This window comes from Dermacentor albipictus, unplaced genomic scaffold (assembly GCF_038994185.2).
Source record: "Dermacentor albipictus isolate Rhodes 1998 colony unplaced genomic scaffold, USDA_Dalb.pri_finalv2 scaffold_27, whole genome shotgun sequence".
NCBI classification, from domain to species: domain Eukaryota; kingdom Metazoa; phylum Arthropoda; class Arachnida; order Ixodida; family Ixodidae; genus Dermacentor; species Dermacentor albipictus.
In genome coordinates this window covers 333,494-444,300 of record NW_027225581.1, presented here as the reverse complement: position 1 = coordinate 444,300, position 110,807 = coordinate 333,494, and the positions used below count along the sequence as shown (strand labels likewise).

At 46.0% G+C, this 110,807-nt stretch overlaps 1 protein-coding gene across 1 annotated transcript; it reads right to left on the bottom strand.

Annotated features, from left to right (window-relative positions):
* Positions 1-4,941: 4,941 nt before the first annotated feature.
* LOC139052604 (glucoside xylosyltransferase 2-like) lies at positions 4,942-88,621 on the bottom strand. Its single transcript, XM_070529680.1, has 7 exons — positions 88,590-88,621; positions 57,508-57,705; positions 53,300-53,447; positions 52,457-52,588; positions 50,367-50,562; positions 26,211-26,524; positions 4,942-5,171 (listed from the first exon to the last, which is right to left on the bottom strand). Exons 2-7 carry the CDS (start codon positions 57,657-57,659, stop codon positions 4,977-4,979), a joined length of 1,137 nt encoding a protein of 378 aa, XP_070385781.1. The 5' UTR covers positions 57,660-57,705; positions 88,590-88,621; the 3' UTR covers positions 4,942-4,976.
* Between the last annotated feature and the right edge of the window lie 22,186 nt (positions 88,622-110,807).

Sequence of the window (110,807 nt, the reverse complement as noted above, 5' to 3'; positions counted from 1 at the left end):
TGGAAAGTAGCGCGGGTATTCAGTTGCGATATCTGTGCACAAAGGCACGCATTTTACAGCCTATGCCACTGCCTCCAAAATTTCCGTGTGCTAGTGGGTCTTCCTCAGACTATCCAAATCGGGCGGAAGAAACGTAATTTCAGATGGAGGAAGGAGACATATGGGGAATAAGCACTGGATCTTGGATGGATGGATGCAAGTTTTGAGCGTCCCCTTTGGAACGGCGCGCTGGGTTGCGCCACCCAGCTCTTGCTACTGTACTGCCTAATGTCCTACCTATGTTAACGAAGAAAAAAAAAAGCAATAAAGAACATGAACATTTACAACAAAAGTTTCTGCCCACCCATTGCGAACTTTGCTTTTGTACGCCTCCGTTTTCCGTCATTTCCCTCCTTTTCTTGCCTCAATCTTCCAATCCCCTCTTACTAAGCTCCATTGCGGGCATGTTTACTTTTCCCCTGCTCTCGCCTAACCAAAGGGGTTCAAGGAGGTCAATGGTGCCTAAATCGACACCTGGGAAATTGTCTTAATATTCTAAAACATGCTCCATCGTTTGCCTAGATTCACCGCAGCGAGCACATGGTTGTTGTTGCTCCTTCTATCTCGCCTTATAGGTGCATGTTCTAAGGCATCCTGATCCCGCTTCGAAAAGCAATTAGCTGCCTTTCGAGTTGTCACAAATTGTTTCTTTCCTGATTTACTTTGTTCCTATTAAATAGTTTCTCATGGCCGGTTTCTTTTCAATTGCTGCCACCCATGAGATTTCTGCCTCTTGCTTTGCGCTTGACGTTTTTGTTGCTGTGTTGCCTACACTACATACCGCCTAATTGCTGGTAAGCGTCCTAGTTCTTTTCCTCCACTGTGAATCAATGTGTTCCTGCACCTCAACGCTCTCAACCTCTACACTCTCCCGGCCCATTTACTTTCTTATGTATTCCTCTATCATTCATCATAATCAATTTTACTGTGAGCGTCCCTCACTTGAAAATTAGCCCAGCCCATATCATCCTGCGCAGCTTCATTTGTAGTCTTCCCGTGAGCGCCAAATGCGAGGCGTTCCATTTACCTTTGGTTCCCATCGAGTCCTGATTGTACCGTTGATTTCAAGCAAGCAACCGCATTTCCAAAAGTAAGTCTTGGAACGTTTACACCTTCCGACATACCCCAGACGACCTCGTACCTATTGTATCCCTATAGCGCTTTGTGCTTAATTACGGCTCCATTTCTCTTCCATTTTACTCTTAGTTTTTTTTCCTGTGTTTCCACATATGTATTGCTTTCGTTAATCCATATACCAAGGTATTTATATTCTCTTACCCGAGGTATTTCCTCGCCCGGTATTGCCATCGTCTGTTCCCTGTTTTCATTGAATACCACAGCCACTGATTTTTGAACACAAAACTCCAAACCTATATTCTTGTCTTCCAGTCCACAGATATTAGCCAGACGCTGCAAATCCCTTTGCTTGTTAGCTAGCAACATAATGTCGTCCACATTAGATAAACCTGGAAGCTGCTGCTGTACTACAGTACCCGCCTGTTTGAGATATTAAACACGATATTACTTCCTTCTAGCGCCCTCTCCATCCTCACTATGTACATCATAAACAGCAGTGGGCATAAAGGGCATCCCTGCCTCAGTCCCTTGTTCATACCAACTCTACTTCTCGCTCTCATCCGTTTTCATTCAACGCAAACTGTATTTTATAGGTTAAATCTCTCTCAAAAGCTGTCGACAATCGTCGCCTAAGTCTTCCCCTTCCAGAATATACCACAACATGTTGTGGTCTGCGTTGTCATACGCTCCTGTAATGTCTCAGACGGCCACATATAACGGGCTACTTTGTACTTTCGAAATTCCAGTACACTGAATAAGAGCAAATAAGCTATTATCCAAACTCCTACCTATTCTGAAGTCATTCTGAAGTTCTCCCAATATGCCTTTATTCTCTGCGCGTGCTTGCAGCTTTAACTTGATTGCCTGCATTGCTAGCCTCTATATTACCGATGTAATTGTCGACGATCTGTTCGAGTGAATTCTATCATATACTCTTAAATAAGCCTACCAAAACCCTTGAAATGATTCCTCTATGGCAAGAGTTAACATTGTCGCAGGGAAAGCCCTAATTGGAGCGGCCACACAATAGTGCATCCACAATTACAGCAGCTAGATAAAAATTGTTTTCTCATGAATAGTTACACTAGTGATTTTTGTGGCCGTACTCTGCGGGGCTAAGCTACCTGCCTGCTATATGTCCGTGGATGGCACAAAGTAGGCGCCACTCTCTCATAAAAATACCGACAAGGCTGAGTGAAAAGGTAGCGAGTTCTCAAGCTTTAAAATCGAATACAATTGGCCAGTGTCCATTTTGCTTCCTGTTGAAATGCAGCGTAACTTCTATGGCGAAGCATTAGGTCGAGTTCCACAGACGTCTCTGTGGGGTGGTTAAGGATAGCGTGCGACAGTAGGGGTGGTATGGATCATTAATCAAAGGTAGCCAGGGTAGTGTGTCTTCTCTGTAAAACGTATTTATCAATGGTTATATCAGTTGTATTGCGTGTACCACAACTGAATTGACAAATTACCCACCCATTTTTTGACCAGTACTCGGTAATTTTTGTTTCTTCAGGATTAACTCACTCCGCGCTGGAAATCGGCTATAAGATTATACAGCTGCGGAAGTGAATGCGTTGCTGCTACGTTCGAGGGGGCTGCAAGCCAGCAAGTAAACCCCTAATACTTCCGAAGGGTGTAAGAACTTTCGTATATAGCCTTTGGTGTCTATGATGTACCAGTGCAAGTTTGACTAACCTATGTGAGGGATAATTGAAGTTATCAGTGGCAAATTAGTTATGTCATGGAGACTGGCACCACATTTGCAATGTGGCAGCTCCATCCTTGTGATATACCGTGTCATATTCTTGCTTATATATAGTCTGTTTCCGATAAAGTTTCACCAATATATGGGGTCTGGGGATCCCGGCTGGCTGATTCACTGGCTAGGAAAGATAGCGTAGCAAGGGGCCCAGGATTAATTCGAACCATCTAGGTTTCTTTAACCTGCAGCTAAATCCAAGTACATGAGCATTTTTGCTTTCCGACCTTATCGGAAGGTAGCTGCGGTGGCTAAGAATCGAATCCTTCACCTTGTGCGCAGCTGCAGAATGCTGTAGTCACTAGAGTAACACTGGAGGGCTTTTCTGCAAAGGGAAAAGTGATACATTGGACGCGTTATGGAACGCTGACTGCCAACTAGCTTGAGATTATGGTTGACTTTAGTGTCCCTTAAGAATGCGCGAAAAAGGCTACGAGTATGCACAGACATTCATTAAAAATGAGATAACGAAACTCTGTGACAACATCACTTGATGACACATGGCACCGCTGTACTGCGCATGTAATTTTGGATGAGGTAAAAATAAAGGCAACTAACTGGACACTCCAAAACAAATGCGTAGAGAGAGGTCACATAATAGGAATCAGCTAAATTATTGCAGTTATACGTGCCATCAATGATAGTACTGCACAAACAATACTTGTGTGCAATTTTTATAGCATGCACGTGACAGGTAATGTTGTAAATTTGAAGAAAATGCACAAACAGGATAAATATGGGCGCACGTTTTATTCTGCAATATAATAAATAAATTGGGAGCCATTGTATGGTAGTGCATTGAAGAGAAGCTTGTGCCATCAAGACTGACAGCTCGAGTTTTTGCTAAGCAACGCCTTTAATGCAAACACAACATATGTAAACACTATGGCAGCACAGAATTACAGGCTTGCAGTGAACATGACTTTAATCACAGCATTAAGATGGATGGAATGCAGATGAGAGAACGCACCACCATTTTTCTCACCAGGGTTGGAAGCACCACACTAACTGTTAAAAGAAAGCCGCAGGCGCTGAGTAATCGCAAGCCGCTCGACTTCAGTTATGTTGCCACGGAGTGAAGGTTATGTACATGCATTGACTGTATATTCGCATCATTGGAGGCAGCACACCAGGTGTCAAAATACGGACTGAGCTGGTTACAGGCAAGCGTATGTGTGCGTGCTTCAATGCGTTGGTATGGCTGGGCCATACTCTTGGACGATTACTTTTGAGGGTACTACAAGTTTCGTAGCACCATATGGGTTTACGGGTGACAGTGATTCTGGCACTATGATAAGACATCGAGATAAGCGCTGTGTCAAGAAAGCGAACGCTTGTAGACACCAATGTGTCTAGCGCTAGTCAAGCGACATTTTGTGAAAGATAAAGCATCCCGGAGAGTGACGATCCTGGAATACGACACAACCAACACAGGTTTTTCGGCCGCTGTTGGATAAGCCACTTATTCTTTAACAAATCCAATATTTAGGGGTTTTAGGAAGTCCCTGCTGAGTCCGTATTAGCAGTGCAGAAGGGTTGAAATCTGGGCCAGTTGGTACATACTTGAACGAAAAAAACAGTCAAAAACACAAAGGACAAGAGAAGAAGTTCACGATACAACGACTGGACTATCAACTGTGGTTCTAATTCTAATAACCAATTCTAATAAACCACAGTTGATAGTCCAGTCGTTGTGTCGTGAACTTCTTCTCTTGTCCTTTGTGTTTTTGACTGGTTTTTTCGTTCACATATTAGCAGTGTTTGACTGCAAATCCTTGGAAGGCTGAGCAATGCATAATGCCATTTCAATCTATAAAACCATGTTTGTGGGATTTTAGCCGCCTGCTTGCGCAATACTTTTCCAGTTTCTCACACTTTCCTTATCTCTCCCGCATCCCGGTGGAAAGCGAAAAATGGGTCTTACTGTACATTATAAGAAGCTTGAATTATAAAGAGGCTGATTTAACGCAAGACTTCATTTCACTGAATACTATTCTTTTCTCATGTCCCACATTCATGCATAACTGTTCTCGGTGACAACATAGGCGTGACAAGTGATGAAAAATGTATTAACAGAATTGGAATTATTACATTATTCTAGTCAAATATTCTTCTTCAGACCCTGTGCTCTACTCTGTATGATCGTTTCGGTAGCACTGTCGATGGCGCGTGCCGTCTTCTCCCAGTGAACCACATGCTTGAGGAACTCGTGCCCGCAGCTAGTATTGTGACTCTTGCTAAGTCGATCCTTGAAAACGTCGATGAAGGTGTCCCCAAGGCTTTCGCCAAGCTGGTACTGAAATAAAGAACAAGTGCAGCGAAGCTTTCCTAAAAGGAAGTGTTATTTGGAGCTACATTTCGTTCGCTACATCATAAAAATACAAAAAGCACCATCTTGCTGTAACGTGCACTGTAACGTGCTGCTGACCGACATCTTGGCGAATACACTCAGGGTAAGTTTGGATACTCTCTTCAATGCAGCTGATTTACCCCATTTCTCACGGCGGCAATAGTATCAAAAGAGGGCAGATTATAGGATGGCTCAACTGTATGCTTAGTTACATAAACCTGGCATCTCTAGTCGATAACACCATCCAACAGATCGAGAGACAAGGCCAGCAAGCAGCACTTATTTGAATAGCCGACACGGGCGGTGACCGCGGTGGAAGAAGGACGGCTCTTACATCCTAATTCCAGTCTTTCAAGCCCGACTCAACACGGACTGTGCTGCGCCGTATCAAGGTTTCGTGCATGCACTGACGTCACGAACTATATTATTCTTGGTTGCTCTGGTCGCGCTCATGGCAGAAGGGTGCCCCCTTACATATTTATTCCATTCTTTGCAGGTTCGTGAACAACTTCGTTTCTGTAATAGTTATCTTGCCCCGTGCTTTTTTCCACCGTCACCTGCGTTGCCATTCTGCGGCTCGGTATGCGATACTTTTGGCGTCACGTGATTTGGCGTTTGGTGCTGTTTTCACGGGGTGTTCATCTAGTGGGGCCATGAAGAGTCAGTGCCCTTCTTGCAAACGACTCCTCCCCCCTGATGGACGATTCATGAAATACTCCGAATGTAAGTACGGCTACAATCTCTGTGATTGTTCGGGCTGCAGTGAAGCATCATGTAAGAGCAAAGGCGAGAGCGGTCTGAAGGCGTGGCGATGTTTGCCATGCCGAGCGCAAAAGTTAACGCACAAGGGGCCAGGCGTTGGATCCCGGCCTCTTGGTCTTTTTCCTAGAAACGACAGTCAAACTCGACATGCTTGTCAGCTGGCCGCAAAAGGTATCATCACAAACTTTCTCTGAGCTAATGTCTTAAAAAAGCGACCAAATAGTGAGTCATCAAGATGCCTAGAAAAAGGAAGCAACCAGCTTCAAGAAAAATGTGTCTTAACTCGAGAGCGATGCAGCCCCAAGTAGTATTCAGCAACTCAGAACCTCAGTGAACCACCACCTTGAATGGCATAACAGTAAGTTGAACGACATTCAGCAACATAGAGCCTCAGTAAGCGACCTTGAATGGCACAGCAGGAAGTTCAATGTTTAAGTGCATGGAATACAGGTAATGAGTAATTGTAACCTCCTAACAAATCTAAACGAAGTATCAAAATTGGTGAGCTTTTCAGAGCTGACCGCGAGCGACGTCGAGGCGGTAAATCGGTGGTCTTCGAGACAAGGCAAAGTTTGCGGACTCATCGTGCATTTTCTGCCGCTGTCACTGCGAGACAGATGGATTGAAAAGCGCCGTTTTCCGAAACATGAGCTCAAATATTTCAATCTGGAAAATCATGACAGCACAGAACCGACAGCTGCTGCGCTGCGGAAGAGAATGGCCGAGCTGAAACCATTATCGCTTCGCATGGCATGCGAACAGGGAAATTCTTGTTCGAAACAACGAGAATGAATCTGTGGTTGTCCTTTCCTGCACAGCTGATCTTGACTAACTGTGCAGCAGCTGAAGTATGTATCTAACCTATCTCTTCGTCTGTTTTCTTTTTCATGGACCAAGTAAATTTAGCTGACCTAGACACAATAATCCGAAGGCATGGTCTCAATTGCTGTAGTTGTATACATTTCACCTTATATCTCGCAGAAACGAGCGAGACAATCTTGGTTGTTCTTTTTTGGTGGAATAGAATGCCAATGTAGTGCTGTCATGTTTTCGGAAACATGGCTTGCTTCGGAAGATGTGTATAATTTCCCTGGCTAGAAATAATATTACATGAACCGCCGTTTAAACGTGCCGGAGGTGTCTCAACGCTTGTTTACAATTTATTTAATTCTGAGCTTCCCTCTGAATCCTGCGGCAGAATCAACACTACGCAACTGTCCTTATTAAGTGCAACAATATGTTTCTCTATGTTTCCTGCCAGCAGCAATTAGGAAAACCTTTGCTGCTTTTATCGTATTTGGATGCGCTGTTAAAATTCGTTAGTATGAACTATTGTCAAATATTTCTTGGAGGCGGAAAATACAAAGATTTTCACGTGGTAGTGACGTTGAAGAAAGACGCAAAACTGAATGGCGAAACTAGCGTTTTATTTGGTGCACCTGTGCCCTCAAAAACAGGCAAAACCCAACGCTCAACGACAGTGGCGAGCACTGCCAGCGATCTTCAAAAATCTGACCTATCAATCAAGCGCGTCGGCTTTTCTACATCACCAGCCCATTTTATGTCCATGCAGGACGAAGGCCTCTCTATGCCATCTCCAAATACCCCTGTGCTGCTCCAGCCGATTCTGACTAGCGCCTGCGAATAACTCACTTTTATCACGCTACTTAGTTTTCTGCCGTCCTCGACTGCGCTTCCTTTCTCCTGGCACCCATTCTGTAGCCCTAATGGTCCACTGGTTATCTAACCTACGAGCAAGATGACCTGCCCAGCTCCATATTTTTCTCTTAACCTCAATTACAATACAGGCCATCCTCGTACGCTGTCCCATCCACACTGCTTTCTTCCTGCACCTTAACGTTACGCCTTACATTTTTCGTTCCATCGCTCTTTAGGTGTTCGTTAACTTGTTTTCTGGCTTCCTTGTAAGCCTCAGAGTTTCTGTCCCATAAGTTAGCACCGGTAAAATGCATTGATTGTACAGCTTTCTTTTCAATGATAATAGTAAGCTTCCAGTTAGGATTTGAGAATGTGTTCCGAATGCGCCCCTACCCATTTTTATTATTCTGTACATTTTCTTCTCATGATCAAGCTCCCCTGTGAGTAATTGACGGAGGTAAATGTACTCGTTCACAGACTGTACAGGCTCACTGACGATGCTGAACTATTGTTCCCTTTCTTGGCTATTGATCATTGTCTTTGTCTTCGGCATATTAATCTTAAGCACCACTCTTATACTGCTTGTAAAGGTCCTCAATCATTTTTTGTAACATGTCCTCAGCGTTCCTGAACAGTGTATTGTCATCTGCAAATTGAAGGTTGCTGAGATATTCGCCGTTGATCCTCACTCCTAAGCATTTTCAGTTTAATAGCTTGAACATTTATTTTAAGCACGCAGCGAATAGCGTTAGAAACATTGTGTCTCCACGTCTAAGCCCTTTTTATAGGTGTCTTCCTACTTGTGGAGAATGAAGTTAGCTGTGGAATCTTTGTAGATATTTTTCAAGATATTTACGTATCTATCCTGTACTCCTTGATTTCGTAATGCGTCTAGGACTGCTGGTATCTCTGCTGAATCAAACGCCTTTTCGTAATTTATGAAGGGTCTATAGAGAGGCTGATTGTACTCTGCGAATTTGTCGATTACCTCACTGATGACATGGGTTTGATCCATTGTAGAGTATCCCTTCCTGAAACCAGCCAGTTGACTTTGTTAACTGAAGTCCAGTGGTGCCCATTATTTGTTTATTTATTTATTTATTTATTTATTTATTTATTTATTTATTTAAGTACCCTGAGAGTAAGTATACATTATATAGTGGAGAGGCAACATAAAGGAGGTAAAAACGATCTACAGAAGAGCACAGTATAAGTAACAATGATACATTATGCTCGCTCACTGATTTACACATCATGGACAAAAAAATATAATAGTGGCATTTCACCATAGAAATCTCTTGATACACTTTTCAAGAAAACAAATTGGGAATGATAGCTCAGTACATACATAGTTAGGTTGCAAATATAGTATTTATACAATGAAAAGACACATGATATAGTCAACGCAAGCTTCATTATTTAAATGTAGGTAACTAAAGCGTTTCTAAATTGAACAGGATTGTTTATACTAACAATGGATGCTAGCAGACCCTTCCATTCGTTGCATGTTTTGGGTAAAAATGATTGCGAATGTGTTAGTCTCTTAGACCGAGGCACATGTATACCTTATGCGTATGATCTCTACGTGAGGAAATGAATGGTGCTCTTATTCTATTGGAGATTACCTTTCTGAATATTTCATTTAATACTAGACGTATGCTGTTTGGCCTATAATTTTTCAAGTCTTTAACGTCTGCCGTTATGTGGAAACGTATAATGCTGGCATTCTTCCAGTTCTCTGGGACTCTTGAAGTAGATAGAAAGTTCGTATAAAGGGCCGCCAGTTTTTCTACCATTAAGCATCATCCATCTGTGATTACATCGACTGATATTCTATCTTCTCCTGCCAATTTTCCCCGCTTTATGTCATGCAAGGCCCTCCTAACTTCATCAATAGCTACAGAAGGAGTCTCTGGGACCCGTTCATTATCATTTCGAATGGAGGAATTGTGGCTGCTCTGAGTCTCATAAAGGTCAGTATATAATTTTTCTGCAGCTTTTACTATCTCTTCGAGATTGTTGCTCATATTACTCTGCTTATCCTTCAGTGCATACACGTTGGTTTGTCTTACGCCAAGTTTCCTTCACGCTGATTTCAAGCTGTGTCCATTTTTTACCGTTTCCTTTGTCTTTGTCACGTTACAATTTCTAATAACCCGTGTTTTCTTTTTGTTGATCAGTTTTTACAGCTTCGCGAAAACTATCCAATCTCTTGAGTTGGGCCTTTTCGTTATTTGTCTTTTCTTTATTATGTCATCTGATACTTGGGAGAGCTCACTTAATAGTTGTCTTGGCCCCTTACATCATCGTCTTCATGATCATCATCATCAGCCTGCTTTGTGTCCACTGCAGGACGACGGCCTCTCCCTGCAATCTCCGATTACCCTTGTCCTGCGCCAATCGATTCCAACTAGCACCCAATTTCCTAATTTCGTCGCACCATCTAGATTTCGCCCGTCCTATACCGCTCTTCTCTTCTATTGGCACCCATTCTGTCACCCTAATGGTCCAACGGTTATCTAATCTGCGCATTACATCACCTGCCCAGCGCCATTTTTTTCACTTACTTTCTATTAAATATCGTCTATACCCGTTGCTCTCTGGTATAAACCGCTCTCTTTCTGTCTATTAAAGTTATGCGTAGCATTCTTCGTTCCATCGCTGTTTGCGCTGTCCTGAACTTGTTCTCAAGCTTCTTTGGCAGCCGCCAAGTCTCGGTGCCGTATATCTGCACCGCTAAAATGCCCTAATTATGCACATTCCTTTTAAATGATGACGGCAAGCTCCCATTCAGGAGCTCACGATGTCTTGTGTATGCCAATCCAACCCATTTTTATTCTTCTGTGAATTTCCTTTCCATGGTCAGGTTTCCCTCTGATTAGTTGATCTAGATCAACGTACTCCTTTATAGACTCTAGAGGCTGACTTGCGATCTTGTACTCATGTTCCCTTGTCCGGTAATTCATCATTATCTTTGTCTTCTGCATATTAATCTTCAGCCCCACTCTTACATTCTCCATGTTAAGGTCCGCAATCCTTTGTTGTAACTCGTCCGCCATGTTGCTAAATAGAGCAATGTCATCGGCAAACCGAAGGCGGCTGAGATATTCGCCGCCAATCTTTACTCCTTAACCCTCCCGTATTAATAGCTTGAATACTTCTTCCAAGCATGCAATGAATAGCATAGGAGAGATTGTGTCTGTTGTCTGACCCCTTTTTTCATAGGTATCTTTCTAATTGGGTAGAATTAAGGTGGCTGTGGAATCTCTTTATTCTCCAGGGTATTTACGTAAGTTTTCGGTATTCCTTGATTACGCAGTGCTTCTATGATTGCTGGTATCTGTTCTGAATCAAATGCTTTGTCGTAATATATGAAAGCCCTATAGAGAGGTTCACTGTACTATGGGGATTTCCCGATAGCCTAAATAATGACATGGATGTGATCCATTGTAGAGTATTCTTTCCTGAAGCCAGCCTCTTCCCTTGATTGACTACTCTCCAGTGTTTCCCTTATTCTATTATATGTTATTTGGTAAATATGTTAGACATTTCTGGGAGTAAGCTAATGGGCGTAGAAATTTTCAGTTATTTAACGTTGCTCTTTTGTGGATTAGTATAATGTTTGCATTCTTCCAGTTTTCTGGGACCCTTCTACTCTATAGACACTTCCCATAGAGAGCCGCCAGTTTTCCTAGCATTAGGTTTCCGCCATCTTTGCTTGAATCGACTGTTATTCCATCCTCTCCAGCTTTTTTCCACCGTTTCGTGCCTTCCAAGGCCCTTCTGACTTCATCTCTAGGTATAGGAGTTTCTGTATGCTATTCATTATTGTTTCGAATAGAGTTCTCCTGAGTCCTCTGGGTAGGGTAAATGTCAGTATGGAATTCTTCCACTGCTTTTAATAAATCTTCGAGATTGCTGATAATATTACCCTGATTATATTTCAGTGCACACATCTTGGCTTGTCCTACGCAAGTTTCTTTCTCACGGATTTCAGGCTGAGTCCATTTTTTATAATAATTCAGTCTTTCTCACGTTATAATTTCTAATATCACCTGTTGTCGCTTTGTTGATCAGTTTTGACCATTCTGCGAATTCTATCTTATCTCTTGAGTTGGATACTTTCATTCTTTGTCATTTTTTATCAAGTCCTTTGTTACTAGGGAGAGCTTGCCCACGGGTTGCCTTGGTGCCTTGCTTCCCACTTCAATTGCTGCCTCTGAAGCCAGCCTCGTTACGGTTTCAGTCATTACCCCTATGTCATCATCATGATCTCTGTTCTAAGGTTGCATATTTGTTTGCAAGTACAAGCCTAAATTTGTCTGCTTTTACCTTTCCTGTGTCTAATTTGACCTATTTTTTCTTGACCAATTTTACTCTTTCCCTCTTCAAGTTGAGGTGTATCCTAGCCCTCAGTAACCTATGAGTGCTGCACTTTGCCATACCTAGCACTTCTACATCATTCACTATGCTGGGATCGGCAGAAACTATGAAATTAGTTTTATTTCCTGTTTCACCATTAGGGCCTTTCCAGGTCCACTTTTTTCGCTTCATTCCCTGAAAAAGGTATTCATTATTCTTTGCCTACTTCTTTCTGCAAATTCTTCTAGCAACTCTCGTACAGCGTTTCGAGACTCGACTGCGTAGTTGCATATTGCCTGTTCACGCACCTGCCTTTATCCCACTTTTGCATTGAAGTCAGCCATTACTACTGTATACCGAGTTTGCACTTTTCTCATCGCTAATTCAACATCTTCATAAAAGTGATCTACTTTCTTATCGTCGTAAATAGATGTTGGACCGTAGGCTTGTACTACGTTTAATCTACTGCTCCCTTTAAACTACTGCTCCCTTCTCGTTTACGCTGCAAAATTCGTTAATGTTGCCCGCTATGTCATTATGGATTGGAAATCATACCCTGTATTGCTTCTTATCACGGAGACCTCTATAGCAGAGGACATGGCCGTTATTTAGCAATGTGTTAGCCTCACCAGTTCTTCTACTCTCACTAAGGCTGATAATATCTCCAAAAATGCCTGATAGTTCCGCAAAGAGTCCTGCTAAGCTAGCCTCACTCGAGAGGGTTCGGGGTATTCCGTTGCAGTCATTGACTTTGGGACCCTCGTCTGCATACTATTTGCTATTTGCTCAATGTTTCTTGAATGAATAATAAACTGAAACTGACACTAAACTGAACTGAAACATTGTAAGGGTCAGTTTCCATCGGCGGCCTGTCCGGACCCAGAGATTCTTAGCACCCTCTGCTGCATTACAGATCTGACCGCCGCCTTGGTCAGGCACTCCGCAGCTGCTGGCGACTGAGGGCCATTGGTTAATTGCAGATATCATCAGTGAGATTGTGGCCGAATACTGCACCAGGAAGGCCAATTCCTATTCTGGTGAGGGAATGTCTTTGTTTAAGCTTAGTGGCCCTTAATAATTTGGTTGTACCTGTATTAGTATAATCACACTCGCTCTTGGCATCTTTCACCGATGTCAGGCGTCACTCAAAGCCTGCAGATGTGGTGCACTGGAGCACCATCCCTCTTCAATTGCTGCTTCTGAAGCAGGAGTAGTTACGGTTTCATTCATTACTTATATCTGATCTTCCTCTCTCTGTTCTAAGGCTGCATACTTGTTTGCGAGTGGCAGCCTGAATTTGTGTACTTTTACCCTTACTGCCTTTAGTGTGACCTTTTTCTCGCTGATGAAATTTTCTCTCTTCAAATTACGGTGAACCCTAGCCCTCACAATCGTAGATTACTGCACTTTCTCCTACCTTACACTTCTACATATTGTGCTATACTGGGATGGGTAGAGATTATGAAATCACTGTTGATTCTTGTTCAGCTTTATGGCTTTTCCAGGAGCAGTTTTGTTCCTACGCTTCCCGAGGAAGGTGGCCATTACTGACAGCCTATTGCTTTCCGCGAATTCTGCCAACGTCTCTCCTCGAGGGTTCCTACAATGGATGTCGTAGTTCCCAACTGTTTGTTCAACAGCCTGCTTTTTGCCCACTTTTCCATTGAAATGGTCCATTAGTACAGTATACTGTGTTTGTATCTTTCTAAACGCTAATTAAATATCTTCGTAAAACTGATCTATTTCATCATCATGATGACTAGAGTTTGGAACGTAGGCTTGTACTACTTTTAATATATACTTCATATTAAGTTTTATTCCGACTACTGCTATTCTGTCATTAAGCATTATTGCTGTAGGATTCATCAATGTTGCCCGCTATGTCGTTACGGATTAGGAAACCTACTCCGTACTGCCTCTTATCTGGAAGTCCTCCATAGCAGAGGACGTGGCCATTTGTCAGCACTAGATAAGCATTACCAGTTCTTCTAACGCCAATAAGGGCAATGATATCCCAAACAACGCTTGATAGTTCTTCAGGGAGTGCAGTTGTTGAACGATCCCAGGGTCAGTGTCCATTGGCGGCCTGTCCGGGTCTAGAGATTTTTAGCACCCTCTGCTGTGTTACAGGTCTGACCGCCAGTTTGGTCAGGAGCTCCACACCTGCTGAGTACTGAGGCCATTTCTTGATCGAATGAGTCATTTGGGAGGAAGTGGCTGAGTACCATACCAGGGAAGCTTAGTGGGTCGCTCTAATTTGGTTTTACATGGATTAGTACAGCCCAACTGGATCTCCGCATCTTTGCCGGTGTCAAGCGCCACTCCAAGCCCCGAGATATAGTGTACTGGACCAGGTGTACTCGAGCTGCCGACCTTCCGATGAAAAAAAAGTGCGAGGCTTTGCCCTTCTGACTATGGCAACCGAGCATCCAAGCTAGCTGTGGCAGAAAACCTTGCAGGTTGTGAGGCCACCTTATATCGGCGAATTCCAGCCCAGAGGATTCTACAGGCCTGTAATATCAGTAGTTCCAATGTGAGCCCCACTTCGTAAATCTCAAATGCCTGAAGACACGCTTGAATCATCCGGAATAGACAGGTTTTGTTGATCGCGGTAGGTAGCCCAACATAGTATTTCTCAGCGGTTCAAACCCCGTTGTTTCGGAATCTCCCGTGCACAAGCGGCCATGACCGCGGCTAAGTACACGATATATTTTCGCCGAAGTTGAACAGGACTTGAAACGTGCGGGAAAAGGATTTGCGCGCTTACCGGGAACCCACGAGCTGCGCATAAGCGAAGATATATCCGTCTTTTTCCTGTCGCGTCTGCCTGCCTCTGGCATCGGAGAAGTCCTTTCAGAACCAGTCGGAATTGCTAAGCCCTCGTCTTTCGCCCCCCCCCCCCCGAAGCCGAGTCACCGGGTGTGAGATGCGTGCGTGCATTCGAAGATATATATACCGAAAAATATACTGCAGCTTTCGCTCACGCGTGGTTCAGAACAATATAATTCTGAAGCGCGAGTAAAGCGTGCACCTTGGAAGTGACCTTTCTATATGCTCGGACAACTCTTATACGATGCGTCCTTCAACCTACAGCAAACGCGTCTGCGATCAGTGTGACATAGTTTGTACACTGCGCGTAGGAAGACGTCCCCCTTGCCGTCGCAATACTTCTAATAAAACAGTTGCAAATACACGCTCTGGAGCTAGGGAGCACAAACGTAATTAAGTAGAACTTGTTGCTGGGCGTGTTGGTTGGGATCTAAAGAATACATTGTTGCGCCAAAAAAGGAAAATAGAGACTTGGGAAGAGTACGAAACGACTCCGAAGTCTTTATTTTACTTTTTTGGCGTAACAATGTATTCTTTAGATCACAAACGTAATCACGCGAAAATGAATATAAGTGCAAATTTCGAAGAAAGAAATGCGCGTAAACTACGCCCATTTTTGACCTGATGACAATCGTTTCTGAACATTACAACTGCCGTCGTTACGTTATTTTTCCTTATTCTTTGCGTGGTAATGGAAATCTTGTTAACACTTTTCTCTTTCCCTATAACATGGCAATTTTTGTATCACCTAAGCAAGCACGTTTTGGCAGCGTGCTTCGAAATTGACTGCGGATGAATTCTTCTACCTTTATTATGTCATAAAGTGAGCAGTGGTAACCCCTCTTCATGAATTCAGTTCACCGAATACGCTTGCGAGATAGATACAAGCAAACTCGTTGTATACATGAGCTATGCATGAGTCATCGAAGGTACTCGAATAATCGGTGATGCCCGCGTGTCTTGCAGAAATTTCTAGGCAAGTCTCATCACGCATGCAATCAGATTACATAAGCTTGGGTCACAATACAACCATCGATAACGTTCGAGAAATATCCGTTACACGCAGGCGCGTCTACGCTCTGCGATAACATTGTTAGACGGTGAAATGTGCTCGCCCGAAAAATATAAACAAGTAAATGTTCCTATGTCCCTGTCCATGTCCCCCTCTCAAAAAGCATTGTCCCGATACTACAAACATAACAGGAGAGCGAAAAATATAATTACACGTATTAAGCAAACGTAAAAAAAACAGCAAGAAACTAATTTCAAAGTAAGCAAGTGAAAGAAAGAAGCGAGAAGTTCAGCTATGCAAAACCTGAGAGGTAGTTAGCTCTTGCTAAACGGCTTAATTCGCACAGCATGAACTGTTTCAGGTCGTGAGTGGCGCTGCTGTGAAAGCGAAATACCGTCGGCACGACCTCACAGTCGAGTGCGTCAACGCGTCGGACAATTTCGTAGGGTCCGAAATAGCGGCGTAAAAGCTTCTCACTAAGTTCCTCTTGGCGTATCGGGGTCCAACCTGAAACGTCATCGCCGGGCTTATATTCCACGTAGCGTCGTCGAAGACTGTCATTCCGGCTGTTGGTTTTCTCATGTTTCTTGATGCGCAGTCGGGCGAGCTGCCCGGCTTCTTCGGTGCGCTGGAAATAGGCAGCGACGTCTACATTTCCCGTGTCAGTGATGTGCGGCAGCATGCCGTCGATAGTCGTCGTCGGGCTCCTTCCGTAAACGAATTTGAACGGCGTAATCTGTGTTGCTTCTTTCACTGCCGTGTTGTAAGCAAATGAGAAAAAGGGGAGCACGGCCTCCCACGTCTTGTATTCGACGTGGGCGTACATCGCTAACATGTCGGTGAGAGCCTTGTTGAGTAGTTCCGTTAGGCCATTCACTTGCGGGTTACAGGCAGCTGTACTCCGGTGTCTTGTGGGGCTATACTGCAGGATCACTTGAGTAAGCTCAGCGGTAAAAGGCGCTCCTCAGTCCATAATGAGCACTTATGTAACACCACGCCGCAGCAGGTTGTTCTCCACGAAAATTTGGCTACTTCCGCTGCACTGCTTTTGACAGGACTTTTGATTCGGTGTAGCGAGTAAGGTATTGGGTGGCCATGACGATCCACTAGTCTCCAGATGTTGAAATCCATCCATCCTGATCTGTTGAAACTGTCGGCGAAAAAGCTCGATCGACCGCAGTAATCCAGCCGGGCTTGTCGGTGGTGTCTTTCGTCGCTAGCAGTATCGACATGACTTCACGTAACGGGCGACGTCGACGGTCAGCTGCGGCAAATAGTACTTCTGGTCTATTCTTGTGAGTGTAAGGGGAAACCCGAGGTGCCCGGATGTCTTACTACCATGCAGGGTATGCACTATTTCGGACTGGAGTGCTGCAGGCACAAATCAGAAGGTCGTTTGCGCGAGCTGGCTAAATGTTCTTCATCGGAACGTCGTAAGAGTAAGGAAGGTGATCCGGGCCTAAATACCATCGGGACAAACTCGGTCTTGCCTTGCAAGTACTCAGCAAGGCTTCTGAGCTCCAGGTAAACTCGCTGCGGCTCGGCAAAGTCATCCGCGCATAGTGTACCTATAATGGCGTCTTCGTCTTGGTCACTTTGGGGTGGCAGGTGGCAAGACAGGTAGTTCGCATAAGAGTGTTTTCGTGAACATTTATAAGTTACATTGATATCATATTCGTGGAGTATTAGGCTCCATCACGCCAGGCGTCCTGAAGGGTCCTTCAAGCTCGCTAGCCAACACAACCCGTGATAGTCGCTGACTTTGAACGGCCTGCATGATGATAAGGATGGAATTTTGCTGTAGGCCAAATGATGGTGAGGCATTCCTTTTCAGTCGTAGATTAATAAATAGTCTTCCGGTTATTTATTACCATTCTGGACTGGCTAGCGTAAACTATAATCCATTCAAGAACATTTTTCTTCTGCAATAAGACGGCACCGAGGCCTAGGATACTAGCGTCAGTGTGAATTTCTGCATCTGTGTGCTCGTTAAAGTGCGCAAGTACCGGTGTCGGCTGCACGTGAGGTTTGAGTTCTTGAAATGCGTCGGCCTGCGGCGTTTCCCACTTGAATTCAGAATCACCTTTAGTGAGCTGTGTCAGCAGCTCGGCGATGCGTCAAAAGTCATTGACGAAACGCCTGTAGCAGGCACACATGCCAAGGAATCTACGCAATTCCTTCCTGTCAGTGGGCTACTGCAACTTTGCGATGGCAGGATGCTTCTGCGCGTCAGGGCGGACTCAGGATTTGCTGATTATGATACCCAAGAACAGAAGCTCGTCGTAAGCGAAGCAGCACTTTTCCCGCTTCAGAGTGAGCCCTCATAACATGATGGGCTCTAGTACTCTCGCAAGCGAGCTCAGGTGGTGGTCGAAATCACCAGCGAGGACGACGAGGTTATCCAAGTAAACAAGACACTACTGCTACTTGAATCCTGCTAATGCCGTGTCCATCACATCCTGGATTATTGCAGGCGCCGAGCGCAGTCCAAAAGGCATGACCTTGAACTTGTAGAGGCTGTCTGGCGTGATAAATGCGATCTTTTCACGGTCTCTCTTGGTGGCGTTTATTTGTGAGTAGCCAGTCTTGAGAACCATCATCGAGAAGTGTTTAGTGTTGCAGAGCTGATGCAATATGTCATCTATACGTGTTAGGGAGTATACGTCCTTCTTCGTGATATTGTTCAGTCGACGATAATCGACGCAGAAAGGTATGGTGCCGTCCATTTCCTTCACCAAGACGTCAGGAGATACCCACGAGCTTTTGGACAAATGGATGGTGTCGTGGCGCAGCATATCGTCGACTTATCACCTTATAGCTTCGTGTTCTCGTGTCTACACTTGGTTAGGACTATTGCAGAATGGGCGAGCACACTGTTCGGTTATGATGCGATGCTTTGTAAGTGGTGTTCACTGAACCTTCGAAGACGTTGAAAAGCTGAATTTGTATCGTCGGAGAAGACATTTGAGCTGTTCTTGCTTATTCATGAGGAGGCTTGGGTTTATTTTGAAGACTGGCTCAGGAAATAAGGCATTCGGGGTAGATGCGGCAGAATCTCAGAGGACAAACGCTTTGCAGTATTCTCAAATTTTCTCGGTATGTGTTATCGTCATGTCCTTGTTGATGTGCTTGAATTCCTGGCTTTGTGAGGATGACTTGAGATTTCCCTCCATGAGGTCGAGCAATACCTCTTGCGACGCAAATTTCACGGTCAAGCCGGAGGCTTTGGTCGCCATCCATGACGCCTTCTACGTCTGCGGGCGTTTCGATGTCGACGGAAATGACAACAGCGGAGCGAGGCGGTATGACGACTTGGTTCTCAAGTACACATAAGGTATGGCGATAGCGAGCGCTCTCCGGTGGTGTCGCTTCATCTTCCGATAGCGTTATTTACTTTGACTTCAGGTTGATGGTTGCACGGTGTTGATTCAAGAAGTGCATGCCGAGAATGACATCTGGTCAACACTGTTGGAGGATAACGAAGGTGGCAGGGCAGATCTGGTCACGAATGGTAATTCTCGCCAAGCAGATTCCAGTTGGCGTTGTTAGGCGTCATCCGGCGGTCCGGATTTGGGACCCTTGCTACAAAGACTCAACTTTCTTCAACTTGGTGCGACGGGTCCACTCATGACGGAGCAGTCGGCTCGTGTGTCTACTAACGCGGTGAATGCGAGTCCGTCCAGGAATACCTCGAGATCGGTGGCGCTTTGTTTTGCAATGCAGTTAGGACTTGTCATCGGATCACGATTGCGCCACGTTGACGTGTGGCTTGTATGTCGCGTCATCAGGTTCATGGTCGTTTCATTGTTTGTATCCGGGCTTCGGCGGGATGTCGGTGCATCGTTGTTCTGTCGTCGAGATAGTATCTGCGTGGTCTTCGTCGGCGGCGGAGGATCTTTGTCTTTTCGACGAACATCGGTTGCCGCTTTTAGTTTTCCAGATATGAACTGAGGGACCGGCTGAAGGCTGGGCCAGTGTTTGGTCGAATAAGAAAAGATAAATTGCGAAAGACCAGGACTAAAGAAGGACACAAACGACAGGACCAGCGGAGCAGTGTATGGTCGCCGCTGCAGCGACAGGTAGCAGCGCGGTGATGGCGAGCGGGACGGTCATCGAGGGCTCCACTGGGTGGCGGCGGGGTAGTCGGCGATATTGAAAAGGCTTGTTGTGAGCGCGCAGCATTTACGGCGAACCCTGATAATTCCATTTTGAGTTATGGGCATCGGTGGTGGGCATGCCCCGCTTCCCCGCAGTGATAGCAGTGCGGGTGGTGTTCAGGGGCGCGCCTAACGTCCGTCTTCCGTGGGTAAATGTGGTGGGTGACGGGCGAGCTTCCTCGCATCGGTGGCGGTGGACGACGGAATTGCAACGTTAGCCTGCAGCGGTCGAGGAAGGGGACCTTAATGGCGGGCGGCTTAGGCCATGGCTTCCGGCTAGGGTTGAGGTGATGCCGGAATAACTGATACTTCTAGTGACAGGTGAAGCTCTTCTTTAAATATGTGAGCGATCGAAGCAACCTGGGTCTACGAACTAGGGCACAGCTGCAGCTCTTCCCGTACAACCGCTATGATCATCTCGTGCAAGTCATCAGCGCCTGGGAATTCAGATTCGGCGCAGTTTGTTGTTGGCGCACGGTGGTTCTATTGTTTGGTGCCCATTTCAAGCGGCTGCTCGATCGTTGTGGCCTCCGAAACAAATTCAGTGACAGTGTTGGGCGAGTTGTGTATCAATCCAGCGAATAGTTGTTCTTTCACACCCCGCATCAAGAAACGAACTTTCTTCGGAGATGTCTGGGTCGGCGTGGCGAATGAGGCGAGTCATTTGCTCCGCAAAGATTGCGATGTTCTCGTTCGGTAGCTGTATGCGAGTTTCCAGTAGAACTTGGGATTGCTTTTGCGCAAGTCCCTCGTGGAGGTCTGCTGGAAGCCATTGCGGAACAGCTCCTATGTAGACAGAGTCGATTCCCGGTACTCAAACCCCGTCCTGGCGGCGTCTTCTGAGCCAGAGCACGCATGCCGCAGGTTGTCATCACAGTTTCTATTGAAAGCAGCAACCCTGCTTCTGCGGAAGGATCGTGGCTCCTCTTACTGTTGCAGAACAATGGGGGACGCTGCGGCTGCTATTAGGGTTCTTTTAGTCATGATACTCTCAGTCGTCTCAGGTAGAAGTCCATGCTCCGGGAGCAGCTGTTGTAGCCGGCGGTTTGCTCGATGGTCCGGGACGACGTTGGTGTTCTCTTTGCGGTCCAAACTTGGATCATGGCTTGTCCCGGGCGTCGGTTACGTGAACGAAAAGTACCTCCACCAGATGTCACTTGGGAGTGTGGGTGAAGAAAGCATCAAAACTGTGAATGTCGAAACTAGCGTTTCATTGGGCGAACATGTGCCCTGAAAAACAGGCTACACTCAAAGCACAACGATAGTGGCGAACACACTCAGCGATCGTTGAAAGCATGATTTGGCGGTAAAGCGCGTCGTCTTCTATACAAGAGTCATGGAAGGTTCCAGAGTAATTGGTGGTGCCAGCGTGTCGTCCAGAAAGTTCCACACAATTCGCATTGCACTTGCATTCAGATTACATAAGATTCGGTGAAAACAGAACCATCTATAACATCACAGAAATTTGCGATACATGCGTGTGCTTGCCCAGATGAGCGATAATATTTGTTCTACTCCGCTGCATACACAGTAGTCAATGGTGTACAAGCTACGAAAAATGTTCGGAGAAGAAAAGTTATCACTTCCCTCGTTCCGCGTATGCTCTCGGTGGACGTGCCACCCCGGTTTTGCTGTGCGCCAACAGCGTTCGCTCGCGCGAGCATGCGTGTGAGGCTGCTAGCGGTGGGTTGCAATAAAGAACGCAAAAAGAAGACTACAAATAATTAACTATTCATCATCATCAGCATCATAATTTATTATTCCCTTAAGACCGCATTTGGGGTATAATATAAGGGGGGGGGCAAAACAATAATACAAACATCGAAGGAATGGTCATATACAAAGCAACAAGAAGCAACACCTGAAAAGACACTAATAGCAGGTTTTTGCATAATTAGTTGCCAATATGGGTGGTTAGGAACTCTCCAAATTTAGAAGGGTTTCGCTCTATGCAACAACGGATTCCGGGAGTGAGTTTCATTGTTCTATTGCAACAGGCAGGAAGGATTTGTTGAAAGCGTTTGTAGAACCATGAAGGCGTTGGATACTTCAAGAATTGAATAGACAAAATGATGAGCGCACGGGTGGAAATAAAAGCGAGGAACGAAGGTCAGGAAAGTTATAGTACAATTTATAGAATAGGCAGAGTTGCGAAATTATATGTCCTAATGCTAAAAGGGGTAGACAGATAGATAACTTCAAGTTAGTGACGCTGATAGTGTTGTCTTAATTCTATAAGAGAAAACGGGAGGCTTGATTTTGAGTAGCTTCTAAAGTGTAAATCAAGTACTTTTGATGCAGCTTCCAAATTGTAGACGCATATTCTAATTTTGTATTTCTAATGCAACGCTAAGCAACTGTCTAGAACAATGTGTTTGTTTCAAAGAATAAAAACTTTTTTCATTCTCTACTGACTTTATATAAATAACAGTTGCACACAATTGTTGTCCAAACGTATCGAACTATTTCCAAGTGCGAACACTGTCGCTGCAAGAAGTCTCTCTAGCCTCCATCGAGTTCACTGCTATGTATCGAACGAAGTATAGACGGTGAAAAGCGCTCACCTGAAAAAGTTAAACACGTACACGTGTCAATATGATGGTTGAAAATAACATGAATCTAGAATTAAAACCTCTCCTAAATATACAACTGTAAAAACGTTATTAGGCTGCCTAAGCGAGTTGCGGCAAAATTATGCCTCTAAAACATTACGCAACATATTTTTCTATTGACATGTGCTTCCGTGATAAGTTAATATTCTTTTTCGTGGTTTCATCACTATATATTTCCTTATGTGGCTGTTCTCTTTCTTAGTATGAATTTATGCATAATGTATAATGTCTAATTTCGTTTAACCGCTACGAAGCGGTTAAAGCGGTGAAGTGGCCAGATTCCTGTCAAGCTGGAGTGTTTTGCCTAGTCATCCTGTTGACAATCTAGTTGTTGCAAAATAAAATCAACGTCGAAGTGAACTATTTTTTATATGTTAATGACAGTAGAAAAACAGCTCAAGTTCATGAGTTTTATGTCGTGGCAGGCAAGTCTATTACAGCAACGTTACGCTTGGCCACTGCCTATGTGCGGATAAAGCAATGTCTTTATTGCAGTTGTGCAATTCTTCATGCTATCTATCGGCAGTGACTCCGGAATGCATCAATGTTGCTTGCTTAGCCTAATTGCATGTTTCGTAGTAGAGTGCCGACAATTAAAATTTTTGGCTGTTTCCTTCGCAATCGAAGATCTCGGCTGGCACCCATTTCTCCTATGGTTTTTCATTATTTTCATTCGGAAATTAGCACTTGTTTGCCGGGTAATTTGAATTTGAGCGATCAGCCAGCACTTGTCTGACCGCAAATGGCCGCAACCGGATGACCCTTATGGTAATCACACCTGTCTTGGTGAGCGATAAAATTTGATCAATTGCTTTGGTCCCAGCAACATCAACAGAAGTGAACTGTACCATGTGGCAGTTTCAGTCACTGCAGCAGTCTTTATGGCACGAGTTAAAACACGATAAACGTACTAAAAGTGTATAACAGCTGTGTCCTACCAGTGGTCACCTAGGTGGCAGAAACCTCGCGGCTTACGAAAAGCCAAAAGAGTACGCATTTGGGCTGGTTGGTTCATGATTACGAGCAATAAAGCAGCGCTAAACGACGGGACGAGTGAAAGGACACAGACAACTGCGCTGACTAACAACCAAAGTGTGTTTATTCCGTCAGTCAGCATATATATGCTCCACCGCTATCTGACCCACAGAATCTACAGAATAGGGCATGCGCAGGGGGAATTGCAATTAATGTGATCAGAAGGCAATCTCCTTCGGAAGGAGAGAAATGGACGGAAGGCTTACACATGCTTCGCCACTAACGTGAATGTGGAAGGCTTCGGATATAAGGCGTGCGCGGTCATCACGATATTTTGACAGATAGGTTACACCTTCGAAAAATGGCTTGCAGCAGCATTCATTGCAATGTAGTGACAACTGACTATCTTTTGCCCGTTTTTGAAATTTGTTGAAGTGCTCGCGCATGCGGTCGTTGATGCAACGCCCCGTTTGGCCGATATAAAAACGCTTGCATGAAAGGGGGATCTTGTACACCACACAGTCACAACAGTCACCAACAAACCTCTGTCTGTGCTGTTTTTTACAACTTTTTTTGTTGTTATTGCTTACCCTATTGACTTGGTGGCACAGGCTACCTAACTTATTTTTGGCAGTAAACAGCAACCTGACGCCTGCCCTACTGACAACCTTTTTGAGATTGTGCTCAACCTGGTGAACATATGGTATAACTGCAACCATTTGCCGTGAGCGATTCTCGGACATAGCAGCTGCCGACTGCTTTCCTTTAAGGTTCGCTGCGAGGCTTTCAGCGATGCTGGTCAAAAGTGGTACCGAGAAACCTGCGAGCTTCAGTCTGGCTACTTGCTTTTCGAAGCATACATCCACTTGGTGGTCACATGACCGGATGAGGGCCGCCTTCATGCAGGATCTTGCTATACCGCGCTTGACAATCTTTGAGTGCGCGGACGAAAATGGAAGAAGGTTCTTATGAGACCGAGGAGCGTAACCCCAACATACATGATTGCTTAAGAACGTTAGCTCCAAGTCTAGGAAACGAAGTTTGTTGTCTGACGGATGCTCCGTGGTCAATTCGAAAGAATCTAGAACTGTGCGGAACAAGTAAAATATTATAGCAGCAGCAGGCTGCGCGTCAGTGGCGTTAGTATTGTAAAAAATTAGAAAGTCATCGACGTATCGCATCACTTTTACAGTGCTTGTCTGGCTGAACTTAGTTCCAAGATTGCGGTCATAGCTGGATAATAATATGTCACTAAGAACAGGGGCTATACATGAACCGATGCACACACCTTTCTTCTGTATAAAAAGCTTATCCTCCATTGAAACGAAAGTGGAAAACATATAAAATCTTAAAAGCTATAAAAAGTTGTCGACGTTGATACCACATGCATTCTGAAACCTAAGAACACCATATTTGTCAATGCAATGGCCGACTTCAATGCATACATGTTCTTGAGGCAAGGAGTAATACAAGTCCTTGATGTCCATGGAAAAGGCTCGGACAGCCTTTGGACATTCCTCACGGAGGAAGGTGGAGACAGTACCTGGCGTCTTTATGAGGAAGGGGTCATCAATGTCGAGGAGGCACAAAAACCTTTGCAGGAACACTCCCAATTGTCGTTGCCAGGTTCCACGCTTAGAAACAATGGCCCGAAACGGGCACAGTTCTTTGTGCGTCTTGGCACTGAAAAACACAGAAAGTCTGGTTTCCTTGCAGGCCTTTATGGAGGAGGCCAGCTTGGAGAGCACGGCTTTTTCGCAGAGCTGAACAGCCTTTGTTTTGACCTTCGCAGGAGCCACTCCATGCACTTCCTTGAAGTTGCCTAGACTGGCCGAATCTGCTTTGCTCTTGTACAAGCCACCAGGGATCACGACAAAACCGCCTTCTTTGTCGGATAGGAGCAGCTTGAGCCCCGCATTTCGAAGGACGGTCACTGCTGTGCTGTACAATGGTTCAGATAGCGGTGGAGCATATATATGCTGACTGACGGAATAAACACACTTTGGTTGTTAGTCAGCGCAGTTGTCTGTGTCTTTCACTCGTCCCGTCATTTAGCGCTGTTTTTATTGCTCGTAATTACGAAAAGGGTTCTACTTAAATTGAGGACAACGCAACGAGCTAAGCAAAGAAGAATGATGGATGTAACGTTAAGAGGATAAGAAGAGAGAAGATTGGGTGAGAAAACAAACGCGAGTTAATAACATCTTAGGTAAAATCAAAAAAAGAAATGGACACGGGCTGGGCATATAATAAGGAGGGAAGATAACCGGTGGTCATTAAGGGTTACGGACTGGATTCCAAGAAATTGGAAGCGCCGCAGTGGGCGGCAGAAGGTTAGGTGGACATAGGAGATTATGAAAGTTGCAGGGACAACATGGCCACAATTAGAATATTATCGGAGTATTTGGCGAAGTAGGGGAGAGGCCATGGCCCTGCAGTGGGCGTAGCCATGATGATGATGATGATGAAACGAACTGACACTGTGATTGAGCACAGTGTGACCAGTTGCCCCCACCATGTTGCTGTTTTTACCTAATTCCTAGCATTACGTTGAAATAGTAATGCTACGAAGCCTAGATACCCTCTAAATTTTCCCAAGTATTCCTGCCAATCTCACCTCTGCCATGGCCTGGTGAAGTTCCCAGAAAGCCGGTTGCGAGTACACAGTGAAGACGTTGCGTGACCCGTGGACAAGAGCCGGTGGTCGCTCAGTGCAGTGTGTCCCGAACATGCAATGGTCGGTCCGGTAGTTCCACCGGCACGAAAACAGCAACAGGCGCTGACGGTGCATGCTGAAGAAGATGTTCAGTACGTCCTGGTCGCCCCATCTCGTGTTCCGTCTATACATCTGCTCCAGTATCCTCATGTGCTCCTCCCAGCCAAACTTTCGCATACGGGTAAGATTCATGAGCATTACGCCCGAGTTGACACCTGTGCTTGGCACGGACGGGAAAGTTGGCAAAAGAAATCGTGAAAGAGGCGATCACAAGTTAGTGCGAATGGAGGGTCACTCTATCAGATTGGACTGATCCTTCCAACTGATCAAGAGTACTACAAACACTCATCTGGTGAGACAAAAAATTAAATTATTGGGTTTTACGTAAAAAAAAAACACCTTCTGGTTATGAGGCACGTCATAGTGGAGGACTCCAGAAATTTTGAGCACCTGGGGTTCTTTAACGTGCACCTAAATCGATGCACACGGGTGTTTTTGCCTCCATCGAAATGCGGCCGCCGCTGCCGGGATTCGATCCCGCGCCCTCGTGCTAAGCAGCCCAACAGCATAACCACTGAGAAACTACGGCGGGTCTGGTAAGACGGCGTGTACGAAGGAAGGATGGTGGTCACAAGCTAAGTAAAAGGTTATTGTACTTCACGTTTTTTTAATCTGCACGTTTCATTTGTTGACAGTGGGTCAAATATTTCTTTACATATAAATTAACTTTTTGATTCGCCAGTGACGAAAACCACCTTACTTGTCTTTGCACTTGTTTGCAGTTCAAAGATAGACTACAAGCCGTGCAAACTAACGTACAAACTCCCTTCTGGGGCCGTATTCTGTAGCGGTTCCTTTGGGAACCGGTTCCTTTTGGCTGTTGCCATTGGTCGGCGCTTCGATGTCGTCATCCCTGGTGGGCGGGACGACAAATTTTCATGACGTCACGCAGGTTGCCAATCATCTGGAAAGGAACCGGTTCCCTGCTAGGAGCGGAACCGCGGAGAAGTGGTTCGTTTGAGAGTCGCGCGCGGGGGCGAGCATGATGTCGAGGGTTGCTAGGGCAACCGTGGCAGCCGGCTAATCTCGCGCCAGCTGACGAGCCGGCACCTAAACGAGACGAACGAGCCGGCACCTAGACGAGACGAGACAGAGACGGCAATGGCGGCTCCTTTGGTTATGCTGCTGGCGAGTGCCGAAACACAACGACGCGACGAGAGGCAACGACGCGACGCGTTCGGCATGGCCGAAGAAGAGTTTCGAAGGCATTTTCGGCTCTCCAAAGACATAGTGCGACGTCTTTGCGATGAGCTGGAAGGACATCTCGGACCTCAAAGATTGCGTGGTGTCGACATTACGATGAAAGTGCTGTGCGCGCTGCGGTTTTTTGCCACCGGGAGCTTTCAACATTGCGTCGGGAATGAAGAAGCGATTGCTCTGTCGTAGCCTTCGGTCAGCCGGATCATTACAGCCGTCGCCAAGGCCATTACGGTTGTGGGCAAGGAAAAAGGATGGGTTAGATTCCCATGCACGGCGCAACAGAAAGCCGCCGTCAAGGAAGGCTTTCTTAGCCGTGGAAAAATTCCAGGAGTTCTAGGATGTGTGGACGGGAGTCTGATAGCCATCGTTCGCCCTAAGAAGCTCGGCCCCGGCGAAACGGAATCGTACTGGAGCCGTAAAGGGTATTACGCCCTCAACTGCATGGTCGTGAGTATTGTTCATTGACAAATATTTTCGATATGTGTTTGCGCGAGTGCACGTTGTAAAAAACTTCGTTTCGTTATTTTTTATCAATTGCCGGTAATACTTGCGTTCCTATTAGAGAAAGTAGCGTTTGTGTTGTATGTGTAATGACGACTTTGATCTTTGCATAGAACACGGCCGCACTTTTTCAGTGCTCTCCAATCACAGTTGAATAGCCTTTTAGATGCTACAATGTAAACACATTACGCGCGACTTAAACCGGAATAGACGCCGTAGCAGTGAAGGGAGTCTTCGTCTGCGAGCGATCCTAACAGAAGACGAGCCCTTGTGATTCTTATTCGACGTAAAACTAAAGCATTGTGGCCAACAGACTGTAAACGCGAAAAGGAGCATCCCATCAATGAAAATGGTGTGAGGGAGAATGAGAATGTGTGGACACCCATTTGCTCTAGCTGTCAATACGGCACATGCTGTTTCCGCGTTCATTCGCTTGTAATAGGCACTTTGTCTGAAAAAACAAAAACAAAAACACAGGTGGCACTGTTTAGCAGAATCTTATACAATATGGACGGAAGAAACCAAAGGAATTATTTTGCACATTGTGTTGTTACCGTATGCCATACATGAGCATGTGAACACATGCCAACATTGCATATGTAGGTTAAGATGACATTGTTATCATGCTGATCATTAGTTCAACTGCCTACTGCGTATGTTGATATCTCCTTTTCTGTAATTGTGTTCACTGACTGAACAGTAACTGATTGGCAAGTAGTGTTGTAAGCAAAAGGTTGTGCCAGATATTTGTTGCAGTGGCACTGACACCTTCTCTTTGCTTTCCCTTATGAGGTGTGCGAAGCGAAGCTGAATATCCTGGAAATTGACCCACGCTTTCCGGGATCGTGCCACGATTCTTTCGTCTGGAGGCATTCTGTATTTCGCCGCCGCCTCACTCGTGGCCTGTTACTTCATGGAGAAGTCTTGCTTGGTAAGTGCACCTAAAGTAGCAGTGCTTCTTCCACATGTAAAACATACACAGTCAAATAGTTTTGCATCCTACCAAGCTTTAAGAAAGCGTGATTTGCTAGAAATGTGTTGTGAATGCAGCAGTACCTAATGAACCTGCAGCGACTATCGAGAGAAACAAGCCTCTCTTAAAAGGCAAATATTTATACCAGCATGTATATAACAGCTGACATGTTATGCTGTTTATTTATTAATTTCAATACACTGAATGCCATGTGGAGCGCTACAGGCAGGGGTGGAATTCTACAGAACACGTCGAAATGGTAGTTTTCAAGTATAGTGAAAAAGGGTTGGTGACAATGAACTCGGGGACCTGGTCCCTGTCCTTGGAACAAAGGAGTAAGCGTGTGCGTGAAACTTTCGGCATCGACGTTAGTGATCGGTGTAGTATGTATTGTAGAATGGTGCAAGTTGCGCTATTTTGCTTTGCGTTGCAATGTGTGCGATTTTTTTTTGTTACAGCGACAGGTGGTGCTGGAGTGATTAGAAAGGATCAAACGGGTAGCTCGATTTTGGGTACCTTTATGAGAAGAGGTACGAAAGGTAGAGCAAGGATCCCAGATACTGGCAGCATATTCGAGAGTAGACCTTAGAAGTGTTTTATAAAATAACATTTCTGAAGAGAGAAGAGCTAATAAGTTTTAGTGGAAGATGTACATTTAGGGAGGAGCAAATGGGATGAACGGAGCACAAAACCACGAGTATGAAATAAATATTACATGTCCAACTTAACCTGAGAATGAGATTTGCAGCCAAGACAACAGGTGAAATTGGGCTTTTCTTTAAAATGAGTTGAACTTTCTTTACAACTTTCCGGGAAGGTCAATGTTCGATAGATATTACAACAATAAATCCAAGACCCGCTCCCGGTGTAAAAGGGCCCTGGCGTAGACTGTGTTCTTGCATTGTGCCTTAATGTATGCATTTCGTTCACTGACATGCAACACTTTACAGGGGACTCTGGGTACCCGCTAGAGCCATGGATCATGACTCCTGTGCCTGGTCACCCAAATTGCCTCACGGCAGAGGGGCGCTATAATGAGGCACACGCATCAATGCGAAATGCCGTTGAGTGGTGCATAGGAGTCGTCAAGAGCCGCTTCCGATGCCTGCAGAGGTATCGGGTGCTCCACTACGCGCCTCGGAACGCAGCCACTCTTGTTGCAGCTTGTGCAGCGCTGCATAACCTCTGCCTTGCAGCAGGCGTGCCTCTGCCAGATGACCCAGATGACGACGGTGCACATGACGACAGCGCACAGGGTCCAGCCCAGGCACAAGTGCCACTTCAAGTACAGGTGTCGCCGCAGGCGCACCCTGTACAGCCTTCTCGAGCTTTGTTTCAAAGAGGCCGTGCGGTGCGCGAATCCATAGTTGGTGTGTTTCGGCTGCCCAGAAATTTGCGCATTGCCTACCTGCAAAGTGTGCGCCGGCGCATCCGCTGGCAAATGAGGCGGAGACATGTGCTGGTGTAACATGTTTTATTTTTCTTTTCATGAAGTAAATAGGCCGTGCACTTCAACATAACACATTGCGTGTGCTCACATGTGGCTAATCGTAGTATGCTGCATACTGCGGTAGTGAAAAGCACATGATTTGTCTATGTTGAGCATGACGGATACACATGCAGTGACAAATAACCATGTGCCATTATGTTACTCCTTTGCTTTGTTCACTGTGCTTTTGAATATTGTCTCGCCAGGGAATTTTCTTTAAATAAAGGTTATTTCCAAGGTGAATGGCAACCAATCTTGCATTGTTGAATATTGCTTTGCGATGCCTATTTTACTGTGCAGTATGCATTGTTCCAAAGCTGAAGGTGTCTCTTCATGTGTGACACACAAGCACAGCACAAGTTACACAGCAACTGAAATGTTGTTCAGAGCAATCTGTATAGCACATATTGAAACGTATAGCAACAAGCGAGACATGCCAAGCACTTTTTGGAGCAGCATTTCTTTAAATAGCAGACACTCATGCTTCCTACTGCTTTGTTTAAACTCAAGAGTTGCTTCAACATTGCATTTCTCGCACGCATGATTTCACATAATGCTCGTAATTGCTGCTTAACAAGGTGCAAATACGCTATAACACAATATAAACAAAATCATGACAATGAAACATTTCTTTATTTTATTCATTGGGTACCTGCTTCGCCATTCAGGCATTACAACAGGGAGGGTACAACTCATATAAATGGACACTCAAAATTACATTTATAAAGCATGGAAGAAATCATCATTTGAACAAATACAGACAGTGTCAGGTGGTAGAGTATTTCAATCCCTTATAGTACGAACATAGAAAGAGTAGCGGAAAGAGTCGCTTTTAACCCTCTATTGCATGGCGTCCCATATTTGGCACATACCAGTTACCATTCTTTTTCGCGTGTGTGAGATTCCCAGTTGAGAATGTGATACCATCAGAGTAAATCTCATAGTTATGTGCACTTATTATGGGCAAATGCTGCCATCTCTTGAGCGATACGCAAAGCAGAGGTGAAGTAGATTTTGGGATGCGACGTGAAACTCTGAGGGGGCAAACACGAGCAATTGTTTTTTTTTTCTCTGAAAATTTCGACCGCGGAAACAGGAAAATTATTTTCGCATATTTTTTGGTCTCGTCAATTCAAGGCAGTTACTAGTTTTGTCAATTGTGCCTGCAACTACAGCAGAGAAACCGAAATCGGTGTGTGCCATATTTGGCACAGTATGAACTTGAAATACAAAATATGGTAACGTGCTGCCATCTGTTCAATAGCCCGAAGTTGCAGGTCACTCTATCACAAGATGGAATTTTGACGATCGGTACGGTAAGGGCGAATTGTCTACCAAACAGCCGCCTGAAAAGCGAAAAGGAACTGAAGTGTAAAGGACGTGGTGCTTCAGAGGCACTCACAAGCGCGATAGATGACGTGGAGTTATCGTGTGTGCATTGATGCGATAACCGCGCCGTGACATTTCTGTCGAGCTTTGTTGGGAGAGATCCAGTCCAAAAGACTAAGCACTGGTTTACCTCCGCCAAGGTGTTTCGCGAAATTGATTGCCCCAGCGTAGTAAAGGTCCATAACAGGCACATGGGTGGTGTTGACCTCCTGCACTCACTGTTTGGACTTTACTGCATACATATCAGAGGTCGAAGAAATGGCACTTTCGAATTTTTACGCCTATGCTAGACTTATCGGTAGTAACAGCATGGGTATTGTACAGGAGGGTGCAGGAGCAGCTTAGGAGGAGACAAGTACTACCGCTGGCTCATTTAAAAGCAGAAATTTCAGAATGCCTTACCTCGCATAACAAGTGCCTACCCAACGACCAGGAAGGACTTCTAGTCAGCACATCGAATTCCAGGTTCAAGTAAAAAAAGCACAGGGACCAGCGGCCGCAATGCCACCCAAAGACTACCGATCTGACCAAGTCGGCCACTGGCCAGAATTTGACGAGAAGAAACAAAGATGTAAGCAGCCACCTTGTACAAAGAAGTCGTTGGTAAGATAGAGGAATTGCAACATTCATCTGTGCCTGAACGCAGCAAACAACTGTTTCATTTCATTCCCCACATCGCACTAAAAAGACCACGGTCCGTGAAGCTTTGTTTTCCGCCCATGGCAGCAAGAGCGCTCAGCCATCTTCATGGTGTGCCATATTTGTCAGAAAGCTTTATCTTTATTATTACAGTCGTGTTTGTTCATTCAATCAATAATGAAAGCTGAAAAAATGACTTTTCATAATTCATGCAATAGAGGGTCAAAAGGAATCTCACATATTTTTAATTTGTGATCTCGCCTTTTAGAAACGTGGGCGGCTGAAAATACAATTACCTGGCTATCCCCGTATTAGAGTGGTATATGTTATGAAGAAATTTTAATCTGAGGTTTCGGCGACAATGTTCAAGAAGATGCCAATTTAATGCTTTTTTGCTTTCTGTCATGCTAAGCATCCTGTTATAATTGCCAAGGACAAACCGAACTGCCCTGTTCTGCACTTTTTCTCGTTTATCTACAAGCTCTGTAGTATATGGATCCCAGCAAACACACGCATACTCTAGTGTACTGCGCACATGTGTGAAATACAGTTGCTCCCCAAGTTTCTGTGGCAAGCTACTAAAGTTACGCTTCAAGAAACCTAATGCTCCGACAGCCTTGTTCCTAATATGAGTAACGTGTCTGTTCCACCTTAGATCAGCAGAAAAAAATATACCTGAATATTTATATTCTGACACTTGTTCAAGAGTAGCATTATTTATAGTGCTACGTTTGCTATCATATGAGTGCTTCCCGGTGAGGGTGACGTGGACACTCTTTTGCTCATTCAGTGACATTTTCCATTTTTCACACCATGTGGCAATCAAATCCAAATCATGTTGTAGTGCTTGTTGGTCAGATTCGCTGTTGATGACCTTATATACTATACAGTCATCTGCAAACATTCTAAATATTTATTTATTTGTTTATTTACGTGTACCTTACATGCCTTCGAGAAGGCATAGTGTAAGGGGGATACACGGTAACATATTAGTATGGAATCGGGAAAGAAATAAACATCAGCATAATAACAGGAGTGCACACAGAACATGGAAAATTAATACATTAGCAAATACAATATGTAGAGCAATAACAATAAATGGTAAACAACAACATAATAGCATAATAACATTGTAAACGTTTTTACATGGTATACAGTAGTAAGTATTGTAAAAAAATTGGGAGCGCTGAAATTACAAAAGACATGACGTGTTTAGACGGTTGAAACGGCATATTGATTGCTTAGCAGATTGCGAAATGCAGTGTGTTTAGATTGGCATGCAATGGTATCTGGTAGTGCGTTCCATAAACGGACCGCACGGGGCAAAGTTGAAAAATTAAAAGCGTGTGTGTTGCCATAAATTCGGGTGTAGCTGAACTGATTGTTCAGTCGTTGTGGCGTCGAGGATGCTTCTTTCAGGTTTGATAAGGTTAGGCCAACTGTGTGAACAAATCTGTGAAATAATAATCGTATAGAAGATGATATATTGTTCGGCAAGTCATTAATGTAAATTAAAAAGAGAAGAGGCCCAAGTACACTGCATTGAGGTACACCAGAGGTGACGTCAGAGAAGAAAGAGGAAAAGTTAGCAACAACAGTGAACTGTTCGCGATTAGTAAGAAATTTACGAATCCATGATAGGGTTAGTGAGTTGAGTTTAATTGCTGAGAGCTTTGATATCAGGTGACTATGGGCTACACGATCGAATGCTTTCGAGAAATCCAAAAAGATGCAGTCAATTTGTTTATTGCTGTTCATATGAAAGTGTAAGTCTGACGTGAATTCTAGTAGTTAGGTTTCGCAAGAAAATCCTTTTTGGAAACCATGGTGTAAATGATGATGTAATGCCCGAAGTGGTGCCATGAATGTGACTTCTGGGGTACCCGAGAAGTCACAGGTACGTATTCAGAGGAACATCCGTTGAGAGCCACAGACATCTGTCTTGAGCGAAGATACTCGGCAATCCATGCGATAACCTTCTCAACCAATTTGTAAAGTCAAAGTTTAGCGATCAGTAGACTATGCGTAACGACGTCAAAAGCTTTTTTGAAATACCGAAATATACAATCAACAATTTGTTTCTTGTCGACTGCTGAGACTAGCTCATGAGTGAATGCAAGCAATTGTGCCGTACACGAAAAACCCTGCCGACACCCATGCTGACTAGTGTGAAGAAGGTTATTGTTATCAAGATGAGACATGATGCAGGTATACACATGTGCCATAACCTTACATACATAAAATGCTAGTTAAGGATACTGGTCCGTAATTCTCAACTCTGTTCCTCTGTCCACTCTTATGAATTGGCACCACTCGCGCTAGTTTCCAATCACCAGGAACAACGCTGTTATTTAAGAAATTTTGAAATAAGCGACAGAAGTACAAATATGCTCGAGCAATTTATAAGGAATGATGTAGGGATATCATCCGGACCACACACTTTTGTTCGTTTCAAACTCTGTAATAATCGCTCGATGCTCGTCACACTAAATACAACCTCAGACATTTCGCCGGCTCCGACCGGAAAATCAACTCTATTAACCGCACTAATGTTTGAATTAGTAGACTGAAATACTGTTGAAAGGTATTTAACAAAATTGTCGACCTTACTTGACGCAAGCGATAGTAAATAGCTTGACGATTTCCGCTCAAGCTCGGGCTATCTTCTGAGCGGCAACACTATTCGCGACCACACATCAGCCATAACGGCGGTGACTGAGCGAATCGCGACAGCACGTCGACTTGGCGTTGACCTACTGAAACCCATGCGCCTGATGTTCACCTCTTCGTCGGGCTCAACGAACGGCGGGCAGACTCCGATGGCACTCGCCCGCCCTCGCGGTCCGAGCAGGCTGCCTCCTCCGGTTCCTCTGTGATTAACACGTTTGTTAGAATATGGTGCGCAAAAGCTCCGTCAGCGAGTGAGCTTACCAGGCTGCATCACGGCGGGCGTTATACACGTCTTTCTTCCACACGCCGCGTCATTGGGCTGCAGTTTTCACTGCCGGGCCCTCAGCGTTCAGCAAGGCAGTCACTTGCTGCCAGAGCTCCTCCTTGCGCGCCGCCGTCAGCTGTTGACCCAGCACACACGACGCCTTGGCGAGGTAGGAGTGCTCTTCAACAAATGACACGGGTATATCGCGTTGCCTCGCTGAAACATGAGGACCCATCCGCCTAACCTTCTGCGAGGACATCGTTTTGGATCCACGGCACGCAAACTGGCAAGTCCAAAACGTAAACAAAGCGAGGCAACTTGTTTGCATAACGTATGGCACACCACCTAGCGACTAAATAAGAAAACAACACAAATAAACTTACAACTCCCAGTAGCGGTCTGCGCCGCAAGCTCACATTTATGACTGAAAATATATTTGCAAGTGTTTTATACAAACCAATGTTTTTTTTTATCCAACCGGCAACATCCTTCAATTGCTATATCGTCCCCCAAGTACAAACAAAAATGATGACGTGATCGTCCGGCAGACCGCCGCTCGTTGATTGGTTCCCCTCACGCCGCCCCGTTCCACTCTTTCTCCGAGTTACGTAATCTAGGCGTAACAGCCAAAAGGAACCGGTTCCCAAAGGAACCGCTACAGAATACGGCCCCTGAATATGACAATGCTATGCATCGCAAAAGTTGCTGACATGACGTCGTTGGATTCACAAAACAATTCATGCGTTTTTCTAACACTCCTGTGCTTGAAAAAGCTTTTCGAAGTCAACAGGCTAAGTTGCTGCATATTTTCAGTTTCCACGAGGTCATTTGTTTACTGTTAAATTGGTAGGTGCTTAAGCGTACTCTTCCCGATCTGCACTTTGTCATGTTTAAGCTGTGCCTACACAACGATGACTGACCTCGCACAAGACATCCCAGTGTTTCACAATTTATCTCGGTCATCTAAGAGTATTTTACCTTCACTTGCATCTTAAAGAGACCGTTTTTGCATTGTGCTTAGGCTAAAATGTTCTGAATCGCACCCGCAAGCTCATAATTCGCAAAAAAAGAGCATAGTCGCTGAGCGAGCCACTGCAGCAAGTACATAGAAGGAGAGATTGGACGCTTACATAAAATTAGAGTGTTTTCTCTAATTTGAAAAAAAAAAAGCTGAAATCAACAATACGCACTTCTTTATTTACACAAAAAAAGAAAGAATTGGACACAAAATGTGACAGGTAATTCATACAGCGTGAACAAGGCTATAAGTCAACTGTACTGTACAAGTGGAAGAGCTTTCACACATGCGTTCTCTCATGTATTCCTCCTTCACACCATTAGACAAGTTGTATTACATATCGTGTGGGTGTGCCCACGAATAAGTGTTTTTTGAAATGGAAGCATGGCGCCTCCTTTCGAAGAAATATTTGCAGTTCAAGGTGATACTAAGGAAATAGTACGGTCTATAACAATGGACGATGAAGCAAGCAGGCTTCATGAACGAGGGGAGTAATTTCTTACGAGTTATGAAAAGCTTTCAGAAAAATGAAGCGCCAAACGTAAGGGCACACTAAGAAAGAACAAAAGACAGGACAAGGCGGACAAGGACTGTTTTAAGATGAAAAGCTGCCGGAGCAGTTGCTGAATGGCAGGCGCAAGAGACTTCTGCATCAACTGACGGCGCAAGTGAGTGACTATAAGCGAGTCTGATCACATCGAGCAGCTTTTCTTGTCCCCTGCCGTTATACACATATGTAATAACTACCGTGCTTTTATTAATTTTGAGCTTACTGATAAATATATTTGCTGCTTTAGTCTGATATCTCAATTTGCTTCATATCTAGGCATGCTAGGCAACGAACAATGTGAGATTTGATTGAATTTAGCGAAATCATTATTTATACAACCAAAAGCTCAGGCTAACCTACTGTATAGATATTAGCTTTTATTCGACAAGTCATTTTAAGGCCCCGATTCAGTTAACACACCAAACAGAATGCAACTATTGGCTGAAAGAAATGCATTGCCATGTGTCAGTGCGATTTGTTTTTGCATTCCACATGGGTTGAGTCACAAGTTGCCCATGGTCGTTGGGTCAACTCAAGTTTATTGCAACAGTCATGTTGGGGTTACATGGTAATGGTATTACAGCAGGAGGCCCCAGAGTTTTGAAACAACTGCCAGGGGAACGTCCTATGGTTATATAAATTGGGTTATTGCACAAAAAAATAAAGCATGGTCATGTGAAGAATAAGAATAATAATTAGGCAAGTTGATTATATATAACAGGAAACTGGTTACATAAGTTATTGGTAATGCTAATTATAAGGAAACATCAAAAATAATCGAAAACGTGTGAAGAAGCACAATCACAACGATAATTAACAAGAATAATCAACCGGACATGAGAGACCAAAGACGTTTTATTATCACTAATAGGTATTACGTATACAAAAACAAATGTAAGCAGCAAAATAACATAAATATTGATAGTTAAGTAGGAAACTTAAATAGGTCGGGTAATTGAAGAAAAATTATTCTTGGTGCGATAAAATGTATGAAAGTAATGGTTTCATTTCAAAAGGTAATGAATTCCATATTGCTATGGCAGAGAAAAGGGCTGTGAACTTGCCGTAGTTCGTCCTTACGGCAGGTAAAATAGGATTATTGCGCAGGCAAAACTGGGTGCTATTGTTAGTATGTGTTCGGGATTCAACGAAGATGTCGTGTATGATGAGCGTCTACAATTACGAATATTTTCTGACGAAATAATTGTCGTAACGGCAGAGTGTTAAGTTTAGAAAACTGTTGCCGGTAGGACGAATCAAATGGGCAGAAAGTCATTATTCGCACAGCTTGGTTCTGAAGTCGCTCTAGACGTTCGATTTGCGTAGAATAGGCCCATGACGTATAGGCCCATGACAATACACAATAAGAAAGGTGGCTATGAATATAAGGAAATAAAGGTAGATTGTTCGATGTAAGGTGGAAAACAAGTTTTTGTCTTAGCGATAATGTGGATGCCAAATTTGATCTTCTTCACAAGTGATCGGGCATGTCGATTAAATTTAGTTCACTATCTCAGATGACACCGAAGAACTGCACTTCGTTCGATGCCTGTGTGCCATAATCACCAATATGAACAGAAGGTGGGACGTCGATTGAATTTCACTTGGAATGGAAAACCATACATGTGGTTCTATTAGGATTAATGTGCAGATAACTACTATGGCACGATAAACTAATATTGCATAAGTCGGGGTTAAGGTTCACTGCAGTGTGGAAATTGATTTACTGGATGTAAAAATGGTCCTGTCATCAGCGTATGGTTTTCACTTGGCTTTAGCAAGTAGAGTGAGTAGGTCATTAATAAACATCAAAAATAAAAACAGGCCTAAAATTGATCCTTTTGGGACTCCTACGTTAATTATCTTGGATGATAAAAGACGGCCGTTAACCTGCACCATTTGAGACCGCTTAATGAAGTAGCCTCCAATAATGTTGAGAGGCGGATCAGATGTAACAAATAAATCGAGTTTAACAAGTAGTATGCATTAGTTTATCGTGTCGAATGCCTTTGTCAGATTGATCAATACAGAACCGAAAATTAGACCTCTGTCAATAGCTTGCTTAATTTCCTCAGTTAAAGGAATAAGTGCCAATTCGGTTGAATATTCTTGGCGAAATCTAAATTGCTGAGGAGACAGATGATTATAATGTTTAAGTATGGCATTATTTGAGTGTGAAAAAGCTACTTAATCATTTTATCAAATAAAGGAAGCATACCAAATGGACTGTAATTCCCCAGTGAAGTCTGGTAACCTTTATTGAAACAGTAACCATTCAACCCGCTTTAAGACAGCTCAGAAACACGCCTGCAGAGAAAAGTTTATTAATGATTGGTGCCAAAACAGACAATATTTCATGCGAAATTAGTTTTATTTTACGAGGAACAATGCGGCCTAAGACAGCGCTTGTAGTCTTCGATGATTGTGAACTTCACGGTGAACCTGCTGAACTTCATCTGTACTCGTAAAAGGAATGACTGCACCGAGGTACATCATGTAAAGGACACGCCAGCTGCGCCTTCCCGTAGATGCGCAAAAATGCTCACTGAATCCATTAGCGATATTAAGAGGGTCAGTGTACATTTCTTCTCCTTGCCTTAATTTTTTGCGCTCTATGAGCAATCATTTTTGTTCAGAAGCACTTTAATAATTTTTCAGCCATGTGTCAAGCTGCTAGTGTTTTTTACAATAGGGTCCTGGTAATATTTCAGCTTAGCGAACCCTAATAAAGAAGGCATTGTTGCAGAATATTTCTAAGAGCGGGATTATTTTTAATGTAAGGTTAGAAGGCTGTGCCTTTAACTTTTTACGAAGGTTATTCTTTCTATTATTGGAATTTCACAGTGAGTTAGTATTCTCTGGATTTCTGGGAGAGCGAAACCACTTCTTCACAGTAGCAGAAGTGGTGCGGTTTTCTATGCACGTAGCTATGGTTTCTGAGAATTACACAACAGCTTTTTCTGCGTAATCTTCCTTGATCACGAATGTCTAGTCTACTGCGCGAAATAACTGCACAAATTAGCCGCATTCAACTCGCCGCTTTATTCATGCTTTATTACTATGTACATTTTTAAAGCCTTAGGCGAAAAACAATAAGATTATGGTTCGTGATGCAATGGTGTGCCACTCTTGCAATGTGACCAGATGAAACGTTGGAGATAATATTGATCTATTACTGTATTAGAGCCCAGTAAATAATTCATAATTAGAGCTGATATATGCGAAGGAAAGCCAAAGGTGTAAGAGAGGGGCGCCATAACGTAAAACTGTTCCAAACTTTTCTATTCCAATTCTGCAATCAGCCCTCCGCGATTGGTCAAAAACATTTTGTACCACCCCACTTCACCAGTCTGTCACACGCCGTCACGAAAACTGCGAAAGCTCCCCATCTGATATGACGTGTATACACTGATTATGCACGACTTGACCGAACAAAAAAAATAGTTAGTTCTGATTCGACGCCTTTTCGCATTCCATAAAGCAAATAACCCAAGTGCGGAACAATGGGAGGGTCTGCTCGCCAGCAGCGAGCTCGCAGCCCAAAGGGCAATTGTGCAGCACGCCTCAGCGGTGCCCTGGAATAGGGCCGCCGGCCTTGTGAAGCGGCCAGGACTCCGCACATGAAGACACCGGCCCAGCGGGAATCTCTCTGAGATATAGAGAAATAAAGTTTCTCCATTCCATTCCACTCGCCATTAGCTCTCGGCTATTGGTCAAAAGTTTTCGGGCTGCAACCGCTTCACCTGCGTCTCACGCGACGTCACAAAACCGCAAAAACTCACAACGTCAAAGAGATGTGTACTCGTTACAAATGCAATATTATGCCGAACAAAACTGAAATTTCCTCTGAATAGCCACAGGCTGCACCGTTCTCAATGGAATAAAATATGGCTGCCGCCTATCGCCCAGGCACTGGGTATGCGCACCCCCGGAGAGCATGGGTTTATTTGCGTGTAATAACACTTTCTGCGCATCCGTGTAACGCTTTCGAGCACTTTCGGCATGTTTACCACCTCGTTTTCCCAACTCATCTTTGCTGAGGATCCGTTTCAGCGTCTTTCTTAAGCTTCCGTTGCATGCCGCCGAGATTATCGACGAGCCACAGCAGGATAAGTAAGGGAAAGCGGGTCAATCGCAGTCGCCGGCACCACCTTCTTCATCCGGTTATCGAGTTTCAGTGCATTGGCTCGGCCCCATCGAATCGCTCTCCACTTGAGCGTGCTCCTCGCCTCTTGTGAGCCAATTACATAACACAAGTCGCTGAGTGTAGGCAATGTTATTCGTTTTTCAAGCAAACAAAAGTGACCTCGTATGAACGAGCAGAGCGCTTGATTCGTCCGTTCGGACAACCCTGCGCGTGACCGCCCGATGCTTTCGATGGCGGTTACGCAAATTTGACGTCAGCAGGTTGGAATAAAAATATATTGGAATAGTTTTACGTTATAGGGCCCCAGTGCACGTGCTACAAACGTGATGGATGGACGATGTTAATGTTAATATCACGAGATACAACAATTCTCTTATGTTCTATGATGGACTTATTAGGAAAGTTGCTTAATTGACTGCAAAATTCTAGATACGATGAAAGTGACCAATAAATTGACGCTACAATGGTGTTGCGACTATTAATTGGTATAAGATTATGGTTAAATTCAAGCCAAACAGTATTACAGGGAATAATTTTGAGTCTCATATCAAGACAACGAGTGCGTGTTAAGGACGAGTTTACAAGTACATCTTCAGCCAGCACAACACAATTCGCGATTACAATATTCCGCATGATGACCTGGTAATCCATACAAGCTGCCTTTATTCACAGACAACTGCGTTTCAGATGAACACTTGTTACGGTGAAGGAAAGGAAGAAGTTGAATTGGACTAGAGAAAGACGAAGCCTGGCAGTTGCCTGAACCCCATATCCATCATTTGTAAATATACGTTATTTTACACTAGTGGGCCTGCTTTCTTCCCGCAACATTTTGGTGGAAGGTGCGGGGTACAACCACGGAACTTCGCAGCGGACGTCATCTACCTGCTGCACAATCGACACAAGTGACAACGCCTCGGCAGCCCGTGCCAACGGTCATCCTCACTCACCCGCGGGACTCGGGAACATTTTGTGGCACAGACAACGCCGACGTCGAGGACTGGCTTACGATGTACGAGCGAGTGTGCGACAACAACAGGTGGGATCCTACAATGATGCTAGCAAACGTAATATTTTATCTGAGGGGAACTGCGAAGCGATGGTATGACACACATGAAGCTGACCTGACGAGCTGGGATGTCTGCAAAGAAAAAATGCTAGACCTGTTTGGCAGACCTGTCGGTCGTCAGCTGGCAGCAAAAAAAGAACTTGCGTGCCGCGCTCAGACGTCCACAGAATCCTATGTCGCGTACATACAGGATGTACTGGCCCTCTGTCGCAAGGCTGATGACAACATGACCGAGGCAGACTAGATTGGCCATATATTGAAAGGCATTGCAGACGATGCCTTAAATCTCTTGATGTGTAACGATTGTGCCACTGTGGATGCAATTATTAAGGAGTGCCGGCGATTCGAACAAGCGAAGGGCCACCGCTTCACTCAAACTTTCGGCCGGTTGCCCAATACCGCCGCGACATCTTCTTGCGAAGACCCGCCGCGGTTCGTTCAGCCCACAGGACCGGAAGAAATAACGCGCATCGTTCGCCGTGAGCTTGAGGCCATGGCCCCGGCTCCAGTTCGTTCAGACTGTCGGGATAGCGTACCCGCTATCTCCCGTATACAAGCGATCGTTCGGGAGCAAATAGCAAGTTTGGGCATTCCATCTCTCTGCTCGGTCCGCCATACAAACACGTACCAAATTTCTGCGACCACTCGCTCCCAGACGCAAAGCGTTCCACCACTCCGTCGCAACCCAGCTGAATGGCGCACAGCGGATGATAGCGGTGAAGTGAAGGAAGAAGTTGAATTGGACTAGAGAAAGAAGAAGCCTGGCAGTTGCCTGAACGCCATATCCATCATTTGTAAATATACGTTATTTTACACTCCTGGGCCCGCTTTCTTCCCGCAACAATATTGTTACAAGGGTGAGTTTTTTTTTATGATTAGGACATATGCCGCCAGCAGTAGTGGGACACGGGGCAAGAGAGGGAGGAAGACGTTCACCATGCGATAACGGAACTTTCATAGTTTTAGAAAGAGAAGCTATAAGATCACGCCTTAGGCTGCGTAGAGTTGTTGCCAACAGTTTTACATCAGGAAGCTCATATACTCACCCTAGATTGCAGATTACGCATTCTTACAGTTCAGACATATTTTAAAACATGTATGACTTTGTAAAGAGACGTACGCAATATGCATTTATCACTTAACCGTCTGAGTTTTTTCAAGTATCGTGGTCGAGATCCCACATTCCTAAGATAATATTTGTGCAAGCACAGTTACAAAAATTTCATCTCTCCAGACGTTAAGCTTGCCATTCAAATGATGCCTCAACATACCTCAAAACTGAGTTTGACGACATATTTCCAAATCTTGCAAAACTATTACCAAGGCGCGATTTCATTAATATCTTACACGGCCACCTATACCAACTAGCCACTAACAATGTAATAGCTACTCACGTTTCTGTATTCAGTGAGAAGGCAGGTGTGGGGATGTTCTCTGAATACCTTCAATGGTCTTACTCCCTTCGCCTTCCCGACTTCACGCCCATATTTCAGGCAGAATTATTAGCGATTATATTAGCATCACGAAAACTCCCCCAAAATGACCCATTAGCCGTTATTGCGACCGACTCGCTATCTGTATGCAGTATCAGCGTCGAATCAAACGTGAACAGTGGAGCGCGTGGCCCAGGCATAAGTGCACGCCGTCCAGCCTTCACCATTTAGAGGCGGGCACATTCGCTTTGGCCGCACCGCGCGATCCCTCTATGGGGAGATATTTCCGCTTCCGTTCTGGTTGCATTTGAGAGGGAGAAAATAAAAATGAAAGAGAACTTTACCTAAAATATTTAGCAGCATGCCTTGTCAGGCAAGTTGGTTCATCCTATTTCAAAAGATTGGATACGCTTTGTAGACGATCACAAGGAAGAAGACGGGACAGGCGCAAACTAACAACTGCGCTTCATTCGTGCACGGCAACTTCTAAAGGCATATTGTATAAAGAAGAAGGGATAAGCATGTATCAGTGACACATCGATTATACTTTGCAATAGGGAGGCAAGTTTCCTAAAAAAATATGATTAGCTGAGCCGCGCCATAGGGTTTTTTCTGATTTTGAGATTTTTTCTCCTCTTTTCTGGTGCTGATACCCTTATATGCCTGCGCTGGCATGAACTGATGTTCATGTGTTTCCCACGAATAAACCTCAGTGGATAGCTTGCGTCTGTGCCGTCCTCTTCCTTGTGATCGTCTACAAAGCACATCCAATCTTTCCAAATACCAAAAATACTGCTTTTCGCGTCGTGTATTGTCGCAGAGTTCGCCGAAACCATAAGTGCTATTGGCGCGAACAGCGGTGCGCGTTGTGCAGTTTGCACCGTCATCATTCGCTCATGTGGTTAGACGCTTGTGCACCACACATTCATTCTTCCAATCATTCCACTTGCGCAGCACAGCAACGCTGGCAGCCGCGACGGCGGCCGGTGTGGGCGTGCCAAGCGCGTTTTGCCGTTTCGCTGCCAAACGAGCGCCATGTGGCCAAACTGGATGTGCGTGCCCGTCAAATGTGTTGACTGGACGGCGCGCACTATGCCTTCAGTTATGCTTGTGTCACGCGTTCCGCTGTTCACCTTTCATTTGACGCTGATAGTACAGCACTTACTGCATCTCTAACTTCAAGAATTCAGAGAACATTTCATTCGATGATACCTCCGTACTTACGAAAAGTATGTTTGCTTTGAGTATCGGGACATGGTATGTTGCACTTGAATGAAATGGCTGATTCACTCGCACGAGCATCCCTCAACGATCCTATCATATGTGTTTTGCCAACGTCAGCTTATGTCAGCGCGGCTAGGTACAGAAATTTTTCTATATCTCAAAACTCTGCAATATCCATGATGACACCGTCTCCTGAATTTCCCCATCTTGGCTTTCTATTAAATAGTAATTGGTGTTCTTCAAGGCAATTGGAAGTTTCTTTTAGAAAATGGAGATGTCATATACCTTCTCTAAAATTTTACTTACACATGTCTGGTCTCGCTATGTCCCCTCTATGTTCTTTCAGAGTGCACCTGAAACTATCGAACATTATTTCTTCTCGTGCCGCCGTTTTCTAAGACAAAGGGAAATATTGGAACACTCATTTATCAAACTTGCGCTATCGCTAACCTCACCAACCATTCTTTCGTTTGGGCCGACTTCACTGGGATCCAGCCACAGGGATGCTTTCCTTGCAGTTCACAATTTTATTAGAGCGACAAAAAGAGTACCTTGCTGAATTTTATTATTTCATTTCTGCGTGCCATATAATCAGATAGTGGATTTGGCACGTAAAACCCCATTTTTTTATTTAATTTCTTTACGCTACTTATCTTATCAAACTTTTTGACAATATTTTTATTACACTTTTAAATTAGAGTTCTATTGTCCCACGCTCCACTATAGAAATCTAGTTTGGTTTTGCTTCTAAGTATACGGGAAACCATTTGCTCCTAGGCCATCCCCCATAGTGGGTAGGCGCCACTGTTTAGGATACAAGACAAGACCACATCGGCTGGCGCTCAGGACCGTTGGTTCCGTCCCAATAAACCCTTTCTACTCAGAAAGTAACCCACAACAGAGTGCTGGAGGTGCTGGGTAAACGACGTCACCGTACGACGGAGTCGCAACCGCTTGAACTTCGCCGCAGCCGCCGTCTAGCTGGTCTCTCGCGACGACAATCATGCCACAGTACGGAGGACCACACCCGGAGCCAGTTGCAACCACGCAAAGGTCAAAGCCAGCTGCTGTCGCACACCGTTACATGAAACCACGCTTTTTCGCGAGAAGAGCGGGGGAGGGCGTGGACGAGCGACTTACACACTACAATCACTTGAGCCGATATAACCGCTGGACTTCGGTCACCAAGCTTGACAGCGTCGTCGTATTTTTGAGAGAGACCGCACTGATGTGGTTCGAGAATCAAGAAGAGTTCTTAACATGGAAACTCTTTGTTGATGAAATAAAAAAAATGTTTTGGGGACTCTGATGCCAAAAAGAAACGTGCGAAGAAAACACTTGCCGAAAGAGCTCAAACTTCGACAGAGACGTCCAGTACCTTATAGAAGAAATACTCAAGTTGGGCAAGTTCATACACCCGCAGATGTCTGAGGAAGAACGAGTCGGACGTACTCTGAAAGGCATCGCAGAAGACGTCTACAATTTTCTGATAGGCAGAGAAGACCTCACGGCCGCCTCAGATGTCTTGCGTCACTGCCGTACATTTGAGATGTTGAAGACACGTAGCATTGCGCCCAAATTAGGACTATGGGCAAGCGTAACAACTGTCGCCAGTGTCAATACGAGTCCGTGCACTGACCTTGCCTCTACTATACGGGAAATAGTACGCGAATAACTGCGGCGACACAATGAACATGTGTGCAGCACAATTCGACCACCGGCTACGTAACCAGTATGTCATTCAGCACCCGCAGCGCCAAGCGCTACTTTGCCACTGTCTCTGTGCATCACGGACGTCGATGTGGCTGGAATGACTCAGCCATATCCGGAGGCGTATCCGTCAGGAGAGCAATATGGGCAACGCTTTCACCCCTGCCGTGAAGCACAGAGGTGGACGGCTCCTGTTAAGCGTACTGTGGAGTTCGACGACCTCTGCTCACGGAGCGCTATGAGCGGCATTTCTTCGAGCGTCCTCTGCCCTTGTGCTACAACAGTGGTATAGAGGGCCAGATCGACAGGTACTGCAATGTGGCCCCACAACCCCGCCAGCCGCCAGGGTAAGACCGATCAACAATATCTGGCCTGGAAAACGTTAACCGTGCGTACACATATCCACGAGGTATGTCCAACGAGACCCTGGGAAAGCTGCGAAACCATTCCCCGACCTCCGATCGAAGCTCCACATCACCGCCTGCCCCTCGCGTAAGCCGGCCAGCGTCTCCCCGGTGCCGCTACCCTTCGCCTTCGCCGGAAAACTAGCCAGAGCGGCTGTTGGAATTGTGGCCGCTTGACAGTCTTCGATTATGACAGAAGTACCTCTGCAAATTTGCATGTTTAAAAATAAGGTGTGTGCACGTGTAGACGGTGTCTCAACAACGGCCTTAGTGAACACTGGAGCGACGGTTTCCGTAATGAGTTTCGCATTCAAAAGCCTGCTAAGACACAAAGTGCTGTTTTCATGGAACCGCGCCGATGCGTTTCGTGGAGTGAGTGGAGAACTAATGTACTCTGTAGGTTGGGTTGTGAAACGTTTAATGTAGAGTACGTACTTTTACCTCATGCTACGCATGACGTAATTCTGTGCCTCGATTTTCTGAAGCAGTGTGGTGCCAATGTCGACTGCCGAACGGGGGAAATTATTGTAGATTCGAGTATTCCCGCCTTATTTGTGGAACACCCGGCGTGTTACGAAAGTGCCCTTTGTGCATCCGCAGATAGCACCGTACTGCCGTTGTCTGCCAAATGTGTCCCATTCTCTAGCTCTCCTGAACATTTGACGCCACCGGAGAGCCCGTTCACTCAAGTTCCATTACCCCGAAGGTTCTAGTACTCTATTGCACGCTGTCAGTTATCGACGGGCGCACTGTCTTATGGACAATAAATTGCTCCAATGAACCAGCAATCCTACCGGAGGGTCTGAAACTTGCGGCTAGTCGTGAACATCAAGTATTGAAGCACCCCATTCCCGCAGAAGCGCCCGTCGCCAGCTATGAGTCCCATTCACATGCATGTGCGACGGACACTTCCATGGTGGCTACAATAAACAAATCCCGCAGTACTAACCAACGTCAGGAAGTGGCAAGTATTCTAAGAAAATAGTTCGCAGTGTTGAACTTTTCCCAGCTAGAGGCTCCGCCATCCCTTCCCCCTTCTCGTGTACAGCATCGCATAGACACGGGATCTCACCAGCCTCTGCGACAAAAGCAATACTGGGTGTAACCTTCGGAACGCAAGGCGATCAATGACCAAGAAAGACCAATGACCAATGCTAAAGAAAAGGTTATCCAAGAGTCCGCCAGTTCATAAGCACCCCCAGTAACTCTAATCAAAATTAAAGATTGCACATGACGATTTTGCATTGACTACCACCGCCTCAACGCCGTTACCAAGAAAGACGTACACCCTTTGCCACGGATTGATGATGCCATAGATTGTCTCTCTTCGGCCTCATACTTTAGAGTGTAGACTTGCGGTCCGGATACTGGCAGATTCCAATTTTCAAGACAGACGAGGGAAAAATGGCATCCGTTACACCAGGTGGACTTTTCAAATTTAATGTGATTCCGTTCGGGTTGTGTAACGCGGCTGCAAGTTTTGAGCGCCTCATGGACAACATTCTGCGTGGTTTGAAATGGGAAGTCTGCATGTGTTATATGGATGACGTCGTGATCACAACGCTCGCCTGAGTCTTGTACTGGAGTGTCTAGGCAAAGCACGTTTGCTACTAAACTCCAAGCAATGTCGCTTTGAAGAACGCCAAACACTAGTTCTAGGCCACCTAGTAAACAAAGAGGGCATAGGACCTGATCCAGCGAAAACGGTTGCGGTCGAAGGCTTTCAGCAACCTCGCTCAGTAAAAGAGCTACGAAGCTTCTTCGGCCTTTGCTCATACTTCATTCGGTTTATTCCCTTACTTCGGTCGGTTTATTCCCTTATTTACTCGCATCGCGCATCCGCTGACGTGTCAAGCAGAATCGTGAAATAAGATGGCTTCCATTTTAGGGGGGCACCCGGCGTGCAGTGTCTATATAAGTATTGTCGATTGGGCAACCGACCTTCTCACGAATAGTTTGGACGACTGCCAGGCAGTATTCGGCTTTTGACTCGGTCGTGCCTCGCAGCTCAACATTATTGAGTCGCAAATATTGTTCGAGATCGCACACTTGTTTACTAAGTTTCTTATTTTCATCTCTGAAGAACTTTTCTTTGGTCAGTGCCTCATTGTAATTTTTCACACCTTCACAGATGTCATAAAGTATCACTAGGCTATTTCTGGCTCGGAAACCATCTCACGAAGAGCCTGCGATTCCTTTGCTAGTTCAGCACAAATAGGCATGCTCGAGTGTAGCAATGCAAGAAATAAACACGAAGTAGAGGCCGCGGTGAAAGCGCGCAGTCACACAATACAAAATCGAGTGCACATAGAAGGCAATGAACCTGGATAGAGCAACACAGGGATCAGTAATTGCGCACATCCACAACCAATGCTGCGCAGATGACGAGCAACGGGAAGCGATGGCCTTTTAGCAGAGCTCCTTGTCCGGTAGATGGCGAACGCAGTAGCTGAATTTAAGGGACATAGTTGGAAAATGTGCACCTGCATGTATACAGCAGCAGCCTAACAGTGTTGCCCAGGGGACCGTGCAGATTACATTCGCCACTTAGAAGAAGCCCTCGAAGTTGACCTACCGCTACAATTCGCCGTGATGGCTACCGTTCCCATGCAGTTGGCGTACACGTCATTCTGGCGGCGATCAAATCGAAGGGCCAAGCAACACGCTCAGAGAGAACACACGCGCGCAAGAGATCCAGGCTACATGATTGCTGACGATTCCCATATGAGGCTATGCAGATACGTTCCGTAGTACACAAGCGATATCTTCGTAGAAAATGAACAAAGAGGAAAGACCTGTTGTCGCCTTGATCAGAAGCATACCGAAACCCTTTCTCGGGAAATCAAGAAAGTTGCACAGGTGTGTGATTCAGCGACAGGTCGCGACAAAGCTCAGAAATCAGATGTGTATTCCGTTGCCGGGTCATGACAAAGAGAAATGCAGACTTGAACAAAAGCACTACTCTCGCAACGAAGATATGAAAAAAACAGCAGATACTGCGTTCCTTATCCCCGACAAGTGGCTTGCTTAGTGGTAGTCCGTTATATACAGCATTATATAAACAAAATCGTGGGGTGTAGTGCATAGAAAGTGCATAGTTGGTTGTAAAGAATTCTGTAGTGGAGAGCATTGGATTAACTCTGACTACATTGGGTTTGGCTATGCACTTGTATAAATTCAACCATATGAGCAGTTTTGCTTTTCATCTTTCTTGAAATGGAGCCACTTGTACGGCTGCCCATCAGCTCGTGTTAGGTAAGCACAAGACTGCATTAGCCAATCAAACGCCACGGTGGGTGCATACGCCATTTCTTACCAAACGGTTGATAGAAGGGGTGTCTGGCAGAGCCCCGGTACCAGTTATCGACGGTGTAGTCCTCAGTCTCGGTGGCCATTGCTGCCAGGTGCGAACTGTTCATGAATGCGAAGTGCTGCCACAGTCTCTCAATTGGGCTTACGAAAAGGACATCGACATCTACGTAGATGACCGCGTCCACGTCTGGCAGCAAGCTCTGTGAACAGTTTACATGGTACAGGATACAACAAACATAGGTGCACTCCTAGGACCTGTGTTCAAATTGGTCCCTTACTGGCATATGCGTTAGCTGACACCAGTCGTAAGTTTAGGTAAGGCGTCTGAAACATGAAGCTAGATGTTTTTGTTCCAATAGAATTTTTCTACCTTGCGCACGGTTTGAAGGGATTGTTTTGCAACAAATGTAAGAGAAATTCAAGTTTGATGAAGCTGAAGTTGAAATTCAGGGATGGGGAAACAAGCGTTTAAACGCTTGCGTAAGCAAATAACATTTTTAGCTACCATTCTTTGAGGGCCATGCCCATAACCCATCGTGCTTGTGGTGATAAGAATATGGCTGTGCTCTTCCGATTCATGGATGAAAAGCAGCGCAAAAATAAACACGGGCAAGGGGGAACACAGGATGAGCGCTGACTGCCAACTATTACGGTTTGTAATGGGCCAGAATAAGATCGCTAAACATGGGTGCGATCCGCGAGCCAATGCACAAATAAAATACAAGAAAGGCGTGTGCGTTGGTTCGCGCTTCGCACAGATAATGGGCGATCTTATGGCCCATAACAATAGAGTCCTTCAAGCGAAACTCGAGCCCATTATGTGGGTGAGGATGTTCAAATATGTAGATGGCTTGCTGGTCGCATACCACCCTCATCCTGAGGAGTGCCGTAACCGTGTTAGACGAACATCCAGGATGTTCGATTCCTATTTTCCAGGCTTCACCTTTACCAGAGAGCTACCTGTCGCTAGCAAGATACGCTTTCTCGTCTTAGAGCTGCACATAAGCCAAAGCCACGCATGTTGGACATGTGCTTCACGCTTGAAGAAGCGCCTTCTCTCGCCAAGTTTGAGCCATCGCCTGTGGCGCCCAGAGAAACGTCCTAGTCCGCTCCCGCCATCGCAAGATGGCCCAAAGCCTCGATACCCAGGTTCAATGACTCAAGGCGAGTGACTGCCCATTATTTCTGTTGTCTGACTTGACTGGTGTTCTGTTGCATGAGCTCAGGTTCCCCAGGGACGGTGTTCGGCCAGCCCTCGACAAATACAATATGGTGGTACTCCCTTAAGTGCACAGTGTTTCCCATTGTGTTAAGTAGGCTGCGGGACTTGCGGGAGTGCGCGTTGGGTTTCGGCTCCCTCTGAAAAAAGTAAACGCTAGGAATCCCGCCAACAGGTGCTGTGTCAAGAAGTAGGCCAACTGCTATGTACCGTGCCAGAGCGAAACCATGTAGGAGATCCCTACATTGTGCATCCGATTATATATAGCACAATGGGGCCGCTGCCTCAACGACCACCTGCGAGAGCACGGTAATAATATGAAGACAAAAAGTGGGAGTAATTTGGCCATCGGCTGTGAAAGTGAGGCTGCTATCGAATTTTTTCAAGAAACACTGGTTTTGCGCCGCTATAGGAACGAAATAGCACGTGATGTACTTGAAATGTTTGCGATGATGCGCAAAGCTGACGCCTGCGACAGTGCTCTTTCCGTTGCCATAATCGACAAAGAGTATATGTATCTCGACCACTAACCTGGTTTCGTCATTATTGGCCAATTTCTATCACTTGACGCCGTGCGCGGATGAAGTGCAAGTTAGCAACCCCCCCCTCCTTTTTCATAGGTATATTTGCGTATGCATACAATAAATCCTAGTATTAAGCAGTCAGCGCTCGTCCTGTGTTCCTCCTTTTTCCTTGTTTATTTTTGCGCTGTTTTTCACCCATATATTTGTACCAACTAGCTCTGATTCATACCCCTTAAAGTCACCTCCAAATTTAGTTCTCGACAGTGTCTTGCGAAAATAGCAGTGAACTTTACTGTGGCAATAGTAAAAACAAGCACGGAACAAACAGGGTAGATTGGCCCCCTCACTCACAGGAAGAAATAGGCGCTGAGCTGCACAAGGCCTGAAGAAGCCACGCCACATTGCGGCATCCGGTTCTGGGAACTCCACTGGCAACACCTTGTAATGAACTCGCTTCAGCACGCTCTTGGGCCACAGCGAGATCTGATGAGACAAAGTAATGCGGTAAAGAAACAACGAAATTTGCATTCAAGAGAAATTAATAAAGCATGAAGGATTTTTCCATTAGACTCTAACTGAAGGATTTTCGGGAGCAAGTTTATGGTGGTATATTATAGCGATTCTTTGCGCTCATTTCTATGCCGCACTCTATTCTGCTCGAACCTACAGAATGGTAAGCACAATTGAAGGAGTGCACCTATTTTGAAGGAGTCTTAAGGGCCGGTGAATATGTTGTTTCAAAATTTAATGGTTTTCAAGGGTTTTAAGAAGGTGTTCGAGTCCTGTGACGTTTAAATACAAGGTACAGAAGGAAATGTGATGAAAATGAATCGGAAGTCCCCCGCTACGGTGTGCATCATAATCAGATCATTCTTCTGGTCTATTAAACCCCACAATCTAATTAACTTTGAGCAACGTGAAAACTCTATGCATTTTTTTTTGTATCGCACATTCGCATAACATATTCTTTCTGTAATCATGCCCGGCCTAGCCGGTCAGTCAATCGTTGCAGCACGTAAGAATTGAAACGATTTAGAGATCCATCTCTTCCACAGAGAGCTGGATGCAATTGATGCGAATTCAGCAGCTCTTACTGGTAACTTCAATTTCCTTTAAAATTATGATTTTGAATTGCTTGAAACTGCACTTTTCTGAGTGTGATGCAGAAGTGCAGCAAAAAATAAAGAAAGTTACCGTCTGTTGCAGCGGCTCTCTGTTCTCCTCGTCCGTGAAAAGCAGGAGCTCCAACGGCACTGCCGTGAAAGCAACCGCCGACTTGATGTTGGCTCGAGTCAAGTTGAGCATGGGGCCGCATGTGACCACGACCAATTTGACACGCTCTCTGTGCAATGCAGCAGTAACCAAATCAGCAAAACATACTGATTAGACAAGTCACTTCTTGTTCAGGAATTCGTCAGCATAGGTAATGCGACATAAGCTAAATAGTCACAAACTAAATTGTAGGTCTACCGGAAATTTTATCTATAAGCAGAATGTATGGACACGGCCTTAATCGTTCTACAAGAGGGGTTCAGGGCGGTGTCACAGCCAGAAGGTGGCACACCGGACGTGTTGGCGCCCCGCTCACCCTCCCCACGAAACTACTGTTTATATGGGGTTCGACGTCCCGCCCCTTTTTCCCCTCACTCTGTCCTCCTGTGCAAAAAGGTTTTTAGCTGTGCCACTTGCTCAGGAAAAATAATTATAAAGGCAGTGTTCCTTGATTTGAAGCGTGGCCCAGTTTTAGAACATTTCTTATATTTGCTGGGGTTACACTGTGAAACTATGCTTCTAGCAATTGTAGCTTTTGCTTTCTCCCTTGATCCGGCCGAGCTTTGCTGTGCACATTGCCAGATATTTTTATCTTTTCAGTCAATTATTTGCACTACTCTTCATTGCATTATCCTACCCTGCTATAATGCCTTCTCACATTTCAATATCGTAAATAAGTGAACTGATCTATCACTAATATAGACACTGATACCATCTGCCACAGTGGCTATGACCTTTCGCTGCTGCGCAAACATTGCTGGGTTTGATTCCTGAACGCGACTGTCACATTCTAATGAAAGTGTAATGAGAAAATGGTGGAATGCTTAGATTTAGGCGCATGTTAAATGAATACAGTTGATAAAATTGAATTTGGAGCCCCTTACTAAGGTGTGTCTCATAGCTTGTGAGTTGCTTTGTGAAGCTTAAGCCCATAATTTCATCACCGTTTTGCAAATACCTGACCCTTAATAGACACTTACCACAGCATTGTTGTAGGCCTTTATTATCTTGAACACAATATTTTAAATGTTTTCTTCTGTTTCAAGTAATAACAAGGCTGCTAATATTGATCTATCGACATGTAAACTGAGTGAAGTATGTGCAAAAGTAATTGCAATCAGTTCAGCGCAGCTGTCACCGCATTTAGCACTGGTCTGCTTTTTACACTTTTTAACGAAACCACTAGGTACCTGTATTGTAAGCAGACGGATGCTTTTAAGTCTTCGTGGCAGCTTAAAGAATATGTGACACACATTGTGCACTGAGCAAGCGTGATAGGGCCCCATTTTTGCGCCAGTGTCACAAAAAATGACTGACTATTGTCAGTTCTTTCGTATGACTGAGACATCGTCTACTTAAAACAACTGGGTGAGTACTTCTACAGAGATGTAGAAGATCAAAATCGCAACGAAGAGAATGAACATTTGGAAACACTAATTGCGCGATAAAAGTGGTAGAACAATATAAGCTGTCAGGAGTACAGTAGTGATGCTTACGAGTTTGTCGCATTAGCTGAGAAACAAACAACGCCGGGCAGCAAATAAAAGCCTGCACTTAGGTCTACAACTGGCCTAGGATTTTCCTCAGTGATAGCACCTCGCTTGGAGAGTAGAGTTTGGCTGAAACGGTACTCCTTCTACAGGGTGCCACTGATTCAAAACACCATACTTTCGTACAAGAACTACTAGAAAAAACTCTCTCACTATATTCTAACGAAGCCATATGTGTGCCTAGCATTGGAATAACGCCATCCATGTACATGTATTTGCTTAACCTTCACTTTACTGGCTTCATACTGCTTTGTAACTTCTCAAATTGATCATTTCATGCATTTGTGCAAATACTTATTTTCTTTATGCGTTAAGGAAAACGTTACCTCTTGGAGGAACATAAAGCACAATAAGGTCGCAAGAACCTTTCAAGAGGCATGCACGAAGGCTAAGATAGCCCTGTACTAAACATGATTCCCACTGTTACATCCGAATACTTCGGCGCAATGCGGTCGTTCTGGATAACGCGGGCGCAATGCTATCTGTGCATAAATCACTGTTTGCGTCCACCATGCCGCCTGTCTACGTGCCTCTCGGCGTGTCGGTGATGTTGCACCTGCACGCTGGGTATAATACGCCGGCAGCCCGTATATTCCTTAGTTGCGCCTTACAAAGAGATGCCAGTCGACGCGCCGAATGAAGCTATAAGCCCCTGCTGTGAAGACTGCCTTGATTACATCCCTTCAAGCTCAACACCCATGGTAGCTGAACGATTCTCAGGGCACGGAAATAGCCCCCGAAGAAGTTACCGTTGAAGCAGGGTGGCTTGTCAGCCACCGTAAGCAACGACAGACTACGCAGGCATCATCCCTACTCATACACGGATCCCTCCGTGCAACAGCAAGCGCACGCACCGAGAGTACCGAGCAGCCCGCACTACGCCGACGCGCACCACGGCAACCACGACTTCCGGAGAATGATATCAAGATCGTCATGCGCCCAAGAGACGGTTTCAACGTGTCCAAACTAGGAGACGCCCAGATACGCGACTCAATACTACAGATCACGGCCATTACAACCAAAGAAGCAGAGGACGGCATTTACCGCTCATGCACGGATAATAACGTCATTGTAGTTAGCATGCCAGTGATGTCTAACGCCGAAAAATACTATCGCATCCGCAGTCTCCCCATCGGAGCAGTCCGCTACGCTGCCACAGCATACGTCACACCGCCGGAGGACACAGCCAAAGGAGTCATACATAACATCCCTTCATATGACACGGAAGAAGACATTACCGACAGTCTCGTTTACAAGAAGAACCCTACTATTCTGCAGGCCATACGCATGCGCAAGACTAATTCAGTGCTCATCGTATTTGACGGAAAGCAAGTACCGTACCATGTCTACTACCGCGGAGCAGAATACAAATGCTATCTACATAAGGAGCGCATCGAGGTCTGCGACATCTGCGGGACCGTCGGCCACAGGGCCGATGTATGCCCCACTACAACCCAGAAGAAATGCAAGAGCTGTGACACAGTAAATCCACCGGATGATCACCCCTGTCACCCTTGCGAGAAAAAATTGCGAGAAAAAAACATTACGATAAAATGCACCAAAATATAGTTTCAATATGACCAATTTCCAATATAGCTTCAATATGACATTTTCAATATGAACCAATTTGAAATGCGTAGATTTTTATGCTGATATGCGTATAAATAAACCTGATGGTCTCTGTACTTGCGAGTTGCAGCACGCCAAATAATACCTGAGACTTCCTTTATATTGTACACGTACTTCGCCCTGCTGAGCTTCCTCCCTTTCGGAAGCGTGGATGGGCGGAACAAGCTTCCCAGGTCCTTGATTTTTAGGATACCGTGCCTCAACACTACCGAAAGGGGAGGGTCAATTGTGGCCTATGCGCTTTCACTTGCGGGCAGCACTACTTGCACTACTCAGTTCGGGCCAAGTCTGCGATGGGGCGCTGGTGACGGGTTTTCCCGCAGCGCCGCCTGGGCAGAGTCTGAGGTTTTTGTCATGCAATGGCCGTAAGCAGGCTGCTGCTGATGATGATGATGTATTACTGCACATGCAGATGAGTTATACACAAACTACGAAATAAGGCTGTTTGCTTGTTCGTGGGTGTATTTCGTATATATTCTCTTGAGAGATAAGCGTGACTGCCCAATTAAGTAGCTCAAGATTAGCGTCGTATGCTCAGCGTTTCGGTTTAAATGTTTTGTTGCACTCGTACTTGTTCGAGCCTAACAATCGGCCTCGGCCCCGCTGAGATATGTGAGGCACCACGAGCATGCTCGTTAGGAAATTACATTATTTGGATTAACGTGCCAAAACCACGATTTCATTATGATGCATGGCGTAGCAGGGGACTCCAGAAAATTGGAACACCTGGGGTTCTTCAGCGTGCACCTAAATCTAATTACGCGGGTGTTTTCACATTTCGCTCCCATCCATATGCAGCCGCCGTGACCGGAATTCGGTCCATGCATATTGCGCTTATCCGGCCTAAATATTCCTGGACGTTTGGATAGCGAACGCTGAAACCTACCGCCGGCATTAACGAAAAACGCGGAACAAGCTGTATCTTGCACATGACACAAGAGCGAAACTCACTTAAGTGTGCTCTGAGAAAGCGTGGCCTTCGATGAGTCATACGGCGCATTTCTCCAGAGGTAGGTGACTCCATGTCCTAGAAAGCACACGGCCATGAGCACGGAAAATACATACATGTACCTCACCAAGTACGCCGTCCTCCGTAGGGTCATCACAGAGCCTGGCTGCAGTAGCGGAGCCCGTATGTCGTCTGCAAAACTGAGAAAAATTAATACATTAACGAGGCGGCTTTGTGACTTTGTCGGGTGACGGGCATAGATCCTCGTTTGGCAAGGACACGTCCCAAGCGGAGATGACATTTCGTCCATGCTTGTGCGCACCACCATTCTCGTGCCCGCACTTGTTTCGTGATCGGAAGATAGGTTTATTCCGTTATGCCAAGCCTGTCTGCACCTTCTGCAGCTAGTAACTGTGCACTGTGCCCAGGCCTTCGATTCCTCTAGGTGTAGCGACGCACCCTGCACCCCCGTGCTCGAATGAACGTGCTGTAAGGCAAGGTGCCGCTGCAGTGTAGTGCACCCATAAGTGGGCGCATTGAGTGGGTGCAGCCCGGCGTACCATTCCTGGCACCGCCTGTATCATTTGTTTGTGGTGCCGTGCACCTTTTCTAAATTGAACAAACCGTATATCCGCGATGCCTGTGGCAAAATGCAAGCAATTTCTTTTTGCGGCGAACGTTACGCATACGATCTTCCTCGTAGCGCGCATCGCTCCGACAGCAGCGTTGGTTTAAGGTTATTGCAACGACACAACGACACTAGGACACACTGAGTGGCTGTTTGTTGACACTGTGACCCCATACAGTAAAGAACCTTCTATACATTCAGAAAAAGATACAGCCTTAGAGTTTCTCGCTCATAATCATCATCAGCCTGGCTACGCCCACTGCAGGGCAAAGGCCTCTCCCCTACTTCTCCAACTACCCCGGTCATTTACTAATTGTGGCCATGTCGTCCCTGCAAACTTCTTAATCTCATCCGGCGACCTAACCTTCTGCCGCCCCCTGCTACTCTTTCCGTCCCTTGGAATCCAGTCCGTAACCATTAATGACACGCAGTTATTTTCCCTCCTCATTACACGTCCTGCCCATGCCCATTTATTTTTCTTGATTTCAACTAAGATGTCATTTCCTCGAGTTTCTTCCCTCACCTAATCTGCTCTTTTCTTATCCCTTAACGTTACACCTGTCATTCTTCTTACCGCAGCTCATTGCGTCGTCCTCAACTTAAGTAGAACCCTTTTCGTAAGCCTCCAGGTTTCTGCCCCGTACGTGAGTAGTGGTAACACACAGCTGTTATAAACTTTTCTCTTGAGGGATAATGGCAGATTGCTGGGGATGCTGGATTGAATAGCAGATCATCTGGGAATGCCTGCCGAACGCACCCCAGCCCATTCTTATTCTTCTGATTATTTTAGTCTCATGATCCGGATCCGCGGTCACTACCTGCCCTAAGTAGATTTATTCCCTTACCACTTCCAGTGCCTTGTTAGCTATCGTCGGCTGCTGTTTTCTTCCAAAACTGTTAAACATTACTTTTCTTTTCTGGAGATTAATCTTTAGAGCCACTCTTCTGCTTTGCCTCTCTAGGACAGTGAGCATGCATTGCAATTGGTCGCCTGAGTTACTAAGCAAGGCAATATCAACAGCGAATCGCAAGTTGCTAAGCTATTCTCCATTAACTCTTATCCCTAATTCTTCCCAATCCAGGTCTCTGAATACCTCCTGTGAACACGCTGTGAATAGCATTGGAGCGATCGTATCTCCCTACCTGACACCTTTCTTTATTAGGACTTTGTTGCTTTCTTTATAGAGGACTACGGTGACTGTGGAGCCGCTATAGATATCTTTCAGCATTTTTACATACGGCTCGTCGACATCTTAATTCCATAATGCCTCCATGACTGCTGGGTTCCTCACTACATTACCATAAATCACATACAGAGAAATTCTGAACCCCGCCCGCTACCCGGATGGGCTTACATGCGTTTGGCGAATGCCTGGATGATTCCGTCGATATAGCCGGGAAAGCGAAACCAAAGTATCGATGTCGAATTGCATGAAACCCACAGCGAATGAACCAGTCGGTAAAAATTTCGATTCTGCACCAGTCTTAAAATGTAGAGCGAGACTCGAAGCATTTATGAGCGTAAGTAAAATTGCAGTAATGTGAAAAGTCAGCAGTTCAACGGCCTCAGGTTTGGCTTTGGCGCGGGACGGCAAAGGCGGGGAAGTTAAAGTGCCACTGAAATTCTTGTTCGACACACAGCTGCATTTTTATTCCTCCAAGAAAGCTCGCTAAAGGGCCAGGAACAGATTAGCGAGTGGTGCATAATACTTTTCATTTGCATTAGCGCACGCCACCGCCCTGTTTACTACTAACGTAGAATGGACGCATTTCAATATGGCGCATCTGTTCCATTACTGCGCAGCAGTCCACGCTATCAGTGCCGAAATTATTGCGGCGGTATTAGTGGAGGCACTGATTTATGGTTGCAGTACGTTGCGCTTGCTTTTAAGTTCAGTGTTGAGGTGCAATCCGTGGATAGTCTGCTTGGTCTAATCGCCTATTGGCCTGGTGTGTCTGGCCGCGTTTCGGTTTCAGCGCGGGCTTCTCCGGTTTTCAATGTTGTTTTTTAAACACTCTCACGAGAATGCGCCATGTTTACGCTATTTCTTTTGTCTGACAGCTTGCTTAATCAAGTAAATACGACGGCAAATTGTAGAAACAACGTATTTTGATGAAGTTTCCGAAGGCTATTCTGTCTCTGCGGAACTTGGAGAGCGCTTTTATGTCCGTGGAAGCACTCGCTTTGTCGGCAGGCATCAGCCTTGCACGCGTCGTTTGAATGACATCAGTCACGTGCAGTATGATCTGCAACACCAGTGCCCGTGACTGAAGGGGCTCCAAGACTGAACGGCTGCGCAAGCACAGGGTAAGTTGCGGACTGTTACGGTTGGCATGTAACAGCTGGGGCAAAAAGGATGCTCGAAATACACTACTCAGCCGAAACAGAGGGTGCATTCCTAATTTACCATGGTTGTCTCGAGTGGTTGCCGGTTTGACGGACGCCCCGCAGTGTTTACAGGCCCCCTTGCATGTGTGCGACCAAGAGGATAACCCTTTTCACAATCTTCACAACCTTTCTTCCGCAAACCAACGTCGCCTAGAAGAAAGGATCAGCTGCCCCTCCCGGACCCCCTGGTTGCCACCAGCGAAGGCAAGGAAGTTCAACGTCGCCTAGGAAAGTGGTAGCAGCCGCAAAGCAAGAACGGGGACGTGCAACATCTCCCAGGAAAGTGGGAGCAGCCCAAAAACAACGAGGGCGACTCAGCGCATGTCCCGTGACGTTGACATGAGCAAGAGCTGGCCTACGATATTAGTGGGCCTATTTAAGGGGCCCCGCAATGTACGTTTTCACTTCATTCATTCTCTTCTTATCTTTCACCAACCATTGAATAAACTGTTTCGTACCAGAAATCATCTCGTTCCTGCCTGATCGCCATGGTCTAGCGATCACCTGCAGTATGCTCACAGCGTCAGGCTACCCAATACTAACGCCGGTCGAGATTCGACAAACAGGCGTTGCAACAGCTGGTTGGCACCGGAGGGATACGCTACCCTGGAGACCCCAACTTTGAACAATATCTAAGAGATCGTCTACTCTTCGTCCTGGCAACAACGTTCGGAAGGAAGGTGTCAGGATTCATGACTGCATATGGTGAGTGCACGGCATTTCTTCACTAAGATATCAATTGGCTTTACGTATTTTTGGGAAGGTATAGAGCAGTGATTTTTCTTTAACCGTTGACGGAAGTTTTGAGTATGTCGAGCTTGTTATAGAGGGAAGCGATAGCAGCGCTAAGGGCAGCCATGAACTTGAAGGCGCTAAAGAAGCCGGAATTGTTTAACTTGGCCAGAGAATTGGGCCTCCAAATTGGCGAATCAAAGAGAAGCCGGAGATCATTGAGGCGATCGAAGCGGGTGGAGCCGACGACGATGAACGGAAGGCATGCCTAGAGAACATTGCGGATAAGGATGAAGAGCGAAAGCGTCTAGAAGAAAAAGAAGAGCACGAGCGGGCAGGGCGTGAGGTCGAAGAAGAGCGCGACCTTGAAATGAGGCGCCTAGATATTGAGTTTCTGAAGGCTCGAAATACTGATAGACCTAGCAGAGAGGCACGAGAAAGCGAGCGCAGAATCACAGACTTGATGGCACCCTACGCAGTAGGAGGCGACCTAGGTCTTTTACTGGTGGGGCTTGAGCGCACGTGTGAGAAGGCAACATTCGCGTGAAACACGTGGTCACATAGCTTGCTTATTTTGCTGCCACGTGAGGTAGCTGATATCATTGCCTGCATGGGGAAACAGGAAGCAGAGGACTTCGATAAAATCAAAGCGAGTCTGCATAAAAAAGTACAGATTATCAGCAGAAGCATTCAGGCGAAATTTCAGGGAGGTCGAGAAGACCAAAAGTGAGGCACTCGGATTTCGCATACATTTAGAGGCAAACCTGAAAGAATGGCTCAGAGAAGAGGGCGCACTCGGCGACGCCGAAAAAAACAATGCAGTGCATTGCTTCAAACCAGTTCTATCATCTGCTGCCAGGAAGCATCAAGTATTGTGTTCAGGATATACCAGGCGTGGACACTATCACGAGAGCGGCCGATCTCGCTGAGGGGTACGTAATTCACCATGCGTTCAAAGGCAAGGAAGTTCCTAAGAAGGAGATGAATAAATACAGACCCGCCAAGCCACAGCGATGGTCAAAGTCGAGTCAGTATAAATCCAAGGAAAGGTCAGATTCGGCGAGAAAGGAGGAGAAAGGATCAGTCACCCGAACAGAGGGCCGAAAGGCGAAAGAAAAAAGCTTTCGAGGCAACGAAACCAGTAGTTCGCCACAACTGCGAGCGAACGAGGTGCAAAAATCCCAAACTAGTGTTGATGTCACTAACTTGTAACGAGGAAAATGTGAATTTGTTAGAACCGTACATTGAGACCTCATGGTAAACGGCTAACTGTCTCGGGTGCTTCGCGACTGGGCAGCAACAATGGACGTGGTGCACCCGTCGTACGTTGAGGAAGGCCAGTTCACGGCAGATTGTGCTTGAATAAGGCAAGCCCTAGAAGCCTCCAGTGTTTGTCACCCTGTGGCGAAGATTCGATCGAAGACCCTTTTGGAATACTGGACATTGTAGCCGCCTTCTCGGCACATCTCCCGTCTCAGTATCCATATTTGTTTTCTAACAAATCTGAGGATTTGCTGCGACGTAGGGTAATCGGGTTCAGTGAGGGAATGCACAAGCCCTTACTCGTTCCAAGGCAAGGGAGCTCGCGGCCAAGGCAGTGTACGAATTTCCAGTGGTGGAGGAAACAGGTTTGACGGAGGATTCATCAGCAAGCACCAAAGAGAACAGCCCTATAGGGGATACTGCAGAAAATACACTCGTTCAGCAAGAGGCCAGGAAAGCACCGGAGCCTGAAATGTCTCGAGAGGCAGGATGCAGAAGAAAATTGTTGAATATAAGCCCTGCCAAATTGATTGCTGAACAGGAAAAAGATTCCACCCTATGTAATCCACCATGCGTAAGGCCAGATGCGAAATAAGGTGTCGCCTAACAGAAAGTAAAGTTGCTCAAAACGGCAAGCGTCCTCTATAGGTGTGGAGTGCAAGTCGACCAACTCGTGGTGACATATCCCTGTAATGAGCAGTTCCTGCAACTCGTTCACGGGGGCTTTTGGAGAGGGCATCCGGGCATTCGGAAAACAAAGGATCGCTTACTGCAGGAATTTTACCGGTCCGGCTTATTTCGGGAAGTGGAAGCATTCATGAGAAGCTGCGACACATGTCAGCGCATAGCCAAGCCCGAAAATAAAGATAAAGCACCAATGAAACTTGTTCCCATTAACATGGAGCCGTTTCGCAGGCTCATATTATACACACTGGGACCACTTCCTGCAACGAAGTCTGGCAATCGGCATATCCTCACTGTACTGTGCTCCGCAAGAATATTACCAGAGGCGGTGCCCTCAAAGAACTAAGCTCGTTGGAGATCGTCAATGCGCGTTTGTCTATCTTTGCGTGAGTGGAAGTTCCCGCAGAAATTCAGTAAGTTCAAGGATCCGTCTTTACGAGAGGACTGACCTCGACGTTTCCGGAAACGTGCGGTATTAAAATCATTCATAGCTCAGTGATACCCCACAGTCAAACGCGGTAGGGAACGCCCACTCAGACATGAAAAGTCTATTTCGAGCCCTTTGTTATGAGTACAAAGCCAATTGGGAGGTTTGCTTTCCTGCAGCAATGTTAGTGCTTCGACCTTCATCGCACGAGTAACAGGGTTTTCACCTTCAGAGCTCGTTTACGGTCGCTGCCTTCGGTGGCCTCTTCGAATTGTTCGAGAAGCATGGGAAGGCCGCGCGGACGACCCTTCGGTTATTGTCTACGTGCTAGAGCTGTTAGACCGACTGCACACATCTCAAGAATTAGCAGGGCAGGAAATGCGCAGGGCCCAAAGCAATGTTAAGCGATACTATGACAGGACGGCTTGAACGCGATGCTTTGAAGTTGGGGAAAAGGTAATGATTCTCAAACCCTCATTGAAAAACAAATTACAGGTTTAATCGGAAGGACCAGTTGGCATAATTCAGAAATTATCTGAATGAAACTACGTAATCACGGTACCGAGAAACCGAAGGACACCACACGTGTACCACAGCAATCTATTTATGCTATACCGGCAGAGGGAGGCCATTGTGAACATGCTGCTTCAGCAGCGTGAGGAGATGCATGTCAACTTTGCAGAGTTAACATCAATAACGGGGGCAAAAGTCATTCACGAGACCAATGACAAGCTAGTAGAGCAGGCAGAGTTGAATCTCAATCAAAGGGCCAGACTGAGGGAAATAATGCTTGCATTTAAAGACATTTTCAGACACACCTAGCAGGACCACAGCGATGAGTCACGATGTCAAGTTAACCTCATCGGACCCAGTTCGTTTGAAAGCTTGTCGCGTTTCCCCTCGTCAACGTCAAGTCATGGCCCTCAGAAGCAAACAAAATGTTAGAGCTAGGTGTAATCGAGCCAGGAGAGAGTGATTATACCTCACCTCCTCCCGGTTGACGTCCCAGGAAAGGCGTCGCGCCCGTGTACCGACTACCGCCGACTCAACCTAATCACAAAAGACCAGACCTACCCAATACTGCATATCGAGGATAGGCTTGGGAGAGCGAGCACTGCTAATTTCATCCCTAGGCTCGATTTAGTCAGAGGGTACGTGCAGGTTCCGTTCACCGAGAGGGCAAGCAGGCTTGCGGCGTTTATTTCCTCGAAGGGAAACTTTCGGCCGAAAGTCCTGAGTTTTGGATTGAAGAATGCTCCCTATTGTTTCTCTAGCCTTATGCACCAGGTACTACCGAGAATGGAGGACTTTGTACTTCAGTATCTCGATGACATAGCAATCTGTTTTTCATCATGGACGGACCATATGCTACACCTACGAACCTTGTTGTGTCATCTAAGAGAGGCCAACCTAACCTAACTGACAAGGCTCCCAAGTGCCAATTGGGGCGCGCGGAAGTAGCTTATCAAGATAACGTAATAGGGCAAGGCCATCGTTGACCTTCCGAGGTTAAACTGACCGCAAAAGACAACTTCCCGCAACCGTGTGCCAAGCGGGACATCGGGTAATTCCTTGGCTTGGCAGGTTATTACCAAAGATATATCCCGCGTTATTCCGAGATTGCAAGTTCATTAACAGATGCTCTCAGAAAAACAGAACCGCAAGCACTAAAGTGGGATGACGCAAAAGAAAAGGCTTTTATTGTGCTGAAGAAAGCACTAACGAGTCAGCCAGTGTTGAACTCGGCCGAGTACTCTAAGTCCTTCCTTCTTCAGTGCGTTGCCAGCGACACGGGTAGGGGGGTGATGCTTTGTCAAATGAGAGATGACGACAATGAACACCCCTTACTATACGCCAGTAGAAAGCTTTCAGTCCTTGATGGAGCATACTGTGCATCGGAAAAGTAATGCGCCTGCGTGGTATGGGGGGTGCAGAAGCTAGCTTGCTATATCGTGGGTGCAAGGTTCACCGTAGAGACTGACCACTGTCCCCTCACATGGCTGCAGTCAATGTCTACGAAAAACAGCCGTCTTTTGCACTGGAGCTTGGCCCCTCGACAGTACACCTTCGATATTCGCTACAAGAAGGGTAAACTTAACGGAAATGCCGACGGTAAGAGTCGTTGCCTCTAGAGTAGCGAAAGCCTCATGCTCAGCCTGGTTTCCGTGGCATTTTTATTTGGTATTTTTTCCATACATATTCCTTTATTATCGCGAAGTTGTAGTTTATTGTTACCTGATTTTAGCAACCACGTCTTAACGCTTTCAAGATCAGCCGCCCATTCCGGACTGTTTTAGTGTTCAGGGGTGGGGTGAGGGCGCGCGAAAGAGATGGGGAAGTAGTAGCCGGTTTTCTTTTTCCTGTAAAGCCTGGTGTGTCGTAAGGGAGGTTGGCCTTGCGCTCGCTTGCCTTGTGGTTGTGGGTCCGGCACTGTACTGGGGTGATTGCCTGCCCAAACAGGAGACGAAGAACTGCGAGACCGGTCTGCAAATCCAGTTTCACTGTAACGGACCACGCTGAAAAGGCATACAAAAGCACCACGAGGACTGACGAACGACTCCCAGGAATCAACGAGTTACGAACCAAGGGTTCGTCAGCCCAGCAAGAAATTATGCGGCTAAAACGCTGATGCATCGCCCAGTGGCTGCTGGTCCCTACACGTCGGGATCTTCCTCCCACGCCGGAGATGCTCTCACGGTTGGCGTGTAACACCCCGGGCAGAAAAGATGCTCAAAATACTCTGCTCAACCGAAATGGGGGATGGATTCCTAGTTTGCTATGGTTGTCTCGAGGGGTTGCCGGTCTGACGGACGCCCCGCAGTGTTTACAGGCCTCTTTGTGTGTGCGTGACCAAGGGGAGAACCCTTTTCACGAACTATGCGACTTTAGGAGGCGACCCTTTCCGCGAACCAACGTGGCCTAGAAGAAAGGATCAGCCGCCCATCCCGGACCCGCGGGTTGCGACCAGCGGAGGCAACCAAGAACAACGTCACTTTGGAAAGTGGGAGCAGCCGCAAAGCTACGAGAAGGACTCAGTGCATGTCACGTGACGTTGACGTGAGCAAGATTCGACTTACGATTTTAGTGGGATTATTTAAGGTGCACCGCAATGTACTTTTCCACTCCCTCCCAGTCCTGCGTTCGCCAGAGCTGCCTTCCCATAGATGATTTGTATTGACGTCCTTGTGGCCGGCATTGCGGGGCGCTAGCGCGCTTCGAGAAGCCGTCTAAAGAAGTTACGTGAGACGACGGGGGCACGTCTTGCACCGAGCTACAAGTGAATGACTGTGATAATTCGATTAAAAACGGTGCCCGCAGCGAACCGCAAATTACTGTACGTGTTATAATATGGCGCACTCACGTCATCGTGGCTGCCGTGGTTGGGTAGTATATATAGGGTGATGAGAAGCTGCCTTACTGGCCGCGTGAAAGCCGTGTTTTTCCGAAGCGCGTACATAACAGCACTGGAAACGTACATGGAAGTAGCAAATATATCTCATTAATCTTATGAATGTACTCTACATCCTGTCTACGCAGAGGCGGCCACCGCCTGTGTCCGCTGGCTTGCTTCTCAACTGCTTAATCACGGGCAGGTATAGGGCACCCCCACTCCCCTTGGACTCAGACATGCAGGAACTACATTGTTATATATGATATCATATCTGAACAGCAATCATGATAGCAAATCTATAAGCGAGAAACATATTGCTAAAGAGGCCATGGCGTAAGATTTTTTTATTTTTGTTGTTGTTCATCAAACATTAATTTTAGTGTGCTAGACTCATATGTGGTGTTCGACTCGCACGCCTCCGCGGCGGCTCTCGCTGAAAACGAAGGCTGGTTGCCGTTTTTTTTCCATATTTTCTTTCTTTTTGTTTTTATAGCGAAGGATTCTTCGCGAACTTCAGGCACTTTGAGCATGCCTAGCAAGCGTCCTACGCCGCGGTTCTGGCGGTGCCTGCACGGTCGTTCATGTTCCGTTTGCCGGTGTGTTAGCAGCATCGTCGTCAATCGAACTCCGCCATCCAACTCCCACCTCGGATTCTCGCATAATAACTACGCCAAGCCAGGTGGCGCGTGCAAGATCCGGGCATGTCTGCTGGGGAACAGTGGGTGGCGCTTGTTTCCGTTTGAGGAGCGAGTGAAAGGCAAGTTTTTTGGAAGCTCCTGGATGCTCGCAATTTCGTCGGGAAGCGCGCCAACTATACTCGAGTTCAACTTTAAAAGAAGAGGAGGCACCGCCCAAGTGACCGAAGCGCGACAGCCGATAGTGCTGCTCAAAAATCGTGTTTCTAAAACGCGGAGTTCTCCATAAAAATAAGATTTTGTACCTCGGCTGGCTTGATAGACATTTCGTGATTTCAGTGCTAGAGCACATGCCAGAGCTCTAGAGAAAAATAACCCCATGCCTTCTATAACGCTGCACGTCGTCTGCTTTTAAAGGGAAAGTTTGTGCGCAGGCGCCAGTAAGAGCTGGGGCGAGAGTGAAAATCTGGGGTCATTTTCTCCTTGAAAGTACGGATCTGCCTAGGCACTACGGAGAAGGTTTCTTAGAGCGCGTTGCATGAGTTTGTCCCCTAGATATGCCGGCATTGCGGAGTGCGGTCGAATTTGTTTCACTGGTGGCCCGTGCGGTGAGGCAGTGCGAACGGATGCCCCATTTAGTGATCGCTGTGTCTGAAGGGGCAAGTTTATTTCTGACTCTTGTTTTATAAGTCGGGGGCCGCTTTTTTCTTCGCGATGATAGCTTAGAATTTTTACAAGCACTGCTCCAGGAGGGAACATGTAACCGGCAAACGGAGGCCTCAGGATCGAGAGCACCTGATGTTATAGGAAAGCAGGCGGCGCAGGATTTTCAGGGCATCCAAGGGGTAGCGTGGGTATCAAGGCTGGAAGCGGGGTGGCACGTGGGTTGGGGCCTCGGAGGCCGAAACGTGCCAAGGGGTGTTCGCATAAAAAATTGCCTGCCCACTATAGCGGACAGCCGATCTTACACGCCTGGCGCGCGCAGGCTTCGGCGAGCCCCAACGCACGGACCAGTCCGGGTTTTAGCTTTGGTGTAACCTATGCCTCTTTGGTTTCGTGGAGGCGCCGCCAAACATGCCAAAGAATGGCATGCTGTTGCAATTAGTGAAAAACACGATTGAATAAATATAATTACGTCCAGCCACCAACTTGTGACACTAAATTTAGCACTACCGCACCCCGCGACTTCTGCAACCCTAGCCAGAACTTTGCCTCTGAAGGTACGTGGGGCAGACTTTCTGGCGCCTGCGGCGCTGGTGCTAGGTAAATCATCGTTACCGGCAGCCTTTCAGCCACTTGAGTTCAACCGTGGTTGTGCCTTCTGGATTTTAGATATATGCAGCCCGGGCTCCACTACGGTTGTTACTGATCCCACAGAAACGTCTCTTATGTTATCTTCAAGGCACATCGCCGTAACGAGCGAGAAAGCTACGATCCGCCACGACTTAGCTGGCTTCTTCACCTAGTTTACCGTGCCAGCAGCCAGGGTCCGAGCGTAAACAAACACCACACCACTTCGCTTGTCGGCACGTCTAGCGACACACGCCTACAACATGCGCTAAGAAACCTCCTGCGTAGTACCTAGGCAGGGTCATATATTCAAGGACCAAATCCCACAAATTTTCTCTCTCGCGCCAGCTCTTAGTCGAGCCTGCGCACAAACGGCTGGCGATCTCTCAATTGAACGTCTCGTGCTGAGTCACCACCTGACCACATGACTCAACACGCGCCGAGCTCGCATAATCATCATCATCATCACCACATCATCATCATCATCATCATCATCAGCCTAGTTTATGTCCATTGTAGGACGAAGGCCTATCTCTGCGATCTCCAATTAACCCTGTCCTGCGCCAACCGATGTCACCTAGCACCCGCGAGTTTCCTAACTTCATCGCACCACCTTGTCTTCTGCCGTCCTCTACTGCGCTTCCCTTGGTCAGTGCGAGCTTTGGCATAGGTAAAATACGGGCCGTCTACTCTGAGTGCTAGGCGGGAGCGGGAGGCATTGAGGCGTCGTCGCCAAACGGCGTCTGACCAACCCGTGGATATCGTCTGGCGAGCTGCTTTACTGGAGAGAGTTCGGGAGGCAAGAGGCGTCGCACCGTCGAGATAAATGTAGGGACCGCCTTCACGCCCTGTCCGTTTGTGCTTCGACGCTGCGCATGTTCGGGGCGTCTATTTGCATGGCTAGCACTTGCGCTTTCCCTGTGCCACAACAGGCGTCGCACCATCGAACGACGCGTGTCTACCATGCCTAGTAACCGTCATGTCTAGCCGCCGACCTAGGCACAGCCGTGATACCTGAGTTAACGATCACGGTATACCTAAATATAATAACTACAGCAAAATTAAAGGTTACCCAAGTGAAACCAAGACTCAAAAAGGCTAAACCAAGCTTTCGATTCGCATATCCAGGGTTAGCTGAGCTAAGCTACAACCAATTTCTTTAGCTTGATGCAGGAGACAAAAGTAGAAAGTGCGGGTCGGCATGATTCTTGCGCTTATTTAGATCTACACGAAACATTTACTACTCCTTTTGCAAGCTCAAACTGAATAAATTGCTATTTGGCATCTACCTGAAAAAACAATGCGTTTATCTAAACCATTATAAATCTGGGCGAGAAGACGGTCGAGGTAGGAAAGGTACAAAAATGCTTCATTCTTGGTTTTAAATAAATACCCTTGGTTTTTAAATAGCGGAGTATTTACATTTCTTTTGGTATTGTTTTTCCACAACCTTACTTTGGCAACAGAGGCAGCACGAAGAAAGCACGTCTCACATTTCCCAGCTTGATTTTCCAAGCGTACCGAGAAGAAACCGTCACAGAAGAATAATAGACAGGCGCAGCGTGACGACTGCTCAAGTGCGTGCGGCCAGTGCGTCCTGTTATCAGTTGACACCGCTGAACCTTGCTGGATCACGCGGAGCTTCTCGTCACCGGAGACGGGGATAAAAGAACGCCCGCATCGAAGAAGCATTTGGCAACAGAGGCAGCGCGATGGAAGGAGCTCTCAGTTTTCCCCACCTAATTTTCCAGGTTTGAAACTTTACCAACTTTACCTTATAGTGAAACTTATCTATTCGTTAGCTTGGTGCCTCTGTTGCCACACCACTGTTGTCTTTTACTGCCTTTCATGATGTCAACCGAAGTGTCAAATTTAGCGCGTGAACGGCGCAAGGAAATAAGGGAGCTTAAAAATAGTCTTGAGTTTATTGACAAAGAATACGAAACACTGAAGCAGCACTGCGCTGCAGTGAAAGCGGAAAAATTAGCTATCAAACCATCTCAACTAGCCCTTACGAAGGAAGTCTAAGCACTAAAGAAACAATTGCATGAAACATCGCTCAAGGTCACTGTTCAACACCAATACTCTCGGAACAAGAACATCGAAATTAAGAGAATTCCGCATGACAAAGCTGAAAAGCTAGTTAATTTGCTAGGCAAACTAGGCGACGCACTGGGTGAACCGATTAAGAGGGAAGGTATTGAGATTTGCCATCGAGTCGCGTCACGAAGGGCGGACACGGAGCAGAGCATTGTGGTTGTTTTCAACCACCCGTGCAAAGCGTGAAAAAGTGCTTCGAAAACACGGAAGGCTAGAATTAATTCCAGTGACCTAGGATTTGACAAGCGGCAAGCAGTATTTGTAAATGAGCATCTTTGTCCGTAGCTAAAAAAGCTTCTGGGCATGGCCACCGCCTAGAAACGGGAACTGAACTGTCGTTTTGTTTGGGTGAAGGGCAGTGAAATTTTTGCACGGAAAACGGAAACATCTAATGTTATTCGAATTGGCAGTGAGGCACATGTACGAGTAGACATCAGGGGGGTGAATCTCCATATGGCTGCCATTCGTTGTTTTCCAGCAGACGCTCTTTCGACGCTAGCACCAAGGTCCCCTTCAGTTACCGCCCTAACCAATGGGCGACGCAGAAGCAAAATGGCGGCGCGCACGATTGTTTCCGTTGTCATGGCAAAAGGAAGGGCAGCCGCGGGGCACCTCCTCTCCCAGACGTTTTTCTATTATTTTTGTTTTTATTATGCCGACCCGCTCCGCGCACTTTCCCTCTTTTCCCATGCCGCGCGCGCCACTAACTTTTTTTTGGTTATTACCTGTACGAGGCGCGCTTTTTTTTTATCGCGCGCGTGCTACAGTGCACCACGCGCCAGCTCGCAAGCAATGCGCGCGCTACGCAGCGAATTGGCATTGCTTGCGAGCTACCGCGTGGTGCGCAGTGACCTATGCGTTGGCAAGGACGCAGTCTTGCCCATACTTATATTTTACCAGCCTGTGCCGGGACATGAAAAAATTCCACGTCCAACACAACAGATCTTTGGTCTCGCTTTACTGACTCCGTTTCCGAAAACAGATTTTCCTTATAACGTGGTGGTGATACACGCTCATAAATGAGCAAAAGTGAAAAGTGCATGACATATTGTCACGTGGTGCTGACGTTGAAGAACACAGTGAGTACTGTGGAAGAAAAAACTAACTTTTATTGGGCGAACCTGTGCGCATAAAAACAGGCTACACTTATAGCAAAACGATAGCGGTGAATACGGTCGGCGATCGTCGAAAATCTGATCAGCGGGTCAAGCGTGTCAGCTTTTATACAACAGTCGTCGAATCTTCCAGACTAATCGCTGGGACCCGCGCGCCTTCCAAAAAGTTCTACACTATTCGCGTCGTGCATACATGCAATCAGATTACACAAGTTGCGGGGAAAGACAGCGGATGGAACCATCGATAACATTCCCGAAACTTCGCACACATGCAAGCGCGTCCAGCGGTGTGCGATAACATTTGTTAGACGGTGAAACCTGTCGCCTGATAAAGACAAGTACACGTGTCAATATAGATGGTAACATACAGGAATTCTATAGCATTACCAACAGGATGGCAGGCCTCGTTGTGAAACCCAATATGAGGTACAAATTGAAGGTCGTACAGGTCTACGCCCCTACATCCAGTCATGAAGACCAGGAAGTCGAAAGCTTCTATGAAGACGTGAAATCGGCAATGGGTAAAGTCAAACCAAAATACACTATACTGATGGGTGACTTCAATGCCAAGGTATGCAAGAAGCAGCCTGGAGACCAGTCAGGGGGGGAATATGACATAGGTACTAGGAATAGCGGGGGAGAGTTATTAGTAGACTTTGCGAAACGGAATATTATGCGGATAATGAATACCTTCTTCAGCATGTGGCATAGCTGAAAGTGGACGTGGAGAAGCCTGAAAGACGAGACTAGAAATTAAATAGACTTCATACTCTGCGCTAACCCTGGCATCATACAAGATGTGGACGTGCTGGGCAAGGTGCGCTGCAGTGACCATAGGATGGTAAGAACTCGAATTAGCCTAAGGTTGAGGAGGGAACCGATGGAACTGGTACAGAAGAAGCCGGTCAGTGAGTTAGCGGTAAGAGGGAAAATGGAGGAATTCCAGGTCAAGCTACAGAGCGAGTATTCGGCTTCAAGTCAGGAAGATTACCTTAGTTAAGAAAAAAATGAACGACAATCTTATGGGGATAATTAAGGAGTGTGCAATAGAAGTCGGTGGTAACTCCGTTAGACAGGATAGCCGTAAGCTATCGCAGGAGGCGAAATAGCTGATCAAGAAACACCAATGTATAAACGCCTCTAAACCTACAGCTAGAATGGAACTGGCAGAACTTTCCAAGTTAATCAACAAGCGTAAGACAGCTGACAAATGGAAGTATAATATGGATAGAGTTGAACGTGCTCTCAGGAACGGAGGAAGTCTAAACGCAGTCAAGAAGCTAGGAGTTGGCAAGAATCAGATGTATGCGTTAAGATACAAAGCCGCCAATATCATAACTAATATGGATATGATAGTTCAAGTGGCTGAGGAGTTCTGTAGAGATTTATACAGTACCAGTGGCACCCACGACGATCATGGAAGAAAGAACAGTCTAGAGGAATTTGAAATCCCATGAGAAAGGCCGGAAGGAGTAAAGAAAGCCTTGGGAGCTATGCAAAGGGGGAAGGCAGCTGGGGAGGATCAGGTAATAGCTGATTTGTTGAAGGATGGTGGGCAGATTGCTCTAGAAAAACTGGTGACCCTGTATACGCAATGCCTCATGACCTCGGGCGTACCAGAATCTTGGAAGAACGTTATCATAATCCTTATCCATAAGAAAGGAGACGCCAAAGACTTGAAAAATTATAGACCGATCAGCTTACTGTCCGTTGCCTATAAAGCATTTACTAAGGTAATCTCAAATAGAATCAGAAGCACCTTAGACTTCTGTCAACCAAAGGACCAGGCAGGATTCCGTAAAGGCTACTCAACAATAGATCATATTCACACTATCAATCAGGTAATAGAAAAATCTGGGGAATATAACCAACCTTTATATATAGCTTTCATTGATTACGAGAAAAAGTTTGATTCAGTCGAAACCTCAGCAGTCATGGAGGCATTGCGGAATCAGGGTGTAGACGAGCCGTAAGTAAAAATACTGAAAGATATATACAGCGGCTCCACAGCGACCGTAGTCCTCCATAAAGAAAGCAAAAAAAAATCCCAAATAAAGAAAGGCGTCAGGCAGGGAGATACGATCGCTCCAAAGCTCTTCAGAGCGTGCGCACAGGAGGTATTCAGAGGCGTGGGTTGGGAAGAATTGGGGATAAGAGTTAATGGAGAATACCTTAGTAAGTTGTGATTCGCTGATGATATTCCCTTGCTTAGTAACTCAGCTGACCAATTGGAAGTCATGCTCACGGACCTGGAGAGGCAAAGCAGAAGATTGGGTCTTAAAATTAATCTGCAGAAAACTAAAGTAATGTTTAACACTATCGGGAGAGAACAGCAGTTTACGATAGGTAGCGAGGCACTGGAAATAGTAAGTGCACTCGAGCCCATCCACCCGTACACATTTTTCGAGTCCACGACGCGCACAAGATGGTAAAGGTAAGGGAATACATTTACTTAGGGCATATAGTGACCACGGATCCGGATCATGTGACGGAAATAACGAGAAGAATAAGAATGGGCTGTGGTGCATTTGGCAGGGATTCTCAGATCATGAACAGCAGGATGCCACTATCCATTAAGAAAAAAGTGTATAATAGCTTTGTGTTACCTGTATTCACGTACGGGGCTAAAACCTGGAGGCTAAACAACAGGTATCTACTTAAACTGAGGACGACGCAACGAGCTATGGAAAAAGAAGGATGCGTGTAACGTTAAGGGATAAGAAAAGAGCACATTGGGTGAGTTAATGACATCTTAGTTGACATCAAGAAAAAGAAATGGGCATGGCCAGGGCATGTAATGAGGAGGGAAGATAACCGATGGTCATGAAGGATTACGGAGTGGATTCCAAGGGAAGGGAAGCGTAGCAAGGGGCGGCAAAAAATTAGTGGGGCGGATGAGATTAAGAAGCTTGCAGGGACGATATGACCACAATTAGTACATGACCGGGGTAGTTGGAGAAGTATGGGAGAGGTGTTTGCCCTGCAGTGGGTGTAACCAGGCTGATGATGATGATGATGATTGTTAGGCCGCTCATCTCTCGAACAGGCAGAATGGACGGCGTAGGGCTGCATGATTGTTTTGTATATACTTTTGCAGTGCCGCGAGTTGCCCATGCGTTTGTGAATGGTTTGAGGGGTCGGACGGCCCGCGTGGTGTCGGGTAACGAGCCGAGGCGCGCGCCGCCGCGGGGGGCGCGGTGCAGAGGCGGAAAACGGATTCGGAGAACATGCTTTTACGCGGGCTTTGTTGACATTCCGCCGATGGTCATAATAGGGCCACGCGGACAAAGCCCGAGCGGACAAAGGTTGTATACGCGACGTTGTGGCGCCGGCTCTTGAGTCCCCTGCTAATTAGAGACGCAGCTGCTAGCATTGTTGACCACGTCTGGCGCGTACGGAGCGGGGGGTTCACGCCCCTACGCATTCGGGCGGCAGCCACGTGCATCTTGTTTTGAGCGCTGGGGAGAGCCCGCTTGGTGTCGTGTTACAACATGCAGTGCGTGCCGTAGAGAGGGGCGCGGTGCGCATGCGGAGGCCGCGTTCGGAGAATGTCGTTTTAAGTGCACCCGAGTTCGAATGCCGCCAGCGGTAATTATTTTTCTACCAGGAAAAACCTTGAGGGGGACTACGGTACGCGGTGTTGGGACACCAGCGCCCGAGCCCCCTTGCTGGCTAGAAACGCCGCTGAGGTGCGAGATGGCCTCAATAAATCGTGCATGCCTGGCGTGTTTGCCGAGGCCGTCACTGACCACGTGGAAATAGGAGGGGGAGAAGAAGATGTGGGAAGAGGGAAAACAGGGTGGTTTTCCAATAGATTCACTTATGAGAGTAAGCCCATCCCTTTGGGTTGTGGCTTAAGAAACTGTCAACTCTCATTGGCAATTGCTTCCGTGGGATGGGCTAACGACCCTACCGCCCTTTTTCTTTGTCTCTTTCCCCTATAACAACCGAGACGAGGTGCTTGTTCCTCAGTCTAGGCTGTAATCACTAAACCTGATAGAACAGTAAGACTCCGTACGATGCAACGCTAGTCTGGGCCCTAACCACTTAGTGGTAGAACAGTGAGACTCGGTTGGTCGTATGTAGTGACAGTTGTCCTAGGCTCTAACTTAAGAGAAAGTAGAAGAGTAAGGCGCTGTTTACCTATGTGTTTTGCATCAGTGTTCTTTTGCTAACTCTGTATTTGACTGTGTAAATATTTCCGTTACAATATATCTTCAAGTTTTGTTACCTCCAACCTGCCTCCTGCTTCATCAACGCCGATAAACACCTTGAAGAGACTTTGGTCGACTTCAAGGAGAAAAGAACAATCATCAAAACTTAACTGGCGCAGCCGACAGGATCGGCGAGCTCTACAACATCGAATCCTGGACCAGTGGTGAAGGGATCAAGTCATCCAACGAGCACCTCCTGCACCTTTGAGAAGATCCCACAGCAGCCAAGCCCGGCACCGTGGAGGAGATCCGAAAACGACAGTGCATTCAGCAAAGGGTGAGCAGGATTTCTTGCGTCTTTCTCAAGTTGGCATGGCAGTTGATGTGTAGAGCAAATGGTGAGGACACGCGGGGGCGCAGAGACAATGGAGTCTAATGGAGTTGAGGGTGCGACTGTGGCGGAAATGGATCGGAATCGGGAGTTATCAAATAACGATATGCTAAATTCCGCTAAGTCAAATGAATTGAGAGAACCAAGTCAGAGCCAGGAATTTTCGCAGCAGGCATCTCAGCCTTTGCAAATTCCGAATGATACAAGAACGCTTGAACTTGAAATTCAAAGGCTCAATGCTCAGACTACCTGTATACAACTTCAGATTGAGTACGAAAGGCTGTTGCAGGCAAGGACGAATGCTGAACGTCTCAATGGCACGTCGTCCAGCGCTGAGTCGGAGCGGGGCGATCGGAGGCGAATGGGCTTCGACTCCGTCGAGCAATGCGCAAAAGTGCTGAAAGGGTTCCGCCTGCCGTGTGACGCGGATGTACCCTTATGGTTTGAGGAGGTAGAGAGACTTTTTGCTACTTACGGGGTACCGTATGAGAGTCGCGTGCATTTAGTCATGCCAGCTCTAACTGAGCGTGTTCGCTACCTACTGCGTAACCTCAACCAGGAAGAGAGTACAGATTACGAGTCAGTTAAACAGGCAGTGTTGATGGAACTGAAGCTTTCTCCGGCAGAGTATCTGCAAAGGTTTGAGAGAGCAGTGAAGCGGAAGGAGGAAACGTGGTCACAGTTCGCGTCGCGAGTGAAAACGTATTTTTCCTACTACCTTCAAGTAAGCGGAGCCGACACTGTAGAAGTGATGGCAGAACTCATGGTTGCGGATCGTATAAAAGCGGGCCTTAGTATAGAGGGTCTTGAATACGTGATGCTACGAGAAGGCGAGGGATGGCTTAAGCCACCTGAGATTGCCAAAGTACTACAAACTTTGGAACAAGCCAAAGGCAAAGGATACGCCTCAAAGCCATCAGTGGCAGAGATGGGGCAAAAGCAGACGCGCGCAGCGAAAAGTGCCCTCAGGTGCCACGTATGTCACAGCTCGGACCATTTCGCTAAGGATTGCCCGATGTCTAGTGACAAGGAAAATCAGCCAAAGAAGGCTATCGAGCCAAGGCAGAGGGCACAAAGGGTGTCGATAGCCCACGGGACGGGAAGTGAGATACCGAATGGAGTCCTCACTGCAAAGGTAGAGGCCTTGAAACACAAAGGCGAAGGCATGACTAACCTGCAGTTGATCCCTATCTCATGCGGAAACGTATCCCCAGATGCGATTCTAGATACGGGAAGTGAAATAACTGTCATACGCGAGAGTCTCCTTCCGAAAAGTATCGTGGAGCTATCAGGCACAATAAGACTGGTGTCTGCATTTGGTAAAACTATCGAGGCAAAGCTAGCTACGTTGCCGGTAAAGTTAAATAGCCCGCAAATGGCAGCGGAACCTGAGAACGCTGACCTGCTTTGCGCGTTGACTAATGAGCTCGTCGAGGGCACAGATTGTTTGTTGACCAAGGAAGATTGGGAACAATTGTTGAGGGCCAGCAGCTCTCTGGAATCTATTGTAGCACCGGCCGAGCCTGCTCAGAGGATAGAGCGATCAAATGAGAAAGCCGAGGCAGTAGCCTGCAATGTTACTTTGGAGGAGGAAGGTGTTTCTGGAGAAGTTGAGCTAATTGATGAAGAGAGGGATGCGTCAATAAGCCAGAGAGAAGAGTTCCGCAGATTGCAGCTAGCTGACGCTACCTTAAAGAAGGGGTGGGAAGATGCTCGGAGTGGGAAATTCGGCATGTTCGTCTCTGATGGACTTTTATACCACTGGGACTCAATAGTAGGCACCCGAATGAGACAACTAGTTGTTCCGAAAGACAAGCGCAGTGAGGTGATGCATTTGGCTCACGAGTCACTATGCGGAGGGCACCTAGGCCCGAAGAAAACTAAAGCGCGCATTAGGTATAATTTTTTTTGGCCTGGCATGGAGAAGGAGGTATAAGAGCATTGTCGCTCATGCCATGATTGTCAAATTCGCTCTGACAGGCGTCGCACGGACCGAGTGCCTATAACTCCTCTCACTAGGCCAGAGCACCCTTTTCAAATTGTCAACGTGGATATCATTGGACCCTTAGACACACCGTCAGCGAGAGGCCATAGGTATGCGCTATGCTTGGTGGACATTTGCACAAGGTGGCCAGAGGTTGTCCCACTGCGTTCTTTGACAGCTAAGGCGACTTGCGACGCGTTGATTGAAATTTTCAGTCGCACTGGCGTTCCGGAAATGATCTGTTCCGACCAGGGCACTAATTTCAAATCCCAGCTCACACAGTCGATGCTCGAGAAATTAGGTTGCGCACCAAGATTCTCAACCCCACAACACGAAGAGAAAATAGCTGCAATTAAGAATGTGGCGCCACCACGCACTAATAAGGAGCTACGCAGCCTGCTAGGACTGTGCGGCTACTATCGCGAGTGCGTCCGAGAATGTGCAGAGGTGGCGAGCCCGCTCATGCGGTTAACAAAGAAAGGGGTACCCAATAGCATACCCTGGTCAGAGGAAGCTCAGACGACGTTTGAGACACTGAAACAGTCCCTGTGCGAGGCCGTGGCGCTCAGCACTCCGGACCCATCTGAGCCCTACTGGCTTTTCACAGACGCATCAGCTACGGCGGCGGGCGCTTGTTTGGCGCAAATGACAGCTGAGGGAAAGGTGAGGCCTATTGCCTTTGCCAGCCACCGCTTCACGCCGACTCAGACGCGATGGTCGACAATTGAGAGGGAAGCGTTTGCTATTATATGGGCCTTAAAGAAGTTTGACTACTGGCTTTTTGGTGCCGAGATAACCGTGGTTTCCGACCACAATCCATTGTCGTACCTTACAACTTCGACTCCACACGGGGCAAAATTGACAAGATGGGCGCTGGCTTTACAGCGATATCACGTGTCAGTGCGACATAGGAAGGGTGTCAGTAATGGTAACGCGGATGCTTTGTCCAGGCTTCACAACAGCTCATGAAAGCCAGCGTAATACTATACTGCCATGCCAACTGGATGGGCGTGAATGTTCCTGCTCACTTGGCGCTTTATATTGCGGACTTTGTGAGTGCCGATTCAAGACACAGAGACACTAGAGTGCTCTTACAGTTTGGAACTGCAATCGTGTGCTTAATAGTTGGATGACATGTATTGTGTATTTCTTTTTACTCTCTTCTTGCTGTGTTATTTGAAAGTGTTTCTTGTTGTGATGTAATTAGGCTAGCGTGTGATTAGAATGTTCATTACGTAATCGCGGCAGTGATTTATCGTATCACTGAGCGAAAATCAGCCCAGTATACTCTTTAGGGGGAACGTGTTAGGCCGCTCATCTCTCGAACAGGCAGAATGGACGGCGTAGGGCTGCATGATTGTTTTGTATATACTTTTGCAGTGCCGCGAGTTGCCCATGCGTTTTCTGAATGGTTTGAGGGGTCGGACGGCCCGCGTGGTGTCGGGTAACGAGCCGAGGCGCGCGCCGCCGCGGGAGGCGCGGTGCAGAGGCGGAAAACGGATTCGGAGAACATGCTTTTACGCGGGCTTTGTTGACATTCCGCCGATGGTCATAATAGGGCCACGCGGACAAAGCCCGAGCGGACAAAGGTTGTATACGCGACGTTGTGGCGCCGGCTCTTGAGTCCCCTGCTAATTAGAGACGCAGCTGCTAGCATTGTTGACCACGTCTGGCGCGTACGGAGCGGGGGGTTCACGCCCCTACGCATTCGGGCGCCAGCCACGTGCATCTTGTTTTGAGCGCTGGGGAGAGCCCGCTTGGTGTCGTGTTACAACATGCAGTGCGTGCCGTAGAGAGGGGCGCGGTGCGCATGCGGAGGCCGCGTTCGGAGAATGTCGTTTTAAGAGCACCCGAGTTCGAATGCCGCCAGCGGTAATTATTTTTCTACCAGGAAAAACCTTGAGGGGGACTACGGTACGCGGTGTTGGGACACCAGCGCCCGAGCCCCCTTGCTGGCTAGAAACGCCGCTGAGGTGCGAGATGGCCTCAATAAATCGTGCATGCCTGGCGTGTTTGCCGAGGCCGTCACTGACCACGTGGAAATAGGAGGGAGAGAAGAAGATGTGGGAAGAGGGAAAACAGGGTGGTTTTCCAATAGATTCACTTATGAGAGTAAGCCCATCCCTTTGGGTTGTGGCTTAAGAAACTGTCAACTCTCATTGGCAATTGCTTCCGTGGGATGGGCTAACGACCCTACCGCCCTTTTTCTTTGTCTCTTTCCCCTATAACAACCGAGACGAGGTGCTTGTTCCTCAGTCTAGGCTGTAATCACTAAACCTGATAGAACAGTAAGACTCCGTACGATGCAACGCTAGTCTGGGCCGTAACCACTTAGTGGTAGAACAGTGAGACTCGGTTGGTCGTATGTAGTGACAGTTGTCCTAGGCTCTAACTTAAGAGAAAGTAGAAGAGTAAGGCGCTGTTTACCTATGTGTTTTGCATCAGTGTTCTTTTGCTAACTCTGTATTTGACTGTGTAAATATTTCCGTTACAATATATCTTCAAGTTTTGTTACCTCCAACCTGCCTCCTGCTTCATCAACGCCGATAAACACCTTGAAGAGACTTTGGTCGACTTCAAGGAGAAAAGAACAATCAAAAAACTCTAACTATGATGATGATGATGATGATGATGATGATGATGATACCATACCTATTTCAGAGCCGGAGAAAAACTGCCGCGCGCGCGCTTGGCTGCGAAGGAGAGCAACGACGTCGCTACTAGCGCATTAGCGCTACTGCTGCTAATAATGATGCTAGCCTGAATTCCAGGCCTGAAGCAGGAGTGGGTCACACTTCGGTACAAATGTACCTGAACAGCAAAGGAGCACACATACAAACAAATGGAACTAGAGAAAAGCGACTGGTCTGTCAATTATGGCACTGAATTATGTATATTCAAATGGTAAAATAGTAGAGATATGAACACACATCATATCTCAATAGCAAATATTTGAACACACATCAAGACACATTAGACAAGAGTGTTGCACAGCAATTGGCAATGTGAAGAAAGCAAGAAAATACATAAAAAACTATTTGGTTAGCTGCGTTAGACATGTCATTGCGATGCACAATATAAAGAAAAGAACGGCAAACACATCAAAGTAAAGAAAGCCGGATATAAGTGCGACGCTTTCAAGAAGCGTGGTTAGACCATTGGTGATAAGACACTATCATTTCAAATTTGAAGCGTGGCAGTGAAAGCCACAACAGAAGAGCTCTCGATTACTTCTCTGGGCAAACAATTCCAATCACTGATGGAACGGGGGAAGAAAGAATTCATGTAAGTGTTAGTCCTGCAATAAACTTCCCTAACCTTTTTTTGCATCGAAAGAACAAGTTGGACGCTGTGTAAGAGGTTTCAAGTACGTGCTTTTGTCGATTCCAAGGTTATCATTGTATATAATGTATAGAGTTTTTAGCCTTTCGCGGTACCGTCTTCTTTGTAGGAATTCTAAATTTGCAAAAATAGAGCCGTTGGCGATGCTTTGCTACTTTACGATTTAAAAATGAATCTAGCTGCCTTTCGCTGAATGTTTTCTAGTTTCCTTATATTTGTATTTGTGTGTGGATCCCATACTGCCGCAACGTATTCCGAGTGTTGGCCTTATATACGTTTTATAGGCCGAAAGTTTTACATCCCTTGAAGCTTTGGGAAGTGTTCGCCGTAAGTAGCCTAGTTGTCTCATGGCTTTCTTGCGTATGAAGGGGACGTGATCATTCCATCGAAGATCAGATGTAATAGTTAACGCTAGGCATTTGTAACTTGAAACTACGGACAGATTGTTACCGCTGAAGCTATAAGGGAAAGTGAGTGGATTCATCTTACGCGCGTCATTGCTACCGTTTTGCTGTGGTTTATTCGCATCTACCACGAAGTACACCTGCTTGTAATCTGGGCTAAAGATTTGTTAAGAAAAACCTGGTCATGAAATCTGTGGATTTCGTTATATAGGATGCAATCGTCTGCAAGTAAGCGGATTTTTACCGGTGTGTCTATAGAAATGTCGTTTATGAAGGTAAAAAAATAATGGCCCAAGAGCAGAACCTTGGGGGATACTTCAATGAACGTAGGCAGACTCTGAACTGACACTGACGATGGACACTGATTGCTGCTTAAAAGACAAGTATGTTGCGATGCATGTAAGGAGGAAATCTTTTTTAAGTAGAGGTCTTAGTTTCAAACGAAGTTTAGGATGCGATACATGGTAAAAAGCTTTCTGGAAGTCGATGAACATGATGTCAACCTGACCAGATATATGCAACGCTGCGGCAAAGTTGTGAATGCTGTCTAGTAGTTGCGTTTTTGTAGAAAATACTCGTCGGAAAACACGCTGGCGACTGTCGATTATTTTATTATCTTCAATGAAGCTGCAAAAGTGTATGTGTAAATGTCTATAAGAGGTAACGATGAATGGATCACCTTTTTTGGGTATTGGAGTTATTCTGGCGCACTTCCAATCAGTGGGAATTTCGGCGTGTGACAGTGATTCCCTAAATACTAAATATAAGAATTTTGCGCAGGACTCAGCATATCGGTGTAGGAAAGCATTAGGGATTCCGTCTATCCCAGATGACTTTCTCACGTCTAGATTAAGTAAAATTGATAGTATTCTCTCCTCACTGATAGTGATGTCATCAATGGGTGGTACTTCTTTGAGCGTCAAAAAAAGTTGAATGATGCCAATGTCTTCAGGGAACACCGAGCAGAAGTTGTTTAGCGCATCAGCCATTTCCTTCTTATCAGTTCTAGCGGTACCCTTAATTAGGGGACTCACGATAGATTTTTTTCCTCCGGAGATAGGTGTCGCCAGAATTTTTCCGGGGATGTAGAAAGAAAACCTTTTAAGTACACACTTTGATAATAGTCTCTTGCACTCTTGATGTCGTGCTTCAGTCGAGTGCGCAGTTCAGATAAATTATCGGCACTATGAGCAGAGAGGCATCACCGTTGTTGCGTACTTGTTTTTTTTTTTTTACTTTTCTTCCCAGTCGAACAACACCTTTTGTCATCCAAGGATTTGTAGTACACCGCTGTCTCCGCTTTCAAGGGACAGAATTGTTCATGCATTGCCAGACCGTTTCATAGAAAAAAAAACACTACAGGCTGTGGACGGATATGTTGCTTGATTTGTACCGCAACACAAAAATAGAAAATGAACAATCTAATGTATCTGGTATGTCGACATCGCTCGCTTGTGCAAACACGGGAATTGGCCTCTCTTTTCCCTGTTTTTTCAGGCACGACGTTAGCTGGGATTGTGAGACAAACATTCTGTGATCCGATATTCCTGCAAAAAGATGCACTGTTGCTTTGCGCTTCAGCAGTGTATCGTTAACGAGGAATAAATCTAAAATGAGACGCTATTTTCATTGACGCGTGTTGGTAGTTTCAAAAGTTGGGTCAATGTATGGAGGAGGACGATGTCAACGAGAGGATCAGCGGAAGCGGGAAGTGCATCAGGGAACTCGTCTGCCCAGCTGACATCTGGAACGTTGGAATCTCCGACTAATAATAAATTGATCTTACTGTTTCTATGTACACACCGGAATTCATTAAGTTTCTCAACGAAAACACTGGGTGAATTTGGTGGGCGATAAATTGCCCCAACCAGAACGTGGAAATCCTCGGAAACACATTTTCCTACAACACATTCTACATCCGAGATATCAGGTAACCTCGTGGCAGTCACAGATTGACGAAACATAACTGCTAATACCACCGCCGTGGGAGCCCCTATCTTTCCTGTAAATTCTATATCTGACTGGTGTCATTTATGAGTCGTTATTGTCACAGTTCAGTCATGTTTGAGTAACAACTAATATATCCGGGTTATGAGTGATCACCATAGTTTCAAGGTCCACTGTTTTATTGACAATGCTGCGGGCATATATATTCACACAACAAAATGTTATTTCCGTGCAGCGTCCTTGTCATTTTGGCTGTGCCCGCGCTTTTCTGTGTTTACGAAGAGGGACGATATTCATGACGGCCATGTTCCATTCAAACAATTCGTTGTCAATTGTAACTTTATCGTGAACCAACCACACTTTTCTGCCATAAGGTCTCGCGTCAGCACTGTTATCCCAAAGGTGTTTCCTAAGGTGTCTGCTTGCGGCTGAAAAATCTCCAGAAATCGATACACTGCTTCCTTTCAGTTGTTTTTGAGCACAATAATTTTTTCGCAGTGGTTGAACAACTTCAGTATCGTAGCCATGGTCTATTCGATTTTCCCATTCTCAATCTCTGAATTCATTCGGCTGATAGTACTTGCAAGCCCAGTTTGTTACGGAATAGATCGTCAACTACGCTCTCTGCTGGATTCAGGCGTCTCCCGAGTGGTATCAGAACTACCAAATATGATTAGATTATTCGTTTTACCTGAGTCGTCGATGTCAAGTAACTAAATTTTGGATTGTTCTTTCCATTTCTGTCATTTTCTCGCGAAATTCTTTCACTACAGCCAGAGACGTCTCGACGTCCTTAAGTTTCCCCCTATATCAGGCGAAAAGGCTGCAGTGAACAGCTCCGTGCCTCCGTCAGATATCAGCTTTTGGTCCTTGATATCCCTTGTTATTTCTTGAGCAATCTCGTTCTTTTTGATCAATGTCTGCTTGCTCTGCTGCAGAATTTAAATGTTCTTTTTGAACAATGTTATATGCTCTAGAGAAACTTGAAGCACTTTTATTTCTAATGCTGCTTTGTAGCTGATCCAACTGCCAACTGCCAATCCAACTGCCTCGTGTCGGCTGGAGTATTCCCGGTCCCCGGTGATGGTCGCTTTCTTTTCAGCTGGAACGAGAATCGCACAGTTTAGAGCTACTGTCATTACTCGCTGTTTTTTGTAAAGGAAACACAAATATAAGAGCAGAAAAGGCACAAATGTAGGACAAAACAGCTGCTCGTATATTGAACAAACGAAGCTCCTTAACACCTCGTAGTTGTCAGCTACTGTTTTAATTAAGACAACACAGCAACTGATGAAGAAATCTAGGGAGTCGTCTATTTAATTTCAGCGAATAGCAAACTGTGCACTCATTTTCGACTCGCGCTCCACACCGCCGATATCAACGATACCAATAATGTTTGCTCACCTGCTTTCGTAGGTGCTTTGGAAATGCGCCCAAGACGGTCGGACAAGTTCCCGGTGGCAGCCATATCGTCTGCGCGGTCCAGTCGAAACAATCCGGCGTGAAGTACGTCGACCATATGCAATCGCTGTCTTTTGGCTTCCAGCCTTCCCGTCAAAGAGCCCGCTCGCACGTGCTTCGCACATTTGAGTCCTTAGGGTACCTGCTTGGAAAAACAATAATCATCGGATGCGAAATTCGAGACCGATTGCGAGCTGTCAGCATGCGCTGCAACCAGTTGATAAATTTTCGCGAAGCTCAAAATGGGCAACTTACCATTGAAACGTAATCCCACACTCTTTTATTGCCTCGACTTTTGCAGCCGTACGCAACGCATGACGCAACCATTACAACGACGGGGCGCCACCTCACAGACTACGCACTGCGGCTGCTATGGAAGAAGGCACACTTTCTGCCTATGGCAAGATGGCGGCGCACCGCTTCAGCTCAGGGTTGCCCCATCCACTCCAGCAACGTTTTTTGAACCTCCTTGGTGCCCACCGGCATGAATAGATACAAGTGAAGACCCGGAGGCAAGTGCCATCTGGTGGTGCTGTAACAGAACCCAGAAGCATACGCGGCAAGACCATCACAGCAGCCGCGCCCGGAAAGTCAAAAGAAGAGCCAAAGAACGCTTCGCTTTAAAACGGTCCGTGTCGCTTCTGCGGGTGTTGTTCACGCGAACGAAATGCTATTGATCTGGAACCGAAATAGGAGTCTGATATACAAACGACCACTTCAGGACGCAACATAATCGCCAGATGGACGTCATTCGCTAGATGGTCCAGCAGTGAGAGCTTACAGAAAGTGATACAAGAGCGGACACTCCCATAGAGCCCAGCGGCCCAATTGACTGCAGCACACCAAGCCGTCAGCGTTGATGCCTGAACCACACTTCCGGTTTCGATTTTGTGCGCGCGCATTTTGAATAATAGCTGGCACGCGTCACGCCAGTTTCGTTTTTGTTTTGCTTCTACAGGTTAACCGCGCATGGTCGTCGCACGAAGTCGTTTTATTAGTAGGTAAAATTGATTGCGAACAATCTTCACAAGCCTCCATGGAATAAGGGACACGCGCAATTTCATAAAGACGCAAGAAGCCGGGTCAAATTAGGAAATGTTTATTTTATTTATAAATGCTCATTGCGGGCTTTTTGTGCATTCATCCAACGTTGCGGCACCAGGCAACCAGCAGTAGTTTCTGTAGGAAGCTCCACCAGATGACGTCAGCTGAAAAACTAAAGTTACAAGCAAGTGTTATTGAAATATTACCATGTACGAATACTGCGTGTAGAGGCGAAGCGTGCGGAAGTGGTGAATGGACGGCATTACAAACAAAAGCAGTTCGTATTTACACATGGCGTAGAAAATACTCGACTCATCGGAAACAATACCGTGCATACCACAACATTCTAATTGCAAGCATCCCCAAAATGCAATGAAATTAGTTACGGTAATGTTGGCGGTCAGAGAAAGCGCCAAAACTTGTCGCAGTAAAATTCAGTACACGCAAAACTGCTTCACAACACCCAGTGCGACTAGCGTGCCGAAAAACTACCGAGATGAGTTAAAATAATATCGCAGCTCATACAAAGCGTCGCAAACATCTCACAGTATGATTAATTATTTCAAGATAACTGCGCCATGACGGTAACGCTGTTTTTCGTTAACTGCGTCACAAGTCTAGCCTAAGTGCCGGGCAGTAAGCCTAATTGCTTGAAATGTGTCGCAGACTGTCGAACAAAGTTTCCTACCTTGCCGTAGTCCAACAGTGCAGTGGTGCCATGTCGAAGTTCAGAAGAAACGCAAGAATTCGCCGGGAGCCCACAAAACCAGTCTAAATCCCAAAATAGACAAACAGGCAGACGTGTGACCAAACGGGCCAACGCTCAGATGCGCGGCCAGTCTCTCTCGCTTCGGCGGTGTGTCTCACGAATGACGCAAGCATTCGGCTGGTCATTCTCCGATTCGCCTGTCGCTAGTCAAGGGCAGTAAGTCGCAAAGTTTAATTTACACGCAGATATCTCTACTCTTGGCAGGAAAGCGTTAAAAAAATAAGACAATTTCTGTTAATCTCATTTCACATTCTTTCTTTTCGAATCTCGCGGCAGCAAACGATCAGCATTAATGCTATAGCGTGATGTATTTCCTGCTTCCACTTTTCGGTGAGTGCCCGCTCTTGTTATATTCCTTTCTCGATGAGCTACACTGTTCACGCGACAGTGTTACGGGACCGTGTCGAAGAAAATGTGATCTCTGCTACGGTAGGCAACGTTTGCATGCCGCGGGCAACAAATATTCTGTACAACACTAAAGCTCTTCGACCAGCAAAGTTGCTCACACCTTGTCTTACATTTTATACAAGGTTATTCCTGCTACTTTTGAGAATGATAACCCGCAAACAAGTTTCACGAAATAAAACACCGCCTTTTATGCTAAATTCCCTAACGCTGAAATGATTAAAGGACGAAAAAAAAACCAATGGGAAATTGGCCCACACGAGAAGCCGCGTTTATACAGGTAATCTCGCCTTCGTGCATACTTTTCTCAGCGAGCGCTTCCCGGTAAACATTACGGCTACATAAGCCGCAGTTGCCGGGAAGTGCGACAAGCAGTGAATGCTCTCGTCTTCCACTCCTAAAGGCGAAGGTAAAGCGTCCTCGAAATTTTTTTCGCAATACGTAGCTCTGTGTGTACAATAAAACAGGGGTTTCTAACTGTGCTGGGTGATTGATGCTGAGGGAAAAGAGAAATGAGAGCCGGACTCACCGGCACTCCCGTGAAACACGGAGACGTCCTTCTTGAAATGTCTTCTTCTTCTGTAGTGCTTCGCTACTTCATATCAGATGGCGCTCAATACGCTTGTCTTGTCTTGTGTCCCAGGCAGTGGCGCATACCCACTATGGGGATTGGCCAAGAAGCAGGCGGTTTTTCGTATGCTTAGAAGTAAAGCCAAGCTAGATTTAAATATATGCTGGAGCGAAGGACGTTAGAGTTTCTTAGCCAGCGTGGGCAGGCAACCACTGTCAGGGGAAGCTATCCTCGGCCGACGGCCTGACACTGCACTTGCAACAAAACATTGTTGAAGTTTCTGCAGGACACTAAGCTCGACGAGCGGCTCTAGCAAGACAACTGTCTTATGTACACAAGCACTCACTACTTCTCGTATCATCATCATCCATCCCAGTACTTTCACTCCCCTTCCCTCTTCCCCAGTGCAGAGTAGCAGACTAGAGCGCACTAGCTTAGGTCGACCTCTCTGTGCTTCCTATCAATAAATCCAATTCATTCATTCAGATTTAAATAGTGGAGCGTGGGGCTAGAACTGTAATGTAGACGTGTGATGGAAATACTCTTAAGAATTTTGATAAAGTTAACGTAAATAAACGAAATATTAGAAAATATAGATAATCTTAGAAATTCAGTAGGCTACTCTTTTTATCTCTCTAATAAAATTGTAAATTGCAAGAAAAGCATTCCTGTGGCTGGATCCCAGTGAGGTCGCACCAAAAGAAAGACTGGTTGGCGAGGTTAGCGATAGCCTAAGTTTGGTGAATGGGTATACTAATAGTTTTCTTTGTCTTATGAATTAAAAATTAGAAAGTAAGCCGTGCCCCCGGACGGGTTGCAGAAGATAGTGCCAGCGTTTCCTCCTTTCTCACAAGAACCACTTCAGTCTCTCTCTCTTCCAAATGTCTTGAAGGGTACCAATTATTATACCATGCGAAGCCAAGATGGTGGAAATCAGAAGAAGGCGTTAGCATGGATGTTGCAGAGTTTGGAGTTATAGCGAAATTTCTGTTCCTAGCCGTGGTGACATAAGCTGATGTCGGGAAAACAGATATGATAGGGCCGCTGAGGGATGCTCGTGCGAGTGAATCGGCCATTTCATTCAAGTGTAACCCAGGATGTCCCGGTACCCAAAGCAAACATACTTTCCGTAAGTACGGAGGTACCATCGAACGACATCTTCTTTGAATTCTTGTATCTAAAGATGCATTTAGTGCGGTACATACAGATAGCGAGTCCGTCACAATAACAGCTAATGGGTCGTATTGGGGGAGTTTTCGTAACGCTAATAATTTGGCTTGAAATATAGGTGTGAAATCGAGAAGGCGAAGGGAGTAAGACTATTGTAGAGATTCAGAGAGAATCCCAACTCCTGCCTTCTCATCGCACACAGAAGCATCAGTACCTATTACATTTTCAGTGGTTGGTTGGCGTAGGTGGTCGTGCAAGATATTAATTAAATCTCGCCCTGGTAACAGTTTAGCATGATTCGGAAATATGTCCTCGAACTTAATTATGAGGTCAGGTAAGGCATCATTTAAATGACACACTTGGCGTGTGCATACGCCCAATTGTTGTAACTGTACTTGCACAAATATTATCTGAGGACTGTGGAATCTTGACCACGATACCTGAAAAAAACTCAGATGGTTCACTGATAAACGCATATTGCGTACGTCTTTTTAAAAAGGTCATAAATTTTTCAAAATGTGGGAACCGTAAGCATGCGGAATCTGCAATGTAGGGTGGCTATATGAGCTTCCTTATGTAAAACAGCGTTGGCAACAAATCTAGGTAGGCCGACGCATGACCGTAGAGCTTCTCTTTCTAAAGGTATTTGGTAGGCGGGGCCACCGGAAAATATTACGCAGCGAAATTGTAATATGGACCAAACATATATTTTAAATAATCAGTAAGGTATCCCTGCGTAGTCCAGAGCGGTGGTGGCTGAGCCGGCGAAGCATAGCTACGGCTCGTTCTGCCTTTGTTTTTATATGTTCAATGTGACTGCGCCAGGTTAGTTTGGTGTACATAACACCAAGGTACCTGACTTCATCAACTTGAGGAATGATTTCCTGTCGGTATTGCAAAGATATATGTACCTGTGCAGTTAATGGGAATACTGAGACCATACTTTTGCTAATGTTTAATGACATACTTAATCTCTCTAGCCATGTCTCCAGCATTGCTAAATAAGTTTGCAACGACTGTTGTAGAGAATGTATATTTCTTGCGGAGGAAAAAAATGCGATATCGTCCTTATGAACATAAACATGTACTTCCGGAGGCAAAGGAATGGTGCTTAGCAAAATGTTAAATAATATAGGGGAAAGAATGGAACCCTGTCGTACACCTCTTGTCTGCTTGTGTTTAGACGTCGAAATACCGTGTTGGCAACAATAAAACTCTCTATCCATTATAAATTCATAGATCCACGCGGTTATATATTTTAGGAAATTCGTACAGTGAAGCTCATCGAATAGAATAAAATGTTCTACAGAGTCGTATGCTTTCGATACATCTAGCGTCACCAAAGCTGCGTACTCTCGTTTGCGGGGAGCAAGTTTAATGCGGCTCTCTAAATCTACATGGCCGCACCTATAGTCGGATACAACTTTAGAAAAAAGGGGAGGCCCCGCCCAGATGACCGAAGCGGCGAAGTCACCGGCCATCCGGCGCATGACGTCGGTCCAGAGTGCGCGGCCATTGGTGGATGCTCATGCGCATCTGCCTCGGAGGAGTAAACGCCCCCTTTTTTCTAAAGTTGTATCCGACTATAATGGAGTGGCCCGGACGAAATCCAATCTGACAAGGACTGAGACGGGTATCATCCTGCATAAAATTTATTATACGGCCGTGAAGAACCCTTTCTATTAATTTGACGAAATTTTAAGTAAGGTAAATTGGTCTTATGTTTTCTAAGTCAAGTCCAGATGCTTTTTTCTTTAATAGTGGGATAACTTTAGCTACTCTCCACTCTCATGGAACCCATGAATTCTTGAGAGACAAATTTATAATGTTTAGTAGGTACTGAGGCGCATAATCAAATAGAATTTTAGCATTCCTGATGTAATTTCATCTGGACCGGGGGCTGACGCCGGCAATGAATTAATAATGCTTTCAAGCTCTGTCGCTGTTACTGCTATAAAGTCGTCTACTAAGGGAGGTTTCTTTAGTCCTGTCGGGAATTTATGTGTTAAACGTCGCGCAGATCCTTGAGCAATTTTCTCAAGTGATTCTGATAATTCTTTTGTGGATAGAGTGACAGATTCGATGTTCATGGGAGCCGGTATAGCTTTGCGAGATAGAAAAAATTTAAACATGGCTTTTTTACTGCTAGACTTCGAAAGGTATGTGTAGTGCCTGGAATCGTAATCCTCCTTGGCTTTTGAGACTGTTCGTTTAAATGTGACAGCTATATATGTTTAATCAGCCCAATTAACAGGACATTAGTTCTATAACAGCTTTTTCCATGCAGCTTTTCTACGTCTAAAATCTCGCTCGCGCTCAGAATTCCACCAGGGGCAATATGATCCATCCTTATAGGATTGCACAGCAAATTGAGCTTTTTTTGATGACTGTTCTAGTATTGAACATAGGCTCATTGTTTTAATATCCTTCTGCATGCCCTCCTGGGCTTGTAAGGCTGATTTTAAAGCATTTTAAAATTTTCCGTAGTTAACAAAAGTGCGGATATTATTATTTAAACCAGTTAACGGAGTAAGCAGTTCAAAATTTATAGCAAGGTGATCACTGTTCGTTCCGGAATCTACAGTGTTCCAGGAGGTGACAGTCATGCTCGGGGTAACAAACGTGAGATCTAGGGCAGATCGCGACTGACCACCAACGAAAGACTGTGCTCTCGAATTTAAGCAAGAGAAATGATTCATTAGGACCCAATACAACAAGCGTTTGCCACAAGTGCCCTTCGGAAACCCCACGATACATGATAAGAATTAAAATCTCCCACTAGTATGATTTTCTTCTGACTGCGAGCAATAGATGTATCTAGATAACGGGTATCTTGCATTCCAGCGGGGAAGTAAGTGTTAAATACAGAAGGTGCGCAACCAGGTAGTATCATATCCAGTGCTAAGATTTCACAGTCTGGGGACATTATCTGGTATGCTATAGTTGCTCTATGGCAGATTTCTGATGAGACAAACTATACTAAACCACCGCCACGGGATAGGCGATCCAATCGGAAACATCGGAAATTTGTTAGATGAAAAGATTGACCAGCTGCAAGCCAAGTTTCCTGTAAACACTTATTTCCAATACGCTTATTTATGGCTCGAATATTAGACGAACCAATGTGCAGCGTGACTCCTTCGTTTTTTTATGAAAAAGGTCACGAAGAGAGCCGCGTTTCCCTATTAAGACAACGTGATTGAAAGGGTTAATTCCGACACATCGAGGGAGGCTGACGTGACATTTGGAATCTCACAAGCGTCAGTGCCCGGCCCACTGTATTCTTGAATTGTGTATCGCGATTATATAATTTTTCTGTACTAATGTTTATAGATGAAAATGTATTGGAAAGGGTAATTATCAAAATAGATGATTGTGAAAATTCGATACACTACATTGCATATACTCATTAGCGTAGCAGAAAAAAAAAAAATCTGCGTTCAAGTTTTTTTTTTAAGGAAAGGAAAAGTGCTTTGGTAAAGAAATCATAACAAAGGGACGAAGCAGTTGACTGTTTCGCAATTAAGGAATCTTGGAGTGTATTTCTCCCCCAATTTATCTCGGAAACCTCGTAATGATCATGTTACTGCCAAAGCACCTTTTGTTCTAGTATTTATGAAAGGAAATGCAAGGCAGTATTGCATCAAAGCAAATTACATATTCTATGTGACTAACGCCCGATCGATACTTGAATGCGCCAGCATGATGTAGGATCCATGTACCTAAGCGTGCAGAGAAAAATTAGAAGGATGTGGAACAAATAGGTGTGGTTTGTATTTGGGAAATATACGGAAAATGTTAGTACAACGAGGCAAAAAAGAAGACAGAGTAGATGTGCTGGCGAAACGTCGTAAAATTCAGATTTAATGCAGTTTCATTGTAGTTTTCATAAAAAATCGTATTTATCGCTCGAAACATATTTCGCGACCTGACTACGTGCCCTTGAGACTCCACCGTGGCCTTAAAGGGAAAGACCCTACATGCGAAACTGACCTGTGTAGTAAGCCTTTTTATGTTCACACTACTTGAGGCTGAAATCGCTTGCCAAGCGACGTTTTAAGATACCTTCAAACGGTGTGCTTTCGAAGTCGGTCCCAGATTGCATTTAATTAGTGATTTGCAGTCGTATAAACATAAACATGTGGCGTGGTGCGTAACCTCTGTTAGCTTTGTAATTTCCTTTTAATTATCTTCCCTGTCCCCTCATAACGCCTATTACAGGTACTTTGGATGCATTAGTAAATAGAAAATAGCAAATAAATAAATGATGAATGTTATGTCGGTCCTTTAGCAGTTGGCAGCCGTGGGGGGCAATTAAATGGAGTTAAATAAATGGGTGGCAATACAAAAACTTCCACGACCTCTGGCCTATGTACTACAGAAACCATGTCTTTCAGAGTGTACAGAGATTTTAGAGGCACTACATTCCACACGCAACTTATTCGCAGGGTATTCCACCGGACATTTCAGGGGCGATATTTCGATGGACTTTAAATTTGAAATGGCACCTGAGAACCGTGTCGCACTTTGCTTGGTGAACCTTGGCGTCTTTCCTGCGTCAATTACGTAGTCTCAGCTGACTGAAGTTTAACGGGCGAGCTTTGAGCCGCTTCCAGCTGCTAAGATCACTATGAAAAACAAAATACACTAATAGCCGTACAGCGGGAAGTACAACTTCAGCCACACAGTGGGCTAGACGTGGGAATTTGGACGTTGGCCAAGTTAAAGCAACGCCACCAAGAAAAAAATGTAAGGCCACCGCATCACCTCCTCTCCTTGTCAATACGTCACGAGAGTCGGATGGTAGCGGTGGATGGGGGAGCGCTGCGTTTTTACAACGCTGCGCGCGTTCTGAAAACAAATTTTCTCCATGGCTGCAACGCTAGAGCGGCAACGCTTGGAGCTTTTTCTTGGTTGGCTTTGGTGGGGCATGCTGCACCGCAAACGCGATTGCTTTCCTTCGATTGTGCGTGGTTCGTCGTACACGGAAGCACAACGATGCCTGGCTGTTGTTGCACACCAAACTGCAAGTCCAATTATGACGGAGGACCAAGTGTCCGAGTGCACAAGTTCCCATCTGACCGAGCCACTCGGGAAGCATGGACGAGAGCAGTTCCTCGGAAGGACTTCTCGCCAACGAAGTACACAGTGGTATTTCTTCTCTCTGTTGTTATTCTGGGTTCCCAGAGGAATAGGTTTCGTCGGCATAGTGCGCAATGCAATCTTGCACGCGTGCACAATAGATTGGTCTCTGTACCTGTCGACGCGCTTGTAAATTCAACATTTTGGTCGAGCTTCATACATGTAACGGCTTGTTTTTTTTTATTTCACCTTTGTGAAAATCATTTCTTGCCATCGGATTTCTTGAAGACGAGATCTTACACAGAGGTCAAGACAGGAAAACTAGTCGAAGTTGCCATGAAATATATTCGTCTGAAGAAAAGTACAGAGAGGCGCTGCGATCGCCGAGGAGTGTAGACGTGCTCGCGTCGGCTCCGTGTTCGTGAAATGATTTTGCAGCATTTTCTTGCAAATTGTCGCCTACTTTTTACACCAGTCTATCCGTGAAGATACCAGGACTCCGTAGACGCCTCATTTTCAGGTGGGACACTACATTTCCCTGTGCTACGGACATTTTCCTGTGCTGCGAACATTTTTTTGTGAATCGCCCCCGCCGCCGCCGCGCGTGCACGCCGGGCGCACCAGATGCGCGGCGCGCACTCGAGCGAGCTCCGTATCGCCGCTCAAGTTTCTCTGCCCCAGCAACGAGCATGGAGGTCGAAGCGGCCGCCGAGACGGGCTGGCGAACAACTCGCCTTCGCCAAGCGGCGAAGCTCAGGGACGACTCTTCACCCCAAACTGACTCTACCCAAACCTCTGACTCTGACCTCTGACTCTACTGACCCTACCCAAAGCACAAATTCTCAAGGCTGGACGCATGTCTCCGCTACCTTCCAACCAAATCAAGATTATCATTCGCCCCAAGGGAGCCCTCAACATCGCCAAAATTGGTAGTCCTACCGTGACTACAGCTGTTCTCCAAGCCGCACAGCTCAGCCCAGCAGACATTGAACAAGACACGGTGTGCCCCAACACCCAACAAAACATTGTCGTTGTCACTACGCCAAGTCTGCAGAACGCCGACCGGTATGTCTGCATAAAATCTATTCAAGTCAATGGGGTCACGCACGATGTTAACGCGTATGAGACGGCCGCCGAAGACACCACGAAGGGAGTCATCCGCGGAATCCCCCTCTGCGATACTCCACAGCAAGTCAACGCCAATATCGTCAATACCCGCAAACCCCTCGCACTAGCCGCAAAACGCATTGGAACGACAACCACCGTTGTTATCGCCTTCAGTGGCCCCGACGTGCCATATCTGGTTACGGAGCTAGCTTCATCCCGTGCTCATTATTCTGCAAGCAAATAGAAATTCGCTACCTATGCGGCTGCCTCGGACACCGCATGGATGTCTGTCCTTTTCCCAATAACAAGATCTGCAGAGGTTGTGGAGTCCGCAACCCACCTCCCGATCACACGTGTGACGCCAAATGCTCACTGTGTGGCGGCGCTCATGTTACAGCGGACAATTCATGTACGGCTCGGTACAAGACACCATACGTTATTCGCAAGCGCATTGGGGAACGCCGAGCTGCAATGCAAGCCACCCTTTAAGAAAGCGACTTCCCGCCCTTGAACTCCAAGCCGTGCTCCAGATCCCGGACTCCATCACGCTCGAGGCAACATTGCTTCCGGACCCCTTCACGTTCGAGACAGCGCCGATCCCGATCCAGATCTCCCTCTATCTCACCCACCAAGTCTCCTACTAACAAGGTGAGCTTCGCAGAAGCCCTTAAGGGCGCCTCGCGAGAGGGTCGCAACACACCTTCTCCACAGTCCACGAACACCAATGATAACACAGAAATAGCTCACCTCAAAAAAGAAAATGCCATTATGCGCGACCTAATTCCCAAGCACTCGCAAGGGGTTCGCGATCTTAAACAATCCAAGACACCCACTCCTACACCACCCGCCGAAACGTCCCACTCCTCTAGCCACGACGCTCCACTGACACCAGCCCCCAAAAAGCAGGCCCTCTAAGAGGGAGCCACGGGCCAAGTGCACTCAGAGGTTAAGGACATGCTAGTCTCACTTCAAAGCACGATGGCCACACTCCAGAACGCAGTCAAATCCATGCAACACGCCGTTCTCACACTGGCACAGTGCGTCACAAACATTGAAACCCACCTACAAGCTCTCCCCGTGGCCGCTCCTCCTACCCTCCAAACCCCAGCACTGCCCCTGACGGCATCCCCCAATCCCCATCATGGCCCACACTAACAGAGATACACTTATCTGGCAGTGGAACTGCCGAGGCTGTCTACGCAAACAGCCAGTCATCCGTCAACACTTTGGTACCCTCACCCGGCCCTTTACTGGCCAAGGGTCCAGTCGGAGACGAAACGGTTTGTTAAATCGTGCGACGTCTGTCAACGAAAGGTGCCGCGCCATTTAGTCGGACGCGCCCCACTGAGTACAGATGACGAGACAGGTCTAGAGCTTGGAGAGACAACACCGCTTTACCCATCACTCGTCGGAACGCAGACATCAAAGGACATCGCCATTTCCAACCAACTAACTATGGATCAGCGACTTAAAGCTGAAGTCGAGAAGTCTCGGAGCAGTTCTCTTGCAAGAACCCGACGGGCGTTTGCAACCCCTGTCCTACGATAGCCGCAAGCTTCTGCCGCGTGAAGCTGTCTACTCCACAATTGAGAAGGAGTACCTCGCCATAGTGTGGGCTGTACATAAATTTTATGTGTACCTTTACGGTAAACTGTTCATCGTGCAGTCCGACCACCAACAAGTGCCATACCTCAATTCGGCGAAGCACGTGCACAGGCGCGTACTACGTTAGAGTTTACTCCTTATGGATTATGACTTTCATGTGGAATATATTCGTGGATGTGATAACGTTGGTGCAGACTATCTAAGTAGAATAGCTACGGACACGGACTAATCTTTCATGAGGGTAATAATTTGAACTGTGTCACTTGTGATACCCCGTAGTGCTACCCTCCTCGACTTCTTGAACTTGGGGGGAAATGTGATAGGAGTTTGGACTATTTGAATGCCGCGGCCGAATGCGCGTGACTGCTGTGCGGCGGCGACGGACGAGGAAGAACAGAAGAACCGGTGTCTGGGCGGAGACGGCAGCCATGCGATCTGCCTGAGCTGCCTGGGCTGGCCTTCCGTACGAGCCGAGCAGTCATCTACCCAAGGCCGGTGTTCCTGGGTGTGCTGGCAGAACAGGCCGGGCTGCCCTTGGTCTTCAACCGGCCTGCTCCACTGCTGGGCGAGCATCCGACAGCGGCATGTTCCGGTGCAGCTAAGCCTCACGAACGGTCTACCCTGTGGCGGGCCGACGTACCGACCCTGCTGTCGCGCGAGTGGCTCGTCGTGTGCCGGGCACCCGCCCCGGCCTCCAACACCTGCGCCACTCGCCGCTCGAGATTCATCTCTGCGCCTCTTCGTGCCGTGAGTGTGTGAGACCGACGCGCTATCGGACGCCTTCCAACATTGACGCTGAGCGCGACGATACTTACGCGACAGACATTCATGAAAGGAACTCTGTGTGTGTTATCGTGTACGTTATCCTAGTCCCGTCCCCGTGTCATTAAAGCCTCTCTGTGTTCATTGTGCCATACCTGTGTGCTTGAGGCCTGGGCCCACATCCTCCTATCACAGAAGAGAACTATGTGTCGGATTCCTGATTAATAAGAATATAGCTGGCGCGACCTTGATGGGGCCCAATCCACTTCTATAGCAGCGCCGTCACAGCATTTTTCGTCTTCGCGCGCCTCAGTGTAAAACGTGCGCCACCCTAGCCGCTCGTCCCAATCCAACCGTATTCCAGTACACTCTCGCTAAACTGCAGCAACAACGCCGGCACATGGCTTTCTTCAGCTCTTGCGCCAACGGTCTCGGCAAAGGCCCGCTCCCACCATGGCCGTCGTGGCGAATGCTTACTAAGCACTTTTCACCACTTCAGCCGGAGCAGTAGCCTCTCTATATTGTGCTGAATGGCTCAGCGTATAGGCTCACCCTCCTCGCTGCGCAATAAATACCAACAGCTACAAATGCCCCCGAGATCACACTTAGGGCAGAAGTGTGTACCATTATGGTAAGTTGGGGTATGATGTTATTGGCGTTTGAATGAAATACGATGTTTGTAAAGCGTTTCAACAGCAATTGTTCTAATCTGTGACGCGACCGTTATCAGCTACGTTTTTCGATGTCCCGAGGAAACAGTATCCTACACATAATTTATGAATACTTCAAATGGGTGGAATATAACTGCGACGTAAGATGTAACTCGTCGGTAATGTCGGTAATATAAAGTAGTGTTTCTAACTTATCAGTTCTACAGACAATTTTTAAGGAGTCACCTTTTCCGCTATTTCCGTCGGTTAAACAATATTTGCCCGTTGTTCTCGGTGAACTAAACAAGATACCTTTTTTCTTGCGTTAAAAGTAAGAACCACCTAATGGCGATGTTTAGGCAAAGTTCAATGTGGGTGGAATGATCGTATCCTTTGCCGTAAATTACGTATTCGCGTGATAAGGCGTGTTTGCGATTGGTTTGGGAGCACTAAGAATGTATCCTATTTTATTGGAACGAATGCCAATGTCACCAAGACGAAATCTGGTGAAAATTGCAGAACGCCACGCAAGTCTGTGTCCGAATTTACTTGCATCGGAGAAAATATGGCCTTTGCTAAACGTTTCCTTAAACTTTTTAAAGCGTTATTGACCATATTGCACTAGGCTGTCAATAGTGAGTGGGCTGCTATATTACGCAGTTTCAATTTTGCTAACATAATGGGCGTGGTACAAATTATGTGAAGGCGTCAGTCAAATTGTTTTCGCCAACTATACATGTACATTAAATTATGTAATAAAGAGCTGCAAAGCCTATATGAATACATTTCAAAATTGGTGCAAAATGTCGCACGAACTTCCAAACAATGAGCTCATATAACAAAGCGTTTTAAAGTGCGACGTAATAGTTCTGCGGAAACCCGCAAGGTGGAGAGAACTAATGAATAGAGGGAAAATCAGACATCCACCCGTTCGTAGCAATTGCTACAAGGGAAACCCATACGGGTTCCTCGGAAGAAAAGCCTCATAGTTGAAGAAAAATTACATGTGATATAATAGCACACGACTATCATATTTATTACTATCTCTGTGTTCAAAAAGCTTCACTGGAAATTGGGTTGGCCGTCCGCAAGGTGACACAAGTCTGCTTTCATTATTCTACCAAGCTTAAATTTAAACGACGCTCTTGAAATGTTGTTCATTTGTTGCTCAGAAGAGTTCCTTATTTCTTACGAATGTTAACATCATCGGGCGTTCACTCCTTTCAAGACGTTGGGAAAGCTGCTTGTTAAGCGATTTGCCAATTAAACCTCTGAAGTTCTGGAACAATCAATTTGCTACAACTGTTTTTTTGCCCTACGCGCTCCAAACGCTCTGTTCCAGTGACGAGGTATCTAGGGTCTCGAAATATAAAATTTCTGGCGCTGTTCGTTCTATCTGACGAAGAGAGAAAATTATAAGCACTTTGCATAACGCCTCTTAAGAGGATGGAAACAAGGGTCTATCAATTTTCATTTAGATCTTGTTAAACACTGACACTTCAAAAATGATTTAACATAGCTTTTTACATTCATGATATTTGCTCTGAATATAAACTGAGCAAATGGCCAAGCCGTTTCAAGAGACCCCAAGAGCATTTCTGTGGCATCGCTACTAAAAAAGAAGAAAACTAAAATAAAAAATAACAAACATGATGCACGCGGCAAGGTTTTGTGATTGCTTACTGCTTTCAGTTGTGGTCGCTTGCCCTACAAGAAAAAAAATGTAGATGCCGTGAAGGTAAAAAAAGAACTTGGCATTTCTAAAATGGCTCTAGGTTTCGCATGGTAAAGGTCATAACATATAAGTATCAAAATAGTGAAAATTTGAGATTGTTCTTTCATGACCATCGAGATATATAGTGCCGTCTTGTCCTTTTTGTTGACTTTCCCTCTGCGGTAAACCACCTGATGAAGTATCAAATACTTCTTGAGCTACAGAACGTAATTTACTATTGATAACTATCGTCAACAGTTCTGCAAAAATCACTACTATTAAGTAAAGCTAGCGTGAATATATTTTCCTATTACCGTTTTCAAAAATAACGGTAATCACGGATGCATCTATAGCAGTGAAAGCTAGTGGAACCTGAATTGAATCCACATGGACCGTTGTTTTGTAACATTTCATTCGTACCCTGATATTTTCGTATGAACAACCGACAAGTTCACGAAAAGCATACAGGAGAGCAGGCTAGGGTTAACACCTTCAAACTTGGTCGCCATTAACTCTTGCCAAGCTGAGAAGCGGTATGTGCAGTAGAGCGTAGGTTCTGCTCTTATGTCGACTATATTAAAAAATAAGCTCTGCAGTTCTATGTGTCAAAAAACCACAAGCTTACTATGACGATCGCCGTAATGGGATACTCCTAAATAATATTGGCCAGATGAAAGGCTTTAAAGAGCGCCTGATGCTAAGTACGAGACTGTTTTCGCATTTCACCACCATCGAAATTCAGCCTCCGCGCCGCCGCGCCAATGGAACAATAACCGAAACCAAAGACAAGCAACGAAGGGCTCGAGCTCAATAACTCTGCATCCGTGTTGACCAACATAACCGTTTTATGTATTTAAAGCAAGCGCACCATTTGCCATTCATTTTCAAAACTGTAGTGAAATTATTTCTTCATGCATGTTGGATTAATGCGGTAGCAAAGCGATAACCTCCCACTATGGTAAAAACTGCCATCTTCATACCATACTCAAGAATGTTGGCTATGTTGTCCCACCTTACGTCGTATAAATCTAAAATCCACGAAGTATTTCTGCGAATGATACTGACCAGCAAGTAAGACTGCAGCATTGGCGGCGCCAGCGCAGCACACGTATCCCGCATGTCATGCGCTGTGTAAGTATTGTGTTCAAAGTTCCTTCAAGTTTTGGGACAAACGCCCGCGAAACCTTCCCGCAAACTGCTACCTGCACTAATAAGCAAACATGTAGAAAAACATTGGTGCAGGCCTCGACAAGAAATGAAAGCGTAAAATGGCACTACTTGAACATGTTTCGCCCCGGAGGTCTGCGTGAACCAAACACGCACGACTACTGCGCGCTACGGATGGAATACGTAACAAGAAATCTCGCTCTTTCCTCCGATTCGATAAACTCACCGCCAAACAAGTGAATGGGAAATTTCATCTAAATGCTTACAATAGCTGCATTAAAGAGAGCAAAACCCCAAGAGGTCACAGAATTAAGGCTACATGTGCGGTCGCTCTTTACCCTCTAGGCTAATATTGAAGTGGAATGCTGTCCTAGAAATGAATCGCTCTCTTTAACTGATATTCTCGAAGAATACCGCAAGGAACAACTTGCCATAACTACTAGCAGTTTCACACTATAAATTTATTTGAACCAAAAAAGAAAGCTTGAACGATTCATAGAAACTAGGGAGGGATACCTACTAGGTAAATATCAGCACAAGGTTATTAGAGTTGAGGATCGACCCAAGAAAATTAATATAATCCCAACAGCATATAGCTCCACCATAGTGCTACAAACCGGTATCCAGAACACTGCAACAACGTAGTAGACTTATCCCAGGGTTTAAGCCCCGATTAAGTTGATCTCCTGAAACGTGGTCTAACTTTTCGTCCTACGACAACGCAGTAAACGAATACGAGCTCCACAAAGATAATAACGGAGATTTCAAGACGCATGCGCATCAACTAATTCTTTATCGATAGGCCAGTCGTAGGATAACAGGATAGAGACTTTGTTAGGACACCTAGCTTGTGGACACCGCAAGCCCCACAGTGTCCAGACCACGATTTTTATATAAAGCTAGCCTCAGTGGAAATTCTACAGTCAACGCGGAATTGCCACAAACGCAAATATTTGGCCCCTAATTCTTAAAGGACTCGCGGAAAGAAATCACGTTGTAGTAAAACAAGCAGACAAGGCCGGCCGTATCGTAATCTAAGATGTGGAAAAGCACTAGAAAGGGGCCTCCAAACAACTTAGCAACAACCACCTTTTGTTGATTAGTATAATGTTGACATGCAGCTGGCACCTTCAAAGTGACATTACAATTAAAAGCACAGTGGATATTTTTACATACGAAGTGTAGACTAGCTTAAATTTTACTAGTTCAAAAGTTACTTTTATGCTAGAATGTTCCTCCTGTAAAAAAATAATATATTAGTGAAGCAGGACAATCGGTGAACGTTCGCTTAAAGGGAAATTGCGTGGGTGCAAAACTTGCCAAATCCTTCACCGAGCACTTGAACCAACCGAGTCATAACTTTGATGAACTTAAACTCTGCTGCTTACCGAAGAATTATACCTTATCCATCGGACCAAGAAATTGCGACCAACAGGCATAAACCTTTCAAAGGGAGCTTGCGGTTCTATTCACTGTGCGAAATTTGAAGCTATATGCAACTGCCCTTACTTATTTTCATTTGGCTGCTTAGCGTCCCTTTCTGTTTCCCCCATTTTTTTTCTTTTTCTGTATTTTCTTCATGTTAGTCATTTTTTCTCCACAAGTGCTATTTCGTGCCGCTTCTTTTATTACTTCTTTCAGAGAGATGGTAGCCCACTAACCTCCGCCGAAGCAGAATGGCCATTCACACGGCGGTGTACATAGCACCCCGTTATTTTGAAGCTACACCCTCGTCGCTAACACACCTTCGATCGTCGCCTCACTCTACGCCTCAGCCCCTCTTTCATTTGGAAGAACCCTACCTATACATACTGTCCTGAGGAGAGCATTTGCCACCTTTAAAAGACAAGTCTACCTGTCGAAATGTTGGCTCCCGATTTCGCCTTGTTCTCGTTTTGCTGATTGTCCTGAATTTCCATCTCCTGCCTTGCCTGTGTTTTCCGTGAAGATTTAGTGTAGTCGTTCGTAGACGTTTCTGAGACTAAGGCGTAATCGATTATGGCTGCCTATATCCGCACTGGCACGTCACCTCTCCAAGGCACTTATTCTCCTTGGTAACTACTATAAGGTGCTGTTGATCACACAGATCTAGCGCTAGAGAACCATTGTAATCAGTGTATCTGTCTAAGTCATTCATGTTCGCGTTTTTATGTCCCGCTAATATCACAGGACCCGATTACTTGAACTCATTGGTATCACTTTTATTGTAATCAATCAATTCCCTATATCTATCTCTGCTATCGCTACCTTTTCATAGGTGCGCTACTTCTAGCCACGTATATTTCTCTTGACATGGGCCGCTAATACACAAGTGCTCCTTAGGTGTCTCTTTTACGCGCTGCTACTTCATAAATCGCCTAATTAGCATGGCTACACCTCCACCTTAATGACCCAGTAATTCTAGCACCCTTCCCATGCCAAATTGGCAAAACAAGCGGCTGCTTCAAACCGCGCAGAAGCACTTCGGTAAAGGTGTACACGCTAATCGTTTCGTCATCCAGCTGCATTTTAATTTACAGCCATCTTTCCTCCTTCCTATCACCCTGCATGTTATTGTGCCTCTTTTCCTAACTCCTTGTAGTTCGATTCTGCCCTTTACTCGTATGTCGATACATTCAATCCTTAATCTTTCTTCTTGATTGCCTGCGGCTCGCCGAATAAAGCTAGAGCCCGCGCCGCTAATGGGCGTCCAACCAGTGATGCTAAACCTTTTCTAAAATGTATCCCGCCACAGACAAAAGAATGTTCATGGCCTGCCCGGTGCAGACGAAATGAGAGAGGCGCGCCGCATAGCGTCGATATGTGCACACTTGGCAATGCAGTTCCATATTACTGCACTAGGTGGCCCTCCATTTAGCAATTGCATATGTAGCGGTGCGGAGGAAATATAGAGGTTTTGAGTAAGAAAACGAGGATCGAGTGTCCGACGTGATCTGCTCCTGCGTCTGCCGCGGACGCCCGCCATCCATTTTCATAGGTCTTGAACAAAGACAATTAGCGAAAGTGTTCCTAAAAGTGTTAAATTGAACAGTGATCAAGTTTAAAACTGGAAAAGCTGGATTATCGAGAGCAAATTTTTATAATCCACTGTTCCAGTATGCAATGTGCCCGCAGCCTTATACTTAACTCGATTATGACGTTATGCCGCGTGGTAACCCAACGAACAGAGATAAAAGATTAGGGAGATGTATAGAAGAATGGTATGATAAAAATATGAATAGCACGCCTGATTAAGTCGAGGTGACTCTTTGGCCCACCCCGTTCCAAAGACGATGAACAAACATAATCAAAGATAATCAGCAGCAGCAAGAGCAACACCAGCATCGTACTTGCCAATTGTCACGGATGGATGGATAGATGTTATCAGCATCCCCTTTGGAACGGGGTGGTGGGTTGCGCCACCAAGCTCTTGTTATTATACTACCTAATGTCCTACCCAGGTGAAAAAAGAGAAAGAGGGAAAAAAAGCACTATGATCTCCGACAACCACAATGCGTGACCCCCTATTGCAAAATTTCCTTTTGTGCGTCTCCATTTTCTGTCGTTTCCCTCTTTTTCTTCCACCAATCTTGATATCACCTCTTGGTACTCACTATTACGAACATGTTTACTTTTCCCCTACTCTCGCTGAACCCAAGGACTTCAAGGAGGCCAGTGGTGCCTAAATCAACCGCTGGGCAGATGTCTTCACATTCTAATAAAACATGCTCCATCACTTCCCTAGCTTTACCGTAGCAAGCACATGCTTCTTCCTTCTTGTATCTTGCTTTATACCAAGATACATGAAGGCTGTTCTAAGGCATCTTGATCTCGCTTCGAAAAGTAATGAGCTTCCCTTTGAGTTACCTGAAATTGTTTCTTAATTCGTTTTTTCCTCTCGAGTAATTACTCATGGCAGGTTTCTTTTGCATTGCCGCCAACCATGATATTATTTCAGCCTCTGTGACTTTCCACTTGACTTTCTTTATTTCTGTGTTGCCCATCCTACACGCTGCATACTTGCAGGTAAGCTTTCTAGTCGTTTTCCTGTAGTGTGAATACAGGACCATAGGGTTTACTTGCCTTAAATCATCTTCTTTCGGATGCTGCAGTGATTAACACTAAATGTCCTTCGATCTGTCTTTACGATGGCGCACAATTCGGAAACCAGCCTCGTCCATGTCCAGGTCTGAAGGGTTCGCCACGTTGTCCTCCTCGATGATAGTTTACTCGTCTTCAGATTCACCAGTGTCTTGTCGCTTGCAGTCAGGCTGGCTTGTACAAACCACAGGATGGTGACCACAGGATGGTAAGAACTCGAATTAGCCTCGACCTGAGAAGGGAACGAAAGAAACTGGTACATAAGAAGCCGATCAATGAGTTAGCGGTAAGAGGGAAAATAGAGGAATTCCAGATCAAGCTACAGAACAGGTACTCGGCTTTAACTCAGGAAGACGACCTTAGTGTTGAAGCAATGAACGACAATCTTGTGGGCATCATTAAGGAGTGTGCAGTGGAAGTCGGCGGCAACTCCGTTAGGCAGGATACCAGTAAACTATCAGAGGAGACGAAAGATCTGATCAAGAAACGCCAAGGTATGAAAGCCTCCAACCCTACAGCTAGAGTAGAACTGGCAGAACTTTCGAAGTTAATCAACAAGCGTAAGACAGCTGACATCAGGAAGTATAATATGGATAGAATTGAGCATGCTCTCAGGAACGGAGGAAACCTAAAAACAGTAAAGAAGAAACTACGAATTGGCAAGAATCAGATGTACGCGTTAAGAGACAAAGCCGGGAATATCATAAGTAATATGGATGGGATAGTTCAAGTGGCTGAGGAGTTCTGTAGAGATTTATACAGTACCAGTGGCACCCATGACGATAATGGAAGAGAAAATAGTCTAGAGGAATTCGAAATCCCAAAGGTAACGCTGGAAGAAGTAAAGAAAGCCTTAGGAGATATGCAAAGGGGGAAGGCAGCTGGGGAGGATCAGGTAACAGCAGATTTGTTGAAGGATGGTGGGCAGATTGTTCTAGAGAAACTGGCCACCCTGTATACGCAATGCCTCATGAACTCGAGCGTACCGGAATCTTGGAAGAACGCTAACATAATCCTAATCCATAAGAAAGGCGACGCCAAAGACTTGAAAAATTATAGACCGATCAGCTTACTGTCCGTTGCCTGCAAACTATTCACTAAGGTAATCGCAAATAGAATCAGGAACACCTGAGACTTCTGTCAAGCAAAGGACCAGGCAGGATTCCGTAAAGGCTACTTAACAATAGATCATATTCACACTATCAATCAGGTGATAGAGAAATGTGTGGACTATAACCAACCCTTATATATAGCTTCCATTGATTACGAGAAAGCATTTGATTCTGTCGAAACCTCAGCAGTCATGGAGGTATTACGGAATCAGGGTGTAGACGAGCCGTATGTAAAAATACTGAAAGATATCTATAGTAGCTCCACAGTCACCGTAGTCCTCCATAAAGAAAGCAACAAAATCCCAATAATGAAAGGCGTCAGGCAGGGAGATACGATCTCTCCAATGCTATTCATAGCGTGTTTACAGGAGGTATTCAGAGACCTGGATTGGGAAGAAATGGGGATAAAAGTTAATGGAGAATACCTTAGTAACTTGCGATTCGCTGATGATATTGCCTTGCTTAGTAACTCAGGGGATCAAGTGCAATGCATGCTCACTGACCTGGAGATGCAAAGCAGAAGAGTGGGTCTAAACATTAATCTACAGAAAACTAAAGTAATGTTTAACAGTCTCGGAAGAGAACAGCAATTTACAATAGGCAGCGAGGCACTGGAAGTAGTAAGGGAATACATCTACTTAGGGCAGGTAGTGGCGGCAGATCCGGATCATGAGACAGAAATAATCAGAAGAATAAGAATGGGCTGGGGTGCGTTTGGCAGGCATTCTCAAATCATGAACAGCAGGTTGCCAGTATCCCTCAAGGGGAAAGTGTATAACAGCTGCGTCTTACCAGTACTCACCTACGGGGCAGAAACCTGGAGGCTTACGAAAAGGGTTCTACTCAAATTGAGGACGACGCAACGAGCTATGGAAAGAAGAATGATAGGTGTAACGTTAAGGGACAAGAAAAGAGCAGAGTGGGTGAGGGAACAAACGCGAGTTAATGGCATCTTAGTTGAAATCAAGAAAAAGAAATGGGCATGGGCAGGACATGTAATAAGGAGGGAGGATAACCGATGGTCATTAGGGTTACGGACTGGATCCCAAGGGAAGGGAAGCGTAGCAGGGGGCGGCAGAAAGTTAGGTGCGCGGATGAGATTAATAAATTTGCAGGGACAACATGGCCACAATTAGTACATGACCGGTGTTGTTGGAGAAGTATGGGAGAGGCCTTTGCCCTGCAGTGGGCGTAACCAGGTTGATGATGATGATGATGATGAAGGTCGCACCGCAGCAAACTGCTGGCGATGGTGCTCGGAAGGATCATTTGTGCTACTTGGCGCGCTGGTATATGCGTTGAGGCCACCCACACAGTGTCTATAATTGGACGTGACATGTACTTATGCCTTAGGAATAGACGCCTTTCTTTCTCTTTATTTCATTTTTGATGTTTTTGTAATGCTGCTCGGTGATTGCGCGCGCATTGCGGCGGCAGTGTCGGCTTTCATTCTAGTGTGTTATTGTACGGCTCCCTTTGGAGAAGAAGCATTTTTCTTGCTTTTCAAGAAGCATGTATCTTTGGTGTGTATTTTAGCATATAGCTTTTCATGAGAAGGTCTTGGGAAACACAGACGGGAAAACATTTGTAAACATCCTGCCCCCTGCCCCCCCCCCCTGCCGCTTTAAACAAGAAAAACATATCTGCACCATCTGGTACCGTGTACTTAGATGTACGCAAAGTATTCTTATAAAAAAAGAAAGAAAAATCTGCAGTGCCGCATTCCATTTATGTTTCCGTCTTCCTCGGGTAACAGAATGCGGAGTAATTGGTACGAGTTCTTATATTGCGGTCCTACTTCGGGTGCTGAAAAGACTTGTAGAAACATTATATATGCTAATCTTTGGCCCGTAGGCCGTGTGAAAATTTTGTCCAATCCATGGTTAACAACAACCCCCTCCCCCCCTCCCCCCAAAAAAAGGAAAGAAAGGAAAGCGGCTACATAGTGGATATGGTGTTGCACTGCTAAACTCGAGCTCACGGGTTCAAACCAGGGGTGCTATGCAGGATGCGCCGAGTTTCTCGTTCACCCGAGTTTTGCCCGAGTTTGCTCGACGGCAGTCAGTGAACGGAGATAGCGCGGAACGGGCCAAGGTGCAGGCAAAAAAATATGTAGACAAAAAGTCGCGTATGACAACATGAGCGCACCCTGGGCGACACGCTGCTTCCACGTTTCACGCGCAGAAGGCTGCACAACGAAACGCGCCAGCGCCGCGTATTGTTATCAACGGATTATCGCAACTTAGCGATACCATGACTGCCCCGCTGTCTGTCAGCACTCTTGCCGTGAGCCGTTTGCCATGCCTTTCCCGGGCGCGTCCACGGCGTGCCTCATCTTTCGGGCGCTATCTATCTATCCTCCATCGAATGCGAAAGGGGTACATGCGGCGCATTCTTGTACCTACACTTTCACTCAAACGAATACGTTAAAATACGACAAATAAAATAACGCAAATTTTTACTTCTTTAGGTATCTGTTTTTCGTTTTCAATGCTACAAATTTGTCATGAAAAACGGAGATCAAGCAAATTATTAAATTTTGCACTTCTTGCCGTGAGTGGCAACAGGGAGGCGAAAGCTTAGAAGTGGTACATTGAAGCGGGTCGCACGCACGAGGGCGTTCATACGGTGATAAGTCGCCTAGGGGCGCTGCAGTGCTATTCTCAATAAAGTCGATCGTGATCCATGGAGGGTCATGGCCATTCTTTCTCTATTAGGCGAATAGAAACGGAGCGCCGCGGTACGGCTGTTCATCGCAGGCACTTCACTAGGCTATTAAGGCCCCCGCTTCACCAACTAAAAACGACACAACAGCTGTCGCTGTAAAATGGCGGTATGTTATTTTAGAGTGTGTAGTGACGCAGTTAAGTGAAAATGTACCAGTTTATCTTTGTGCGCGAAGCCTCTGCGATACATTGCGAAACGTGCGTGCTTGCCCAGCGACAGAATTCATCGCTTGTCATCGCTTGCCCAGTGAAGGCGCCTCTGAGCGCATGTACGCAGTATATGAGTGTGTTGTGCAGTCGAAGGTGCTTGCGGATTACCTCTGCTGGAGCCAGCAGCGATCGCAGATGGATATCGTAACGACACCGCAGCACTCGCATTTTTGCAGGTGAGGGCTCTTGTGTGCAGTTATGAAATCAGATTTCGAACGGAGAGAGGTGTTGGAACTGTTGAGTGCGCAGTGCTTGTGATGTAGAAATGCCATTGCACTGGGCCTAGATGAGCGAGCGATTCTCGGACGCTGATCGTGTTTACGACGTTGTGGCTTCGTTTCATCACCAATGACAGAGCAGCCATCTGAAACGACTGCTGCAATAAGCACTCCTCAGCATCGTCGTCCCCCTCGACGCCTTGCAACCACCTACAGTGACGTGCCGATAATTATTTACTCTGCGCTACGCGCCGCAATGCAGGCGATGAAACCATGTTGTGCGGCCATCTCAGCCCGAGAAGATGTATGCCAGCGACAGTCAACGCTTTGTTTTTGATAGTGGTGCTCAGTACATCACCGATGACAGTGTGTTGTTCGTGTTTTATTTCGGCGGTCAAGATTGTTGATGCCTCTCAGCTCGACACCGCGTCGCTGTTGCCGGAAGATAAGTTGGGCGTGGCCCAACTGTAGTGGGTGCGCGCGCAATAGTTACATGCCTCGCCCGGGGCGTGACCTCTGGTTTTGATTGACAGGCGAACTCGTGCTAAACTCGTACATCGCGAAACCCCCTCC

Coding starts and splice junctions, on each gene's coding strand:
- LOC139052604 (XM_070529680.1), bottom strand. CDS start 57,659: ATGACCCTACGGAGGACGGCGTACTTGGTGAGGTACATGTATGTATTT. Junction 50,563..52,456: donor CTCAGCGCCTATTTCTTCCT/GTGAGTGAGGGG, acceptor AACTGTTCACAG/AGCTTGCTGCCAGACGTGGA. Junction 5,172..26,210: donor TTCACCAGGCCATGGCAGAG/GTGAGATTGGCA, acceptor TCTTTATTTCAG/TACCAGCTTGGCGAAAGCCT.